This window comes from Notolabrus celidotus, chromosome 4 (assembly GCF_009762535.1).
Source record: "Notolabrus celidotus isolate fNotCel1 chromosome 4, fNotCel1.pri, whole genome shotgun sequence".
Taxonomy (NCBI): domain Eukaryota; kingdom Metazoa; phylum Chordata; class Actinopteri; order Labriformes; family Labridae; genus Notolabrus; species Notolabrus celidotus.
Window position 1 is genome coordinate 20,382,675 of NC_048275.1, and position 108,925 is coordinate 20,491,599.

General features: G+C 39.6%; 2 protein-coding genes across 2 annotated transcripts; one reads left to right on the forward strand and one right to left on the reverse strand.

Annotated features, from left to right (window-relative positions):
- Positions 1 to 5,738: 5,738 nt before the first annotated feature.
- Positions 5,739 to 74,893, forward strand: LOC117811104 (contactin-associated protein-like 4). The gene is made up of 24 exons (XM_034681170.1): positions 5,739 to 6,248; positions 26,354 to 26,464; positions 32,601 to 32,794; positions 35,175 to 35,322; positions 36,903 to 37,106; positions 46,108 to 46,283; positions 46,397 to 46,543; positions 48,930 to 49,197; positions 49,372 to 49,521; positions 49,630 to 49,801; positions 53,809 to 53,915; positions 55,495 to 55,614; positions 55,912 to 56,109; positions 56,515 to 56,677; positions 56,989 to 57,116; positions 57,258 to 57,428; positions 58,127 to 58,345; positions 60,734 to 60,973; positions 62,975 to 63,208; positions 66,516 to 66,649; positions 67,913 to 67,997; positions 70,994 to 71,209; positions 72,548 to 72,619; positions 74,447 to 74,893. The coding sequence occupies exons 1-24, from the start codon at positions 6,164 to 6,166 to the stop codon at positions 74,641 to 74,643; spliced, it is 3,939 nt and encodes a 1,312-aa protein (XP_034537061.1). The 5' UTR covers positions 5,739 to 6,163; the 3' UTR covers positions 74,644 to 74,893.
- Positions 74,894 to 96,450: 21,557 nt separating this feature from the next.
- Positions 96,451 to 105,017, reverse strand: LOC117811102. Its single transcript, XM_034681168.1, has 8 exons — positions 104,471 to 105,017; positions 101,123 to 101,250; positions 99,762 to 99,884; positions 99,583 to 99,610; positions 99,417 to 99,455; positions 97,442 to 97,547; positions 97,261 to 97,346; positions 96,451 to 96,795 (listed from the first exon to the last, which is right to left on the reverse strand). Exons 1-7 carry the CDS (start codon positions 104,952 to 104,954, stop codon positions 97,262 to 97,264), a joined length of 993 nt encoding a protein of 330 aa, XP_034537059.1. The 5' UTR covers positions 104,955 to 105,017; the 3' UTR covers positions 96,451 to 96,795; position 97,261.
- Positions 105,018 to 108,925: the final 3,908 nt, after the last annotated feature.

The following is a 108,925-nucleotide window of genomic DNA, read 5'->3' on the forward strand; positions in this document are numbered from 1 at the left end:
TTTGCATGCTGCAGTATTGTGATTCAGTCTTAGTCAAGGTGACCATGGATGGAGCATTAGCATCTACTTTTTAAAAAACAGGCTGACAGAGAAATTGTGAAAAGTTAGTGCATCACCTACACATTACAGGAGCTATCTTGTTAATGAACTAGCCTGAAAGATGTGTCTCTGTACAGTAATAGATAAACGGTTGTGATTGGCCCGGCTTTAATTGGGTTGCACAGAGATCTGTTTGAAGAGGACAGACTCCCACATCCACTGATTCCAATGCAAAATGTGTTGTTCTTCTGTTATTGCACATCCTTTGTACCCAAGAGTTCAAGACTTATGTGTTTGTTGGGAGCGCTCCAGTGATCATTCTGAAAAAAACTTTCTACATAGAACATTTTGAACAACTATTGCCCCTCCACTTCTCCATATCAGTGCAACACTTTTATATTGGAGGGCAGTGTTACAAAGGGTCATATTAAAACAGGACTTCATCTGACCCTGAGATTTTTGTCACTGTTCAGATGTGACTCTTCGATCCACATTACAGCCAGCTCACAGAACAGCATGACAGAAGAAATAAACCAAAGTTGACTTCCCCTTTACAGTTTATACATTTGTTATTTTGTTCTTTATGTTCTTGTTTTAACAAAGTTCAATAGATGTGATATACTTCATAAAATCTAACAGAACCATAAACTTCTAATTTGAATAGAGAAACAAGATGTTAAAAAAGATGTCTAAATCTAATTTAGAGCTGATGGTCATGCTAACTTTTAGCCACGAGCAAAATCATCTTACTCCCTCAGAAAAAAAAGATCAATGATGTATTTCAGCTCTCAAAAATATTCTCAGGATAGAGAGTTTATTTTTTTCAATAAATCTAAATTGTCCCTGCTCCCCTTTTAAACTCTTAAGAGTCTGCTCTGTTTTGCCTCACCAGTTTGCTGGCCAAAGCCAAAATCTGTATACAGCCTGTAGCAGGTGTTGTGAATATAAAGTAGAGTGGGAGTGCATCAGTCATTGGCTGGCCTCATTTGGTATGCAAAATAAAAATGAGTTAAAACAGGGCCTGGCAGGAGGTGGAGGGGCTCAAATACAGCTGTAGAGCAAATTGATGAAGCAAAGACAGTGATTTACCCCCCAAAAACAATGTCAAAACAAAGCCAGTTTGTTCTCCTTTAAACAAGGCAAATGAGGTCATCTGCTGTCTCAAGTGTCAGCAGTCTTAATCTTAACTCTAAAAAACAAAGCAAGTTGTTTATGCACTATGACTTGAATTTGGCGAATCCAGTTTCTGAAGGATTTTGCAGTCTACCTTGATCTTGCCAGGAGCGTGAATGTCAGACCTCCTACAAATCCTTTTTTTTTTTTTTTTTACCTTTTTGTAGTACTGACAGATATCTGAGATTGTATTGGTTTGTTTTGCCCCAAAACGTATGATCTGAAATTCATGCAAGTTTATAAAGGAACATTTTAAATTGTAAGTCAGCTGCAAAAATAAGTGATGATGGAAAGAGCTTGCATATAATTAAGATTTGTGATTTGTAGCCAGGGGGGCTGCACGGTGGTGCAGTGGGTAGCGCTGTTGCCTCACAGCTAGAAGGTTCCTGGTTCGAATCCCCGGCCGGGCGGGTGCCTCTCTGTGTGGAGTTTGCATGTTCTCCCCGGGCATGCGTGGGTTCTCTCCGGGTTCTCCGGCTTCCTCCCACAATCCAAAAACATGCTCAGGTTGATTGATCACTCTAAATTGCCCGTAGGTGTGAGTGTGTGCGTGAATGGTTGTCTGTCTCTCTGTGTTAGCCCTGTGATAGGTTGGCGACCTGTCCAGGGTGTACCCTGCCTTCCGCCCGAAGCCAGCTGGGATAGGCTCCAGCCCCCCGTGACCCCCAACGGGATAAGCGGTCAAGATAATGGATGGATTTGTAGCCAGTTTACACCAATCAGCCATAACATTATGACCACTTAACTGATATTATGAAGGCCCCCTCTCATTAGGTCAGGACCAAAACAGCTCTGATGAGACTCCACTAGACCTCTGAAGGTGTGCTGTGGTATCTGGCCCAAAAATCAGATCAAATCCTTCTATTCTTGGAAGTCACAATGCAGGGACTCAAAGGCTTGGTTGTCCAGCACATCACTGCTACTTGATTGAATTGAGATCTTGGAAATTTTGAGACCAAGTCCATGCCTTGAATACATTGTTGTGTTCCTCCAAGCCATCTTCTTCCAGTGCTCCATCTGACAGTTTTGTATCAGAACCGGCATTAACTTTTTCAGCAGTTCAAGCTAGTATCGTCTTTTAAATTGGACCATAAGGGTCAGTTTTCCCTCCAGAGCTGCATCAACAACCCTTGACCGCTCATGACCCTGTAGCTGGTTCACCTGTTTTACCTCCTGGGAGCACTTTTGGTAGGTACTGTTCCCTGCAGACTAGACATACCTCACAAGAGCTGCAGTTTTGGAGATGCTCTGACCCATCCAATTTAGTCCATGTCTAAGTTTCTCACATTCTTATACTCACCCTTTTATCCAGCTTCCAACATATCAACTTAGAGGAGAAAATGTTCACAAGCTGCCTAACATGCCCCACTCACTGACAGGTGTCATTGTGAAGAAATAATCAATGTTATTCACTTCACCTGTCAGTGTTCATAATGTTATGATTGATGGGTGTATCGAGTCCCTGGAAGTCTAAGCCTATAGCAACATATAGGGGCAAGGCAAGCCCAAGGAAGCTTTGATTTTAAGCTTTATCAAAAAGGAAAGGTTTAAACATTTTGTTCTCTTGAAAGAAGTGAGAGTGTCTGCCTGCGAGACGTAAACTGGTGGAAGATTCTGAAGGAGAGGGGCTTGATGTATACAGACTGTACCTCCCATACTACTTTTGAAAAAGGTACCACAAGGATGTTTGCATTCTGGGTACAGTATTCTAGAGGTGCAACAGGGTGCTATGAGTTCTTTAAGATATGATGTTTTCTGACTATCAATATGTAAGAAGAGGTATTCTGAATTATTGTCTTATTCTGATCCTCTTTAATTATTGGCAATATACCTTATACAAATATGAATGAAAATGTCCTTTTTAGCCCAGGGTTGAATTCCATTTGCTCTATCGTTGTAGAATTTGGCAAACCCACATACTACTTGTTTTTTTCCCTGTACTTGCACAATGTTCAGCAGCAACAGGTTAACTTTAACCATTTTCACAAGCTGCAACTGTTAGTTAATGCTAAAGTTCTTGTTCTTTGAATTAACAGTTATATATTCTTGTTTAAAGGTATACTTTTTGTAATGTCCAAAATAACCCAACATGACCACTGAGTGATCATCAATATTTTGACAATGAATCTGTTAAATACACAGAACGCTTTGCAAATTCCAAGTCAAAGCTGTCAATAAAAATATTCACTGTCAGCTTTGATATAAATGTACAGTAGCACTGACAATCTTCTGAGCACTCAGACAAGGTTTACTGGATTATACCTTTTTAAAACATTATCATTGAATCAAAAAAATAAGCCCAAAATCAAGGGATAAAAGATATAATCAGCATACTGTTTGCCTTTTTCACCTTGCCTTTCTTTGTTCTCCTTCCTTCACACACAAAATGTACAGAATGTACATTGCTCTGCCTTTGTTGTAGTGGATCTTCACTCCCTGCTTGTCAGTATCTCTCCTCCCTTTTTACACACCAGTCTGCCTCATTCACATGCTGCCTGCCTCATCGCTCCTGAAAAGCCTCTCAAACATGCTGGGTAGTAAGTCATCATGTCAGATAAAACAAGCACCACAGTGTGATTCAGGAAAAGTAATGCTAACTGTGATAAAACTGATAAAGGCTGCCGATGAATCTCTTCCTTCACTAAGTATAACTGAGGTATTTACATGGTGTTATGTGTGAAAAGCCAATTTAGACCGAGAAATTACATCTCCCACCTTCCGATTGTGAGGTGGTTTTGACTATTGAGGGATTTTATCAGATGTACAAAAAGCATCTGTCCTTTTGACAGGAGACACACCATCAGTCCTCTTTTCATGACTTTGTGTTTTCACTCAAAAGCTGACGGTAGTGAAAAAGATTTTCAGAGAGTTTCTTTAAAACTATGAAAGGCATTCCTTTCTCATTTCATGCAGAATTTTCTTATGAAGTGTCAATCATTATTGGTTTCTTGGAAGTTTACTTTTTGTTTAAAAAGGTTATACCGTATAATTTATTTCACTGACTTTCAGTATCTGATTGTTTATTATTTAGGGTTGAAGTGCATGCACTAACATCCGACTAACTGCAAGTGTCCTTTTGTACTTCAACACCCTGATGAAAACTTAAAGTCCAGACGCGTTACCATCATTGAGAGAACTTCATAGACATTTAATTTCCCCAACATTCAAAGTGCTGTCCAATCATTCTTTCTTGCCGCTAATGAAACCCTTTGAACTTTGATTCAAATGTTACTCCTAAAAGGAAACGACAAACAAAGATACAGTCTTCTCTGTGTAGAACACTGAATCTCAACTGTTTTTTGAGATTTTTCCACACCAAACACTTAATGATCTATTTTCTGTTGACAGAAGGTGGATTATTCTGGACACCAACTTTGGCATTTAATCTGAGAATGTATTGAACTTGGCTAACATATGGTCATTAGTTAATGCCTTTGAGGACAACAGATCAAAAGGTTTTCTGATCTGACATCTCTTTCATCTGTTTTTTGTCTTTCTAACAATTAATGAACCTGATGTCTTATTAGTTTGGCTTTACACATTAAACTACTTGGTGAAGTTAAGAAATTAACCCATGGTCTGGATCATGCTGACTCTTAAAAACAGACAAGAGTTGAACCCCAGTACCTTTTGTATCTTCTTTTTTTTTTTGCCTGCCACCCCCAGGGGTTCATAAATAAATTGTTCTTCCATCTACGACCCCACATGCTGGGTGTTGTGACCAGTTGCTCCAAGTATCTAATAACACAGCAGGTGGGTCCAAATTGGCTCACCGTTCTGTGGCATACATACAAATTATACACAGTAAAATTTTCATAGGTTTGAGTATGTACAGTGAATGATAACAGCCCCAAAGAAGAAGAAAAAGACAGCACCTGATTATACCTGCAGTTGCTTGTGGGCTTTCTTTATTCAAATTAAGGAAATGTAATTTCAGTGAAGTTGCTGAAAAAATTCCTGTGAGGAAAGTCACTGATAGTTTCTAGTCTTTAAATCCTCTTGGAGGAGCACTCTGCTGAACTTGCAACCACACCTGACAGGGGAACCTTAACTTTCCAGAGGTAATCATTCATGTCAGTTTAAAAGGAGATGCTAAAATATACTCTTGAGGAAGGTTCTTCTTTTAAAAGTGTTTCAGATTGATAAGATATTAGAAAGACTTTTGCTCATCCTTATAGCATTTTTTTATTAAAATGTACTGTCTGAGCCTGTTCTGTCAATGTTGTGTGTTTCCTGATCGTGTTAGGGTTAATGTCCCAACCATATATAAATCTGCCACTCAAAAAGTGAACCCAATTTCTGATTGAATTACATGAACATGTTCTTTTAAATTAAATTTGAAATAGTCTTTTTATTTCATGTTTAATTCCTCTCTCAGTGGCAGGTTCTAAATTGATTTGCAGTGACTTACTGTGCCCGAGATCTCTCTCTCGTGATCACTGGACCTGAACTGCTGCATTACATGAAAACAAACAGACCGTAAACAGTCACCCCGTGTCTAATGAGACCTGCTCTCTCTTAAACATTGTCGGAGCACAATAGTGTAGCCTGCAGTGGGTTTTCTGCTGAAGAATTTTGGCAGAACACATGGTCTTCAAGTCCTTTTAATGACCAAAGTACCTTTTACTGGAGCTGTGACAACAGTGAAAGCTCCCCCTACTCCCCCCTTTCTCTCTCTCTCTCTTTCTCAATCCCTCCCTGTGTCTCTCTGCCTTCCTCTTTTCCATCCCCTCACTCTGAAGAGTGCAGCCGAAAAGAAACTAGTCTCCTGCCTCTGGTATCATCCCCGTGGAGCCAGGCAAATGTTGGAGAGCGCCGCGGACGCACAAGTGCAATATTCATCAGGGAGAGTGTAAGCGTGTGGAGGAGGAGTGGAGTAAAGAGGAGAGGAGAGGCACACTCTCTCTATCCTTCACCTAGCTGCTTTTCTGCAGCGCACTTCCAATTCATCATGGATCTCTGGAGTAAAAAAGTCAGGGGGATTATTACACAGGTCGCCCTGATACTTTTCAGCTCATTTGGTGTAACATGGGGAGGTGAGTAATGAGATTTGTATTTTGGGTTACAGAGGAGGACAGTTGTGGGGTTGCGGATGGGCAGTTAAGTGTTCACTAGTTTGGCTCAGATGTTTCAAATACAAAAGATGACACATATGTCATAAAGGTATTTTTCTCTTTGACAAAGCTTTTTTAGTCGTGCATTATGTAAATCAACCACTGTTTGTAGTAGCTCTTTTTGAAAGGCATCCCAAAATTTGGAATTTCAGATATTTGATGCACAGAAGTCAAGGCAATACACCTCACTGGTGCGGTCAGACTGTGAGTCAGTGAAGAAAGCATGAAAAACTTTCCTTGAACTCAGGACATTGAAAAGTTGCCCTTTCGTGAGGCTCATAAGCCTAACTTGCTCCACTGGAGCTGCAGAAGCTGGAGCTTTGGTTGCATGCTTCTTAATCATGCAGTCAAACTTCAAAGTGTGTTTTCAGTGCTGTTAGTTCATCTCTTTGTTAGAAGGACTACATTTAAACTATGTTCTCAATTTGAATCTCAGCTATATAACTTGTGGGCCAAATGTGTTATATTTCAATGCAGAACTTGAACAAACTTATGTAAAAGCGATAACATTGACCAAATTAACACTGACGTGAAAGGCAAAGTGAATGTTGAATGGCCACCTCACTTGCAACACAACATCAAAGTCACCTCAGAAATGACTGTAGAAGTGGATATGGCAGGTAGACGTACTGTAGCTGATGTGCAGATTTGCACTCCTTTGATGGCTGGAGTTTTGGCCTTAGTGGAAGTCTGCACTCAGATTTCCTGACTAGTAGAGCGTTTATTTCTTCTCAGAGGTTTTGATGCTGATGTTATTTATTAGCTGTAGTTCATGAGGGGAAAAATGCACAATACCTCATCAGGTCATAGGTATATGAATTGCCTAAAAGTACCTTCAAGACAATGTAAGTGTTTTTTATGTTTCTCATAAGAAGTTCTCTTTTGATGTTTCTCAAGCCCTCGGGAACGTGTTTGTTTTAATGCAATTTGCATTCACGCAGGTTTTTAAATTCAATCTCTTTCTCATTATAAGTTTCTCATCCAACTTAAATTGGTTGTAATTTTGCACAGCATGAGATACAAGGTGTACTTGTAAAATATAAAACACCGGCTCATTAGCGAGTTTCAATTAAAAAAAAAAGCCGGAGCCCCAAATGTCCAAAATGTTAATTATTTTCATTTAATTTAAATAAATCCATTACAGCTCCTGCTGACACACACTATTAGAGGGATGAAGCTACACTGGAGTTCTTTATGTGAGCCAAACAGTTTCATTTCAGTGACAATACTGCCAGACAAATAAAGTAAGCATTAGAGGGTAAATGTTTATTTATCTGAAATGTGGTCTAAGTCAACATGCCTGAACAAATAAGACTCAATAAATATTTGATGTAATTAAATACCACAAAGGATTTAGCGTGGGCAGAACCACATCGGGTTATATTCTTGACAGAAAATAGCTGCTGGAGAGAGACCCACAGACATTATGGGCTTTGATAGGCTAAAACAAAGAAGATAAAGAGATTTCTTTGCTTTAAAGAAAATTGTTTGGCCTCAGTTCAGTGCTTATCAGAATCCATAGCCTACGAAAAGAAAAATGCAGCCATCTCTTTCGAATCAATAAGAAGTGCTGTAAAACCTTTTTTTGCCCTCTTGTAGAGAGCAAACATACAGTACATCACCCACTTAATAACCTCAAATGCCCAGACCTCTCCTCACTTTTTATTTGACTTTGTGTTCGTGTGTTAGTGCTGAGCCAGAGCTACAGGCAAGGTCTGACTCCAGCTATTTGTCAGAGTGAACAAAGGAGGTAAAGCTGTCGTGAGCGGGCAGATGTTTCAGACTCTGCAGCCGGTCACAGTGACCCTGCCCAGTGTTAATACAGAGAGACGCTTAGTTAGGGGTGGCAGGAGCTAGAGGGACCATTCTGTGACATGTTGATTGAGCTCTTTGATGGCTGACAGGCTCGATATGAGCAGCTTTGCTTTATTTATCAAGAATCCTCATGATGGGCAAAGACAGAAAAGGTCAAACACCAACTCATAATTAGATATTGTTAAAAGTATCTGTAGAGCATCATCATCATTCCCATCAAATTGCACATAACAAGCATTCTGATTGGTGGGTGAGAACTACAGTTTTTAATACAAATCCCATCCTATATCCAGCCTCACTCCAGGTGGAACCGGTGCTTTTCGGTTTGATAACTCTGCCTGACATTGTATGCCCTATACCAGTGTTCCAATTATTGGTACTACTTTTTGGCACTTGACTTTCAAACAACCTAATACATCAGGACTGAGTGTATTCCAGATGTTAATTGCTTGTTGCTGTGGGGTCACTATATTTAAAAAATATATACATTCTGGAGGATAGTGTATTAAATGCTCATGGTGTTTGTGAGATGGGTTTATTATGACATGGTTTGTACATATATGTAGTCACTGGTTTGTTGCCCATTGGTTGAAAGACTCTCACTTGGAAGCCTTGAGCTTGGCATTTTGTTGTCCTGACTAGTAAATGCTCAGTTATAAAAGTAATCAAGCCTAACAGCCTTTGCCCATGGCTAATTTATTGCACTTGGCAAAAAGGCAGTAACACAGTAAACCCTGCTGAGAGCTTCAACAACTCTGGTAGACTAAGCTGGCACTAATCTGACAGATAGTGTCACCCACCTGTAAAGTGGCATGTCCTAAATTTTGCATAACTTCACACCTTCATATAATTTGACCTGGTGGGATCTATAAAAATGCATACCCAGTTGAATAAAGAAAATTAGCTACAGAGACATAAAAGTGTTATTTCCTACCAGATTGTAGACATGTTTTGGCTTTGATTTCATTTTTCAGCTGCTGCTTGGTAGATCCTGATGAATATCTTATAAGGTCTGATATAGTAGTACTTGTATGTGTATTTGATGAAAAAGGAAGGGAAATAAAAAAACACTTCTATCCATGAAAAGGGGCTGAGCTTTATGCCAAAAAAGTCCTTATTTATCCAGAATTTCACCTACACCTTACTGTATGAGCTGACATTCAACAAAAACATCTGGACAGCAGGCAATATATCACAAAGCAGAGTCATGTACCATAAATAATGCAGCTTAGGGGAGAGCTGAGGATTGGGAGTATCATGACATTTCAAAAGGTGAGGAACATGTGTTACGAGACGGAACATTGTGTTCAAGACAGAAATGTTGCCTCTTAGCAAAACGATCTTAAGCCATTAATGCTGATCAACACCTTTCATACAGTCAGTCTTTTTTAGATTTGTACATGGCCACTACAGAAACAGACCTGGAGAGAGGTAAAGTCAGAAGGCTTAGAGGCTAAGAGGATGTGGAATGAAATGCCTGTGACCTTTTGCTGAGAGTGAAGAGGAAGAAAAGAAGCAGCAAACAAGTGTAGGAATGAATCCTCCCTATTCGGTGATCAGCAACAGCAGAACTGTGTCACATTTGTTTCAATGCAGTAACATTGTCACATTGCTTTTGTTATTTCTCATTCCTATATAGAACATTGCATCACTGTGTAGTCCGATACTATGTATTCCTCTTTTTAGATTTGAAGCTCTCTGGACAAAAAAACACCAGTTCCTACAATATGTGTTAACAATCTGTCTGTGTGTCTCCTGATGCACCATAGCAACTGCTCAATCAACACCTGTGACTGCCTTGAGGTGCCATCTGTAAATGTAGGAGAGCTCAGTGGTGTTTAAGTTGTGGGATTTGTATGATATCACGTAGTACAGAGAATAAATAACCTTATGTGTAAAAATGCTCCTCATTGTGGTTATGGTTGTTAAACAAGAGTAGAGAGAGCCCAGCATGACTGATTACAGAACCCTGCAGTAAGTTCAGAGCAGAGCAGAGTAGGTGGAAGGAGGAGATGTTTGTTCAAAAGGCTGATGTCTCACCAGAACACTGTAAATTCATCCTGTAAAATGTAACCTTAGTCACATTCATGTGGCATTGGTTTTCTTTTTAATTTGTTTTCAGAGGAATGGGATGACTGAGTATCAAGTTGAATCATGGTATGTTTGACTCAGAATGTGTGCTTCTAAATAGTAACAAGCCATGAGAGCCGTTTTCTTTTCATATTGTAAAATATACTCTACATTTTTGTCAAAAATGAACCAAACCGTGACCATTTCCCAATGCTAACCCAGGTTAGTAAGGCTCCGTGGACAGAAAACAGATGATGCAAGATGCCCTGTAATAGATACCAAAATATAACTTGAACATCTCATTTTGAAACACAAGAGACAAGCATGAGAAACCCTTGGTGTTAAACGACTTTAGATGAGAATGTGTGGTGACAGCAGAGATACCAAGGGAACAGAGAGTCCAAAATAAAGGATGCCACATAGCTTTTAATAGCTGTGTTGCACCATTTGGTTTGATGCTCATGAGTAAGTGTATCCGGTGTTCCACTGGTGAGTGAAATAGTGTGGTTATATGAGATAAGAATCAAAGCACAAATATGTCTCTAGATTGTGAACTTCGTCCCATTAGCTCTCCAAGGTTGCTTGCTGACTTGAAATAGCTAGCTCCACAACCACATACATCACTAAGTTTATATCATGGATCGTGGATGTGAGTTTTGCTGTGCCTCTTTCTGGTATGACTCTGTCTTAACAGGGAAAAGTAATAATCCCTCTTACAGTCTGCACACAACTGCAAAGCCCAGATAAGCAGTTTAATTAGCCCAAGTAATGTGAACACATGGAGAGGAAAAACTTTGCGTTTATCTACAAAATGAAAAATGTTTATATGATTACATTATTTGGCTATATAGCATAAGCATTTATTCTACCACAGGGGTCAGCGAATTCAGGTATTTTTTTTTAAATCAGCTGCTTTCAACTCAGTTTTTGGTGAGCCTTCATGTTTTATAGTTTTTAGAATATAATGGGAAGTTCTTGCTTCCATTACACATCATCCCTTATTTTATGTATGCTGTTTGCACCTGCTCTTCGAATGCACACCATTTTCTTTGCAAATTTGGCAATAACAAGTTTTGAAAACTTACTAAGTACAGCTGTGAATACACAGCCACTTTGCTCCTCTAATTATCTGCACGATGCTCCTTCACATGCATATGCAGTCAGGAGGAGCGCTCCTCACTGCTGACATGCAGAGAGCGTCTGCAGAGAAAAAGTGTACTTCCAGGCAGCTGTCAGAGAAAATTCACGCACAACTTTTGACACACAAAAGAGGCACAAGAGACTCCTCTTTCTCCCTCTCTCAGTGTGTCTCCAGCGAGGTTGCATAAGTCCTCAACAGGATTGTTATCTCCCCCCTCAGCTGATTTGGAGTCAGAGTGTGTGCTCAAATGACAGATAATACCGCTGCTCTCTGAACCTGTGTGACTGTGCACATGTATCTGTGTGCGTGTTTGTGTGTGAGTGTGCATCCTGAGATAAGGACCGAATAACCACAAGTGAACATTTTGCAAGGGAATACTGAGCAGCACTTTGATTGTGTATGTGTGCGTGTGTGCGTTCAAAATGCCAACAAATGAGGTTGCTGTGCCTGTGTGTGTGCACATGCTGTGTTCAGATAACGAATGACTCACCATTCACAGTCACCGATCTCAGAGGAGAGGAACTCAAGTTAAAACTAACGTGTCAGTGGGTGCTGCATTCAAAGAGAGGAGACAGAGGAAGTGTTGTTTGTCTTCTCTCAGGTCATAGTCAGCTGTTTTGTCCGAAAGGTAAGAAATGAAGGCTGCTGATGGATGCTATGCAGTGATTCTGGTTTCTTTGCGTTATATAAGATGGAACTAAACGAATGGGGATATATTTTATTTCAAAAAGCATAATATAAACTGCTTAAGAATCTAGTGAGTAAGAGCCATGCAGTTTTCCATTAAAACACATTGTTGTGCTATCAGCTGAAAAGAAGCACCACCAGTTTGGTACATTTAAACTGTACAATATTGAAACTGGTGAATTATATAAACAATGATTAAATATAAAGACAAAAAAGGAAAAAAATTGATGGGAAAAAAACAGGATTGTTTAAGGCAGTGTGGAGGTGTCAACATTTCTATTGGCGATAAAAATAAATTAAAGTGAGCTCCCAATTTTGATCATCAAAATTAGAATTAGACATTCTTCTTTCATTTTCTTTCACTCTTGATGCAGACAACAAATGCCTGAGTGGCTAAGCACAAACCAGTACATCAGTTCACCACCACAATGCAACGAGATATACGTTTAGAAATGTCAAAACAAAAAAGTCAGATTAAACTGCAGCTTTAAAATTTGAAAAATGAAAGTGAAGACAAAACCACTTGGGTGGTTTTTGGAATCGCAACATCCAAAGTTCAGGATAATTAACTGATTGTTAAATGTAGAGTCATAGACCCCTTTACAGTTTACAAGCGATGGTACATCAGCACGCAAAATTTGGCATCTGAAGTATGAAAGATTACAATGGTTATTTAGGCTACACAGAGGGACTAAAAATGACTTTGGTAATGGTAATCCGTGTAAGATCTGTATGATAATAGTGAGTTCACTGTTGGATTAGTGATAGATGATGGAAGAAATTATCACACTTCATTCTCACATTTTATATAAATTCGGCTACTTTAAGAGGTCAGCTCTAGACCACCTTGACAGAAACAACAGGAGATCTCTAGTCTATGAGTAGTAGAGTTTTGAGCAATGTCTTGTGAATTTTTTTTTGGCAAATCTCTGGATCCCCACCAGCTCCAGCAGTGCTGTCTTGCAGCTGTGTGGTCTGCCCTCACTGAAAGCGAGGGGGAATCAATTACTTATTCTATCATTACCATCATTTCATTTCATTAACTAGAGCATACAGTCTTGTGGAAATCAGTTTGCATAAGATGTCCAGACACTGGAGAAATACCCAGAGTGTGTGATTATTAAGGGATACTGAAATAGCTTCTAAGTTTGTACCACTCATTTAGATTTTACTTGGGCATGGGGAGCAGAGCTCCAAACATGAGGGGCGGTTTTAACCCCTTCAGATGATCATGTTCCTTTCATCATTCCAAATTCAGTTTTCTACTGTCAACACTTGCACATATGGCAGACTTTAAAATACTGGAATAACTACAGGATCATCTTAGCACAGTGCATTTTTAAAACATTGAAAGGATGTTTCTTCCTGATGTAAATGTGATTTTTCCCTTAAATTTAATCATCGACAATGATGCAGAGTTTGTGTTTGGTTCATCCCAGTGGAATGGGCATGTGTGAATGTGTAAGGTCAGTAGATAGGCTGTGGTATGACAGACTGTATTGCTTAGGAAAGTTCCTGATTGAGTGAAGTGACCCTCCAGTATCAAAGCAGAAAGCTGGTCATAATTGTCTGTAAGCTTGGGAAAGATCTTCCTTTGTTTTAGGATATACAAGGGTCAAATTATCCCTTTTGGAAAGTGTTTCTTTTTGTGTTCACTAATATTTCCTGTTATATTTTGTCCCTCACTCTTAAATTCCCTCTAGTTGATCTAACTCTACTTTCTGCCCTTGGGTGATTGTGTACCCTGCCTTTTCCACCTGCACCTCATTAGTCTCACCAGAGCATTATAAACTGCATCCACCCTGTGAGTTTAATCTTTGTCCTTAATATAATGTTCTATAACTCCATGCAGCAATAAAGTTAAAGAGATGCATGTCAAGAAACAGCCAAGATCTCGGTATTAGTTTTGAAGTTTATCTTGTTGTTATTCTAGTTATGTCAATTACATAGAATCATTCTTAATTAATCTGATTAACGCTGATAAATATGACAGTATGAGGCAGAGTATGAACAACAACTCAAACAATTAATATGTTTCAAAACTTTGACTGAGCGACTAAAATATATTTGTACATAATTTCAAACCAAGTCAATTTTTCATGGAGTTGTCTTACAGAATGTAAGAAACAACATTTTACAAATGCACAGAGCAGGAACAGGAGAAGTGCTTTTGATTGTCCAGTTTTTGAACATTTTAGTGAGCATGGCCATCATTACAATTTAAATGCAGATGTATTTTCTATCCTTATCTTTAATAGATTTTTCAACTAAAAGGGAAGTGTAGTATCATTTAGTAGTTTTTGTTATGATTTTGTGCCATAAAAATAAAACAAATAGGTGATTGGTTTCACACAGGATATCAGAATGTCATATTTTTTACTGTGCTTGATGTTGTGAGTTTCTAACAGGTGTGAATAGGATCTCATTATTATGATTGTGGTGCACTTCTTTCAAGTCCTCGCTGTCCTTTTTGATTCATGTGACATTGGAGTTTATGACAGCGGAGATGTGAGAAGTGAGAGGAAACCCAACCCATAATTCTTCCTTAGTGTCATTTATGAAAATGTGTGTTCAGAAAAGAGAGCCATGAATGCGATCTGATGAATTCAGGGCTACATTATGGCAGCGGTGGCCATCGAGGTAAACTTGTGTCTGTCAATCTGGAATCTAGATTTATTAACCTTACGACAAGTGGTTAAGTGATAAAACTGAGACCGGCACTCCATCCATCTGAGTTTGTGACGCATTGATATTTGCTGAAGGCCGATCCCACTGGAGCTCCCACTCTTTAAACACACACTCATTCATCACATAGGCCTGTCATCACCTCAGACGACTTGTAGTTGGTCCAAGACTCTGACAAACTGACTGTAAAAGGAGCAGAGAGTTGACTAGCTCCATTCCAGCGTTACAGATTTAAATGGTATAAGTTCTGCAGGAATGTTCATGTGATACCAGACTGGACCTTTAGTTAAAAAAAATTCACTAATCTTTGTATTTAATAAGTACTTGGCTGGGGTCTGTTTAAAAAAAGGAACAAATTAAGATGAGTTTGATGAAAAAGATAAGAAAATTGAGATTAAGTAGCTGATGTAGATGAAAGAGAAGTTAAGAATGATTTAGGTTGATGATTTAATATATTGTTAATGATGGTAATAAAAAGAAGGAGGAGAGGACAATAATTGTGATAAGATAACAGTGATAAGAATTCATGATGATGATGGAGATGATTTGGAAGAGGAGATGAAAAAAATGAAAAGGCTGGACAGCAAAAAGAATGAACAGAAGAAGGAAAAATATGCTAAAGTAGATGATGGTGATGATGGTAAAAATGATACAGTAGCTGATGATGAATACAATTTAAATGATCATGATAATGCTAATGATGGTGATCACAGTGTTGGTGATGCTGATGCTGACGATAATGCTGACATTCTATAAAATATGATCATGTAGAATATGATGATGGTGGTAAAGTGAACACAGTGTGACTTATGTGCAGGATTATGGTGATGATGGTGATAAAGGTAATTAAAATGATGAACATAATGATGTTAATGATGATGGTGATGGTGATGAAGATAATATTGAATAAACAATAGTGAAAATAAGGATGATCGAGAGCATGACAATCATGTTGGTGATGATGACATGGACATTCTGGAAGATATGGCCAAGATTGATGATGTCTATAAAGTTAGTTATGATTACAAGATTACTATGACACTTTTGTGCACAACCTGGCATGACGATTATGATATGATGATAATAATAATGATGATAATAGTAATGATAATGATGCTTGTGGCAATGATACTGGTGGCAATAATGATGTGCATATTGTTAACAAAGATGTATATTAAAATTACAAAAGAAGATGATAATGTGGATATTGTTATTAATGATGAGAATGATTGTGACATGGTAGATTATGATGATGATAACGGTGATGGTGAAGCTGATGATTGTGTTGATGATATTGACTTAGATTGACTTGACCATTGTCACGGTAGTTATGATCAGGACCTTGACAAACATGGTGATGAAAGTGGTGGTGGTTGTATTAATTATGTAGATAATGTTAACAATGATGTAGAAGAATATGATGATGATGATGATGATGATGATAGCGATGACAACATTGATAACAATGACGATAGTGTTGATGATGTGGATGATGTTTTTTTTGTCAATTTTCATAAAATCTGTTGAAGCACTCACTGCCATGTGAAAATTAATGACTGAAATATTGTGTCCCCTTGGGTTTTTTGAGATAAGAATGAGAATACATGGCCACAGTATTAAGAAGTCATAGTTTCATCTGCCGCCTTACGTGATAAAACAAAACCTTATTTAGTTGTAGAGAAATGGAAAAGGCTTCAACAACTTCATTCCACAAAACTTCTCCTTAAAATGAACTGTACTTTTTTAAAGTGTAACTTAGTCCTTGCATCTAGACGTGCTCTAGAGAAACATGTTGTTAAATATGCATATGCAACCCTGTGCTAGTTCAGGATTTATTGTACTAAACTTCAACAAAAATGATTTTATTGTATTTTTAACCGAATCACCAATGAAATATCCATTGTCCATTCATGTAGCACTCCTTCACAAACAAGGATTGTATGAGATTTATAGTTTTTTGTTTTAGGTTGTGTATCCCTCAGGCTGACTTAAATTATCGATAACATTTTTTTCCACTTTTTTGGGGGGACTTTTGATGCCAGATGTAACCGGAAGGTGGCAGGATGAATTTCAGAAGTCTGTCTTTCAAACAGAAATTCTTGGTCAGTACTTTGTGTCAGCAGGCCTCTTTCAAAATCTGCTTGTGAGACACTGTATGCCTGCCAACCCCAGAAGTGCTGATCAGTGGCTTAGCCTGCGCACTGCTCTATACCTGTGTAAAACACTGCCTCAGAAATCAATGAGGTAACACAGAAGAAGGAGATGTTGATTATCAGAGCAGAACTTCTCAACAGCTGATTATGTCTTAATGTTTCTGAGGGGCAGAGGTAGAAACATTGAGCCATAATAAATTACAACTGCAGTACCAGTGCTGGCAGCAAAGCAAGATAGCCACATGTCAGTGACCACCACCACACATACAGACATGCACACACACACACACACACACACACACACACACACACACACACACACACACACACACACACTATCTGTCTTGAATGTTTATGTATAAATCAGGTTACTGCAGTACCGATGAAGGCCAAGTGGTAGCACATGGTGCTTATTGTACAAAACCAGGATGGTACTAAGACCGGCTTGTATTGACGGTATGGATTAGGAAGGAACAGTCCTTGCTCTACTGTTGTTTCTTCTCTAGAAAATTATTGAGCGTATTTTTCTGTCAGTAAATAGTGTGGAAATGTTTTAGGTTTAAATTTTTGCCTCCATGTGCCTGTCCAACTTCCTGCTAATAATTAACCATTGTTGCAGTTGAATAACTTTGTTCTAAAGTAAGCAGTATTTATGTCTATATAATGGTTAATGGATAAATAAAATAAAAATTGCTTACATCACAACAAAGCTAATCAATTCTGGTGGTAATACAATCATGTGTAACTGTTGTATGAGTGACTTATATGCTTAGATTTTATTGAAATATAAGATAATCAGAAAATACTCGTATTACTATCGCATTAAACCAACTCATACGTACACGTTACGCCCCTCTCTTGCTGCCTGCAGAAAGACCCCTCTCAATTCTTGAGCACTCAAGTGCTGCTTGCTCTGATGTTGAGGACCCCAGTGCTTTCAGAGTCAGTTTTGCAATGGACATGACTCTTGGCACTTCACTTTGTTTGTTCCTTAGCCATGCATTTGCTAGGTGTGACATAAAAGAATGGAATGACCCTCAAGAGATGCAAAGGATAGTTACATAAATACATTCATACCATTGGTGGCTGTTTTTCTCCTGGGGGGCTTCAACGAAATCCCAAATAATATATTGCAAACAGTATAAAAGGCATACAAGAAGTATAACGTTATATATTTAATTAAATTAATATTCCTTTATTCATACTTACTAAGCTAAATAAACATTTGTGTTGGTGGTGAATGATCAAAGTATACAGGTAAAGATGGCTGTAATATAGGTCATCTACTGATTTAAGTTCAAAATGTTAAGTTTGTCATTGTAGGGCCACCCTTGCTGAATTTGACAGCCAATGTTAAATATAATAACTTGTTTGACTCAATTATCTATTGATTCTGAATTGTCAGATTTTGTTACCTTTCCAAAGCTGGGGCTGTCAGGGTTTCAGTTTGTAACCTGTGTACCTATGTGATTAAATTAAAACCTGACAAACTGAAAGCAAAAAGGATTTGCAGCAGAGTATTGCTCATTGAGAAATAAAAAGACTTAGATAGCCAGTGTGGTGCTGGTTGCAAAGACTAGCAGGATTCTAGCAGCATTAATCTAAAGGTAATGTTAGTAAGCTTTGTGTTTTTGAAAAAGTTTTACTCGTCTTACTGGTTCAAAAAGGCAGACAGTGTGAAGTTTAAATAGTGAGAAAACTCTTGAAGCCTTGCTGCAAACTTTCTGACTGTACAGTCAGATGTTTGAATAGAAATCCCTCCCTATGCGCCCCCTGCAGCGCTCTGTACTGTATGTTTTTCAGTGCCCTTGTCCTAAATTATATGTGGTTGAGGCAGTAAGTACACTTAAGACATGCATCAGTGAACACAAAAACAGCCCCCACAGGAAAAACTTCTTGCTCTGCTGTCGCTGATGTCCTGCATGAACAACAGACAATTTTACAACTTAAGATTCTCCACCATATGGCGGGTCAGGCCCTCCCACCAGGAGAGCAGACTACAAACAGATTCTGCTCAAAAGCTGAAGCCCAGAGGATCGTTAATCTGTGATGGGGACCTTGTATTTTTTTTTCTTTCCTTACTCTTGCTCTTTGGTTTTCTGTGTGGTCTGTGAGTTTCATGGTTTTTGAAATGTATGTTTGTGTGAGTATTTTGATTTAGAAAAAGTATAAGCCCTAGAATCTGCATGTCAGAATTTTAGAGTTTCACCTTTGTTTGATTCTAGCTTGTCATATATATTGCAAGAAGATTTTACCTTTGTGGGTTTTTTTCTTTTCAATATCAGATTATCGCTATGAGAAAATAAACTCAGATACTACTAGAAGAGATTGTGCCTCATGGCATATCTATCGCAAGATTGTTACACATGAGATGGAGGCCAAAAAAATGTCATAATATGCATCTCAAATTAAACTATCTTGATTATATAGCATACCATTAAGTTGTGTGTTTCTTGCATTTTTTGAAATACTAAAAGGTGTTTGAGCTGCACTGCACTGCAGCTAACGGCCAAGGGTTGCTCTATTACCTGAAGAAACTATTCCCATTAGGACTTAAAGTAATGATACAATGAGTACTACTCCAAAAGTAGAACATGTCTTAGCTTCATGGCACATCTTGTAGGTTGCTTCAGCTTAGCTATTTGCTAGGAAGCTAACCCACACATTGCGTACAGTTGATTTAACCAAATACACTCCAACACACAAGTATGTATCAGTCACAACAATGTCAGCCACTATGGCATACTTAAGGCTGATTCATACTTCTGCGTCGCCCCTACGCAGCAGGGGCTGACGCGGACATGATCACCACATACTTCTGCGCCATTGTGTCCGTGTTGTGCAGCAATTCTTCGCCGAAACAATTGAGGGCAGTGTGGTCTCTCTGATTGCCGGTCGCCTGCTTCCGGCCCCACTACGATCTTTGTTTACTTTTCCTCAGCGATTCAGGGCATGTGTTGTTAATCTACAGCTGATACATGTTGCTGTTTATCATACAGACATGATTACATGAAGAATAGAGAGGAGGAGATGAAATACACGGCTGATGAGCGGGGATCCCATAAGTGCTGTAAATGCAGGAGAAACAATGCCGCCGAGCGGACCAATCACAGGGCTTGTGGTCTGTGTTAATTCTATGCCTAGTTACATTTTGGAGGAGGTGCACGTCAGCTACGTGTGTAGGCCTCTGCGTAGGTACGGGAGCTATGCAGACCTCTGGTGTAGGCTATGCCGTTGTTTCGACGCAGAAGTATAAATCAGCCTTAAGGTTGGTTTCTCATGTGAGCTACTCAGGAGTTCATGAAATCCTATAACCAATTAGAACTGAGTATTCACCCAGACTTTGGTACAAAATGCAGTTTATTTCAATCTCACTGGAAATAAGACTAGTATATAGTCAAGAGGATGCTATTTATTATAGCAACAACTGTGTATGCAGACCAACATGAAATTCAGCAAAAAAATAAGGAAAATTATGACTCAATTAATTTAGTTTTTTAAACAGCAATCATGAATTAATTATGAGCATACAACAAGCTCTTATACTGTAGATTAGCCTGCATTGCACAACTGCCGTTGTTAAAGGTGACATATCATGCAAAATCAACTTTTTAATGGTTCTCTACCTGAAATATGTTTCCCTGGCATGTCTACAAATCCCCCCGAAAATGAAAAAAAAACATTCTGCCCCTGTTCTGATTTCTCCACCTTTCTGTAAATGTGTGTGAAACGAGCCGTTTCAGACTTCCATGTTTTTGTTAGTCACAACAATATCCGGTCTGTCACGGAGGTCAGAGCTCGGAGCTTGTTCAGCCCATAGATTGTATAAAATAATACTGAACCCTTCCTCCGTTTTTCATTACCTGCACACGTGTGCTAACAAGGAGCTTAGGAGGGAGGTATGCTAGTTGTAGGCTGTCGTAATAAAGACAAAGGTCGGTTTTACTCCCCACATCTGCAGATTTGAAGATCTAGTGGATGATTTTTATTTATCATGGAAAAGTGCTAGCGCTAGTTAGCATAGCCACATAGCTACATGTTAGTAGCTGTAGCTGTGTACCAAGACACACGTCGACATACTGACAAATAAAACAACAAGAAACACAAAATCTGTGACCAATCCTTCAGAAAGGTCCTGCTGCCTTTCTGGCAGAGGTCGGTTTTACTCCCCACGTCTGCAGATTTGAAGATCTAGTGGATGATTTTTATTTATCATGGAAAAGTGCTAGCGCTAGTTAGCATAGCCACATAGCTACATGTTCGTAGCTGTGTACCAAGACACACGTCGACATACTGACAAATAAAACAACAAGAAACACAAAATCTGTGACCAAACGTTAAGAAAGGTCCTGCTGCAGGCGCCTCTCCATCAGAATCAGATTCTGGATCAGATTCAGAGGGTTGAAGTAACGCAGGTCTGTGAGCAGCCGTGTATATTCAGCCAACATGTAAACATTAGATCAACATGCTGGAGAGCTGAGGGCACATCCACTTCCTGAGGGGGCGTGGTCAGAGAGAAAACAGACCGTTCTGAGCAGGGCTGAAGAAGATGGCTTTTCAGGCATGCCAAAATCTGATTTCTAAGTGTTTTTCTGAGCATAAACTTTAAAGACATGTTTTTGGGACCTCTTAGACCAATATATATTGATGAAAAAAGCGTGAAATGTCACCTTTAATTGTTCTAAGCCTTTTCAATGGCACATGTGGCCATGGCTACACATTCACAATGTCGAGAAAATAAAGCTCTGAGAAACCTTGTGTACAGCTTATTTTGCACACATTGAGCTACTGAATGATATTTTCTGACAGAATAACTTAAGAACAAAAGGGTCACAAAAATACCAACCCTTGAATTTTGAAAAGCAGTAACTAAATATATTTCAGTGAAGAGCTGCTGCAGCGTATTCTACTCAAATAGTATATCATGCTATGAGTGATATTTTCATAGTGGATAAGCTAAAGTCATAACAAGAATGATGAAGGTTTGGAAACATTGTTTTTCAGCATCCAACACCGAGGATGTGCTGATCCTCACAGCTCAGGTTCTGTTTGACAGACAGTCTCTTTTCTCCAGGCAGAAATGCGTGCTGGGAGTGGGCCAGATAGGTCATACCAGAGAACATAGACTTTAAGATGCAACAGTTCCACAAATCAAATAAGTGCCTCATCATTGTAAGTCAAGCAATATTGCACAAGTCCTCAATCAAGGAGATGCAGAAAGTTTTCTGTAATAAGTTTTTAGTGTTCTTTTCATCAGCTCTAAATGAAGTAATTAGTTCTCAGAGTTTAGACTGAACACGTCTTCGCTTTGCTAACCTTCCTTTTCAAAAAAAACTGAAGCAATAAGGTTAGGCTGACAATCAAACATCACAACACACTATGTGGCATTATCCTGGGATTACAAACAGTCTTAAGGAGTGGGAGGATGCGTTCAGTGCTCTATTATATCAGGTATTGTTTTTCCATCCTTGAAGCGCCTACGCAGCTCTCATTATCTTAATTAAACTTTCTTGTATTATTATTATTACAGTTATTCTTTCAATAGTTGACTAGAATATTCCCCAGTTCTCTCTCCAAGCAAGGGGGAGACTCAGGGTGCTGAGTGTCACTCTAAATAAACATTACATAACAGGACCAAAAATGTAAAGTGTCATGTAAATGTACATTGCATGCAGTTTTCATGCTGCTCTGTTGCTCTCTTGGCTCTGTTTAAATTTTAATGGCTACATCAGAGAAAGTGCATGCGCATGGTGGTAACTGTATACTTCCTCAGGTTTAAAAGTCAAAAAGGTTTACATTTATAGAGGAAATATAAATATTTTAATTGGAAGGAAGAGCGGTCAACCTATGACCTGTGAAATGCTGCACATTCTCAAACCGGTGGTTCAGAATGTACAGCATTTCACAAAGATTTATCAGATTGCGGTTCCTGTTCTAGGGTACATGCAGGTCGTATTATCACTGTGCTCAGAGATGCATGGCTTAATGGTAACGTCACTTTAAGAGATGCACACTGAACAGCAGTGAACTATAACCCTCACCATAACTATAAGTGTTCAAGAACCTGTAAAGAGCTCTGAACCTGTAAATCTCATGACTGCTTTTATTAGGCAGTTGCTCATTAGCTTGATTTGATCATTTGTGGATACAATGCCATTTCAACAATAAAATCAAGGCTATGAAAATAGAGAGATACATCGAAGAAAGGATGCACAATAGAATACTGTTGAAGCTAACTGGGCTGGATAAATAATGGTTACACACATGTCATGGACATGCAGTGCACTAAGAGTCCTGAGAGGTTTTCAGGTTATAGTGCTCTCATAGTCAAAGAGCTTTGAATGTGAGCGCTGACAAGGTGGAGAGACTAATAACTCACAGTATCTCTTTTTAGGCTGAGGGTTATCGAGCTCCTTCAGCAGCCATAATACTCAGTCCTGTGTTTGCTGAAAGCCTCTACACAGTGAAAAAAGTGTGCTAAAACTGGCAGACTGTGAATGTGAACACCTTTTCAGTGATCTTACAGTTGACAGCTAGAAAACCTTTTACTCATATCCCAAACATGATTCCCATGTTTTACAAAACCACTAAATTGGCCCTTTTTAAAAACTACTATCTAAACTACATGTAGCTTAGGTAAACAGTATATATTTTAAATTTATTCCTAACCCTCTGGTTAATATATCTCAGATTGATAGAAATAACCTTTGTTATCTATGAGCCTCATTGATCTGTTAAGAACTACGAATTTGTCATAGCTTTCAACACACCACAAGAATCATGTTATCATTTTCCTACCCCCTACAATTATCCACAGGCTGTAATCCCACAGTGTCTCACACCAGACCATACCTGAGAAACATGAAGAGCATGTGATTAATATTGCAGTTGTTCAGATAGGAGTGGATGCTTTTCTTTTGTTATACTAACCGGTGCTGCAGCACTTTGGCCAAGGACTTGAGTTTTGTGACTCAATTTGGACATCAGAGCTGACTTTACCTTTGACTCAAGCATTGACTGCATTCATTGTTAGTTTTTTGTATAAGGCACTTATAATGTATATCAAATTGAATGTCATATTAATCATGTTTAACAGTACTTTTCCTTGTCTCCACCAAGTTGAATTAATTTCGGAGTACTGACAAAGTCCTTGTAAGGATACATACTTAGTGTTGGCAGTGGACTCAGTTTGGGTTGTGAACTTCAAACTCAATGTATAACTTACTACTCTGAACTGAATGAATTGTGTTGCACAAGGCCATATATCTTCAGACTTTAAAAAGTAATCATGTGTTTCCACACAAAATGTGTAAAATGTGTTATTTTTCATATTAAAACAGAAAGAATAAGCAGAGCTGGTACCTCAGCTTTTCAAAGTTTTTTTCCACAATATTCAGGGTCAGTGTTTTGCAATTTCAAGTTCATTTCATACTTTGCATTTACCACCACTTCCTGCTAATGTATCTAGGGATTTTGTGCTCCACTGCTTTCAATCAGTGACCCAAAGTGAAGCACAGAAAATTAGTTTGTGTTTTTGTAAACCTCCTCTATCTTTTTTTTTTTTTGCATAAATAACAAACTTGTCTGCATCCAGTGGGCCAGAAAGAGGCCAAATCATTACTGGGTCACAACATAATTCATGGTTGGTACAGTGATAGTGATCTTCTATTCTTGTGAAATGATTATTTGCTGCTCCCTGCTTTTTGTGTTAGTCATGTGGCTGTTAGCTGCAGTGGCCATGTTGTGTGGGGTTATTTAGAGTTGTGTATAAAGCTATATAATTTCCATGTCTAGAAAAATTACTGTTCTCATATGAGCAACTCCACTCAAAACACATTACTTACCAAGTAGTGATATCAGATGCATGAAATATGTTTCAATCTGCTTCATGAACTGAAACTCAATCAATGTAATATTCATCTAAAGTGTAGAGATGGCAAACTGGCTGCAACATTTCCCCTGATCTCTGTGGTGAGTGTCTCATTCTGTGTTAGGGGAAACTTGAAGGCAAAGCCCAGATTGCAGCTGAAAATATATTTTAGTTTGTTTAGTTTTAGTTGTTTGTGCCATTTTCTTTTTTTCACGCAGGTTCATCTAAATGGCAAAACAGTACTGTTAACTGGGAGCACCTGGGCTCAATGCTCAGAACACCATATTTCCCCTGATAGCCAGTATGTCACATTCCATTCCAAAGTAACATAACTTCCTTTTTGTGTGTTGTTTTAAAGTTTAATTCGATATTCGTTTCACTCGATATATTATGCTATCACAACAGATAAGGTGTGTATGCAGGAGACTTTTAAATAAAGTAGCGTTTCACAACAATCCAACCTATGAGTGCACAATGACACCTGCAGCCCCCAAATGCAGATCATTTTAAAAAAACAGGGGTATGAGAAGGTTCATATTTATATACATAAGACGTTGTGCATCAATCAGCTCAATCAACAGGAGGTATGTACTGTTGGACCTGTCTTTGTCACCTTTCTCACCTGGTCACCTGCAGAGCAAGCATCAGTTTGTCAGATGATGTGCAGAGAGCGGTATGACAGCACCTAAATCATTTATCATGGATGACAATTATCTATGGGAAAATATAAGAGAAAAAAAAAACTGATAAAACTCCATATGACCTGACATCTCCTTCCACCAGTGGACTCCTCTGCTGCTGGTCAAAAATAATGCAGGTTCAAAAATGCCTGAATTGGCTGCACTTTCCAGATCAGAAGCTATGTCTTCTTATTTATAGTCTATGGTTTTTACTCATTACTGTCTTCATTTAAGCATTTGTGACTGAGTTATAATGGCACTAACCAATTACACAGAGATATGCACACCACACTCACACCAATGAGGTGAAGCCAGATAAAAATCAAAGTCCCATGAAAGAGAGACCAAAGTCAAACTTTCAGAGTAGGTCCCTTTAACAGGCAGAAATCCAATATCAAAGTAGCAAGGCCAAGTCTGATTAAATCACGGCTTAACAAAGTAAAGACAGCTTAAGATCTTTAATTAATATAATCTCATCAAAGATGTCTCATCTCTCTGAGATGTATGGCCCTCATAATGCTCCTTATAACTTAAACTCATCTAACTTTATAAATTAGATCAAACATGAATGAATATGAAGTCTGAGTAACCTATAAGTATAAACTGACCATGAAACTTTGCTTCAACATGCTCTTGTATGGTTCACATAAACAGATGTAACGCAAAAAAAAGAGGGTTAAGTTCTGACTCTGCTCCGTTCTCTAGCTCCAGCTGTTTGGAAACATACAGTTTTATCAAGCGATTTACACGAGACTGATGGAAGGCCATGATTGAAAATTTAAATCTATTTATCAACAGCATTCACATTTTAACACTGACACATGAGTGAGTTGTTATTTTGAATAGGCTGAGGGTCTACAGCTATTGTTTTTTTCCTTCAAATTATATCATGTTTAAATCTTACTTTTCATCGTTGTGATTTACAGAGATATGTCACAGTCCACTGGTCCACAATCTACCACCATCCTCCTTCAGAAGCTCCTCACAACTGTCTGGTAGCCATGGACCGGGCTTTGCTAAGCTGAACCGGAGAGAAGGTGAGAAACTGCAAACCATCCACATGACTAATACTATGTACATGCATATAGTCCTGCTGAAAGTGTGGGTTTAAGAGAGTGAGATTTTCCAATTTTTCTCTTAGTTGCATCTCTTTGAAGCTACAGTTACACCAATGTCTGCCAAGAAGGGATAGGACATAATAAAGGCAGGGTTGTAAATAAAGCCTTGTTTTCATTGCTGTTTTGTTGTGGTGCTGTAACAGAGCTCTGGTGTCCCTGTGCCTTTGCACTTACACATTTGTAAACAAAACAAACTTGACATTCAGAGGAAGGAGCACAGTCAAAAAGAGAGCAATTCACAGTTGGGATGAATTCAAATAGAAATTGGTGTAGCTATTTCTTATTGCATAGTGTTTAAAGGTCAATTAAATAAGCAATGGCATGCCTGGTTTTGTAACTACTAGAACTGACAGAAAAGAGACAAAAGCTTTGCACTGCAAGACAAAGTGCACAGCTACCTGCACTAAGTGACACAGTACCTATAGTTCTATAATTCAACCACTGAGTTATAACAGTTGTGTAACCCATATGACTCTGTGTCCCCTGTATCTGCAGGTATCTGATTAATATCAGCTTTGTGTTTCTGTGTGTTCACTTCAAAGATGTTTTTCCACCTCAGTAAGATCTAGGGTTTGAATTTTGATTTTGCTTTATATATTGATGGCATTTTCCATCTTCACATTGTCCTCCTAGTAGAGAATATACAGTTACTATTAAAAGTAACGCAGCTTTTTACTAGATCATATGCATTTGGTGTTTGGAGCAGCCGCATTGCTAAAACAGCTCAGTTATAATCAGATGCCAAGTCATCCAGGATACTGACACAGCAAACCACTTCAGAAAATTCAAAATGAAACTAAGGCTTTCTAGTTGAAGTCAAATAAAGGATTGGCATGACATCATCACCAAAAGACTGTCTGTTATTGTTAAAGGAAACAGGCATTGCCTCAGGCCGGTGACACATCGGCCGGGCTATTTTATATCTTTCTCAACTTGACACATCTTACTCCCATTTTGAAGTTTAGCAGTTAAACATCAAGGACTTATTTCTTTATTTCTGCTTTCATTTTTTCCCACTATCCTTAGTTTTCCTCCTGCAGTGTTTTGCAGATATTGTGGCCTATAAAAGGAAGCTCCCCTCTGTTTCTGTTGCGATGTGCTGCAGCACTCCTCACCTCACGATTCACTTCCCTGCAGGACACGCAGCACACATCATTAAGACATGTCTCAGCTGGATCCACACACTGACAAACACCTCAGGGTGAATGATGGACAAACAGACAGATAAAGCCAAAAAGTTTGGCGCTTATTACCTCCTTTGTGCTCTGTTTTAAAATAGATTTTGCATATCATGCTCTTCACAAACATTTAGCTGTTGTCAACAGAAAAAAAAGAGACCTTTATGCAATTACAGGAGTTTTGAAAACAAAGCACAGATTTGGTATGATATGGCATGAAGAGTTGACTGGTTCATCCTACAAGAGACACAGATCAAATGGAAGGGCTGGGATGTGTTTGTTTTCAACACAACAGGAGATCTGACTGATTTGAACCACTTGGAAGTCTGCAGGAAGCACAGCCTGCAGGTTTCTGTTTCCTTGGTACGTTTGATGTCAAAAGCGGTGAGCCAACACACCCACTGTGTGCTTTCACTTCATTCAACCTGCTCTGTCTGTTTACAGATCAGAGTTTGATCTGCTTTAAGGAGGATTAGATGCTTATAAGGGATAATCAGACAAATCTCAGTGTCAAAATATAAGTTATTTATCTGTCTAGAGAAACAGAGGGAAGCGAGGAGATGAGGAAATAATGGAACAAGACAGAAAATGGGAGGAAAGTCAGATTGATAGGCGTGCTAGTTTCTGTATATATTTTATATGGCACCCAAACCATCCGCTTATAAATGTTTAGAATGAATGAATAGCACCAAATAGGTATGCAGCCAGAAAAATGAGAACTGTATGTAGGACCCATTGTACCATGGGCAGCTTAGTGGTCTTAAAGAAGAACAGGTGCAACCTCAAGACCACTGGGCTTCCTCTTGAAGACCACAAGTGAGATTTTCATGTCTGTTGTTGGAATCTCTGTCCCAATTCATGGGCTGCATCTATTGAAGGATTTATGAAATCAGATTGTTCCAAAGGGGTGGGTTGAAGGCTGTCCCATTCGAAGGTTCCTGCAGCCGACGCATGTTCTATTTTTCCCAGGCTGATGGAGATGCATAGATTGTATCCTTGGTGGCCAACATATCCTATGATTCTCTGGGCCGCACTTCAAGAGCGATGGCAGAATCTCAAGCAACCGAGTGATACACTGTTCGATAATAGTATTTGCTTTCAACTCAATAGCAAGCTATGCAAATGTTAAAAATGACAGTTGCCTCGACAATTGAAGTGATCTTTTAAATGTTTGTGATGTTAGTTAAGTTAATTGGCTCCAGCTGTTTGCTAGTTTGCCAGCTGGCTACCTGTTGCTTGGCAACAGAGGTGGGGCTACATGATGTCAGTGTAAGTCAAGAATAGCTGGTGACACAAACAGGAAAATCTTTGTAGACCACATCGTCTCATTGGCCTGAGTGATCTGGGTAGGCTACAAAGGCTGGGTCCCGTCTGTTCACATTAGACAAGGAAAAATAATTTGCTTGCTTTGTTTGCATGTACAGTATTTGAACAGCAGAATTTTAAATATTTACAACTTAATAATTCACGTAAATAACTCACTCCATTTATGTGTAAGCAAGAACCAGATGCTGTTGATGCTAATTGGGACAGTAAACTTGCTTGTACAACCGATAGCTTGAATCAAGTGACAAAGGTTTTCATAACTTACCAGATAATACGACCTCCTCGCTCACTTTCCTCCTAGCGAGTTCTGGATAATTACCCTTTGCTGGTTCATTCACATGGTACATCACTGGAGGATCATCGTGCTGATTGGCCATCGTGGTGTGGATGATTACAAATTCCTTCCTTCTGATTTTTTACTAACAAATGCAGATCACAATAACAAATTCATGCTCATCACAGTTCATGGTTTAGAAGTTAATTAGATTAATCAATTAATCTTATTCACAATACATCTGTCACAAGGGATCCACAATGTAACAACAGACATTAAAATACAAATAAAAAACTGCCTTATTTCTACTCTCCCTGCTGTTCTCTGAAGGAATCACTGAATAAAATACGAACCCCACATTTCATCTGCTCCAGCTGCTAACACTCCTTATCTTCAAAAGTCATCCTCTGAGGAGTAGCTTCATTCAGAGTTAATTTACCAGCAAAATTAGAGGAGACTCTTGTAGGCAATGTAGATCTGCTTAAGAAAAGCAAGGAAATACTTTTTCTTCTCCCTAACACACCACAGTGCTTATGAACTAATTTACTTATGGAAACCTGTGTCAGAGGAACGTTATAAATGCAAATTTAACTTATCTGTTTTAAATAACAAACCAATTTCTTAACCAGTCTTGAGCCACATCCTTGCTTTAACATTGATTAAACTATGTCATGATGAATCTGGATTGTGCCCTTCGTTAGACCCAATGTTTGTGCACATTGTCATCTGCTAATGTGAGGGATTTATCAGATCTAGTCTGAAATCTTGCAGACTCCTCAGGGCTATCTCGATAACATCAAACTGGGAATGATGAAGATCTTTTGTTAAACTTTCAGAACAGGACCACAACAGACAATGACAGAGAAAAGGAGGACCGGCTGCAGTATTTCCACCTAAGGCTGATTACTGTAGCCCCTGCAGCTAACGTTAGCTCGAATGTCATTGTGAAGGAAAACACAGAGGGATGATCACAATCCCAAGAAGGGTACTGCTGTTGAAACAAGATTTTCTCATCCAGCCCTTCTTTTTCATCTTTTCTCATTTCTGACTTTACCTTTGCTTTGAAAGTGTTTGAAGTATATTAAGAGTTTCGTTCTGCCTAACTTAAGCCTTTTAATGAATAGAGATACCCCAATCTTGCCACAGTGAAGACCCTCTGATCAGCAGCTTTGCTTTTTTAGAAAGGAATGTGCAATTTTGCTTTCCAGACCATGATCATTATTGAATAGATATCAGTAAGTAGAGGAACCATAGCCTGCACAATGATTGCCTTTTTTTCTCCATAAAACTACACACATACTTTTTTTAAATTTTGGTTTGCACATATGAGAATATACTTTTTTTTCCTATATCTATCATATATATATATATATATATATATATATATATATATATATATATATATATATATATATATATATATATATATATATATATATATATATATATATATATTTATCACATGTAATCTCAATTTGACTAAGTAAAATCCAATGCCACTGATCATAGCACTGCTTCCCTCCTACTCAGTCACGTTATTAATCAATTGCCAAGCATCCTAAAAATATGAAATCATGTAATTCTGTGCCTTAAACAGTCTTTTCAGGGGGCTTACACCAGATGAGACCAAGCATTCAGACCAGAAAACAAAGTTTTATCCACTTCCAATGAGAAGCCATCAGACCTGTTCTAATGTTTTCGTTTCTTTAAAAAGTCATCAAAGTGTCGCACAGTTGACCGCTGTGAGGATTGCCCCTACTGTTGAATCAAATGCTCAAAGAAAAGGCAAAACATTTCTCCATTGTTCAAGTTTTTTAAATAACAATCTATATTTACTGCAGAGCTCTGTCATTCTCCTTTTTAAAAATCCACAACAATAGAATCAGTCCATCTCTCCTCCTGCCTGACTGCTGAATAACAATGTGTAACTGATTTCAGACAAGACTTTTCGTGAGTTATCTGTCCACTCGCGGTGAAGCTGTAAGCTTGACCAGTTTTTTTTCCTTACAGTATGGCTTTCTTGTGCTCTCCAGCAGCAGTCTATAGCTAAAAATGACTTAAAGACATGTCAGCTACCAGCTTCAGTCGGTTCAAAAGTTTGCAGGGGCCATTTCATCTCATCAGATTTCAATCTGGGCAGGCTGAGCCTGGGGTGAGGCCTTGACATTGGGATCAAAACAATAATTTCTGAAAGTTTTGTTGTACGTCATCCAAGCTGGGGACCAAAACTGTAATATCCATCCCCTGACTTGGAAGGGGGAGTTGCCAATTGATTGGATTAGAAGACAGGAATTTCACTGTTATAATCTACATTTAATCTTCAGTTGTAACTAAGATGTTGGACACGCTTGTGAAAACATTTTTAAACAATATTACATTTTTTAAAACCTGCATGTTTTGAATCCAAGTTCTCTTTTTAATTGCCTTGAGTGACACAAAGTTTGTTGGCATCGTCAAATTTAGATCGCAAAGTAGTGTGACATGAAGGCAAGGATGTAAATTGTGCCCCCTGTTATGCTTTGCATAAATGTCCGTGTGCAACAATCCAACAAAGTGGAGAACCCCTTGTTTAAAACACAACATACAGGTATGGTCAATGAAGAGGACTTAAAGTGCCGGTCATGATGAGGTTTGGGTTTTATTGTTGCTAGAGAATGCATGAAATAGTCATAGAAATCAGTATGCATGCTTCAACGAAATCCTGCAGTGTGGTCTGTCAGCAAAATGTCACTCTGGTTTAGCTCAGCACTCACAAACCGTCTGGTAATTTAATTATTTAGTGTGTCTTCATGTGGTCCCCTGCCCTGGTGCTCAGATTATATGAAGGTCTGCTATGAACTGCCCACTTTAATATTGTATGAAACCTGCAGTGTTGACTATTGATGGTTCAGCTGCAGCTTGTAGAATAAACACAAGAGTCCTTTAAGCTGCAGATTAAACACTTTTGACTGTCCAGAATTAAACATCAAAGAAATATGTTGATATATAACTTGTGCACACAGTGCTTTCAGACTGGGACCAGTCTTAGTCTGATGAAATAACTTTAAATATAATCTTTTTTAGAAATGACAGAACACTCTGTATGGATGTACACTAGCTGGAATGTTTGTTTCTAGAATGCTGTGATAATGTGTGAATGGCTCAGTAGGGTACACCCTTTTTAATTAACCGAGTTCTTCTTAATCTTATTTACAAAGCACCAGAATATGTTTTTTATTATGTGAAAAAATTACAGTCAGCACTTTGAATTATACAAGGTGTTTTTTTCTGCCTACAGGAGCTGGAGGTTGGTCTCCTCTGAGCTCAGACAAATATCAGTGGTTGGAGGTTGATCTTGGCGAGCGGACACAAATCACTGCTGTTGCTACCCAGGGTCGCTATGGCAGCTCTGATTGGCTGACGTCCTACCTGCTAATGTTCAGTGACACAGGGCACAACTGGAGACAGTATCGACAGGAGGACAGTATTGGGGTGAGTGAATTGTAATAAAAGTATATCAACAGCTGTGTAGATAATGTAATAAACATCTGTTTGTGTAAGCAGATAAGTTAGTTAATTATCAACACTGAGCCAATAGGCCTTCTTTGATGCAGACATTTGACAATGATAACTACACTAGAATAGGTGTTACAAGTTTAAGCAGCTGGATGGACCAGGTTAAGGAATGTTGTTTGAAATCCAAAAGGCCACACTCATAGAACCATAATGTTTTCTGAAGGTGAAAAACTTTTGATTTAGCCTGAGTTTCCTTTATCAGTTGGCCAACCACACCCAATAAACACTGAAAATATGTTCTGGCAGTGAGCTGCGGTACAGCTGCACAATCATTTTAAATCATCCTTAATGCAGCCCTCCAGACAAGCTCTTCCTGTGAGCAGGACACTCAGCCAAAAGTTTAAAGTTTATCTCAAGGAATTCATTAATTTTAAAAAATGCAGATGAATTAGCATCTCATTTACTCAATGTTACTTTTTTATATTAAATTTTTCACCTAGAGGAGCTCACACTTGCTGTGTTAATCTCATTATACTTGTGTAGTGATTAGAGGCAGTCAAGCATTACCACACAGCTCCTGCTATAGACTGACAATTCCTCCTCTGTTACAGTGATGTGACAAACAACTTCAATTTAAAGTAGATGAGAGCTAAGACTCTCACTGTGAGGGTAAAACTAATGTCAGACTGAGACACCTTCACAGAGGGAGAGAGAACAGAAGAAGGGGTTTAAAAGCTTGTTGATTTTACACTCAGCATAAATCAGGATAAATCCGCACCGTGCCTCACAAGTCCTTCCAAAGCTCCACATATTAGTCAGCCTGCTTTATTATGGCTTTTGGGGAACAGCCTTGACTGCCGAGCTGCTTCATCAGTCACAATTCCTTTAGGACCTCTCTTTCTTTTGAGCTTAAAGGCCAGAGTTTGCGAGGCTGAGTAACACTCTCTTGTTCTTTAATTTCCCCCTCTTCTCTCATCTTCTCTCCTCTCCTTTTTCTCTCTTTTTTCCACAAAGGTGTAAAAGAGCAGATGGTGTGGGGAATATGAACCGTCATTGTCAGGTTATAATGTGTTAATGGAGGTGAAGGGAGTGGAAGTATATCTTAGATTTCCCAACAGGACAAATAAGGATGCAGAGTCTGTTAATGAGCGTCGTCTTGAGATGCAAATATTGACTCTAATGTGCCGCAAGAGCTACAAAAAAGCTTTAGGTGAGAGACTGTAAGTGAGGGTGTGCAGGTTAAGGAAATGAATGGATAGATTTGCCTGCATTGACTTGGTGGCAACCTTAACTTAAAATGTAATATATTTGTAAATAGTTGATTGTATTGATAAATACTGTCATGTTAAATGACAGAAATCTGTGAAAGCCTCATACAATTAAAAAAATCTTAAAAAAAGATTTTTGGCCACAGTCCATATCAAAGAAACCAAATAATTGTACAAAAAAAGCAATGACTAATATTTTTTGTATTGCACGCTACTTCCCTACTATCTAATTATAGTAAATGGCAGTTATGTTGAAGTATGTTGTATCTCGGAAATGGATGTACTGAGCCAGTACCCTCTGTGCTACCTTCCTTCTCTCTGCGTCTGTCATCAACATCTTTCTTTGGATGGATTTCTATGGTTAAATAGTAGCTTGAGTTAATATATAGTATTTGCATGGAAACTGAAAAAATGAATAAAGAAAGGAGAAGAGTTTTGAGTGACATGTTAAATCCAATGGGGCTAGGAGAAATAAGGTCAAGACAAAAATGAGAATCAGAGTTTATCAGGAGGAACATACTGACAGAGTGACAAGGATATCAAGATTCAGACAACAGAACAAAGAAATAAATCAGGATTTTGTTACTTTTATGTCATTGTGAAGGAAATATCTTACAGAAAGAGGAAAGTAAAATCATCAAACTATAATGTACAAGTTATTTCAAAACGTTTATTAAAGGTCTTGAGATCATGTCCAATTTGAAGCTTAAAGGCAAAAATAACCATGTAGAGTCTGCTATGATCACTTTGGTAAATAAATGCAATTCACCATGTATCAAGTGCATACCGAAGCGTGGGCAACATGAAACCACAGACTGTGCTTCACAAATTAAATTTTCTATCATTCATCAGGAACACAGTCCTGTTTCTACAGTGTTCCCTCCATTAGGTGTGAAATCAGACACATCACTTGAGAACTTCATTTCAACTTTAATAAAAAAGATGTTCAGTCATTCAGTGGTAGCCTTGATTACTTTGATCGAGAGGGTGTTATCTTTGTGATGTATCACAAGCCAAACATTTAAACAGATGGAAAAAAAAGATTGAACAGAAACTAGATGACTTGCTGCTGTTGGTGTGTATTTCAGGCATTTCCTGGTAACAGTAATGCAGACAGTGTGGTCCAGCACAAGCTCCAGCATCATGTCATCACTCGCTATGTCCGCCTGATCCCCCTGGACTGGAATCCCAATGGCCGGATTGGACTAAGACTGGAGACTTACGGATGTCCTCACGGTCAGTTTGAGGCACTTTAATCCAACACTTAGAGGTGCAGGCAGAAAAATGATGACAGAGATGACACAAAATATCACAGCCACAGTGTTTCAAGGATTCTTCACAGGATGCCCAAGTTAGAAAAAAGACATGTTAATCCTTAAAAAAGTCTTTAGTAATGCAACTTCTACTTGTATATGATTGTGGCAGATTACATATTTGATTGTTACCTAAAAAGCGATGTGTCTCCTTTTTTCTATAAATGGAACAGAGTTTAGACTCTGCAGTTATTATGTGATTATTCATGCGCTTAAAATGATTCAATGTGACATTTTCACAACCCGAGGTGTCATTTATGTTTTTTCATTACAAAGAATGAATTTGTCTTTTGTCATTCAGCTGCATCATTTGGCATTTTTAATCAGCTGCTATAGCTGACAGAAAGGAGTGGAGGGTAACATGCAGCATGCGAGTGGAATAACTGTCTCCTCGTCCTTTTGAAACCATTGTGTATTAGTCATCAAAGAAACAGCTCAACCATTAATCCTATGGTTTTGTTTTTTCAACTTGAATACAGATACACAGCAACTCTCATCTCAGCCAAGCATGAAAACTATTTTACATTTGTTAGATTGTTTCTTTCAAACTGACGTTTCACATTTCATCTTTTAATATGCCAATCAAAAGGTTCATGAAACAAGGATAGAACACACCTTTTACAGACGTTACATTAACCGGAGATGAACAGCAGGTGGGGGGGATGGCAGCCTTGGTTTGATCAGGAATAAGCAGCAGGGGTGACAAACAGCAGGAGGCCACCTGGCACCTGCTGGACAGGTGAAGGATGAGCAAATAAAAATCAGGAACAGCATGTGAAAGGAAGAAGTAAGGCCAGTTGGGGCAAGGAGGACACTCAACAGCTGTGGCAATGACAGTAACAGAAGGCAACATCCTCTGTCTGCTGTTTAGTAAAGAAAGTTTATATAGTGCTCCATGAATGTGGGCAGAACTATTGTAGAAGAAGTCAGGTGAGTTACAAAGTTAATCAAATGCCTCCAAATAACTTGTTTCCACCTACTTTTGCTGAAGTAAAGAACTCAAAAGGTGGTTTTAAGATGGAATATCTTTGACAAAGAGACGGCAACATGGCCTTGTTTCATGGTTTAGAAAAAGGAGTTTTTACTGTGATTTATTTTTTGTAACAGCTGTCAGCAGTAAATGCTCAGATTCACTCGATATAATAATTGATGCACCTGAGCTGATGCTTCTAATTTGATGCTTGGATAGCAATTGTGTAGACGTGAGATTTCTTGCAGAGTAGCACTCAGCAGCATGAGAGGCAATGCTGATGTATCATTTATTCAGTGATATGAAACATGCTTTGCTTACAACTGAGACAGAGCTACAGTGTAAGAGGCAAAGACACAAAAAGAGGCATTTTATGCAACAGTTGTACACTCAATGACGCGTAAAAATGTAGGCTTCTAATTTACTTATTAAATAGTAACATCAAAATAAGTGTAAGTCAAAACAAAAGACAAACAGAAGAAATTAATATCTATTGTTAAAAGTCCACAGTGTGTTGTTCTCTTATTTTCCAGACTCTGATGTAGTGAGCTTTGATGGCCGCAGCAGCCTCCTCTTCAGGTTGAGTCCACGACCAAGGCAGACGACAATGGAGAGCATCTCTGTGACATTTAAAACCCTGAGAAACTCTGGGATACTGCTTCATGCCGAGGGACGGAACGAGCACAGCCTCACACTCGAGTTAGAGAAAGGAAAGCTTCTCCTGCTCCTCAGAAAAGGTACAACGATGTGAAATCATTGTACACACACTGTCATGATTGCTCTGAGTCATGCTGGTGCTGTTGAATAATGAAACAGGTCTTTGAAACCACTAAGATTTTTATGAATTAGTCTCAACTGAGATGCAGGAGATAATGCTGCAGAGCTAAGCATGCACCGCTTGAGAGACAGTGCTTTTTCTGAAGTTCTTTGCTCTGATTTTTTTCTGATGTGGTTGTGTATTCAGTAATATCAGTTAGCTGTTAGGTTACAAAAGGGTTAGGCTAACCCCTAAATATTTATTTGGGGTACATTGGCTCCCCCATTGATCCATTCATGAACTAAAGTAACCACCACTTTATGCTATCAAACAAGTTTCACAGTCACCATTGAACTTGTGTTTTACTTGTAATGAACATGAATTCTCTGCCTAAGAGAACAGTGTCTATTAAAGCTCTGGAAGAAGATCTCTAAAATATGAAAAGTTATATATGCAATCACTTTCTTAACTGAAAGCCTGAGTTACAAACAAACAAGGAGATGTCATGTTTGTCATGCCATGTTTGATGGTGTTGAAGAGGGTTGAATTACAAACACTATAAAGAGAAATGTGAAATCCAGTATTTCTTGATCTTGGCATACTAAAAGTTAGGGTATCTAAGTGTTACTTGACAATCTATATTGAAGTCTATGAGCAAGACTCTTTTCATAAACTGCAAACCCTTCTATTCGCCGCGGGAGTTCTCCTCCTTTATTCTGGTCGGCGTCTACATCCCACCTCAGGCCTGCGTAACGGAGGCGTTACAGCACCTGGCTGACCAGATTACAGACGTGGAGAAAAAACATCCTGACTCTCTGCTCATCATTCTCGGGGATTTTAACAGAGCAAATTTAACCCACGAACTACCTAAATACAGACAACATATTAAGTGTCCCACCAGGGAGTCTAACACTCTGGACCACTGCTACACAGTAATAAAGGACTCATATCGCTCTGTCCCCCGTGCAGCTTTAGGACTATCTGATCACTGTCTGATTCATCTCATCCCGACCTACAGGCAGAAGTTAAAAACGGCTAAGCCTGTAGTTAGGACTGTGAAGAAGTGGACGGAGGAGTCAAAGCAGGAGTTACAAGCCTGCTTTGATTGCACTGATTGGAGTGTTTTTGAAGCTGCATCAGGAAACCTCAATGAACTCACTGACACTGTGACTTCATACATCAACTTCTGTGAGGACATGTGTGTGCAGACCAGGACCTTCTGCACATACAACAACAATAAGCCCTGGTTCACACCTCAACTGAGGAAGCTGCGTCAGGCCAAAGAAGAGGCCTACAGGAGTGGGGACCGGGACCTGTTCAAGCAGGCCAGAAACAAACTGACGAGAGGGATCAAGGTAGCTAAGAGGAGCTACACTGAGAAGTTAAAACAGAGCTTCTCTGCCAACGACCCCTCAGAAGTTTGGAGAGGCCTGCGTGAAGTTACAAGCTACAGGAGACCCTCCCCCCACCCTGAAGGTAACAAAAGACTAGCTGACGACCTGAACAGCTTCTACTGCAGGTTTTCACACCCCACACCCGAACACTCTGATTTACCTGGCCCCCCCACAAGCCCCTCCCCACCCCCCTCTGACCCCCCACCTGCGCTGACGATCTGTGAAGATGAGGTAATCCAGCTCTTCCAGAGACAAAAGACCAAGAAGGCTCCAGGACCAGACGGCGTGTCCCCCTCCTGCCTGAGAGTCTGTGCTGAGCAGCTGGCCCCCATCTTCACAAAGATCTTCAACACATCGCTGGAGCTGTGTGAAGTGCCCTCATGCTTCAAAAGCTCCACCATCATCCCAGTCCCAAAGAAACCCACCATCACAGGACTCAATGACTACAGGCCCGTCGCCCTGACGTCTGTGGTCATGAAGTCCTTCGAGAGACTAGTGTTGAGCCACCTGAAAGACATCACAGGCCCCCTGCTGGACCCCCTGCAGTTTGCCTATCGGGCAAACAGGTCGGTGGAGGATGCAGTCAATATGGGTCTGAACTACATCCTGCATCACCTGGACTCCCCCAGGACCTACGCTAGGATCCTGTTTGTGGACTTCAGCTCTGCGTTCAATACCATCATACCAGACATCCTGCACCAGAAACTCACCCAGCTCACAGTGCCGGCCTCCATCTGTCAGTGGATCACCAACTTCCTGACGGACAGGAGACAGCAGGTGAGGCTGGGGAGCATCAAATCCAGCACCCGGACCATCAGCACTGGCGCCCCACAGGGATGTGTTCTCTCCCCACTGCTCTTCTCCCTCTACACCAATGACTGCACCTCAGGAGACCCCTCGGTGAAACTCCTGAAGTTTGCAGATGACACCACCGTCATCGGTCTCATCCAGGACGGAGACGAGTCTGCTTACAGACAGGAGGTGGAACAGCTGGCCCTCTGGTGTAGTCAGAACCATCTGGAGCTGAACCCGCTCAAGACGGTAGAGATGACAGTGGACTTCAGGAGAAGCCCCCCCCCCCTCCCCCCCCCTCACCATCCTGAACAGCACTGTGTCTACTGTGGACTCTTTCAGGTTCCTGGGATCCACTATTTCCCGGGACCTGAGGTGGACCTCCCACATAGACACAATCAGAAAAAAGGCCCAGCAGAGGATGTACTTCCTGCGTCAGCTCAGGAAGTTCAACCTGCCCCAGGAGCTGCTGATCATGTTCTACACCTCCATCATCCAGTCTGTTCTGTGTACCTCCGTCACTGTCTGGTTTGGCTCTGCAACCAAACTAGACAAACACAGACTGCAGCGGACTATAAGGACTGCAGAGAAAATCATCGGTGTCGACCTGCCCCCCATCCAGGACTTGTACCGGTCCCGGGCCAGGAAACGGGCAGGGAGCATTACCGCTGACCCCTCACACCCTGGACACAAATTCTTCAAACTCCTCCCCTCCGGCAGGCGCTACAGATCACTGTGCGCCAAAACAACCCGCCATAAGAACAGTTTCTTCCCCCAGGCTGTCACTCTGATGAACACTAAACCATAACAGTGTCATACCTGTCAGATAAATACTCTCTGTAAATATACATGTAGATATACAATGCAACAATTCTCAAGCAGAATTCCATATTTCTATTTTTTGTATTATTTAACTTCTATTTTATAATGTAAAACTACCTCTGCAACTCACCACTGCACTTTATCATATTATTTTAGCCTGTACATATTAGTCAAGCTATTTGTTGTTTCTTTGTATTTATAGCTAAGGTTATTGTTATTATATTTTCATTTTATTTTTTATTGTAGTTCTTATTCTTATTCCTATTCTTATGCCTTGTACAAAGAGAGCACAGTTTACCAAAGTCAAATTCCTTGTGTGTTCAAGCATACTTGGCGAATAAAGCTGATTCTGATTCTGATTCTGATTCTGAAGAAACAGATGCTGATTCCTCACTTTTTCTTGTTGAGCTCCTCGTCCTTTGGTTATTTGATATACAGTACATATATTTTTTCATATTCTTGATTAATACCGTAGTGAAATATTTACGAGCCAGACAAGTGTTCAAGAAATATTTATACTCACAGGCTTTTAATTTATGTGCCAGCTAGCTTATCTATTCTTTATTTCAGTTGTTAAACTGCTGAGCTCATTCCCTGCAGTGTATGCTGGTCCCACACTCAGAGGCACTGAGTTCATTTCCATGTACTGGCATTATGTGCTCCACAGTAAAACATTCTGATGCATTTACTAAAAGATTTTTCTCTCATCTTTGATGCTCGTAGTTTGCTAATACACCCAAGGATGTGGAATAACTGGTCTAGGCTTAGGTGTATTTGACCATGGGTGATCTCTGTACAGCAAAAGTCACAACAAATTCTGATGACAGAAATGTGGTGCAGTTTCTACCTTTTTTTCTTTTCCCCCTAAAAGTTAACCCAGGCAAATTTTCACTGTACCTGCCCTACCGAACAAAACACATTTTTCTCAGAGGATAACCAAATCCTAACCATGAGATAATCAAGCATAGTATCAAATGATTACAAATACTGCCAGATAAATGTTAAAATATATATTTCAATGTTGAGAGCCTTTTCTGAACTTTACTTTAAAGGCTGTTATGATCGAGGGGTCAGAGAGTATTTTCTCAGCCATTGTGTCTTCTTTAAATCTGTAAAAAGTTTGCCTTTCCAAAGTTTGATTTGAAAAAAATATCCATGTTTGTTCATTTGACTCTCTTTAGTGTGTATTGCTCTGGCCTCTACTGTAACACCCCATTATTAGAGCATTGTTCTCCATGTGCCCTGAGCAGCCTTCAGCAGCACTGAACTGATCACACTTAGTTCCTCTCTGTTTTCCCGGAGATGTGCAAACTGTTTGAATTATCACAGTGGCTTATTTAAATGTATGTATTCTCTCAGAGAGAATCCTATTTCCCTGTACATACATCAAAATGTGGTCTTACATTTCTGGGACACCCAGTCTCATAATTAAACACAGTTCCTTTCTGCCACTGGATTTTCATTTTTCTGAAAATAATTAAAACAATCAGTTCCATCAATGTTTGGCCTTCTACCCGAGCTCATATCAGGTAAAGAATGAAGAAGACTTTAGGAAGACGGACGGGTTACAGTGTGCACTAAGTCATGATTTATTAACATGTGCACTTGTGAAAGAAAGACAGAAAGATTATCTGAAAACTGACCAAGTAAGTTGAATGTTTGGGTAATTTTGTTTGTTGTGTTGGAGTTCAGAGCAGAGGATGCTGAATCTGTTTCGTCATTTACTTTCATTTAATTCATCTAAACAAATTACTCAAACTTTTACTTTGTTCGGTTTTGTAATCATCTTAAAACCAAATTCTAATCATGCATCTTTATTCAAACCACTTTTAGATGTTATTTATGCTCAGTTAAATGTGAAAGCTATCAGAATTATTCCCGTTACATAGATGTTGTTCCTGTCGACAGTGGATTAAAAAAGCAGATGCTGGGTTGATGACTCATTCAGGATACAGTCTGTCAGCTCAGCTGTCTCAGTGAATGGTGAGCTGTGTGTCATGTTCAATTCTGCAAACACTGTTATTCTCCTCAACCCATGCTGATTTAGAGAATGGTTTCAAGTTGGGCTCAGTCTTACAGCATTGTATGTAAACAGATTAGCTTTCTGATGCAATTCAAGACGTTCATGTCACAGAGAGCCAGCTGTGCTCTATTTCACAGCCCACAGCTGACTCACTAATGTTGGACTCACACTGATTAGCTGTATAGCCTTTGAGGTACAAATAGTCCAGCATTTAATCCCCTGTTCTATGCCTCAAACAGGTCCAAATGCTTCAAAAGATTGCTCTGCCTCCTAATATGATTAAAAATTGTTGTTGGAATTAAATAAACGTCGATTTACTAACAGCCCTGGTCATATAAAAATAAAAAGGAAAAAATCAGAAGCATTAAAGCTGTCTGATTCGGCAGAACAGAGGCAGTTTTTGAACAATTTGACATCTTTTAAGTTGAAATTCGCATTTTTCATGTATCTTCAAAAGGAATCAAAATGAAGTGGTTAACGTTATTTGAATGTCAATAGAAAAATACTTTCTCCAATTTATTTCTCTTTCAGTCAGGCTTCTCTTTTTTTTCACAGATATATTTATTGACGTTTTGTTAAATACAAACAACACAGAACCAGGACAGAACACAGACAGTGACATACAACAACAACAACAATAGTGGTACATATTACATTAGAATTTAAATGATATAGAGAAGCGTATACAAATCAATATGTATAAAGTAAATAAATAATTAAGTAAATAGACAAATACAAAAATTAAATTAAAAAATAAATTAAAAAAAACAACGAAAAACAATCAAAAATAATAATATTATTATTGGTCAGTCTGCCGCCGTCAACATCACTTTGAATATTGCCAAAAAGGTAGCCATCTAATCAGGGGTCTCAGAGAGGTCCAGCTCCTGCAAATACTCACCCTCAGGGAGCCTCTCACTAAATGTCTGACTTTCTCCAACTTCACAAAGTGAAGAATGTCCCTTAACCACACTATATGGGAAGGAGGCGTGGGGGATTTCCATTTAAGCAGTATTAAGCATGTGGCTGAAAGAGTGACAAAGGCCATGAAGGTGGTTTCTCGAGAAGAGAGTGGTGCTGTGGGTGGAGTTACACCAAACACTGCCATCATAGCATTTGGTAGTCAGGCTTCTCTTAACTCTACAAGAGCATATAACCTTTTTTTCCCCCCATGGCTGCTTATTAATTGTGTTGACAGATTTTTCTGTATCCTCTTAACCTTAAAAGCTCCTGTGAGGAACTTTCAGATTTCAGCTTTCATTTTGGCACCCCCAGAGGACCAAGCAGTACCTCTTATCTCTTTGCTGATCTCGACCTCACAATACGGATTGTGTTTTCTGAACAAAAATATCATCGTCCTCTCTATTGACAGTCATAGGTTTCACTCATTGAGACTCTTTGCAGCTTAAAATGTATAAAACAGTGTGCTTTGATTTTTTTTTTTACACCTATCCCGTGGGTTGACCTATCTTGTTGTTGACATTAAAACTTACTTAAAAGGGCTCTCAAAGATTAATCTTTTTTTGTATTCGTTTTTTATTTAAGAACAGTCAAGTCTATACTGACACTGCAAAGTAAGTCTTACCAGTGCCTTGATTGAGGAATCAAATGATCTTGGTTACAATGATGACTCAAGAAGGTAATTCATATTTGCAGTGATTGGGTTCGATGCAAATAATGTCAAGCAGACCCTTGTCATCCAAAATGTTAGTTGGCCTACAAGCTGTAGCCACCCATGTAGTCATTGCTGTTAAAAGTTTGTCGCTTGTAGAGTTGTTGCAAACTATCCAGCATCAAGAGAACCATCTGGCATAGTTTGAAGATGAAAATGTCATTCAAAGAATCCATTTCGTAACCCATTCCTGCTCAAGGAGGTTTGTTTCTGCTTGCCATACACAGTAGTACTGATGCAGTACTTCCTGATTTCCCACAGGAAATCATAATCACAGAATGTGTGTGCGTTAATTGTGTGTCAAAAACAAAATAACTGGCGTTAAAAGGAATTTGCACGAACACGTTAACGCATTAACTTTGACAGCCTTACTTTATATAAATAATAATAATGACGCTCATGGTCTTGTTTGCTTTTGTAGGTCATAGAGCGGCATCCGTATTAATTTCAATCCTTTTCATAACCAGTGAAAGACTCCTCCCGGAGCTTTAAGCAGTTTGCAATGAAATGAAAATACAGAAACAATTACAGCAGCTGTCATCTGAAAGAAACTATCTCCGTCTTTCACTGAAATTAGAGTTAGAGTTTGAAGAGCTATTATGCAGAAGCAGACAGCAGAGGATTAGGTGATATTGCCTCTGGGAGTTGTCTGGATAAGTTTCTGTGAACAGAAAAAAGAAATTCAGAATATTTTGCTGATTCTAAATTCATAAAGCAGGGGGAGTTCATACTATTCTGTGACCCCCTCAAAGAAGTCTACCTAAATCCCAGGTATGCTGGTATATGTTCTCTGAGTGATTCATTGAGTTTTCATTTTGTTCAGATATTTTACGTTGGACTGGCCCTGCTCAGCCAATTCACAACCATTTATGTAACACCTGTGGGATTGAAACATTGTGCGACAACCCCGCTGTTTACACTGCAGCAATTGAACCATTCTTATCACTCTTTCATCTTTTTTGTTAATCTATATTCTATATGAATTAAATGGTGGAAGTATCTGCTTAGTGTGGCAGACAAGTGATTTTAAATGTTTTGGAGTTTTGACTGGTTGCTGGTCAATTGGTCTGTGAAAGTAATTAGCCATGCAGGTCATGATAGTTTTAATTAACATAGATAAATCGAGCTGTGGCCTTTGGGTGAAACCTAAAATTTGAGGTCTATCTAATGGCATTGGAATTAATTTTGGTCTGTGTATTTTAACATTATTTGTTGGAGACAACGTGTCAGTAAATTAAATCATGGTGTCTCTGTAATGATTGAAACACATTTTACTTTGTCAACACTGCCCTTTTATCTATATGGTACAAAATTCCACTTACATTAGTTGTTTATATAAACTGTGACATTCTCCTAAGCAAAAGACAGTAGTGTTGGTGCTTAAAACTGCAACAGCTTCACAAAATTAAACATTAACTTTGTAATGTTAACACAGGCACCAAAACTACTGGGTAATTTTCCACGACACATGCAGCTAAAACTGTATTTAGGTGCAACAACAATAAAATGAATGATTATACAAATGCTGTCTACATTAGTCTGCTAATGTTTGAGCACACTTCATTCTGTCTTAGTCACCTTCCATATTTCCTGTTGCTCTACTTCACCAAGTAAGTGTCTGCCATATAAAAAATGATTGATGACTCTGTTTCCTTTTTTCTTTCTCTTTATTTTTTATCCCACACAGACTCATGTCTCCTGTCAACAATATCAAATTAATATTTAATGTTTAGCTCCATCTTCACTTCTGTCTCTCAGCAGAAACTATGTGCTCTGCCAACATCTAGGGACGTGCCATGGACCAGCAGTATATTCTTTGTCATTTATTTATGCCATTTCCCCTCTATGTCTAGTCCCTTTAGTGTGGATTATGTGCTCTCCTACACCTTACCTGCTTCTTTTTCAGCTGTATGCAACTTCAGTTTTGAGAAGTGATCTCCAATAGAGAACTGTGACACTCCTGCATCAGTTGGAAAGCCAGGGAACAGCTATTAATACCCATTTGTGAGGAGTAAACTGGGATAAAGAGGAGATTCATTTACATCTTTCTATTTTTTTTTTTACGGAATACAATATTAGAAAGGAAACAACGTTCCTCTATAATGACAGAATTTCTGCAGGAATGCAAATGCATCTCTGGTATCCAAATGACATGAGAAAGAAAACTCACCCATCTCAAATATTTGATATGAATGTCAGTTTAAATTAGCTCCAACTTGTTTATTTTTTCCAAAACTTTTTTTTTACCAAATCGTTCTCTCTTTTCTCTGTGCTCCAGGCAGGAGTTCATCGCCAGACAGTCAGCATCTTATTTCACTGGGCAGTCTGTTAGATGACCAACACTGGCACCACGTTGCAGTGGAGCACCACAGCACTCACCTAAACCTCACCGTGGATAAAAGCACACTGTGGGTGCAGATCGGTCAAAAATTCACCCACTGGGACCATGACCAGGTGTGTTTCTTTTTCTCTGTGAGGGCATCAGATGCCCACAGTTTTAAAACTTTGAATTGAATTTGTCAAATTTCTCTTATACCTACATACTCATGTTTATTTTCACTGCACAGATGAGTGTGGGAGCAGCCCAGGGCCTTGGTTCCTGGAGGTCAGCTGGGTCACACAGAAACTTTCACGGCTGTTTGGAAAATCTTGTTTATAACAGCGTGAACCTGATAGACCTCACCAAACAGAAAGACCAGCGGGTCACTATGAAGGTAGGCTTGCTTCCAGTGTGGTGATGAAAAGCTTGTTTTTGGGTTTATATAATACAACATGTGCACTGTAAACACACACTAGACTTCATAAGCACTATGCTGAGTGGTGTGAAGGCACTGATAGTGGTTTATGTAAACATTTTTGGTCAGAATTGTAATTCATATACAGTAGATTTTGGTCGAGTACAGCAGTAGCATAAGCATAATCACCTTTGACCAGCACATGACTTTTGACCATCATATCTCCAAACTCATCCAATCCTGTTTCCTCCAACTCTGCAATATCACCAAAATCAGATCAATGCTTACTCTTTCCGACCTTGACACATTAATACATACTTTCATTTTCTCCCGTTTAGATTATTGCAATTCCCTTTACACCTGTCTAAGTCAATCATCTCTTCACCACTTACAGTTAATACAAAATTTAGCCACCAGATGACTAACTCGTACCAGCCGTCAAGTCCCATATCACCCCTATTCTTGCAGCACTCCACTGGCTTCCCATAGAATTCCAAATTAATTCCAAGATCCCTCTAACCACATACAAAGCTCTTCATGGTCTCGCCCCTACTTACATCTCTGAATTCCTAGTCCCTTATTCCACCCCTCGTCCACTCAAATCATCTAATCTCGGCCTTCTTTCCATCCTCCGCTCTAACTATAAAAGAAAAGGTGACCGTGCTTTTTCCATCTACGACCCCTCCCTCTGGAATTTGCTCCCTCAAGCCATCAGGTCTGCTGAGTCTGTTGATAGCTTCAAAAAATTACTCAAAACACAATCGTATACTCATGCCTTCATAGAATCTCCCATCTAACCTCTACTGTTGTCTGTCTATTGCCTTGTGTGTCTGATTATTTCTGCATATGCATTTTGTTTCTATCTTGCTTGTTTTTATTGTTTTGTGCCTGTGAAGCACTTTGTAACTGAGCGTTTTAAAAGTGCTATGTAAATACATTTTTACTTACTTACTTACTTACTGATGGTGCACACGATGTGGATGCTTCTGAAGTTTAACCTGTAATAGCAGCAGTGAAACTTAGTGGAAAAACTATGATAGAGGTGAAAGCACTGTTATGACTGAAATAAAAAGGTAAAGTGTAGACATTTGAGCATCTGAACTACAGTTCATACACTTATTTGTTAACTTCTTTTTATTATAACTAACATTTAAGAGATAGTTTGTTATTTTAAAGTGATATGATGTATTTATCAATAGTAACTTTATTACCCGGTAACAGAGGAACAAAGCGGCAACCTACAGTCTTGAAATATAAAGTCAATGCAGAAATGTTAAAAACTGCAGTCCCCGAAAGGTCGACTTGAGGATGGCTATGAAAGCACCAGAAGCTACATACACATCCATTCAAAAGAGCCCATCTTTACAGCAAAGATAAACATGTTTACAACCTTTTTATAACTAGACTGTATCTGTGGAGTAACTAAAGCTGCCAGTTAAATTAAGTGGGGTGAAGAGTAAGACATCTTCCTCTAAAAGTTGTGGAGTACAAGAATATATATAATAGGCATTACTCACTTTAAACAAACAGGTTTACAGTTCCTTTGAATTAAACTCTGCACTGTGGTCATGCTGGATAGCTGCTTTTAAACAGTAAAAATAAAGAGAAAAAAAATGAAACAATAAAAAGAGAAGACATGCAAAGTTCTCATCTGAATCTTTTATCTCTTAAAACAATGAAACACTTTCCCAAAGTGCTCTTTATTACATCTTATGAAGTAAGGAAAGATCCTTTCCCTGTCGTCCCTCCAACTGTTAACAAGAAGTCATGCTTGTGTATCTCTGGCTGTCTGTATGTGTATGTGTATGTGTATGTGTATGTGTATGTGTATGTGTATGTGTATGTGTATGTGTGTATGTCCGTCCTTATGGATTGTGCACCATTGAATCTCTGCAGCTCTGCATTACTATATAACAATTTAACTACCCCACAAAGAGCCTTTACATGAGATGAAGTGTCGGTGTATTGCATGCTTCTCTGGAAATGGAAACCCTGTAGGGACTCTGAGATGTAGCATATCTGTGCTGGTGCATCAGCAGAGAATCCACTGCAATTACCTTCACTCAATACTATGAGCACACGTCCAGAGATGCCCAACAGCTCCCAGCCCCTTAATCTAAGTTTCATTTCTCTCCCTCTCTTCTCCTCTTTTTCTCTCTGTCACCCTTTCTGCCTTTAATGTGAGACCTCAGAAAGCTGTTAGATATTACTGCTGAGTATTTTAATCCTGTTTATTAGCACAATAGTTATACATTAATGCTCTTTCTGGGGTTAAGTACCTTTGCATCCGGGCACAGCCTTGAAAGTAAATCAAATGTTCCTCTATCGGTACCCTCCACTCTCTCCTCTTCTCCATCTATTTCAGGGTAATGTGACCTTTTCTTGCACTGAACCTGTTTCAGTTGCCCTGACGTTCACCAGCCCTCTGAGCTTCCTCTGGTTGACAGGGGTGATGGAACCGTCATCTACAGGTGTGATGGTGGGGCTTCAGTTCAGGACATGGAACAAGGCAGGGCTGTTGCTGACCTTTGACCTCCCAAAGCAAGGTGGTGCTGTGTGGTTGTACTTGAGCAAAGCTAGGCTCCACCTTCTGATCCACAAGGCTGGCAGAGCGCCTCTGGAGCTTGATGCAGGTCAGTACAACCCAAACATCAGATTTACAATTTTTCCACTGCTTGTGTGACCTAGGGCAGTAACAGAACATGTCCATGCAGAGGTCAATAAATTAAACTTTTATTTCAACCTGGTCTTAGTCCTAGTCAACATGAGTGTATCTTTGTGTCATCTAGATGTTTCTGTGTCCTCAGGTTCAGCTCTGAGTGACGGTCAGTGGCACTCTGTGGAGCTGCTCTCCAGACGAGGACATTTGACTGTCACTGTGGATGGAGATGAGGGAGCCACTGCTCATGCCAGTCCCTCATTTCTTATTACCACAGGAGGTCAACTCTTCTTTGGTGGTGAGACAGACAAAGGCTTGCATAAACAACCATTATTCTGACAGGTGCTGGGTTACCTGTGCATTGTTGGATTAGACTTGACTGATGGTTTTGTCCTTTCCTATTCAGGGTGTCCTGCTGAAGAGAGCAGCCAGCAGTGTGTTAACCCCTTCAAGTCTTTCCAGGGCTGCATGCGTCTGCTGACCATGGACAACAAACCGGTGGACTTGATCATGGTGCAGCAGAGACTGATGGGAAACCACAGCCACCTGCAGATTGACATGTGTGGCATCATCGACAGGTCAGACCTAAACATTTTGAAAATATGAATACATGGTACATTTTCTGCTGAACTGGAATTTGCACTGGGTTCTATCTAGGAATGTTTTCTCTGGCATGCACGCTATGTAATACTAAATATACTGCTTTAGAGGGTACTGTTGGAAAAGATGAGGCAATATTGTCAAAATGTTACATTATTTGTGCTGCTCTTGTTTATTTAAAGCTTGTACATCTTCCTTTAAAGACTCTGTGGCTGGTTTCCTGTAGCAGTCACTTGGATAATAGAGATTTATTGCAGTAGAGCTTGAGCCTCATTGTTTCCTAAAATGTTCCCTGGTTAAGGAAACAATCCGGCAATTGTTTCCCCTGTTTTTATCATACGAGTTGCAGCTTTCACTGCTCTAGCTTTCCTTGCATTTTCAAAATGGGATTTATTTACTTTAACAGTGGTACTGTTGGGGCGCTGGTGGTCTAGCGGTCTAAGCACCCCATATACAGAGGCTACAGTCCTCTTTGCAGGGGTCGCCGGTTTGATTCCCGGCTGTGACCATTTCCTGCATGTCTTCCCCCGCTCTCTTCTCCCCACATTTCCTGTCACTCTTCAGCTGTCCTATGGAATAAAGGCAGAAAAGCCCCCACAAAATATAACTTTAAAAAACAGTGGTACTGTATCGTATAGGTTGTTACTAGGTGAATGTACTTTGGGCGGGCTGGTTCCGGGGTAGGGTGAGTCATCTCTCAATTTGAAGGTTTGGCGGTTTGATCCCAGCTCCTGCAGACACATGCCAAGTGTCCTTGGGCAAAACACTGAACCTCAAATCACTCCCCATGACAGAGTCAGATGTGTCTGCGTGACTGGATTTAGTTAATACTAGTGGGCCCCTTACTATAGCATCCTCTGCCATCAGTGTATGAATGTGGTATGAATTATTGAATGTGACGAGTACTGTAAAAATGCTTGGAGTGTTGGTCAAGACCACAAAAGCGCTATAAAAGTACAAGTTAATTTACATTCACAGACATGCTCAAGGTTAGAGGAGGTACTTGGTAAACTATTTTTGTATATGCCTTGTATGCTCCTGTTGCCGTTGAAATTGTCCCCTTTCATTAAAACAGTCTTTTTAATGTCACAGTCTAATCAAATCCTGCTGCCCAGCTGTGATGGACATTATGATATTTAATGCACACATACAGAGGACTACATCTCTGTTGAGTATCACTGATATACTCTAAAATAATCGATTACCACAGTTGAAGAGAATCAATACTGTAGATATTTATATTATGTACCACTGAAACTGTCACTTCTTATATATCTCATTTACCTTTCTGTATTGCACAAATGTCAAGTTGATCTTCACTGTCAGTTTAATGTTGAGTTTATGTTGTGTTGTGTAAGCAACACTTTTTCCTCAGAATGTGACTTTAGACCTTTTTCCAAACCATGACAGCCCACTGGTTTATCACAATATCCTCTGAGCAGCTTTTGTTTCAATATTTTCATCTTGAAAATTTAATTTGCACTCCTCTCACCTCCTAGCTAAAGTGTTCCTCACTGATATCAGCCTGAAGCTTGACTGCTCACATACACACTATATTTATCATTTCAGGGAAAAGGCACACATTTTGTAAGTTACTGGTTTGCATATTTGCAGGAACCCTAGGAAACAGCAAAATACCAGAGTTCGAGATGGGTTTATTAGCATAAAGGGAATGTAAATAAAAGATACTGCACCTGCCTTCATCCCAACCTGCTCTTCTATGAAAGGAGAGCAAAGAAATCGTTGCTAAAAAGCAAACCTCCATCTGAGCAGCCTGCTGAGTAAGACTTTTTCTGACAGTAATTCTCACTAACTTAGAAATTAAAAATACATGCTGCTCTCCTGCCCTCTTTCTCTTTCAGCGTCACTGCAGTCACAATTTGCTGACCCCATTTCCCCTCCAAATATGTTTACCCAGGCCTTCTGAGCTCCATTCATCCTAAACTTCATCCCCTTTGTTGCTTCCTCCCTCTCTCATCTCTACGTCAGACTGTTTCTTAACCTTAATTCCTTCTCCTGAATTTCTCTCCATCTCTTTCCCAGCGATATCTCAGAAAAAATGTCTCTTTCCTCTTACTGTTTCCTTTTCTCTTTTTTCCCCTCCCTGTTCCTCACTTCCTTATTTCATTTGCCACTGCAGCTCAGTCCAAGTCCAACTTAAACAGCAGTTAAATTTGTTTAAAAGTGTTAAGATGCATTTTTTTTACATTAACGTGAGTTTGAGGGAACAGAAGAGTTATGTCTGCTCAGAGGCTTTCCCAGCTCATATCTGCAGAAATCAAAGCAAAGAAAAGATACACATCTGAATGTGTAGCAGAGTGTGTGTAAAAATGTAAAGAGCGCTTTGTTTCCTTCACTGTCTTCAGAAAGATGCTTTAGATGAAAAAAACATTTTGGGTGCCTTGGCCTCAGCACTTAGTGATGTTGAGATGTGTTTCTGAGCACGCACACTCCTAAAAACTTGTAGTTACACTGTTCGCTCTGGAAAGGTCTGAAATGCATCAGACGGCTGTTGTTGAAGGAAGAAAGAGAGTATCTTGTGTACATTTTACTACAGCTATTTCCATGCACTTAAACAAGCCAAAACTGTAAAAGTCAATTTAATTTTTATCTATTTTGTTGCTCCGATAAAACCAACAATGGGAGAAAATTCATGTAATATTCAGTGCTATATGAATATGTGTTGTTGCCCAAAAACTACTAAACACACCAAAGAGAAGGGGAGATTTTTTTATGATTATATGTATGCCGACCATCTGATTCTATTTTCGGCTCGTGTAGAAACATGTACAACAGAGAAGTCCTTACAGAGCTGCTAGTTTAAATGTTTAGTCAAAATGTCAATGCCTGACCTAAATGTGATACACTTCCTCTTCTCTTCAGGACAGTCATTCAGTTAACACAAGAGAAAAAGCAGAAATACTTCAACCAGCCAGTCAGATGATGTCAAAATGTTTGGGAATAATATTCACCAAACTTGAGCTCAGCCCACAAACAACAACAACAAGCCATAAGATGAGTCAGTTTTTCTGTCCCTGTGTTACTTACTCTCTCATTGCAGTGACAATAGAGGCAGCACAGATATAAACCAGTTAGGGAGGTAAAGGTATGGAGCATTTTCTTCTACCACAGGTAAAAAGCAAAACAACTACAAAAATCTTACATTAGAAGTTTCAAATTAAAATATTCCTCACAATAAGCTAACCTCACATAACTATTTTACTTTCATGCTTGATGTAATACCAACCTGGATCCTGGTGTTTAGCAGATTTACCTTTAATTTACTCTTGGTGATTCATTTTTATCAGCATCATTCTTTCACAAAGTGCAGCCTGTACATTTATTTTTGTTCGTAACTTTCAACCCTGTTCAAGAGTTTTTGCTTTTTCACAAATATCTTGTTTACGTTTGGAAGAGTCTTGATTGTTTAATTAAATCTATTTTTCAATCTGTTTATTGTTTACTCCTGTTTCTGATTTTTATGTGTGCATTGTAGCCTCAATAATATGATGTGAAGGACACAACATACATGCATATCTGAGATGTTGAACATAATGCAGCAATATAAATATGATTTATGCATGCATGTCAAAGAAAAAGGAGAAAAAATGGGAGAGATAGTCATCCACATGGATGAAAGATTAACTCTTGATCTTTAAATCAAACTAAGGTATCGATATCTCACTGAAGAAAATTTGACACCTTCAACTCACACTTTGCAATATAGTTTAGAAGTATAAAAATGTGCCCAGATAGCCAGATACAAACAAGGTTTCATAATCATAATAATAAAATGTGTGACTCAGAAGAATCCATTTTAGAACAATATGCTTTACTGGATTTTAATCATTGAATCGTTATGTTTACATCAGTTTTATTTTGCCGCTGGTAAAAATGTGACTAATTTAGATTAATTACATACTGCTCTGAGAATTCAAAATGAATATAGATGAATTATAAATCTGTGCTTCTTTTTGTCTGTTAGGTGTTCCCCGAGTCACTGTGAACACGGAGGCAGCTGCAGTCAATCATGGAGTACCTTCCACTGTAACTGCTCCAGCACTGGCTACAGTGGAGCCACCTGTCACAGTTGTAAGGGCACTGAGCTTTGTTGTTGTTCAAAGGTCACCCATACACACACACACACACACACACACACACACACACACACACACACACACACACACACACACACACACACACACACACACAGAGAGAGACAATCTCCTGCTTTTACCTTGAAGGCTCTGTAGACATTGCTGTTGTAGAATGTCTGAGTCAAACTTATTTCAATCATTGTGTTAGCCTGACTGTGTATTTGTACTTAAGTGAGAATAATTTTTAGGGAAACCTGATGGATTTAGCTTGAGAAAGCATTCAGATAAAGGGCCATAATTTGTTATAAAGACTCAGTAAAGTGCCTGCTTATCAATCATCTGACAGACGTCAAAAGTACTGCCTAGATTTACAAATTGTCAGACGTCTTAGTATAATCAATATCAATGAGACATGAGTCAGCAAAGGTTCAAGAATGATAGATAGCTAATTCGAGTGAACTAAAACTTTAAGAGACTTTTTTAGATAGTTATTAGGGTCCAGAGCATTTTTCAATTCTTGCAGGGAGCTTCACGTTTATTATTTAGACTTAAAAGAATACAAATTTATCAAATTAAAGTTCCTTGTGGAAGTATTTAGCAGCTGTTAGTTTTGGATTTGGGATGTGCACGTTTAGTTGACTAACTGGTTAAAATGTATTACCCTTGCTAGTTGGGAACAGAAATATTAGTTGTGTCAATCAACTCAAGTTGTGTTGATCAAAACTTTATTGCAGCAGAACATTGTTTGAGCTCTACGTCTAGGCTTTGAGCCTCACTTCTCTTTGTAGATTAAATTTATATGCAGAATTGAGGAGTGATGAGATAATGTCTTAAACTCCCTATAGTCAGAGCCTGCAGGTGGATACTGGGGAGGTGGTGGGGCTAATAGACTGCCTTATCATGAGGATGCATTTTACAGGTGATTGTGAGAATAATGCACGGAAAATGGGAAATTAGTGCAGCTTGAGTTACCTGCCTCATCTAGCTCACAGGTGTCACTCTAGTTAGTTAAAACATTTTAAAATACTTTTTAGAATTGTAAGCCCCGCAATGTTGGTCATATGCTATGTCTAAGCTCATTTTGCAGCTCAGTTTAAGTAGCATATGGTCTAGAAAATGGAGATAAAGTTGTTTCAGTTTCAAAATTCATTGAATAAATCAGCCACAGACTGACATTTTGGGAAATGTACTATTTATTTTTCATTTCAGTGACAATTTGATGCCACTCTTTTATCCATTCATCAAATATGAACCAGTTAGTACCTTGTTAGCTTAGCTAAGGCTGGAAACATGAGGAAATGCCTATGGCCAAAGCTAATATGTCCCACCTCACCTTTAATCAACACATATCTTGTTTTCTTTATCAGAAGAGACACCAAATTATAAAATGAACAGTGTAATTTTTTTTAACAGTAAGCATGCCAGAAAATTGTTCAACCTGGAGTCTTGTCATCACCATAAACTAGAATGAATATTTTATGTAATTTTACCTACATAGTGACAGCCCACAGTAAGGGCATGGTCAACATTATTGATTAGGATATTGATAATGATGATACTCTTTTTCTCTTCAGCGATATACGAGCAGTCCTGTGAGGCATACAAACACAAAGGCAACATCTCTGGGTATTATTACATCGATGTGGACGGAAGCGGACCCATCAGACCCCAGCTGATATACTGTAACATGACAGGTAGCTGACACACAAACACATCAGAACACAAACAGCAAAACACAGCAAGCAAGCCCTGTCATGTCCTGTTTCCCTCTTCCTCTTTCATCCTGACCATATTTCTGTCTGTTTGTCCTGCTGAGTGAAGCATCTCTGAGGTGTCCCCCCACCATACAAACACATACACACACACACACACACACACACACACACACACACACACACACACACACACACACACACACACACACACACACACACACACACACATGGTAGAAATGGTGAATAAATGCTTTCTTCTGTTTCTCTCTCCACCAGAGGACAAAACCTGGATTGTGATCCAGCACAACAACACAGAGCTGACCAGAGTCCGTCCAACGCTGGGAAGGACTCAGCACTCAGCTCGCTTTGAGTACACATCTGGAGAGGAGCAGCTGGCAGCCATCATAAGCCAATCAGAGCACTGCGAACAGGAACTGACTTATCACTGCAGGAAGTCACGCCTCAACACAGCAGGTCAGGCTCATTGATATTCTTTGAAATTTCAAGCTGAGAGACAAAGTTGAACTCAGACATAACACTATATCACACATAAGCATCATATAGTGTATGTCAGTATAAGGGAATGCAATTAAGTAGCAATAAAAGTCCACCTGCTTCTTTATACAATTTGTATTTATCATATAAATTAGAAAATGTAGTGTACAGTCAGGGCAATGAAGTATCGTGACAGCCTCTCGTCCCTAAAATCCTTTGCTGTATTTTTGTATGATAAAAGACTAGATAAGACATAGATTAGAGTTAGTGTTAAGATTCAGATCAGCCCTGTTGCTGTCATGGTTCCTGTCGTGGAAAACGTCCAAAGAAAGCCAACACAGGGTCCTAAAATGTGACATAAATGAGTGTATTGGTGTGTTGCAGATGGCCCATCTCTCAGCTGGTGGGTTGGAGGTCCAGGTGCAGGACAGGTGCAGACTTATTGGGGTGGAGCTGCACCAAACAGCCAGCAGTGTGCCTGTGGTCTGCAGGAGAAGTGTGTGGACCCAAAACACCACTGCAATTGTGATGCTGACCGCACTGAATGGTGCTATACATTTCCTTTATATTAACAAGATACAAACATAGTGAACTATGTTTGTTTGAGAATAATGCTTTTACTAATTGTATTTGTAAAATAACAGATGGATTTGTTTGTAGCTAATGCATCCTAATGGAGCTCTATTTTGTGGAAATAATGATGATTAATTCCCTTATGCACCCTAATCCCTGATACTGATGACTAAGTTGCTCTTTCTTTTCTTGTTTCCTTTGCTTTTGATATCTTTCCCCTTCAGTCTTTCCCTCTCTCTGTAACGTATGTCTTTCTTTTCTTTCTTCTTCTCCTGTCCCCTTCAGGACTAATGACTCAGGCCTACTGACCCATAAGGAGACCCTCCCCGTCAGATCTCTTGTGCTGGGTGATGTCCAGCGGCCGGGCTCTGAAAGCGCCTACAGGGTGGGGCATCTGCGTTGTCATGGAGACAGTAAGTCCAGTCGAGAGCCCAAGCATTATCAGTACTTATAGAGAAGAATTTATTCCCCTGAAAGCTAAATAACAAACTCATTCCTCTTCTCAACAAAGATACATTTAAAGAACATGATTTTTAGTTTTTTTGTCTTTGCAGAGAATGTCTGGAACGCAGCATTTTTTGACAAAGAGACGTCATACCTCCATTTTCCCACATTCCACGGAGAGCTAAGTGCAGACATCTCCTTCCTCTTCAAAACCACCTCCTCCTCTGGTGTCTTCCTGGAAAATCTGGGCATCAAAGATTTCATTCGGATTGAACTGAGCTGTGAGTAAAACCGTTCAGGTTAGATGTCTAACCCTGTCTTTCCTCAGATGTGAGTAAAACCTGCGCGGGAGAGGTAATCCTTGAAGTGAAGGTTTCATCTGGGGTGAAATCTGAAGGAGGACGTTCCTTCCTGGATAACCATTTCAGCCGTTCCAAATTAAAAAAAAAACATACATTTCTTGTAGCCATTTCTTTTTCTTATCTAGGAAATCACTGCAGATACATATTTTTTCAGCCTGCCGCTGTACATGCCCTAAAAACTAAATAAATAATACATTTAGTAATAAATTTGGTTCATAGGTGTTGAAATGTTTTTTTAATGGGGAGTAGGATACATTTTACTCACAGGTGCGGTTCAAAACAAGGAAATATGCTGCCAACATGCAAATAGAAAAATTTTCTTAATGACCTGTCTTGGCTTGAAGGCATCAAGTATAGCATTTTTTTTTCTTCTACTGTTTTTTATAAACAAGATCACACCCTCCATCCGGGGATAAAAAGGAAAGTAACTGAATCATATCCTCTACAAAATGTGACAGGAGTTTGTGCATACTGTTTCTGCCTGAGCACACCTTTGAGTGTTTGCAGCAGCCAACAGGTGGAACAAGTGAAGCATGAGCTGCAGGGAGATACAGAGGACAGGATGAAGGTGTGTTGATATTCCAAATGACTCTTTGTTTCTTCCTTCAATGATGCAGCTTCCACTGAGGTGCTCTTCTCCTTCGATGTGGGTAATGGTCCGCTAGAGGTTCGTGTGACAGCTGGTTTCCCGCTGGACGACAACAGGTGGCATCACATACGAGCTGAGCGTAACGTTAAAGAGGCATCGCTACGCCTGGACGAGCTCCCTGCTGCCACGCAGGAGGCTCCTGCTGATGGGCACATCCACCTGCAGCTGAACAGCCAGTTATTCATAGGTGAGTGTGTATCTCTGTAAATGTGTTTGTTGGACAGGGATGCTGCACAAATGACATGGGTATTTAAAGCTTGCAGTTGTGCCCCATTTCCCCTTTCCCCAGTTCCCTTTTTTCCATTATTACCGCCTAATACAATTGCCCATTACTGCAGGGTTAGCATTAGAGCTGCATAGTTATTAATTTTATGTCTTGTGAACCTTTCAAACAGTTACAATAAAGTATCCACTTTTACTCTGTCTGTATACTTCTACATGTTCATCATTTGAATGATGAATGGTGATTTGATTTAATGTCTTTGTCTCTTCTGCTCAGGAAGGAAGCAGACAGATAGTAACAGAAAGACAACCTTTCATCAAAACACCCAGTTCAAGTTCTTCTTCCCATCCTAATTCATCCTGTAGGAGTCATATTGCAGTGTTTCTAGTTATCGATCCACTCTGAAATTGATAGATTTAGGGAGGTTAATCAGCTTATAACAATCCTTACACTTAATAGACTGAGAGAAAATCCTCCCAAGCTCAAAAAGAAAAACCCAGTTCAGTGAAAGTTGCATTTCTACTGCAGTGGTCAGTTTCTCTGCATTAACCTTGGCACAGTTTTGAACCCAGTCTTTTGGTGAAGTAAGTCCTTCCCTGACAGCTCCTAGAAAAGTCCAGGCCCTGATGTGAACCTCATTATGTCTGTAGTGGTGAAAAGCTGTTTCTCTCATCATAACAGGCTTGAGGAGTCTTGTGGTTGCCAGTTTGGCACTCTGAGACAATTATAATGTTGGAGGGCCTGAACTCTGAGGTCAGTTGGAGGTTGTATTGCAAGAAGTTTGAAAACAATAACTTTCAGTGTTTCAATTCTATCCTATAAGGGAAAAAAATGTTTTCCTGTCACAGTCAGCTGGTCGGGATAGACAAGCAGACTGTCAGATTGATTGACAGCTCGCTAACTTTCCTGATATCTGCAATCAGCGTGGTGCTTGTCTGGCAGACAGCCTCAAGAAAGTGCACTTTTGCATTTTTCCATCTGCCAGTTTGTGTTTCAAGGCGATACAGCGCCTCATCATCAAAATTGAATTTATAGACAATGGAGAGCACTGTGCAGCTCTTTTTATTGATTAATCCAAGGCATTTGACACAGTGGACAATCCACTACTCAAACAAAGACTAGAGCAGGGTTGTCTGAATAAGCAGTCAGCTTGTTTAACAACTATCTGACAGCAGGACTCAGTGTGTGCAGGCAGAAGGTTGCACTTCTATCACTCTCACAGTAGCCAAAGATGTGCCTCAAAGGTCAGTGTTCTGACCACTGCTATTTATTCTATAGACCAATAACATCAACCAAAATATCTCCAATGCAAATTTCCAAGTCCATGCTGATGACGCTGTAATATGTTGTGCAGTATCCACTCCAGACCAAGCTCTCTCCCAGTTAGTCAAAAAAAAAGTCTCTTTATTGTCAAATAAACTGCAGTCTGCACTAGACATACTGAGGATCTGATATTGCGTTTCTCTCTCAGACCCTTAGCATTGATTTGGGGGGGGGGGGGGGGGGATCAGTGACCGGGTTAAGTGGGGGCACTATGGGAAGAGGGGGCAAAACCGGGAGAGAGTTCAGCATCCTGACTTTTCGGGTGAGGCAGGAAGAGTAAATGTCATGGACGGAGGGGACATTTACTCAGTTACAGCTTGCTTTTAGCACTGTCCAACACATTTTTATGATTTCAAACTTATTTTTAATGCAGACCAAAACTAATTCATGATGTTTTGAAGTGTAAAAATCAAATCTATCGAGTCTGCTTTCTTTCTCCTGTTCTACATGGACTGAGTTTGTATCTCAGTACAGATATCTTGGTACTGTTATACATTTTTTTTGTCTTTTAACCCTTGTATTCAGCAGCTGGTGAGAAGAGTAAATTTCTAATTGGGTTTTTATTTATCAAATATTGCCTTTCTTTCCAGTCCAAAATGACGTGTTGCTGCCACTTATATGTCTGTGTTGAGCTATGGTGATGTCTTGTACATACACACCTGTTCTCCGAATTTGCATGCTCTGGACTCATGGGGTATCATGGGACACTGAGGTTCATCACTGATTTTAAAATTCTTACTCAACACTGTTTACCTTATAAATGTGTTAGTTGGCCTCCTTGCCTGCACATAGACTGTAAGCCTTTTTATTTACAAGTGTATTTTAGGTCTGCTTCCTTCATACCTTCTGACCTACATCAAACAGAAGAGTACAGGAACTTGCTGAAGTGAATCCTTTGTGTGTGTGTGTGTGTGTGTGTGTGTGTGTGTGTGTGTGTGTGTGTGTGTGTGTGTGTGTGTGTGTGTGTGTGTGTGTGTGTGTGTGTGTGTGTGTGTGTGTGTGTGCGTGTATGTGTGTGTGTGGCTTCAGGAGGCACAGCATCCAGGCAGAAGGGTTTTCGGGGTTGTATTCGCTCTCTGCAGATGAATGGCGTCACCTTGGACCTGGAGGAGAGAGCAAAGATCACCCCCGGGGTTCAGGCAGGATGTCCAGGCCACTGCAGCAGCTACGGCTCACTCTGCCAGAACCAGGGTCACTGTGTGGAGAGACCCAACAGCTTTTTCTGTGACTGTGGCCAGTCTGCTTACACTGGAACCTTCTGTGAGAGAGGTACAGGCTTTCTCACTAACTCACAGCTGAACCTGCTGCCATCAAGGAGACACACTGACACATTGAGTGCTAAAATAGTGTAATGGCTAAGAAGATACAGCTAAACTTGTTTATTTATATATTATTCACAGGGATCTGTGCATTAATGTTACGCTGATTATTTGTTTTTTTTCACCGTCAAAATTTAGTTCAGTTGGCAGTGCAGTTCTTGCATTTTACTGATAATCTATCAGGCTGTATGATCAAACAAAGTTTTCTATCACTTCATTACTTTGGTCCATTATGTCAGGCTGCTCTTGCCTGCTGGATCACATCTCTCCCCCTCTTTGCACTGCAGCAGTCTGCATGATATTTCATTATCATTGTTTAATATTTTCTAAAAGCTAATGAAGGTGTATTAGGTGTATCCATGTTCATTTGCATACAAAGCAGAAAAATTAAGTGAGATCACAAGATGCATCTGAAAACGTATGACGCAGGTGTGAACCACTTTTATTAGTGCTGCCCCCTGTGATCATATCAACCAGACCACATCACTATAAGCAGGTGTAAATAAAAGAAAATGATACGAGCACCTCTCCAAGGCCATTGTAGATCCCAGTTTCTAATCGTCCTCATACAGGAGGAACTTCTTTCTGATGACACTGATATTATTTATCCCCCCCAAACTCTGCTTTTAAAATAGCAGTGTGGTTTCCGACACTTACACGGTGTAAGCTGAGTTTTTGAGCTAATGGGCAAAAGATTGTGACCTCAAACATGGCTGCACACAAACACGGAGACACAAAAAGAGGCATGCACACTAAAAGTGTCCACACACACACACGCACGCACGCACACACACACACACACACACACATACACACACACACACACACACACACACACACACACACACACACACACACACACACACTGTATTTGAAGTGGCTCTGCAGTCATTCTGTCTACACTGCTCTATTGTAAACTCAATTCATCACATCCTCCTTATACACAGCCGCTGATCATCTTGATCCAGGAAAAGTTGTGACTAGCTCATAACTTGTTTTTTTAACCTTTCGTTTTGTATTTATAGTGTGTTTGAAAGCTCAAATATAATTTCATAGTTAAAAAAACATTATTATATCCTGTACTGATGACAAAGTTATAGTACACTGTTAGTCTTTATGTAAGAAAGATATGCTAGTGCACAATAAGAATTGTATCCTGTAATGCAAACAACGCAAGTATTCCCGTGTGACATGTCACACTATTTACAATCGTAATTTACATAAAAAGGATTTTAAAAAGAGCATTATGGCTTTTTTGATTTCACTCATCAAGTGTTACTAAAATAGAAAGAATGGGCAGTACATACATTTTTGTACTTACCATTTACCTAATGCATTGCACATATAGTTTAAAGATAAAACGCGTCATCACAACAACACAATCTCAGAGCCTCATTTGTATTCAGTAACTGACAAGCCCAGCTGTGTCGTCTTTTGAGGCTCAAGAGCTATATCTGGAAATCACAACCCTCATAAACAAATGTGTGATCATTTGCAGCAACATTATGCATTGTTCTATTCACCTGTCAGCTGGTTTCCGCAGCAGTTTTTTTTCCCCCCTCAAGTTCACTAATTAGGTTTTGTCAGTGCTGCTGAGGTGCTTTTCAAACAGTACATGATGCACTGATAGAGTGTGTGTGTGTGTGTGTGTGCCCCCCCCCCCCCCCGTGGGATTAGCTGTTACATATATTCAGTGTGAAGACAACCAGTATTTGCTCATTCAAATGCATGCAAATCACAATGTCTCTGGGAAACAGTGTTGATGTAGCAGAGTAAGTTGTGAAGATAAATGATAAATTATTTTGCCTGATTACCAACCATACAAAGTTGTTGTTAAAGTTTTCACTTCAGTCTGGCTCTTTCATCAGCCAAATTAAACCATTTACATCACATATGTGCAAAATAACTGCTCACCAAACATGAACTTCTGATAATATCTCATTTACCACAGAGGTTTCAGCTAGCTTCAAGTCAGGAACATCCATCAGCTACACCTTCAGGGAGCAGGTGCTGAGTAATTTGAACAGGACCAGCAGCAGCATCCAGCCCTCCTCCATCTACTCTGACACGACCCTGAGAGCAGAAAACATCTCGCTGAGTTTCAGGACCAGCCAGAGTCCCGCTCTGCTCCTGTATGTCAGCTCACACCACAGAGAGTACCTGGCTCTGCTGCTAAACAAACATGGTAAGCACTCATCCCATCATATTTATTGTATTGTTAACAACCTTCCCCCTCTGCGTATAGTGTCAAGGTTGAATCTAAACTTTAGCTTAACATCATTGGGTTCATCTTATTTGTCTCTCCTGTAGTTCTGTTTAAAATGCAGTTTTATTATTCCACCATACATATCTCCCTCTATTTCAGCACACAACCTCTCATCTTTCTCCTTTTCCTTTGCTCCATCTCCTCAATGTTCTCTTTCTGCTTCCCTTAGTCCTCCTCTCCTCGGCTGCCATTCACTTCAGTGTTTAATTAATCAAGTTGTCCTGAGTTCAGCCAGAGGAGCAGCATGAGGGGATTTGAATTGAAAAGTACAAAGAAGGCTGATAAACGTATTATAAGTAGGATGCGACCTAGATTAGCTGTACATAGACCATGAATAGGCTGTGTTCATGACCCAGACTGCAGGAAGCTGATGGGCTTAAGGTCATTAGAAATAACATGATAATCAGGGTGTGGACAGGTAGCTACATTAAAACTGAACTTCTAATTAAAATGTACTGTCACTGTTTAGGTGATAGAAGTCTGTGCTAACTCTGTGAGCATGTTGGCTGGTGATATGCTGAGTGGAAAGCATGAACAAGAAATACATTTATCTGTGGACATATCATCCTGATGTTTAAGATAGAACACTTGGCTGTTGTGGTTATTATCTCTTTATTATGCTTCTTCATTTTTCTTGTTGTCAACAAACGTCAGATTGATTTTCCTGTCAAGCCTCGTCATATCCCTCTGCTACATATGTATATCAATAGTTGTTGAGAGTATTGAAAACCCATAAGGGAATTATTCAATTACACATACACCTCTAAATAATCTCTGTGAATTATCCAGAAAAAGAAGCTTCGTAAAAACTGTACTGTTTTATGTAATTATCTTTAATTGTAAAACTTTATTTATTTATTAACCTTCATTAAAGATCTACGTCTTCAGTAGGAGCCAATAGCATCAGTACCACAGAAAATATTGAAGGTACTCCAAGACATTGTACATTATTCTGTGGGATTTGTTAACCATGACAAATATTGCCCTCTTTATACTTTGAGGTATCATTCTGGTCTTATTTGTAAGTTGGAATCTGGGAGAAATGAAACCTAATTTTATAATACATCATGGAAAATGACAACATCTTGCCCCTCTGATTCTTTTGCTTCATCTTTAGTTTCATCTTTGTTGTGTTTTAATGGAGCTGTGAGCTCTGCCAGTTTTCAAATTCTCTTTGATGGTGACATCTTCTGATATCAAAGATAATGGAGCTGAAAAAATGCATTCACAAGCTACATTATTAAGAAATAAACTAAGACTTGAAGCAAAACAACTATGTGAATGGATATCATAATATATGTTACTGAAATAATTACTTTTTGTTACAATGAAGGGTTTCAAGGTTGTTGTTAAACACCTTTTTCAAATTCTAGGGTCCATCTTTATCAGCCGTACTAAGGCTAATGTCCATGTGCTTTAGATGTAATCATTACTTTATTGAGCTTCAAAAAGTATGCTCACAAGTGTAGCCAGAACTACACAAGGAGTTATTACTGACAACCAATTCACAACATACAGATGCACAAAATCTACTCTCCAACCTTTGAGAACAGTTCGGATGGATAGAAGAGTTATCATGACTTTCATCTTGACTTTATGTTGGAAAACAAGGTAATCTAATCTATCAGTCATTATGGCTATACTATGTCTTATTTACTGGCTTTCTGAGCACACATGGTTTAATGTAAGAGATCCAGAAAATCCCTCCATGGTGTTTCTGTGCAATCAATCTGCCTCAGTAATCAACCTTTAAGTGCCATGTATTTTCTTTAATTCTTTAACTTTAAAAAGCATCACTATTCAAAGCAAATTAAAAATAAAAATGTGTGATCTATGAGTAAGACTGAAGTGGGACTGTGTCCAATGTTTATCTTGTGTTTTGTATATCAAATGTATAAATCATCTGTTCCCATTACTGTCTCTGCAGGCAACATGTCCATGTAAAGCAGTTAGTATTTGTTGTAACTGTAGTGATCTGAGTTTTACAGATACAAGACGTCAGTGGAGTTAGTTGCAGAATACCAAACACTGTGCTAATTGAAAACAGCATCATACTTAAGTCACTTTGATGTATTATTGTGGCTACAGTAATTTAAAAAAAAATGAAAAGCTGGCGAGAGCTGAAATGCTCGGAACAAATTATTCCACATGTTGGACTCCTGTTCTTGTAACTAAAAGGCTGCAGTAGCAAAACAACACGAAGAGCAACAAATGCTGCTAACAATTGTTTGAAAGTGAAAAGTTCAGCCATCACAGCTATTCCCCACCTACCAGCTTTCTGACAATCTCCATGTCAGCTGCGTCTCTCTGCTCTGCAGTCACCTCCTGTGACTTGTTAATCGTGGTCATTACAGTGTGACCACATGCACCGCAAAGACTCACTGCCTCTCACTTTTGTGTCTACTCCTGTCTTGTAATTGTGGTACAAAAGGCGAGTGTTGAAAGTAATTACCAGTTCTGAAAAAATGAATAATGCATGGTTGGAGAAGACTTGTCTTACGCTCGCTCATGGTGCTTTTCATGTACATATAGATCACATTCACTGTTATTATCCAGAGTATACTCATAGGAATATCTAAAAATAAAACTTTTAAAGATGCATATGTACTGGTTCATTTTCTTTATGAAAATGGATTATGCCTTTTTTTTAATAGGTCTTATTATCTACACAGCCTATGATGTGATATCCATATAAATTAACTGCAGAACACCACCAGAAGTTTTTTTGATTTATGATTGAGATGCTTCTACCCTGTTCCCATCATGCTTTGTCGGGATGCATTTTAATGCTCTTTAAATATGTTTGGTATTAAAGTAGACACCAGGTACAAAGTACGGGGAACTTAAGTGCAGTAAATATTTAAAGTACATTTTATTTGTTCTGTTGTTGCCAAAAGTAACTAGATGATTGTCAGCACTGTGTTGAACTAATATGTTTATTTCACAAATTAAACCCAAATATTAAAATGACTGTTTAAAGTAAGAACCATTTATGGCTAATAATATTTTTTTCAACCTTTGGTAATGTTACCACCGTGTGTGATAATAGGTAAAGAGCCAAAGAACGTCTGAATCTTGCATCAGTTTCTTCTTTGTTTACCAGAGAAACCTTTATCCCAATGTGCCGAAGATTATTTAAATGTAAATAGTTGATTTTGAGAAATTTTGTATTTACAAGTCAAACAAGAATAAAACAGCGTGTTGTTTTGCTTCTTTGTGTTTTCAGACCAGCTGGAGGTCAGATACAGGCTGGACAGCAGTAAAGACACAGAGATCCTGAGGAGCAAAGTGAGGAACCTTGCTAATGGGCAGCTACATGCAGTTACCATCAGCAGACTTGCAGACTCTGTCTCTCTGCAGGTAACAAACAGACACACACACAAACACAACAGACTATTGTTTTTTTCAAAGTCAGTACTAAACCCAGAGTTTCCCTGGGTTTCTTCCGACTTTCTCAGCCAGTGGGGGAAGTTGCAAGAAAGCATCAGGGAACAGCTACAGAAAAAAGAAACATTTCAAATAAAGTGCCTGCTTGCTTTCAGTATCAAATCCTTTTGGTTAAAACCTTTGAGAGGTTTGTGATCATTTCTTCATTAAAACCTGAGACACCTGATACAAGGACATCTGTGAATCAAGGGGCTCAATTGATACAACTTTGCTTTATTGAAAATGCTCCACTTATCTGCTGATGACACCAGGCAATACCTTAACTTTTGTTTCCACTAAAAACAGTCAGCCCTATCTTTCTCCGTTTCATTGCAATTCATTTAAATATCAAAGCTTACTGACAGTTATCTTTGTCACTTTGGCTTGTGTGCCTACCTCTCTTTTATTCTTAGGGCCAGTATAAGCTAACCTTGGACCAATTTTATTGTTAGCATTCAGAGCACAGATTCAGTCTAGATCCATTTCCACATACACCATGGAGGGCATGTTGCATGTTGGTGTCCTGTTCTGTTGTTTTCAGCATTTTACTCCTTAGAATATTGTTAAAAAGCACACATTTGGTATTGATGTCTAATTTTGGAGCTGCTCTGGTGAGATTTCCACATTTGCTGCTGTCTTATATTTACTGTATATTTTAATCAACCAACAGTGCTTGGTTGGTAAAAGTTAAGTAAGGTTTATGTAAAACATGATGGTTTGGCCTAACATGAGTACTTTCATAAGGTGGCCTTTGTTCATGCTTTGATCATACAAAGTTTACTATAAGTAAGAAGATGCAGACAAATATCAATTCCCTGTATTAAAGTGTGATGTGAAGTCCCTTAACTTATCACTTGAACATGTAAAATGATGTTGTGTGGCATTGCTGAAAGCAACCCATGATGTTCTTCTCCTTGACAGAACAGTCACACTACTCCTCATCTAATTTCTTAGCGGTTGTGTAATTGTATTTTTTATACTTATCTTTTTGTTCAATCCTTTTTATTTGTGAGGTGTGTTTTGTTTTGTTGACAGGTTCATCTCATAATAAACCAGAAATCACGAGACTAATCACAGAAAGTGAATTTTCCCCTGCATTAACAAATTAGTCAAGTTATTTACAAAGTAGCATTTCAAGTTTTCTTATTAGTTTGCTCCAAAGTGTTTGCCTTCCATTAATGTGAAGTTGTCTTTCAGATTGACAGGAACACCAAAGAGGACTTTAACCTCTCCTCTGATGTAGAGTTCAATGCCATCAGGATTGTTGTCGGCAGATTGCAAGGTAAGTAAGACGACTGCAGATCCAGACAAGGCCTTTTGGGATACAGCACACTCAGACAGACTAATTTCAGAGGCATTCTTTCTTTTCAGACAAGATTTTCAGCGCGATGGTTGGGCCTCTGTAAAGCACTGTGTCTTGAGGATGTATTGGGCAAAGAACAAAGGAAGACATGTTTAATGCAGGGTACTCTATCTAAGAAAGCTAGATGCAATAGAAAAGGATATTGATGGTACATTTAATAAAGGAACAAAATACTTTATATCGCTAATACATTGCTTGACTGTAAAAATATTGGACTTCACAGTTAGGTGGTCATTGTATTTGACCTTGTATGGGAGGAATTAAATACAGGATAAGGGATAGGGTTGGGGTCTGGATTAGAGTTAGGGTTAGGGTTAGGGTTATGATTAGGGTTAGGGTTAGGATTAGTGTAGGGGTTAGGGTTGGGGTTAGGGTTAGGGTTGGGATTGGGGTTAGGGTTAGGGTTAGGGTTATGATTAGGGTTAGGATTAGGGTTAGGGTTGTGATTAAGGATAGGGTTAGGGTTAGGATTAGGGTTAGGGTTAGGGTCAGGGGTATGATTAGGGTTAGGAGTAGGTCTAGGGTTAGGATTAAGGTTAGGGTTAGGTTAGGGTTTAGGGTTCAAGGTTCGAGGTTAGGGTAAAGGTTAGGGTTAGGTTTGGGGTTAGGGCTAATGATTAAGGTTAGGGTTAAGATTAGGGTAATGAATAGGTTTAAGGTTAGGGTTAAGGTTAGGGTTAGTTTTAGGCAAAGAGTTAGGGTCAGGACTGAGGTTAGGGTTAGGGCTATGATTAAGGTTAGGGGTACACATATTCACATTGAAGGGAATTCCTTCAGGATGGATATATAGGGCCCCCAGCCTCTACACGGCATCTTGTGGCCCCTGGGAACAATTTAATGAATTACATTCAAGGAAATGCATACAGAAATGTCACTCGAGGCCCCTGTACTCAATAATCTCTACCTAGGGGCCCCTAGGGGCCAATTAACAAAATACATTCAAAGTGAAGACAACGCATCCAGAATGGTTATTAGAGGCCCCAGTCTCCATTGACCACACCTTGGGGCCCCTGGGAGCCAATTAACTAAATAATTTCAAAGTGAAGGAAAAGCATCCAGAATGGTTATTAGAGGCCTCTAGTCTCCATTGACTACTGTACACCTTGAGGCCCCTGGTGGGCAATTGACTAAATGCAGCCAAAGTGAAGGAAATGTCTCCAGAATGGTTATTAGATGTCCCCATGGTCCCCTAGACTGCACGTTGGGGCTCCTCAGGACCAATTAATGAATGTTTTAAAAGTTTAGCTAACACCCCCAGAATGGAAACAGGAGGCACCCCAATGTTGAAAAGACTGGACATTCTGGCCCTTGGGGGCCAACTGAGGAAATTTGTTCAAAGTGAAAGGAAATTAAGGTTGAGATTGGGGTTAAGGTTAGGATTGGGGGTGGGTTTTGGGTTTGGTTTTGTTTGGTTTGGTTTGGTTTGGTTTAGGATTAGGATTGGGGTTAGGGTAAAGGTTAGGGTTAGGGTCAGGGTTGGGGTTGGCACTGGGGTTGGGGTTAGGGTTGGGTTTAGGATTAGAATTGAGTTAGGGTTTGGGATTTGTCAAGGGTCTAGGAAAGGCATTTTTCTGGACTTTTTGCCGTAAAACTGACCTTCAAGGCCCCAGATCCAACAATCCTTTTGAAATTGGTCAAAAGATGAAAAATTGTCACTAGGGGCTGGTGTGACAATCACCAATCCTTTGGTATAGATGTTGGTTGTCAATGGATAAATTGAGATCCTGGGTTATTTTTGATACAAAAGCTTCATGTTCAGCTTCAAGGTTTGATAAATTCAAATTGAATTTTGTTCCCCACCACAAAATGCAGCAGAAGTTCAAAAAAGGGTTATGGTTACGGATGGTTTAGGATCAGGTTTACTGTTAGTTTTGAAAAATGTAAAAGGCCAAATTCCCACCAGAATGGAGTTAGGCTTAGGGTTGTGCAGAAGACCCAGGTGGCTAGGCTTAAATTTAGGTACATACTCCAAGGATAAATATCAAAGGTTAGGGTTAGGTGCAGATCTAGAGTGGTTAGGGTTTTGGTAAGGGTTTAAGTTGTTTGAGCAATGTGCTGCACTCTGTATTTGATTAGATATGCCTTTGCTATTGTGACAAATCGTGTTGTCTTTATATAATTTTGTTTTACCATTACTCAGGGTACAACAATATACACCCTGAACATTGAAGACACTTTCTCTCATCTGACGAATTCTTATGAACTTGAAAAGCCACTTGGCGAAATACTGATAACAGCACTTTTACAGTGTTTTCCCAGTACAGAAGCTAAATCCATACAATTCATTCAACCTTTCTAGTGAAAGCCTCTCAAGAAGTTTAATAAAATGTTGAAATATTTTGAAAAATAAAGACGATTATTTCGATATTTGTTGTGAAGCATTTTTGTCTTACACTTAACTTACAGCCACAAAATACTACTTATAAGTTCTTAGACCTCATACAGTACTGTCCCTTTACTTAAAACACCCAAAGACATGTTATAGCACATTGCAAGTATTAATAAGACATTCTTCCATTTGAAAACCATAGCAATGATTACTTTTTAGGATACATACAGAACTCAAAATACACTGTTGTTAATGATGCATTAAGGTATAATGATTGCTCATAACTTCATAAGGCATTATGTTCACTGCATATAACACTTCATAACATTGTTAGGAATGCTTCTTATCACTTATAGGGATTGATAAAGCCTTATAAATGCATTTGTAAGGCTTTATAAATGTGCAGATGTTAGGCTGCAGGACTTCTTTGACCCAGATGTAGCTTTATCAGCATACATTGATTCAGCCATTTTTATACTAGTTGGGATATTTGTTATATCTAAGAAAAATAAGTTTGGTCTAAGAGTTTGGAATGTTTTAACACATTTAAAAACAGTCATCTGTGTCTCTCTCTCTTTCTCTGCAGACTCTATTAATTTAGACCCAGAGCTGTCTCGTGTCGCCTCTCTTGGTTACACAGGCTGTCTGTCTGCTGTCCTCTTTAACTCAATCAGTCCTCTGAAAGCTGCTCTGCTGAACTTGCAAACCAGTCCTATAACTGTCACCAGCCCGCTGGTCCAGTCCATGTGTGGTTCTTCTTCAGCAAATTCTTACACAGCAGAAACCACACACCACCTGTCAGGTCAGAGAAACATTTGAATAATTTTTGATTTGCATTGTTTCCAACTCATGCTCTTTTTACAGGATTCAGTCCAGGGATCTCATGTCTGGAAAAAGAGAGGTTTAATAGTCAAAACACCCAAAGAATAATGACACATAGACTGTTTTCCTCTTACTGAGTGAAATGGCATTTTCCAAATGTTGAATAAAGATAAATAAAGCCACTAATATAGGCCAAGAGATATATCAATGGCAGTTTTGTTTGTTGAAAAATGTTCGCTTTTATAAACATTCATTGCCCAATAGACAGTGGAGCTATGTAGAAGCTATAAGTTTCTCCTTGCAACACCAGCTGCTTTGTCAAACACCCGCCCAGAGGCTTGAAACAGGGATTTGGTTTTGTCAAACTATTCATCTGCAAAAAAAAAAACACAAGAGAAAGAGAGGAGAAGAGAAAGAGAAATAGAAGTGAAAATGGAAATGGAAAAAGAGATGGATTTTAATAATAGCTCCAGTTGAGGCACAAATTACTTTTAAAACTACAATAGTGAGCAGAATTCAAACACAAGTTTAAATGTATCTCAGTAAAGACAATAGTTTTAAGTTTGCTTGTACATGTAATAATTTAGGGTCTATCACAGTCAGCTAGAAACTACTTTGTTGGAAAGACTATACTTTGATATTCCTGCCAATTCTATCTATCACAAAACTGTAATGATTGATGGTAAAGTTGAGAGCAAGTGTTACACCCAAAGACTTTAGTGTTTCTTCAGAAACCAATGGACAGACCCTACAGCCCTATACAATTATCGCACCCACTTTCTCAAGGGTCTCAAATGGTTTAAAATGATTGTGGTTATCGTAGGCGGTAGTGTCCATCTTTCAGTGTGGGCGCTACCTCTCAAACTTTACAATGAGACCCTTGAGTTTCTAAAAATGTAACGACACTGGGATAATGGACACTACATGAAGCAATTAATTCAGCTCAGGGAAGCGTTTCCTTTTGCATATCTGTCCCATGAGGTTACTCATACATAGAATTATATAGAGATGTGTAGTGTTATCCCAAATGCATTACCTGCACTGATGGTGGGCTGGTATATGATGCCTCTCTGCCTCTTCATTTCTCCTTTGAGCATCTATCTACAGAACTTTTCTCCATTTTCATTTTCTGTGTCACAAAGGATCTCTGAGCTCATTCACTTGCTCTTATAATCTTATCTGTTTATCCTCATTTCTTCACCTTTTTAAAAAAAATCCCCAGTGATCCTTCCTCTGCGTTTGCCCTATATCTTTTTCTTCTCTTCAATTCTGCACATCTTTCTCAACTTTCAATTTCTTCTGTCTTTCTGTGCTGCAGGTCAGTCTGGATCAGTGGGAAGGGGTCAGCCTTTGGTGAATGCCATTAGAAGTGACTCAGCCATGATTGGAGGTAAAGCATCAGCAATGTTTCACACAAATTTAAATCGATGTATGTACATTTATTTTGGTGCCAACGTTTGTTAAATCATTTTGACTAATTGATTGGATTATTTATTGTCCTGCAGTAGCCTTTCTCATAAAATTGGCATTGCTGTATAGCATTTAATGGGCCTTTAATGGTCACATAATCAAAATGACTGGGTCTGCGCACACAAAAAACACAACTAATTAGAATGCAAATTACTTTATACTCCAAATTAAACAACTGTATACTTTGTTATTGCTAATATTGGCGCAGAGACCTCCTAATAGCTACAAATGCTCAGGGAGCCTGGAGAAAATTAGTTGACTGCTCCCCTAATGATGGAAAGAAAAGCAATCTGATGCCATCTCCCTGTCTGTAGATTACCTGACCAGTTGCCCTGAAGTAGGAGTCTAATTTGAATTCTTGTTAGGTCTCACTTCAAAATTAGTTGTAATTTCTGCCGCCTGACAAGCATACAAAGTCAACAGATATTCAGCTACTGTAAGGCTAGAATATAAAGAAGAAAATCAGAGTCATTTTAAGAGCAAGGAATCTTCAGTTGCCTTTAAAAGCTTGAATATACAAACCTAACTCTTTTCCCTTGCTTGAAACTGTTGTTTTTCAGTTAAACCACTATAACAGTTTACACTAATGTAAAAATTTCCTCCATGAAGTCTTGTAAATGTCTACACAAAAATGTTTGCTACTTGGGTTTAAAATGACGGAGCCCCTTGAGTTCCGCTGATAGTGTGAGATGGTTTATCTAACATTCATTAACAGCACAGAGAGGCAGGGACTGGAACTGATGGCTTATTCACGACAGTATCATGGTTGATAACAGTCGGGTAAAAGAAGGTAATGCAATGACAATACTGTTTGAAGAGTATAAGGAAACACCTACAATTCCTAAGATGCAAATAACAATTTGAACTGAAACTGTAAGGAGCAAACTATTAACTTAAACAACTTTTATGAGGTCAACAATTCATGCTACCTCTGTTTCTAAATCTAACTACAAGTCAAAGTCACATCTGTAGTCTGCCATTTGTATTTCTTTACTTAGAAATCTTAGTTAATTGCTTGGTTCATTGCTTATTGTTATTGCTTGCATATTCACAAGCCTCTCTTTGCTTCCTTATGAAAATGCACACAGGACTAAAAAGTTAGAAATGAAATATGAAAGTATATAGAAAGACTTAAAATTTGTTCTATTATCTGCCAAAGTTTTTTTTTTTTTTTTTATCCTATGCACACTACAAAATCATCTCATGGGTGCAAGTTCAAGAAAGATGTATCTTGTTTGCACAAGATATAAATGTATATAAATGTATTGATGTCTTATTAATTACTTATTCTATTAATATTATTTGATATTCTTAATTATTGTGTATCAGAGCAACCTTAATGACTCAATTTCTCCCCAGGATGAATAAAGTATTTCTATCTATTTCTATACTGTAAACTTGTTCGCCTAAGATAAAGACCTTGTGTGCACAGGACAATTAGTGTGCACATGCAGCGTTTTTCCATGCAGTATATGCGCCCCAGTTTCATATGTAAGGGTCCTAAATTTGTTCAAAAAAGAAATCAGCTGTTTTAGATGGTGGTCCTGCTGAGAAGATGTTTTTATTTCTGTTCTATCAATCAATCATAGTTAATCTAATAAAAAAGGTAAGTACATTAGCAGTGAAAATTTAAGTCTATACATTTGTTGTACAAGCACCTGTTTCCCTGGTATAGATTAACAATATAAACAACGTCGCCATTTCCACTGCTGAGCCACTGACACTTTCCTCTTTCTCTGCCTGGCAGGTGTGATTGCAGTGGTTATATTTGTGACCGTGTCTGCTTTAGTCGTAATGGCTCGAGTCCTCTACCGGAGGAAAGGAACGTGTCAGAACCAAGAGACAAAAACAGTAAAACCTGAGGACAGCCCGGAGCTGGCATTCAGCAGCCAGACCAGCACACAGAACGGTCTGAGTGAGAACCAGAGAGAATATTTCATTTAGACGGAGGCTTGACCTGCTGCTGACCTGACAGAGAGACAGAGGCAGAGGGAGACAGAGGTGCCTTGTCAAGCCTCAGTGCTCTACATCACAAACTGAGCCTGAGCAGCAGCTCAACAGCACAGGAAGACACACTGAACTGAACACCTCTGTTCTGTCTTCTTTTGTTCCATATGCTTGTAGCCTCTGTGGTCGTATTTTTGTAAAAATTGTATATAAATGTAAAAAAAAAAAACAAATATTGAATTAATTTGCCAATAGAGGTGGTCAAACATTGTAAATACTGTATTTAAGTATGTAAATCTTACAACTATGACCAGTAATTCCTCTGTCTCATTGAAATATTATAAATGAATAAAAGAGGAACTTTAATTTCCCTAAAGAGGCATTAAAGTAAAAAAAAACTTGTCTGTCAGAGGTGGATTGAATGCATTTTTCAACCTAGATTTTGTCACTTTGTTGTTTTGAGTGTGTAGTTAGTTTCAGTTTTAATGGTTTAAGTTTCTGATTTGTTTTTTTTATCACATCTACAGTACTGTGTGACCTGTGCGTAATTTAGATTTATCCATTCACAATGAACAATTCTCAATTTATCTAAGTCTCTGCTTCTCTTTCACCATGACTCTCTTTCACTACATTTGGTTTCAAGTTGGACTTATTTATTTTATTTTGCTGTATTTCTGATTGTAATTGTAGTAGTAGTGTGTTTCTATGAAGTGAAGGTACTGAGACAGACACAGTGACTATGGACTGCAATTTATTGCAGCATTTCTGATCCCAATTAAACACGAAATGTCTAACACAATCATACATAAATCAAAGTGTTAATACAATTCATGTAGTATCAGACGATAATCAACTACAGATAGCAGCAGTAAAACAATCATCTAGCTGCATTGAGCAACATTTTAGGCGAAGGACTTACTTTTTTAAATTTACAAAAGGATATTTCCATTTCTGTTTTTTTCTGCAAATGTATTTCTTTAAGTTCACCAGAAATGTGGTCACATTTTATTACTGAAAGTCACCTCTTGGTTTCAAAATTTCAGAATGAAAACAGAGATTTTAGGATAATTAATCTAGGAAAGTTCACTGTATATTGGAGAATAAGCTCGGACAGTGTTTGGATCCATTCTATTTGCTTTTATACCAAATAAGTAAAGCTTGATGCAGAGTAAGGACGTTTCACATAATTAGATAATCTGTTACAGACATCGGTCTGAACCATGGTCACCAAACCGCAGAATGTCTCAGATTGTCCAAAGGAGGGCGATAAAGTATAAACCTGTTGTCTGAGTTCCAGCTTAACACAGGTGTCCAATTGATTTTCCTGCCTGAAATCTCAAACTTTCCATGACCCAGCTGGATTTGGTCCACCAGAGAGGTCTAATAACGCACGAGTAATACCACTTGTTCCTGTAGATGCCACTAAAGAGCAAGATCTTAAAGGATAAAGCTTAGAGGTGTTTTTGAAAAAATCCCCAAATTGACTCTAAAAAAACTACCATTTGAACGAAAAAAGACTTCTAAAATGTTGGGAAATAAGTATGTGACAGAAATGTTACTCATGCAAGTAAGATTGTCATGCTGACAAGTTGTGCCAGGGGAAGGAACAGCGGGCATGGTAAACTTTCTACCAATCCAGCACATGGACTCGCAGTGAACACAACAGCCTGAGGACAATGGCGCAGCTTCAAATGATGTTTACTGAACGTCACTCTAAATTATTTCAGATTCAGGTGTCAGAGGTTGTGTCTGGCCCCCAGCAGTACATCACTTCAAACTCTAATAAAAAAATCATGAAATGCAGAGAATTAGAGTAATTCAGTGTTTTGCTGCACTATTCAATTTGTATGGATATTTTAGCAAAAACCACAATTATGTTTGGAGAAAAAAAACAAAAAACCTTTATTTCTAAGCTTCTCTTTTCATCTAGGTTTTCTAACAATCCTGCACTTGTTTTGCTCCACAGCACAAACCTTTTCTAGTTTGATTTATTTCACTTCTGAGCATAAATCCAATAGCACAAAAGTCTGAGAATCATTGAACATGAAATTTGAGGGCGATCAATGAACACCTTTTATAGGGCTGCAGAAAGCACCATAATTTGAAGTGGAGAAACCTGAGGGTCTGGATCAATTATTTCTCTGTTAAATAAAGCTGAAACACAAGTTTAATTACCATACCTTTACATCTGAGCAAGTTGAAAAGCTGCTATCGAAGGGGGCTTTCCTTTAATGTGTCATTGTATCTGATGAGTATTAATTTGCCTGTGCCTGCAAAGAGGAGATAACTCCACTGTCTGCTGCTTTGTGAAGCATTCAGGTACGGGAGATGTCATGTTAATTGATAGAAAGTGACCAGAAAGTGGTAAGCACAAGCAGGGGTGTCATCAGGAATTCTGATTTGAGTAACTACAGCTACGTATGTTACAGCATCTCTCTCCAAAAAGGATGTCAGTGGTGAGTTTCAGGCCTCAAAGAAAGAGCCTTTTTATAGATGTGTCAGAAATGTATTCACTGGACCGTATTGATTTAATAACTTAGGTTTGTAATTGACCTGAATAGAAGAGCACATTTGCTCATGTTCAATCAATTTCTACTTTTTGCTCGGTTTATACAACCATAAAGGTTTTTTTGTGAAACATCTATAATAAAGAGACTAAAAGAGAAAACTGTCCATTCTCCCACAAACACCCAGCAGTCTGGATAATAAACAGCAGCCTGTGATCTGATTAGAGATCCCATGGGTCTCCACGGCACAAATAGAAACAGCTCCAAAAAAAGCTGATTATTACAGACAGCTCAGAGCTCTGGCTGTGCATCAACTCTTTATCCATCAAAATCATGCAGAAAAAATGTGTCCAGAATATGAATTTGTCTTTTATTGATGTTAAAAGACTTACTGGTGCTGGCTGTGTCGCAGTAAAGATCCTGCTGTCCCTTGTGTCAGCCGCCCTGTTCTGTTAAAAAAGCCTTGCTGACAGCATGTGCGCCGCCTCGGTGTGCACACTGACAGTGCAGTCGTTAAGGGTCAGCGGCACACAGGCCACAGGTCAGACTGTTCATGCAAAACTCCCACTGCCTCGCATTCAGCTCACGACAACTTTCTGTGTGCTTGCTGTGAAAGAAATAGAGCCAGAGTGACTCCTCACACAACACCAGAATCACAGGATCAGGTTGCTCTTTCAGTGTTAGCTGTCATCACTGGGAGCTTCATTTTCATAACACTTTATTTATTCAAAGAAAGAGAGCAAAACTGATGGTTACACCACACCAAAGACTGCCACAGGACTGTCAACCCTTTCTTCTCCCACTATCCATAATCTCTCATCTGTCATCTCTCATTTCCAGCAGTGGGAAAATACACAAAGTTAGTCTTAAAATAACATGGATTCATTAATTAATAATTATACAAAAATAAAAATCCCAAAGACTTTGAATTTTTGATTTACGTTATGCTGAAGAACTGTCAGCAGTTGGCACAAGTGTAAAACTTCCTTCTCTGTTTTTCTCAGAAGAAATTTGAGTTGCTGAATAATAGCACTGACATGCAATGCTTTTAATGGCTCAAGGTCAGAGCAAAGTGTCCAGGGCTCCTAGGCAGTGATGGGTTACTGTTTTCCCGTGTCTTGAACTCTTCAGGACAGTGACAAATTTTATCAAATCAAGAAAAGAGTTCTTATTGACACTCCAGAGTGCCTGCAGGATAAAAAGCCTAAGGGTTTTCTCAAATGTGATGCTATGATGGGGGCTGTCAACATTCTGCTGGATAAATGGAGAGTCTCCCCCCTTGAGGAAACCGTAATCTTTTAGGTGTTAAAAGCAAAACTTTTCCCTACTTCCCACAGTCATCCACCCTCAGTTCCCGCTCATCTAATGGCTTGCAGTTTTGGCAATCACATCTTCCTGTACAGAGCATTAATGCCTTTTCCTTACTGATTCTCTATATTCACTTATACATCAACTAGACCGTGTAACATTGGGGTCATTATTTTCTGAAACATCAATGCAAAGTAGGGGGAACTATTTTCAAATTTGATAAACCCTGTAGGACAAAAATGTTTAATCTTTAAACCTTCTCCCTGTGCAGACTTTGTGGTTCCACACTATCAATAAAGTTACAGAATGCCCCACCTCCTTCTGCATGTATAATAAGTTTCTCTCTCTCAGGAATTTGTATTGCTATAAAAGGAAAACTTTCTTCTACTGTCAGAACTAGACATCTGAAAAAAAGTTCCATTCAGAATTCACAAAAAAATCCTTAAAAAGAAATCCCTGAAAAATGTAATGGAAATAATCCAAACTGTCCAATCAATATTAAATAGCGTTCGTGCAAATTGCTATAAATGACCACAATTTGTATGACAGTTATTTAAATTTCTGAAAGTTTTCAAACATTTCTATTTAAAATTCTTAACATTTTCATCAAAAATTGTATAGAATTTTTCATCAAATAATCATCAAAAACTTCACAAAGCTCAAAAAGCATACCTTTGGTTTCTTCCATAAACCTTCTGAAAATGTCAAAGAATTGCCATCAAAACTTTTTCAAATTCCTAAAATTCACAAGCTGGAGAATTTTCAAATAAAACCCTCCAAATGAATACTTCCAAAACATTTCACTCAATATGACTACAAACAATTTTCATTAAAAATGCCCCACATTTCCATTCAGATGTGCCGGGCTTTAACTATGGTTTGTTAAGTTTTTCAATATGGTTAAAACAAATGTTTTTTTCCTTTCACTTTCCTGTGAGAGATAAAGATTCTGGTCTAAACTTCAGTCAAAAATGTGTTTGTCTGGAAAAGAGAGGATTGAGGATAAACAATTACCTCTGTTGTCGCAGTCTGCAAATCAACACAATTTTGAAGATAGCCTGTGTTTTTTGAGGTTAAAAGACTGGAACTGGATAAATCATGTAAAATTATGTCTTTAGCTTCCAGCTACACACTTATTACTTATTGTAATGGGGGCTATGTTTTCTGTCCCACGCTCAAACCAACTGCTCTCACTTGCAGGTGGGGAACATGCCATCGGTAAGTTTAAAGTGGCAACCTAGGTTTTCTAGTGAAAATGAAGAGACATACAGGACTACATTTCAGAGGTATCATTTCTGTTCAGTTTTAGCATTTCTTTTCAACAACACAAAGTGTGCACAAACAGTACAGTGGTTTGTTTTCCTCAGGGTGCAGATGTAGTGTACGGAGGTCAGAACTTTGTCTCCGTTAGCATGATGTGATACCAAAACACAACCTTCTGTTCATTCACTGGTGTTTTAAGTGTTGCGATTTGTCCAAATCTCTTGGCACTTGACCCTCCATAGTTCTTGATCCCTGCAGGATTCTAATTGAGAGCATTCTAATCTGTCAAATTCTGCACACTGTCTGCATGCCACAACCAAATCCTAGAGTCTCATGGGTAATCTTCCATCCACTGAGTCCATGCAAACAAAGTGTCATGATCTGACATTTGATTTGCCTGCCTCAGCAAACCAGTATCCCAAATGTTTCTCTCTTCTTTCTTTCTGTTTCAAAGCATCTCTGGTACTCCAACATTGATCTTAATATCTCCAGTCAAAGTGTACAAAGACATAACCTCGACAACCACATCAGGCCTTAAGCAGGTTAGAATAAATAGAATCTGACATATAAAGACTATCTAATAACAAGTGAACAGTGTGTTGTGTGCAGGGTATTCTTCCTAATTAAAAGGAATATACACCAGTTTAGAGGATGGAGGGATGGATGGATTGACAGATGGGTGGATTGATGGACGGATGGACAGCTTGATTTAAAGAGCAGATTCTAGAGTGAAAATGCTGAAGAGTCCAGAATGAAAGAATCTTAAATAAGTGCAGCAATAGGCCATCAGAACTACTCCACTGCATGAGAGAAAACATTCTGATAAGAGCTCTCACTTTTGTCTGTCTTAAATGAAAAATAACTACAATGCAAAAAAGCTGTCAGGTTAAACATTTCACAAAGTTGTGATACTGAATGTTACTCTTTCTGTTGTGACCAGGCTTTTTATGCACAGTATCAACTGGGTATTATCATGTGAGGTGAGTAAGCGCTTTTCTAAAACACTAAAAATCCCACATGGTTCAGAGATGACCTCAGGACATCCACAAAGCATTTAGTGCTACAAAGGGACACGTATTGTGTTTTGGCAGACTGTCATCATCTCTGAAATATTTTTAACCTGCATGCACAATTAGCAGGAGGGTCAAATCAGCACTCTCCATTTTCCCAAGATGCATCCGCCAGCTGCAGGACTGGGGACTGTTGTTTTGCTGCTCAGACTACAAATTAATCCAAGAGGCCTGACATGAACTAGCCAAGAATTTTAAAGCATTCATACCTTGAGCTGCAATTATCAGCAGTTTAAAGCAGGTATGGGCAGGGATTAGCATAACTGACTCCCTGAGTCAATGACAATTAACTGACAGCTCTACATAGGGTTTAAAAACCAAGAGGAAATATCGCTGAAGAGCTACAGTTGATGGTTAGGGAGAGGGCCTAAAACAGAGTTTAACATGCAGAGCTGAGTTTCACAGGACACACTCAGAGGGATCCTCAAAAGGTTTGTTCATAGAGTGTAAAGCCCGTGTTTTCAACACTCAGTGCTGATAATTTGATTTGATCGATAGATCTGGCAGCTGAGGCGGTACATGAAAATCATGCAGTTTGAGCTGACTGCAGGAGATCCTCACATCTTTTATCCTCTGCACACGCCTTGCCTTCCAGAGCAGGGATCAAACACATTATGCATCCCTGGTGGAAACAGGAGCTCAGATCCAAGCGCATGCGCACACACACACACACACACACACACAGAGAGAGAGAGAGACAGAGAGAGAGAGAGAGGGAGAGAGAGAGAGAGAGAGAGAGAGAGAGAGAGAGAGAGAGAGAGAGAGAGAGAGAGAGAGAGAGAGAGAGAGAGAGAGAGAGAGAGAGAGAGAGAGAGAGAGAGGCTTTGGACAAGCTTCTGACTCCTCACAGCTTTTATCTTCTTTCTCAGTTTCTGTGTTTTTGTGTGGTGTGTGACAGAGAGAGAAAAAACAAAAAACTTTCCAAGGATACTCCACCTCTTTCCTCAAAGATTATCAAAAAATATCTTGTAAGTTCCCTTCTAAAGCATCTGCTTAACACCATTCCACCTCTTCTCTCACCTTCCTCTCTCATGCTGAGCTTTCGGAATAGCAAGATAGTGATTGGTTTGCCCTCGAAGTCTGTAATGACGCTATAAGTTTGCCAGCACCGGTCATACAGTTTGACTGGAAGATTACTTTTCTTCTAGTGGATATGACTTGACTTGTTGATGTTTACGGGATGTGACTTCTTCACACAGAAAGTACCAGAACAAGCAGCTGGTCTTAGCAACAGTAACGTCACACAGGTTAGTATGTACCTCAACAAACTGTTGTATTTAGACACACTTCTTTCCAACATGCAGCACGAGAGCCACAGGGAATTTTCAAGACAGACCACATGCCTTGTAGCAGTGAAAGAGGGGCATGTTTTGTTGTTTTATAGAGTTCATTTTGGTTTTGTTTACATCTGTCTGGAAAAGTTAAATGTTACAAAGCATGTGCAAAAGAGACATTCACAGCATATCCAAAACTTAAATGCACTCATCCAGAGGTCAAAATGGCTATCCACTCTTTATCTACAATAGTGTTTTTAATACTCTATATGGTATGCACAGAATACATTTGGTGCAAAAATGAAGCTTGCAGTGATCATTAGTATGCAAGAAACAGTCAATAGCTTTTTAGTTTTTTGAGTCACAGTGTAAATTGTTGCCAATGCAGTGATATTGTTACTGTGCAATCTGACTTGACGATTCAGCTGTTGCCGACGGCGTGTTTAATTATAAACGTGACGCTCAAGGGTTGAGACAACTGTCATCATGCAGGCTGAAAGTACATAAGGATAAATCAGACGGTGTAAAGACAGATAGATCCTCCAGGTGGGAGTAGAGCCAGGGGTAAAGATTTAATGGAGAGCAGACATCTACTCCATCGAACGAGGAAAATAAATATGAGACACATGAAAATGTTTCATGTTTTTACCTTTAGAGCCTCAGACAGCAAAAATCTAATGATGGATTGAGTTGAAAACCTGTTGGAATGGCTGCAAACGTTTCTGGCACCTTTGGAAAGCTGCATTGGTGTTTATTTTTTTCATGATTTCAAAAGTCAGGGAGCTGTAATGAGGAGGACAGAGACAGACAGCTAAGGTGAAAGAACAAAAGTTTGTTTGTTCTTCCTTCTCTTTGTCTACATTGACAACTCTGATTTTTCAATCTCTCTCGCTCCTTCCGTCTCTCTTTCTCCCTCTCACTCTATTTGTCGCTGTCTGTCTGCCTCTGTCTATCTTTTGCCACTCTCACATTGTTTTGATCTGAACAGACAGATTCCCCGGTGGTGATTCTCTTTAAATGACCTGCCTTCTGTTTCACAGCTAAGGGCGAACGCTACGGATTCCAGTCTGTTTCTATTTGAGTGTGGTATGTCTTTCTTAACTTTTCTTCCCATGAACAAGAAATCAGTCTGTAATCTCACACAGCATTAAGCCAGTTTCCTTATCTCTCTTTTTAGGTTTAAGGCTGCTTTACTTGAAATCACGTTCAAGAGTTTCAACAGCTTGAGAGAAAAAAATGTGCAAAACCCACAGTGTTTACTGCATTGCATCATAGACTGAATAAATAATTAATATAGTCTCAATGAAGTCAGCAATTGATTTAAAAAGAGGGATTGTGAAGCCTATAATAGTTACCATAGGCACTGTAAATTCCAACACTATTACTGAAGAAAAGAAAAGATAAGATAAGATAAGATACTCCTTTATTCGTCCCACAATGGGGAAATTCATAGATATATAGAAAAAAAAATGTCCATCAGAGATGACAGCTTGGCCATAATTCTCCTGTCAGCCACCACCTCCACACGGTCCAGGACTGAGCTGGTCTTCTTCCCCAGTTAGTTCAGTCTTGCTCTCCTGTATCCTGTCCGCCCACAGCAGGTGAAATGTAAAAATGTAAAAGTGAGTTAACTGAAATATTTAAAGGAATTTGTCATAACCCATTACAGTTAATTAGCAAATTTGGGGGGTTATGGAGTTCATGAGTTCATGAAAAAAGACACCCCTCTTCTACATATTATCTGACAAGGTGGTTTCATTTCATTTCTGTGAGGAAATAATTCATGTACTGTTGTCTTAGTATCTTTTTCTTAAAGTACTGTTTTATTAAAGTATTATTGTGCTCTATTAACATACACACAGGCAGAAAGCACTGATTAACTGAATTAGATGTAATTACCCTCTTTCACCACAAGATGGAGTTGTCGGTTTAGTGAGTCCTTCGCTATGTTGCTGTTCCGTGCTGTAATATAGTGTTGTGCAGAAGCATGTTATCAACATGTGCTCTTGTGTTTATGTATATGTGCAGCATCAAAACATAAAAGTCACACTGAGAGTCCTTCTTTAAGTGTGCAACAAAATGAATAATCATGGTCCCATTTTTAGTTGTTGCCCCATGAAAAAAATCTCACATTGGGCCCCACTAATTCAATACCACAAAATTCTCCTATATGTTTGGAACATTTTGAGAGTCCCTGTCAAGCATTGGCCACTTAAATTGGATACAAGGGGGGTATTTCACTTTACTGGAAACAGACAAAAGGCAACACTGTAGTGGTCATGGCCACATAGCAGAACAAATTATTGATAGAATAGTAAAGTGTGATACATGGATGTGAACCCAAACTGTATATCCTTGCAACTTTAGTGTTGGTTTTCTTTATTGCAATTGCTGAAAATTGATGCAGCCCTGACAATTACTTTTAAACTTAAGTTATCTTTTAGTTGGAAACATGAGATACAACAGCCACATTATGTTGAAAATATCTTTACCACGCTGTCAAGCTGCCTGTCTTAACTGCCACACAAAGTGGTGCCATATGACTTAAATTGAAATGATTCATAAACTCCTTGTTGGACAGTGGACAAAATGACTAGAGAGCTTAGGGAGCATCTGGGCTTCAGCACTGAGTAAGTCATGCTTTCATCTGGTAATGATAAATTACAAACCCTCTAAAGATGGAAATGTTTCTAAGAACTGTGTATTTAAGCTAGCCATGAAAAGGTTTAACTAATTGAAAACTCAAGTAGCCAAAAGTAAGCTGAAAGTGAATAATTTCTTTCCGTTGAAATATACTGAAAGTAAACTAAGGTATTTATTAATGAGAGAATTGATACGTTTAAAAACTTTATTTCTTACAGAAGGATGGTCTTTATTACAGTATTTCTCAATTGCTAAAACACTGAACCCTATTGTCTGAACCAAATTCCTTAGTGTCTGAACCCATGTATTGAATCAGTCACTCTTTTGGCAAAACCATAAGCACTTTTCACCTGTTAGACACATTCTCACTCACTAAAACACATGTTGCACTGTGATGCACTTGTGTAGAATAAAGGTAAGCACAGGTAGCAAAAGTTAAACCCATTTGAAGCACAGGTGTCACAGCTTAAACACAACCACTCAAAACTGATCACACTTATGGCTAATGATGTGAGGAAACCAATATATAAGCCGGGATCCGACATGCCAGGGTTTTTCCTGCGTTGCCTGGCCAGGGAGAATGTGGCCTGTGATGTCGATGAAGTCATGTGACCTGACCCGGCACGTAGACCTGATGCTGTGGCTGAATGATTGTAGATACTGTAAGCATCCTGAGCATTGTGTTATCAGTTTTTTGATATCGTGTGTAATGACTTCTCAGTACTGTTTTAATTTTGATTGACTTGGGATATGATCTGACAACATTTTTTTGTTTTGCAGGAAGAGTCAGAGGTGTTGTGAGTGTATTTTCAAAAATTGGGTTTTGTTCTTGTAGTGTTGAGAAAAGCGTGGTGGATGTCAAGAAATGTGTTTTAGCAATTGAGAAATACTGTAAAATGACTGTAGTGCATACACATAAACTTTGTACTATGCCAGTGATTGAAACTCAACTGGTGTTTTTTGGATGGACCTTTTTCATTGCAGTGACACAAACATCCATCTGAGTATCATAGAGGCATGTGTTTTCTGCATGCTCTTGTCATGCTCCATTAGCGGCCAGTCGTTTCTTATCCAGACAGAACACAGACAGTCACACAACTTACCTCGCCCTTTTAAAAATGTAAAACTCAAAACACGTTAGGTCCTCTTTCTCTTCTCTGTCAGGTAAACACTATATTTTCTAACTCATAATGCAGGTATGAATTTCAATGCACAACAACAATGATGTTTAATTTAGACTACATTTTATAAGCAGCTACACGCTTAACAGAAGAAATTATAATTTATGTGCAATGAGTGCATGAAAGTGCAACTAGAACGTGCTTGTGATCTGATAACCAGCAAATAACAGCTGATTCAGAGCTCTGCACCACTCTGGCACTCTGCCTCTCTTCATGGACATGTCTCCTTGTTCATACTATCTGATTCATTCTTGTGACTGAGCCAGGTTAATGTGTCAGTCACCATGATATTGTAGATTTCATTGCAGGGTCATTGCTCTCTACTGAGCCTCACCTCTCACCTCCCTCGCTACACTCTCATGCCATTATCACTAACCGTAACCACAAAGCTTTTCTTCTTCTTCACCCGAGTGTGCAAGCTCAAACAGTTTATTTCCAGACACTGTGTCTCTGTCTGTCTCCTGAAGCTGCTGCGGACTGTCAGCCAAAACAAAGTTAAAATCCAGGTGAACACAACTCAGCGTGAAATGTTCCCACAACACTGTAGATATTGACTGCCAGCTTGTTCAACAATAAGGGGAGTGGGAACTTTTAATGCTACAATTCAGTCAATGGCAACTTGGCTTTGGTCCAGTGATAACCACAGCGGAGTTTCTTGTTCTGGCAATGAAATGTTAAATGCTGACACTCATAACTCATGACTCATGAGGGAACAATAATGCATCTTGTGATTCTGGAACAACATACAGTCAGGTGGGTGGGGGGGGGACACAACCTGTGAGAGTCAACAGTGGAATTTGTTTTGTCGTCAAGGAGAGAAGGAAAAAGTGTAAGCGCTAAGTTTAGGGAGTTTTGTTTTACTGTCAGACACTAATTTGTTTTGGTGCCCAAGGCAAGGTGGCAGGTAATAGGAGGAAGTAACTGAACATACATCTGGGGCTGCAACCTGAGCTGCAGGCTACTGGAAGGAATAATAATGTTTGCAGGAAGGGTTGAGCTTCTTTAGGCTGAAAATGACTGACATGATGCAGCCATTTGAAAAGTGCTACGTACGCTCATCTGCTCGTAAACTGCAGGTTTCTGCTCCTAAGAAACCACACTTCCTCCCCTTTATAACAGTGGAGTTAACTGAACTGTCAACTGCATTACTTGGTGGAAGTCCTGCCTTACTCATGTTGGCTTACTCATGTTGGCTTACTCATGTCAGAGTGTGCAGAGGCAGTAGCATAGCATGACGTCAGAATAACCAGGAATGGGAAACAAGGGACTTTCTGATAAACAATATTTCACAACCAGTGTAAAAAAAAAGGCATGATATGACATTAATTTAACATTTACTTAATATGCATAACAGTTCATGCATACGTCTTACAACTCATGTCTAATGAGATACATAAGATAAGTGTGCAGAAATTACTTTAAGAAAATTCAGTAGTTGGGCAACTTCCTCAGAATTTACAGGGGTACAGGTACAGTAAGAGGAACAAGATAAATGTGTCAGCTGTTTCATTTTGTTTTGGGTCAGGCCAAGCTGGCCATCTATGTGACCATAAGGAAGAAGCTGGAGCACTCAGAGGATGTGGATGCTTAGGTCATGTTTGTGAAGATGTTAAAGGTGAGACTGAGAACTGATTTAAGGTACTTCAGTCTGATGAATTGCGTGGGTGAGTTCACACACTTGTGGTGTCTCAGACAGGTGTTGTGTTCTGTGGAGAACCAAGGACTGGTTGTTGGACAGATTTTGAGCATGGTTTGAGTTTTTTACTTATTTTTTGTTTTGTTTTGTTTGTTTGTGAACTCTGGTAGTTTTTTATGTCTCTTTTTTGAAACTGTGAGAAGAGATAAGTTGTGTGAAAAATCAAATCTCTCTCTCTCTCTCTCTCTCTCTCTCTCTCTCTCTCTCTCTATGTATATATATATATATATATATATGGGGGGTGCAACGATACTCAAAATCCACGGTTCGGTTCGGTTCATAATCCAGCTCAGTTCAAAAGTTCTGTGATGTGACATTTTTCTTCAGAGTCCCTGTCACATTCACCAGACAGCCTGCATCCCACGACCACAGTGAGAGTTTGTGAGGTAATGTGTAGCTGTTTCGGCCCTTCACTGTACCAAACCTCAAATAGGGGACTCGTGGGCTTAATCATTTCAGACACATACACAGACCTGTTGAGCCACATATTTTGTTGTTGGTGTTGTACGTGCATTTGCATTTGGTGTTCAAGACTTAAAGGGGCACATTGGTGCATGCCCTTTAATGCTCATGCATCCCTCTGTACTGACTTGTTTCCTGTGTGAGTGGAGTGACCCCAACCTGGCAGCTGAAGACTTATGGTTTTTAAACAGAGTGCGAAACACCCTGTGAAAGTAACCTCCTTTCACATAGGAGTTATTTTTCCGTTAGTCTGATGACATGTTTATGTGCAAAACAAAACAACCTGGCTTGTAAACTGCAGACAAAGGTCTTATTGTTGAATTTTCTCACACTGTAACGTGTCACATTTCATGCAATATATTATTATTATTTTGTTTTTCACTGCCTCTTCCTCATTTTCTCGTACAAATGTTGACATTTTCTTCAATGAGATGGTACTGCTGATTTTGACTGCCTAGATCATGTTGTGAAAAATAAGATTTCTAACCACAAACTTGTTCACAGTTCAAAAATACATGTGTCAAGATCTTAAAAAGATGCATCAGTCAGGCCACGCTCAGGAAAGGACATGAGTGGCTTTTCATCTCAAGGGGTATGACTCAATAGAGGAATGTTATTCAGCTTGAATTTTGACTTAGTCATGAATCAACTTTAAACCACTTATATTATGGCATTTTTAACTGTGACTATGAAAGGACATGGGGCTTTTTGGGTGCTTGATGTTCTATCAGAATGATGTTTCCATAAAAGCTGATAATATTTTTTGTTTCTTGACTTCTTAAAATTGACTTGATGGTTCAAATGAGATAACTTATTAATTAAGTAAGTAAGTAAGTAAGTAAGTAAGTAAGTAAGTAAGTAAGTAACGTTTATTTAGTATAGCACATTTCACAGAGCATCAATATATGGACAAAACAATTAAATGTGGAATAAATGAAGTAATAATGACTGTAAGAGCCAGATTCATGTTTTGGGTCAAGCTGTGAAACACATTGTTTATTGTGCCACAAGGTGTCATTGTTTTGCTCATTAAGGGCACAGGTATAAAAGTACGTCACCTCCTGGGTATCAGATGTGTGTCTTGACCATAGACTGTAGATAAAAATGGACAGCGTTGCTCCGCCTCTTCCCGTTGTACAGTTCTGAAGCCAAAAAATCCCTCTCCTGGGCGCAGCCATTGTGCAGCCAGAGCCTGTGAAGCCTTTATAATAAGCTCCGCCCTACAGCGTAACGTCACAAGACACTGTGTGCCCTTTGAAGTTTCGTTCTACGGCGGCTGTGAATCAAAGGAACCCCGGAAGTAAAACCCCGTTTTTTAAACTCTAATAACTAACGAAAAAGAAACTTTTCAGAAAAAAGAGGCATTGGACACAAAACACTCACATACTAACTACATATAACCACAGCATACGGATGTGAGAGGCATTCGTACGACGTGTATTTATTTTTTAAAGTTTGACTGGGGAGACGGATTTGTGACCTATACTGCAGCCAGCCACCAGGGGTCAGTCACACTGCTGAAAGCCTCACCACCAGGGCCGTATCCGGCACGCTTGGTCTTGACCTTTTTATTTACAGTCTATGGTCTTGACCCGGAAGGGCAGTTGGTTTTTGACCGTTGTCACGTTGTTGTTGTCACGTTGTTACGTTGTCACGTTGTCGTTGTCACGTTGTTACGTTGTCGTTGTTACGTTGCTGCCTCGTCACGTCGTTATGTTGGATGCTGTGACGCTGCGTCGGCAGGCGGCATGGAGAACCGCGTCTAAAATGTTTGTACGTGCAATGAAGGAGAAACTTGTGGACGCTGTCTAACTGTTCGTACGGTGATGAAATAAATGGATTGTATTGTGCTGCAAACCAAAGTTACGCCTCAGACCAGTTATTTCAACAACTACAGTGAATGGTATGGTATGGACAAACATATAACAGTACAACGCGTCAGCCAAGTCATTCCCGGGAGAAATCAAAACACACCGGCAGCTTTAGTGCGAGACTAAGCTTCTATAATGACAGCAGACCAAATAACAACCATAATACAAGATTACATCAGATGTTCAAAAGCCCTAACAAACAAAGCTGCTTTTTGAAGGCTTCAGTAGAGACAGCAGAGCAAATTTGCGCTGGATGATTATTAATAAGAGTTGGAGCCACAAGCCCATGGGCATGGTCCCCTTTTGTTTTTAGTTTAACACCAGGCACAGTAAGCAGACCCTGGTCAGAAGATCTGAGGGGTCTACTGGGGAAGTAAGGATGGAGCAAGTCAGAAATATATGAGGGTGCTTGATCATGGGTAGCTTTATATGTTAAAACAAGGATCTTAAACTGTACTCTAAATCTGATTGACAGCCAATGTTAGGAGAATAAAATGGGGTGATGTGGGTTTTCTTACTGGACCTGGTTAGCAGTCTTGCGGCCGCTTTTTGGATCAAGAGCGGGTTTATTGAGGCTGGTGAAAAGGGAATTGCAATAATCCAGCTGTGAAGGAATAAATGGTGAAACAAAAGTGAAACAAAACATAGTGGCTGCTTTTTTGCACTAATGATTTCCATACAAAACTCTTACATGGCAAAACACTCCTAAAATATGGGGTATGGATACAGGATATAATTCTAAGTATGAGAGAAGCTGTAAACAGACTCTTTCACACTGCCCACATCTCTGTGACGCAAATATGTCACAGGTTTGCAGAAGGACAAAGCAATAATGCTGATTCGTCACTTTATTTAACTGTTCCCTGAAGACTGGGTCCTTCCAGTAAATCACAAATAAGATGTTACTGTGTTCTTGCTGTAATACATATAGATGCTTGCACTTTGATAGGAGTGCTTAATGCTGATGTGCTGACTTTATATTTGTGAATTCAACCATTGATCATATGGCAGTCAGCCACTGCAGCTGTTTATTCTTGTAATACCCAAGAGACTCTTCCATTTAATGTTAATGAACTTTGGAGGGCACAATTCAGTGTTATAGAGGTTGAATTGTTTTCAAGCTGCTCTTTGCTTTATCATATCAATCATGTTTACAAACACAGTGAGGACACAGTGAGGACACAGAGAAGCTGACATATCAGCTTAATGAGTCATTTCTCTGAGTCATTCTTTTGTTCTCTCACTCAGCAAAAGTAACATGTAGTCTACGTCAGTATTTTTTAAGGTGTCTATAATTACATTTCTGTTCATTGTTTAGCTGTGTAGTTTGCAGCTGTACTGTACTAAGTGAATCTTTGCAATTTCACAGTGTTTTTCATTTCTGCCCTAAAGGGCAAGAGCCATATATTTCCTGCCAGGATCAGGTTGCAGGAGTTTGCACAATCAACTAAATACTGTGTGGCTCTTTAACTGTTAACTGTTAAAATAAATAGAAAAACTTTTTCTTTCATTGTATAAATCCATGTTCAAAAAAGCTGCAGTGCCTCAAGGGGGAAAACACTCCAGGAATTAGTTCTCTATGCGATGAACACAAACATTATCTGGTACGCCAAAATGGAAATACTCTGTGCAGTAGAAGGGCCCATAAACAGTGTGTACAACTGTGCTAAATTCTGTAATGTAGCTTCTTGAGTGAAGGTGTTCTTAATGTTTTATACTGTGCTAGGTTGTAGCTCTATGGCAATGCATTAAATAAACTGTTTATATATTTTGTATGTGAGTTGTATGTGTAGTATTTAGTCACAGAAAATGGAAATATTCAGGTTTGGTATAAGTAATGTGATAACCATTGTTACCTCATGTTGTTTGGCTCTATAACTGACTGACTACTCTAATCTGTACACATTACAACAGCGAGCCACACCCTGGGCCCTAAGGCCAAAGTGTGCTGCTGGGCTGCAGCAGACTTTCTCATTCCCTCTAATGCAGGTTTCATGGGAAAAGTTAAGAAGTGATGCAGAATTGTCACTGCTGAGAGAGTGTTTAAAACAGCCTACATGTGTTTACTTTGTCCCTTATTGTACAGTGGAGGATTAGGATCACTGAAAAAAAGAGGGATTCTGGGGGGCTTTACACCCTCATTTAGAAAGGAGAGAACAGAGGATAGAGCAGGAAACAGGGAGAATTGCGTGTAGGAAAGGGGCCACAGGCTGGAGTTGTACCCGGGCCTCCCATTACAGACACCAAGTTTAACCATTAGGCTAAATCTGCACCCCAGAATACTGACTTTAATCCTTTCAACTCTTCTGTCACGGTGACCCTGCACACTACTGATCCTCCAAACAACTTTAATATTTATACGTATAAGCAATTTTAGCATTGTTGCAAAGAGAATCAGTCCGAAGAAAGAAGTTTGAAAAAGTCCACCTGTTTACTGTGGGGTGAAAAGCTAAGACAGAAGCTGAATGCGTGCGGCTGCACGCCTGCTGACTGGGAAGAGACGACGGGATCACATCACGCCTGTTCTGGCCTCTCTTCACTGGCTTCCTGTCAGCTTCAGGATCCAGTATAAAACTGTGTTGTTGGTTTTTAAAAGTCTACATGGGTTGGCACCACCATACCTGAGCGAGTGTTTGAACCTGCATGCTCCAGTCAGAGCACTCAGGTCAACGCACCAGGTGCTTCTTGTTGTGCCAAGAGCAAGGCTAAAAACCCAAGGTGGCTGCTCCCACACTGTGGAACAGCCTGCCTCTGAATATAAGGACAGCTCAGACTACTGAGAGTTTTAAATCGTTACTTAAAACGCACCTCTTTGCATTGGCTTTTAATACCTGTTGAGCAAGACATCCAACTTTTTATTTTGCTTTTATTTATTGTGGCTTTTTCTTGTACTATCTATTGTGTGTGTGTGTTTTTTTTAATAATATCTACTCTTTTAAATTATTTTAAATATTTGTTTTTATTGATTGTGTTTCTAAGCTTGTACAGCACTTTGGTCAACTGCAGTTGTTTTAAAATGTGCTATATAAATAAAGTTTGACTTGACTTGACTTGAAGTGACTGACATTAAAAGACACATACTCATAAGGTTCAGTTCATTTCCACATATGATCTACCAGAATACCCTCTACATGTTTTCCTCATGATAAGACAACTATTGTAGGCAATAATGTAGAAAAACTGTTGATTTCAAAACAATATGAGAAAACTCTGTTAACATGCTGGTGTGTCAGGCCAAAGAGCCACATAGCTTGTGTGAGGGTGTGAATAAACATAACATAACATATAAGTTCATAAATTTCCCACGGTTGCAAAGTTCTGCTCCTTGAAAACAATTAAGCCAAAACAGTGTGATAATCTCTTGCACAAGGAGGAGTCTTCACCGGAACTGTTCACTGTGTGATGACTCAGCTCAACATTCTTAGATCTTGTCACACAAACACATATACTGGAACTGCCAGAGAGCCATGGTGTTTTGAGTAATTGCTAAGTTTCCTTAGAAACATACCCAGGCTAGCGCAACAACAGTCTGGGCTTACTGTACTGACAGCACTGACAGTATCATGTCAACAACCAGTCTGGATTCCCAGTTAATTTTAAGCAGTCATTATAATGATAATAATAATAATAATAATAATAATAATAATAATAATAATAATAATAATAATAATAATAATAATAATAATAATAATAATAATAATAAAACATTTTATTTATAAAAGCGCTTTAAAAGTTTCTCCAAGACACTTTAAAGGAAAATAAATTGTACAATAGAGAAGCAAAGGAAAACAGTGCAAAAAAGCAGCAAAACAAAACAAAACAAAACAAACAAAAATCAATCAATTATAGGTTAAAAGCCTTTATAAATAAGTGGGTTTTGAGTCCGGATTTGAATTTGGGAGTGAGGGAGAGAATCTGAGGTGTTGGGGGAGAGAGTTCCAGAGGGTGGGAAGCCCTGTCCCCCCAGGTTCGGTGCTTGGGTTTGGTGAGAGGGGTGAGGAGGTTGGCATTAGTGGAGCGGAGGTTGCGGGTGGGATTGTATGGCTGCAGAAGGTAGGAGGGAGCTAGATTATGGAGGGCTTTGTAGGTGATGAGGAGGGCCTTGTACTGTATTCGGGAGGTGATGGGAAGCCAATGGAGGATCTGGAGGACTGGGGTGTTGTGATCTCTGGAGCGGGAGTGAGTGAGAAGACGTGCAGCTGAGTTTTGAATGTATTGTAATTTGTTGAGGAGGGTGTTGGGTGTACCGTAGAGGATGCTATGCAATAATCAAGTTATAATCATTATTAGAACAATTGTCCCTGGAGGTTGCTTTTCACTCCCTTCTGATTGATTGTGTTGCATGGACTTTTCAGTTTTTATCTAAATGTTTTGACAAATTGCAGATGGTTTGCCATGAAATTTGGTACAGATCTGGTACCTAAAGAAGGAATCTTAAAGATTATGGTGGTCGCCCTCATATCATCTAGTGCTACCAGCATTTACACATTTTTACTTCTATTTCCACATATTTTAACACCTAGCTGGATAGTTCCTAGAATGGAGATGGAGACTAGCCACTGATTTGGGGAAACATGTTTGGTTTTCACATTTCTTTCTCATAAAGTTGATTCAGACATTCAGCTCCCCCACATGATGAAAAACTTGATCTCCTGGATTTTCCACTGCCATTATCATTATTTGAATATGTCCTTCAAAGCTCATGTGATGAGTTTGTATCTAGTTATGAAACAGACTGAAATGAATATCAATACCTCTGTATGACCAACACAACCAGCACATAGAAGAAACTAATTTATTCCTTTTTCCACTGGAAATATTCACAGTGGTACTTTTCACTAGAAAAGCGGATGAGATTTTGTTGTCAGAAAGCACTTTTTATACATGACGGGACAAGATCAGCAGAGTTAAGACATAGTGCTTTGTCCACAGAGGCCGCCAAAATACCCTCATTTTTGTTTAAAGCAGAGCGGTTCTCAATTTGAACACCTACTTATTATTGTTCATCTGCTGATTAGATCAAAAGTGATGCACCAGACTGTCAACCTCAAGTACAAAACTTTAAAGGTGCTCTTAAAAGTTTAGCGAAACCCCCCCTCTTTCAACTGAGAACAAGCAGTCATGTGCTGTTTCTGGCCTAGAGAGTGTTTTTATGGTTTGAAAAGAAAAGCTGGTATCAGGAAAGTGCTTTACTTCCCTTCTGTTTCCTTGGCTAAAGTATGTCCACATTAATACCTCATGCACTATATTTAGACACACACATACTTACTACTAACAGACAGTAATAGTTACACAACTAGAAAGCTTACAGCTTTTTTTGTCACATGGTGTGGCCCCTGCATTGGGGACTGTGTTTACAGGAAATATTGGTATGGTTCCCAGGAAAGCCAGTCTTCTTTACTGGCAGACATCTACAGCATCTCCTTTTTATTGAAGTGTATTTTGTCTAAAGATTTGAATTGTATTAAGTCATCATCAGGCTCACATGTCAACAAGAGTCTATGAACCGTCATGAACATTTGTTGGTAACGACCAGGAAGTACTGTGAGCTTTGTTAAATGCAGCACAGACAATTCATCAGGTTTGGAAAAAAAAAACCTCTTCTTATTGTAGGATAATGCAAAAAAAAAAAAAAAAAAAAAAAAACACTTGTTTTTAGAAAAAGCAGCCATTTATTTTTTTTTACAAAAAAAATCCAAATCCCATAGAAAGATATAAAACAGTCCTTTAACACAGAAATCTACAGGCTTTGGTTATATTAATAAACATTTTATAAGGCACAAACTAAAAATACGGACATATGACAGAGAGTTTAAGTCTCAGAGACAAAATGATGTGATTTAAAGAAATGTTGTGATATTTGGTATGCTTTAAAAGATGCAATAAAATACATCACAACCTTCATATTAATTTTAGGTCCTATTTCAAATCATCGCACGTGCTATTACATTCAACCCTGTATAGCGTGGTATATAGAAATATACATCTACATAAGGTTCAACATGCTTCATCACACAATCCCCTTGGTCAGTTACTGCATTGCTACTGGGCCTTCCACATGGGCTTAAACAAATCAACAGGAATTGGATATTATTTTTTCTGTTATACATACTCAAAGCTGAGCCTGTAAAAATACAGTTTCAGTTTCTTTTGCAGGACATTGTCTCGTAGATTCCTCTGAGCTGCCGTAGACGTCCTCCTGCTGTGGACGATCTGGACTCCAGCTGATACGGACGTGCTGGACTCCAGCGGCAACAGCTTCTACGACTCGTCTCATCACTATCACCTCTCTCTCTTACTCCCCTCTATCTGTCTTTCCAGACCCAACTCAGTCGAGGCATGATGGCTGTCTAACATGAGTCTGGTTCTGCCTGAGGTTTCTGCCTGTTAAAAGGAAGTTTTTCCTCACCACTGTAACTAGCTAAATACTGCGATGTGCAATGCTCATGATGGATTAAGGTGGGGTCAGACTGAGTCTTACCCTGTCTTGGTGTTGGGTCTCTGTTCATAATTTGACATAGTGTGGTCTAGACCTCCTATGTTTGTAAAAGCGTCTTGAGATAACGTTTGTTGTGATTTGGCGCTATACAAATAAAGATTGATTGACAAGCCTCACTGCTGGCCTCCAAACGTGCTCCTATCGAATATAATAACGGAGAGTAAGATAGGCCTTGCTATTTGATTAAATGTTGCTTTGACAATCAAGATAAGAACGGTAATTGTTTTTGTGTTGTTTTCTTCTGTTTGGGTCTCTGGATGGTGTCCCAAAATGCACTAAGGCTATGTCGTTATGCAGGATTCAGTTTCCATTTGACTCTTTGATGCACCCCTACTTTCCTTCCCTATTTTTCCACCTCTGCGTAATCTTGCTGTGCTAGAAGAGGGGAAAAAAGCCATTAACTTATTTAACCAATACAATTTATAAATGAAGCATAGAAGCAGAAACTGGAAGTAAACTATTTTCACTCAACATGATTAAACCATTATACAATATTGTCCAGCAGTACACAGTTAAAATAACTATTGCGATTAATAAAAAAAAGCGTTTGCTAAAATATCATAAAAGATCAAAGACAATATGATTTGATTAAAGCTTGTTTAAAAGGCTGTCTTTTAGGGAGGGGATTTTATTTAGGGGATCGTATTTTCTTGTTTGCTAGCCTAATTTCTTTCAAATAAGAGAGCCTTGCTCGTGGATCAGATCAATACCATTTAAAAAGATCAGCAATAGAATTCCAGGCTGAACTTTCTGTGTTTTAAAAGCTATTTTTAAAATCTTAAAACCCATCATAATTTGATCGGATTAATCCGGAACTTGAATTTGATCAACTCTTGACACCTTAGAAAGGTATCCCTTCATCAATGCTTTCCCTCCTCTCTTGAGTGTCCTGTCTCTTCACAGAAGTGTAGATGCAACTGGGACCTCTACAGCGGAAATAAAACAAAAAAAAACAGAGAATTAAAGCATGCACCAGACAAAGGCAGTGAAATATATTCTATAAACCCTTAATCAAAAATACCTGCAAATATGGTTTTGGAACATAAGGTATAGGATGACTCCCACCAGAAGCAACAGTATGACAGAAATGATCAAATAAATCAAAGTCCAGTTGATTTGATGATTGGCTGTGAAGAGAGGACAGTTAGATCTTATAACAAGTCACTTTATATGCTAGTAGCACCAAAACTTCCCAAAATAGGCTCTGCTTTAGCTTGAAATACCACTAAGCCATGCAACATTATTTTCATTTTTATCATTTCAGGAAAAATGGCGTTAAAAAATAAATCAGCAAACCCATTTCAGCTGAGTCATGTTTCTTTTGCTTTCATTTGTGTTGATATGTGGGTAAAGGTGATGTGACAAACTTTATTTGTTCCTGTTTTTCTTTTGTTTCCACGCTGTGCCATCTGCTGAAAAAATAAGTATAACTATGTGTCAGACTTCCTGGTCTGTGGGTTACAGCAGTCTGATGGCAAGATAATATTTTTGAGAGTGATTTATTTTCAATGACAGCAATAACTGTCATTGAATTCAATAACAAGGATTTTTTCTCTTGTTTCCTGGACAATTTTAGACTTTTTCAACATGTAACTGATAACAGGTACAGTAAAATGCATACTTGCATACTTTAAGATCTCATCAATTCTTTAAGTATACACATCTCTGGGGTAGTGGTGGATGATGTTGGGCTTTCAGATCATTACCATGTTTTTTTTTAATGAGCTTTTCTGCAGAGACCTGCACAATCAAAACAGATTCCTCAATAGTTATCAGCCACACTGAATATATGTCAAACCATTATGTATTCTACGGTCTTATTTTTGCTCACACATATTTCTCTCTTTTTTTAATCTTATATTTTAACCTTGTTCATATTTGAATGTCTTACTTCCACTCACTGTAAGATTGTTAAGTGTTAAGATTCAAAGCTGCACGTTCCCTTCCTTCCCCAGGGAAAGAACTGTTCACCCACAAGTGTTAACCACATTAACCATGTCTGGTATGTATGAACCTAAGCTGCTGACAATTCTCAGAACTCCATACTGACACAATTTTTTTCTCTGTCTTTCTCTTCAGGTGTTCACTTCTTAGTGCACGTCTGAGTGTAGAGCTCATTTTTCCCCAAGACTCATCCAGTCATGCAACAAGTTGTCCCCTACATTCTCAGACCCTGAAGCAATTTGGTTGCTCAAGCTCCTATTCATGTCTGGTTTGTACGCACCACACCTTCAATATGCCTCCTGTTCCGTCTAATCACTATCTAAATTAAGCATATTGAAAGCAAAAGTGGTTAATAAAGAATCATGAGAGACAGGTTTTGTTGCCTAGTGGTGGCAGTGGATTGTATTTGTTGACAAAATTATAACTTGTTGGCTGTGCAGTGGTACCAGTAATGCCTGATAGGTCTGATTCCCACACCTTCTGCGTGCCCCTGAGAAAGATCATCCACCCATTCCTGCTCTCAAGGGTGTGGCTCTGTTTTTTTGTTTTTTTTAAAGAGTAAATCCCCTCTTTGGACATACTGTTCTTCATGTAGCAAATGTATCTATCGTATTTATAATTTGAAGTATCAGTAATACACTTTTTGATATGTTAACATGGTATTTGCCTTTGCCCTTTTCTACCTAGTCTTTAAATTATGTTCCTTGATGTCTTTTCAGGGGAAGACTAACATTAAATAACACATCATCATTTCTCTTGTCTTTTTAAGGATGTAATCAGAGGGGTGAGCAGTGTTTACTGCACTGATCGTATCTACAGGTCTTCCCATAAAGGCAGAGCTCTTCAGAAGCTTGAGGGTTGATAGCAGGTGCAAAAAACCACAAATCACCCTCTGTGGTAGAGTCATGGTATACAACAGTGTCACAGTAGGAAAAATTTTAACAGGAAGTGCTTAGGTTTTAGGTTTTCTGTCTGTATCTCTTCAAGGATGTAACCCATATCTGATACAACTATGTACTACATATGATATAGCCTTTGGACTTTGTCCCTACCTTGTGTTTCAATTGGATCTCCACTCATAGGGCAGGTAGCTGCAAAAAAAATATAAAATTCAGGGGTTAGATCACTCCATACATCTGTATTAGCATCACTGATAATAATCTTTATGTGAAATAGCACTTGCATATGTTACAATGGCTAACAGGTCATTATACACACCATTGCAAATCCCTCTGCGGGGTCCCCCCTGTACAAGGACAACAAAGAGGCAAAGATATATGTAGTTTAGTCTAGAACACTTAGTGTCACATAAATTAAAGTATCCATTGCTCCACTTTGTATCTCTGTATAGAATATTTTGTGTGATGTTGCTTGGAGTGCAGTTGGGAGTCAAATACCTCAGAGAGACAGTTCCTACTATAGTAGATGGTAGAGATGCACCCCTTGAGGAGAAGAGTACGGTTACTCCTCATCACCACCAGCTCCCCAATCTGCCCACTCTGATGGGCCAACACCTTGTGCTTAATTTGACATATGAGAGACAATAAATTAATTAGTATCATTGGTAATGACAGTCTGTCTACATACAGTTGAGGCCAAAAATATTACCTTCCCCTTGTGAAATCAGATAAAACCCTTGATTTCTCCATGAAATAGGGACATCTTGCTGACATCTTCGACTATTTCCTCTCCAAATTTATTGAAGTCTGTCGTTTTCTACCACGCCTAGGTTTGTTTCTAACAGAGTTTGTCTCCTTGTACTTTTCAATGATGCAACATACAGCTGTTCTAGACACTGTAAAACGCCTGGAAATGACAGTATAGCCTTCCCCCTTATAATGAGCCTCAATTATCTTCTTTCTGAGCTCAAGACTGATTTCCATTGTCTTTGGCATGGTGAGTAAGAGTAGTCTCTCTCAATAATGTTTTCAAGTGCCCTGTTTGGAGTCCCTTAAGTAAATCTCGATGCTGTTTGAATGCTCAGGTGTTGTTAGGAAGCCAATTGACAGACAGGTGTTAAGAAACCAGCTGACTGCACAGGTGTTGTTTGAAAGCCAAAGCTACCAAAGAACAATGGTGAATGTTTGCTTATATCAAGTTTTATCAATGATGCAAATTGGGCAGAATTTAAGGAAAATGTTCCAGAATTCCTGGGGGGCTAATAGTTTTGACCTCAACTGTACATTCAAGCTTCTCCAGAATGAATTCTCCTGAAAGTGGTCCAATATCAATATCCATATCTGAATAGAATCCAGTGTAACCTAAAAGAGGGAGCAGATGTTGAGAAGTACTCCAGTCAGCACTGCTGTTATCTGTGATCTAGAAGCCCTGAAAAGAATCTCCTTGTTCCCATGGAAAGCAGTTTCTCTTTGCTGCTGCTAAACAGAGAGTTGTGCTGTACTGCAACAATGAATTGATGTATTAGGGCTGACACATACAGGGTAGACAGCACCCTGCTGTTTCTAAGTAATAATAATATGTACTGTATTTCATTGTGGCACTTGTAATGGATGAGGAATCAGGAAGAAAGCAGTGCTATCAACAACATCTTTAGAAACTTGAGATTGATAGATCTTAAAAACACTTCTCTCAGATGCCTATCCCCACCAGCATTTTCAAAACAATCAAGTTTATGTGGCTTTTTATTTTTACTTAACACTTGTAGCTTATAACACCATCATGTAAACATATGGCATGTCCTCGAAAATATTAAAGGTTGAAGTGACCGGACCCAGAAACTGAGACCTGTTTGACTTACGGTGTTGTCGGCCCAGGAGTACAAACACTCCTGTGCCTTGAACTCTGGAACACAATAGAGCACCCCTCGAGCAACCCAGGACACAGCGCAAGGAGCTTCATCCGCATGGCATAACATCAGAGACACAACTGGAAAGAATACGAGAAGTAAACATTTGGTGATCTTAGCTTTCATTTTAGATTTAGTATGTAGATAAACACAAAGATAACAATACAGATAAATCAGATTTAATGAGAGAGTAAAAAAGATTTATTTTCTTTACAGGCGCCTTCCACAGGAAAGGAAAATATCAACATTTAAAGGTGCAAAACGCCACGCGATATAGTAAAGTGGGGGTTAGTGCACCTGTGAGAATACGTGAAGACAGACAACACAGTTTCACAGTTATAAGGTGACACCTAACGTGAAAAGCTGTGTGCACCTTTCAAAAGTAACAGTGGGAGTCAAGACAAACTGGATTCACTCTTCAGGTATTTACGCACATACCTTACTCACATGCACGCGCGCAGCCCGTTTATCCTGATAATAACATCAGTCTATGGTCTATAGCAACTTTTTAAGGATAGCCCAAGCTTCAGATTTGATCAAATAAATAATGACAATGGTCAAGATAAGTTATGTGCACAAATTAAACCCCATGGGACCTCGGGGGCTCGGATCCGTTCAGAAATCGCATAAATGGAAAACTGAAACTACAGCTAAAATAATTGTATTTCAAACGCTGAAGTCTACAAACAACACAGCTTCAATCATAAATAAAACTTAATTAATAATTAACAGTAATAGTACTCACCGATAAGGATGCACACATTGATGGACAGGAAAACCCCACGCATGTTATACGAAGCGAGTGTCCCGTGCAATGTGAATGAGCAGGTACATAGACCTGAGACGCCTCTGCTTCAACTGGCAACTCATCGCTTTTCTCTCTCGTTTTTATCCACGGTAGATTGGGAATTCCCCGAGGAAGCGCCCTCTTTGAGCGGAAGTAGACAATCTATGACATATGTGTCAAACTCAAGGCCCGCGGGCGTGGCATTATCTTTGGCCCGCGAGTTAATATCAAATTATTTATAGAGCTGGCCCGACGGTATTTTGCACGCACCACTAAAACTACAAGTCCCACAATGCACTGCATGTCAATCGAGGGCTCGCACGCGAGAGCCGTTACCCGACTCCGCTCATCATCAGCCTTATGAAGCGAGTCACCTGCAGTCAACTTTCAGCTTTCCCTCTCCCCCAAAAACGGCTAAACGAAAGGTGGACTTTGAAAACAGGGGGGTTCAAGATAGGTGGGAGGCAGAGTATATGCATGTGCGCAACAGAGGAACTTTTGGAATTAAGATCAATGCATGGCACAACTACGGGGAAAGATCTCTTTGAAGAGGTATCCAGATGTGTAAATGAAATGAGGCTGCCTTTGGATAAGCGTGTGGGACTGACGACGGATGAGCGTCCGCGAAGTGCAGGCAAAAGAGTGGATTAGTGGGCAGGATCGGGGAGAAGATGCGGGAGGAAAACAGCGCAGGTGAGCTGACAGTTTATCACTGCATCATACACCAGGAATCACTGTGTGGCAAAGCCTTGAAAATGGACCATGTGATGAGCACCGTAACATGAGCAGTTAACTTCATAAGAGCCAAAGGTTTAAATCAGCGCCAGTTCCAGTCTTTTCTGGGGGAGTTGGGTTCAGCATATGGTGACTTGCCCCATCACACAGAGGTGGAATATGGTGACTTGCCCCATCACACAGAGGTGCGATGGCTAAGCCAAGAAAAAGTGCTGAAACGGTGTTTCGAGTTGCGTGAGAAGATCTGTCAGTTCATGGAGAGCAAAGGGAAAGACACAACAGAGCTCCGTGATACAAAGTTGCTGTGTGAAGTGGCGTTTCTGTGTGACATCACGAGCCATCTCAATGCGCTCAACCTGCAGCTTCAGGGGCGGGGCCGTGTGATCACAGACGCTGCAGTGAGGGCTTTTAAAACCACACCCCCCGTGTGGGATACGCAGATGTTGCAAGAAAACTTGAGCCATTCTCCGTGCTGCCAAACTACCTGTGTGAACAACTGTTCTCTTTGATGAAGTTAAACAAAACATCTCACAGGAGTCGTCTTACTGATGAACACCTTCACTCAATCCTGAGGATTTCCTCAGCTCAGAGCCTGACCCCAAACATTGATAAACTTGCATCCAAATTGAGATGCTGAGTATCTTAGACTAGTGTGCATCACAAAGCAGCAGACTGAGCTTTAATGTTTCCTTTTTGCACTTTTTCTTGCTACCACAGGGCATTTTTTGTTTTCTTTGCAGAACTTTTTTTGCTAATGTTGTTGGCCTGTGGAAAAATATTTTCAAAAGAAATTAGTAAAGCTCGTTCATTAGATAAGCTGCAGATTGAGCAATAAGAAATGAATGCAACATATTTTTCATTTTTTAAATGTTTATAGGCAATAACTTAAGCTTTGCTAGTTCAATGTTCAATATGTGCAATAAGTTCATTTCAATAAGTTTTGCAATAAACATTAAACCAGTCCGGCCCCTGACTTGCACCAATTTTTTTATTTTGGCCCTCTGTGTATTTGAGTTTGACACCCCTGATCTATGACATCTGAGTAGATTTGTGCTGTGGTGGTGTTTCGTGATGCATTTGATGCGTATTGTCGACGCCCTCCTGTGGACAATTTTACACTTACAGTTTATTAGCAGAACCCTTTTTTTGTGCATAGTGGGATTATTTATTTATTATTTATTTATTTATTTATTTACAGTCTATGAGTGGGACAGATGCAATTCTATTTGTAAACTGGTCCTCCGTAAATAAGTTCAAATGCATTAAACGGTCATATGCATGCATATAACAATATACAAGAGCTTTAAATGTCAAAAGGATTAAGGTGTTAAATACAATCGTCTGAAAGAAAATACTTCTTTCATGTTAAACAGCTTAAAAACTCTTACAGTGTAAGGATCTGCCTAAATGTGTTCCTCTGGGATCTACCTGTTGAAGCTTTGGACAGATGACCAATTTAATTAATTAGTTAAGCACGTTGAGTTTGGGCGGAACCCCTCTGCGCCCCTCATTACAATAAAACCGCCAGGCAATAAGGATAATATGTGACTTAATTATGAAAACATGCATTATTTTTGTTATACTAAATGAAGTTAAGGTGTTAACTTAGATTCGGGAGCAGGACCACGCCTAAACCACACCCTCAATCACCTGACAAGCCTTCTTAAACGTAGCCAGCCTACTCCAACTGCTTGTCCGTGATTCTTCAAAGCCGGACGGACCGTGCTTCAGGCTTCACCGCTCAGATTTCGGGGCAAAGGAAAAAGCAACAAACTCACCACGGAGCTTCCTCTGTACGGCTCCGGCGTTGATCTTTACGGTTAACCTTCCATGCAGAGTATCCCTCTCTCGGAGACGGGCAGTCACACCACAGCCGGTAGTCGCAGCGGAGCCGCCTGCGCTCCGGTTCAGCATGCCGCGGCCACGTCGTACCCATTCATGCTTCCCGAACAAGGTGTCGCCTTCTCCAAGAGGTGCACAGGCTTCGTCCTCATCGCCAGGGAGAGCCGCGGACCGGAGGCGCCCCAGGCTCCGCCGAAGCAGACCGTACCTGTCCTCTCCATGTCCTTCCCACTGCTCCGTCACCGGTAATCCATCACGGGGCGATGCGCCCCCTTCCTCGCGACCGGCTCCACGTTCTCCACAGGAGTCCGACCGCTGGAACTGGACCGTCGCTTGCTTGCGACGCTTCCGCAACCTCGAAAGGCGTTCTCCTCCACGGCAATGACAACATGGTCGGATCGTTCCATTCGTACTCTTCATTCATTGACGCCACAGCGTCATAAACCGAACTTCCCGCGCTTCCTGCTTCCTCACCTGGGCCTACTACCGTCAGGCGTGACGTCAGGCGTGACGTCAGGCGTGACGTCAGGCGTGACGTCAGGCGTGACGTCAGGCGTGACGTCAGGCCTCAGCCGCTCCCACAGCCTCTACCGGCATCATCGGCTCCCCCTGGTGGGGATCAGGTTGTATCTCCCCCTGTGCCTGCTCCCTCTGTGTCTGACTTCTCTCAGGCTATCACAGCCTTCTTTACATCCCGTGTCCGCAGGCTTCACAAACTCCCCTTGCACATGCATCCTTTCATCCCATCATCCCTTCCTCTACCCTTCCTTCAGCCACCCACAGCAATACGGCTTCTGTTCCCCCTCTTCCCACCATAGCCAGCTCCTCAGCTCCATCAGGAGCCCCTTCACAGTTAAATGGAACTGGCTATCCTCGACCCCCTCTTTTCCTACTGACCTCTCCTTTCACCCCTCCCTCCCCATCCCCACCCCCTCCCTTCCCCAATACCCAAATGTTTTCTTGCACTCTGTCGACGCCTTCGCTCTCGCCACAGCGGCACTACCCATCCGGCCAGCTTCTGCTGTTAACTGCATCTCACCTGTCTCACCTACATTACGTCATCTGGAGTGAGATCGGGTTGTGTCGCCCCTGTGCCTGCTCCCTCTGTGTCCGACTTTTCTTGGACTATCACCGTTTCTCTACATTCCTGTGTCCGCAGGCTGCACACAATCTCCTTGTACATACGTCCCCTCATCCCCTCATCCCTTCATCCCCTCATCCCCTCATCCCCTCATCCCCTCGTCTCCTCGTCACCTCATCCCCTCATCCCTTCATCCCCTCATCCCCTCATCTCCTCATCCCCTCATCCCCTCATCCCCTCATCCCTTCATCCCCTCATCCCTTCATCCCGTCCTCTTCCCCTCTTTCCGCCGCTCATGGCGATACGGCTTCCGTTTCCCCTCCACTACGCAATCTGCATCGTTCCTGGGGCTCAATCTTCCTCTCCAACCCCCTCACGCAATCTGGGGCCGTTCCCATATCACGCAAACTTAGCTTCGGCGGTTGTTTCAGGGGACGTTGGTTCGCTGCCACCTGGCCTCCAGGGCTAACGTCCTTCGATTCCGCATCCCAGTCTCCTTCATCCGCTTTGATGACCTGTTTCTCATCACCATTGCGTCCATATTTTGGGGTCCCGAATGGTTAAGAAAGTCAATACTCATACACTCTGATAACACGGCAGTCGTCGAAATCATCAGCCAGGGCCGTCACACTCCCCAGTCATTATGTCGTTTCTGCGCAGAACCGCATTAATCTCAGCCCACCATCAGTTCATTCTCAGAGCAGCTCAGAATCCTGGTTATCTCAACACCATCGCTTATGCACTCTCATTCTCTTTTCAGAAATTCAGACTTTGGCCCCAGAATCCGATCCGCATCCCATACCAGTCCCATTGTTTTCAGCAACAATATTCAGCTATCTCCACAGCTAGTGAACCTCTCTCATCTCACATGAAGCTTCCTCAACAGCCTCGCTCCAAGCACTATTCGAATGAGCCTGATCGTTGATATTCTGCGCGTCACACATGTGCCAGTATTCCATTCCGTCAGTTATATGCATTTTGTTGCTGTAGAAAATACAATTTAGGGGAAAACAACCTATTTGGCATTGTTTTTGACGTAAGAATAATAATGTTTTATCAATTCATCGATAATTGATCGTTAACATTTCCAAAAATCGATCACGGAAAATACTTAAAATGTACATCCCTAGTTTCAACTCCAATCTTAGCCCGTACGAACCACTTACTAAATACATCAGCTCTCGGTATGTCGCTATTGCATCTCCTCACGACCCACTCTTCATCACTGAAACCTGAACAAAAGTGGCATAACCTCCAAGCACTGTCCTGCCCTTTCATTCCGCATTGCTGCAGTGTCCACAGCAGCCTGGTCAGGCAACTCAGACATAGCCATACAGATCCTAGGGCTTTGGTCATCTCAAACATATCACTCATACATCCGCAACAGTCTCAACGATCGTGTCAAGCTCACGCTCAACTGAGCTCCATCTAATTCAACTCTTTTGGGGGTCAAGATCAGCTCCGGCAGGATAACGCTGAGACGGAACCCCCATCCTGAGTCTCCTTCTGCTGGGCACACCACGCACAACTAATTCATTAAATGTTCAACTTATATCTTTGTGTGGCGTGGTCCTTGCTAGTGAAATGAAGTTAAGGTGTTAACTTAGATTCGGGAGCAGGACCACGCCTAAACCACACCCTCAATCACCTGACAAGCCTTCTTAAACGTAGCCAGCCTACTCCAACTGCTTGTCCGTGATTCTTCAACCCACCCTCCCTCACCTTACTCTCCTGCCCTTAACCTATTTCCTTGTCCTCTCCTACTCATCTCGTGCTCGCTCCTTCTATGCCCTGTCTACTTCCAGGTACAACCTGGGTCAAGATCAGCTCCGGCAGGATAACGCTGAGACGGAACCCCCATCCTGAGTCTCCTTCTGCTGGGCACACCACGCACAACTAATTCATTAAATGTTCAACTTATATCTTTGTGTGGCGTGGTCCTTGCTAGTGAATCCTCTTTTAAAAGGAAAAAAACCCAATAAAGGCCTACTGCTAAAACAAAGAGAAGAACAGAGCTGTTACAAGAAAGAATGAGATAGGAACCCCAATATTACTAGGGGGAAGACAATGAGTTATTGATTTACAATAGAGCATTTCCATCAGATTCGATTCCACAATAACTTAATAAACTATTTTTTAGGGGTCAACTTGTTGACAGTGGTATAAAAGTGTTGAACACAACATTTAATTTTAAAACATTTTAAGGTTGAATCATTTTTCACTAGCAAGGACCACGCCACACAAGGATATAAGTTGAACATTTTATGAATTAGTTGTGCGTGGTGTGCCCAGCAGAAGGAGACTCAGGATGGGGGTTCCGTCTCAGCGTTATCCTGCCGGAGCTGATCTTGACCCCGGTTGTACCTGGAAGTAGACAGGGCATAGATGGAGCGAGCACGAGTTGAGTAGGAGAGGACAAGGAAATAGGTTAAGTGCAGTAGAGTAAGGTGAGGGAGGGTGGGTTGAAGAATCACGGACAAGCAGTTGGAGTAGGCTGGCTACGTTTAAGAAGGCTTGTCAGGTGATTGAGGGTGTGGTTTAGGCGTGGTCCTGCTCCCGAATCTAAGTTAACACCTTAACTTCATTTAATGTTACATAACATCTTCATCATAGATTTAAAGTTGTTTTGTTTGTTTTGTTTTTGGGCAGCTAGCAAATGTGAATCCATTCTTTCATATCTTAACTCTCTCTCTTTTTTGGGGGGGTCGCTGGCTTCTATATCTGGCTTCTACTTCTGCAAAAATGCCTGCTGTGACAAAAGAAAATGCAAAGAGAGTGGTGAGTAAAAACAAAACCAAACAATGATCTGAGACTTACTGTAAAGCATTATAATGTTAAAGGGATCCAGGTTAATATTGTTGGTTTATATATAAGTAGTCTCACATCATCACATTGTTTTCACATTTCCATTTGATTCATATCATATACGTACTATTTGAGTTGATTGAAGTTTTACAATTTTTATCCCTAATGCAAAGTTTTGAAGTGTTGCTCTTACATTATGGTGCCCAGTCTGACTTTTCTTCTAGCATTGTGGGGCAATTAACGTGGTCACCAGCTTTGTAAACTGTCCATGGTCCACCTGCTGCATCAGCTGCTACCAGCTACAAGTCTTCCAACCCATTCAAGGTTAGGTTTTGAAGCTGGCAGAGTAGATGCATTTCAGAAAAAATGCCATCATTGGTTCAAACTGTGTTGAATAATTCAGTTTGTTTATTCAATACCTATGTTTCATTAGGTACATATTTTGCTAACTTAAGATAAGTAACTTTAGGATTCAGAGGGTACTGGAACACTAGCCTCCTGTGTA

Coding starts and splice junctions, on each gene's coding strand:
- LOC117811102 (XM_034681168.1), bottom strand. CDS start 104,954: ATGAAGAGTACGAATGGAACGATCCGACCATGTTGTCATTGCCGTGGA. Junction 99,456..99,582: donor CCGCAGAGGGATTTGCAATG/GTGTGTATAATG, acceptor TTTTTTTTGCAG/CTACCTGCCCTATGAGTGGA. Junction 97,347..97,441: donor TTCCAAAACCATATTTGCAG/GTATTTTTGATT, acceptor TTTCCGCTGTAG/AGGTCCCAGTTGCATCTACA.
- LOC117811104 (XM_034681170.1), top strand. CDS start 6,164: ATGGATCTCTGGAGTAAAAAAGTCAGGGGGATTATTACACAGGTCGCC. Junction 26,465..32,600: donor TAAGCTGAACCGGAGAGAAG/GTGAGAAACTGC, acceptor TTCTGCCTACAG/GAGCTGGAGGTTGGTCTCCT. Junction 53,916..55,494: donor TGGAGCCACCTGTCACAGTT/GTAAGGGCACTG, acceptor TTTTCTCTTCAG/CGATATACGAGCAGTCCTGT.